The following is a 121,896-nucleotide window of genomic DNA, read 5'->3' on the forward strand; positions in this document are numbered from 1 at the left end:
GAAGTCTCAGCCTATTGTCAGACTGGAATCTGGGCCAATTGGTAGGTGGGGCTTTAAGAATACATAATCGAGCTATATTCATGACATGCTAGACTTGGTTCTAGTCCTAAGAGAATTTAAGCTTGAATCAGAAAGTGAACATTCTCGGGCGCCTGGGTGGCTCAGTTGGTTAAGCAACTGCCTTCGGCTCAGGTCATGATCCTGGAGTCCCGGGATCGAATCCCGCATCCGGCTCCCTGCTCAGCAGGGAGTCTGCTTCTCCCTCTGACCCTCCACCCTCTCATGCTCTCTGTCTCTCATTGTCTCTCTCGCAAATAAATAAAATCTTAAAAAAAAAAAAAAAGACAAAGATACAGATTTAAAAAAAAAAAAAAGAAAGTGAACATTCTCTCCAGTTCCACCAAATACTCATCACAGCTCTAAAGACTGTATCACCCATCCCCCTGGACCCCAATTTTGCAAGTATCAGAATCTCAGTTCTGGCATGGACACTGGCACCGTCAAGGTGGGCATCAGCTATAGTGACAGACACATACCCATGCTTTTCACAAGCAACAGCCACCATGGAGAGGGCCAGAGCTGCCGAGGAAGAATACAGCAGATGGGGCGCCTGGGTGGCTCAGTCGTTAAGCGTCTGCTTTCAGCTCAGGTCATGATCCCAGGGTCCTGGGATCAAGCCCCGCATCGGGCTTCCTGCTCCGCGGGGAGCCTGCTTCTCCCTCTCCCACTCCCCTGCTTGTGTTCCTGCTCTCGCTATCTCTGTCAAATAAATAAATAAAATCTTTAAAAAAAAAATTAAAAAAAAGAATACAGCAGATGTTCACAAGGTAACTGAAGAGGGACAAGACTAACATCTTCCGCCCACTCCTCCTCTTCTGATGGGTTGCTATGAGCAGCATAATGGAGAGCAAGGCTTCTAACATATAGCAGTAGCCTTCGGTTATCTGTATGGGTGCAGATAACTTGGTTATCAAGTCTTTACCAAGAGAAGATTGAGTATTACAAAGCAAGACCAGCCCTTTGTGTTCTAATCTTTATGCATCAGTAAAATTGCAAACTTATTCAGACTTCAGGATTTTTATTGTTGTGTATTATTTTTTGTATATTTTTATTGATGTGTATTAATTTGAAAGTATGAAACTTAATTTTGTGATAAGTTGAGCTCAAAATACAGGCTCTGAAAAAATTATGCATTTAATCTGACAGCACAATTGATATGAAAATTATAATTGGTTAATGAATATAGAACACTTGGATAACATTCATTTTTCTGATTACATTCATGGGTTTCCTTCAATTAGTTTTATTATCACATATTCCTTTTCATTTTTAACTTCTGTTTAACAAAATAGGAAAAATATGGACACTAACTTGAATAAACCTCAGAATAACAAGAGTATATCCATCCACAGTTGCCCTGGACAACAATGAGCATGCAGCTGCTCGTGTCCCACTGGGGCCTTGTTCCTGAGGACCAACACTCTTGAAGCCTTGAGATGGCCAGATATGAAACAGTCTGACAACACTTTGAGGTCTCAGAAAATTCTAAAACTACCTCAATGTCTAGCTCTAACCCTAGTGTCTTGCTTGTCTTCTCATGTTGCCTTTCCCTCAGCAGCAGCCTGAATTGGACTGGCAAGAAAAACAGTAAATTCAGGAAGAAGACAGACAAGATTAGGCAGGAAGACAACCTAACCAAGTTGGAAAAATTTGACTTTTACTTCAGATAACCACTAAAATAACATGCGAAGGCATGTGTGATTAAAGATTAAGAGTGATTTACCTATCCCAGGAAAGCTACAGAAACCTATCGGGCCCTGATTTTGGACTCTGGAATGAAAGAACAGTCTCCGCCCCTCCACCCTCTCCCCAAAGCTCAATAGGACACCTCATTCTTTTCAAAATCCACATGGATTAGCCCAACAAAATTTTTTCAAATTTTACTCAAGATACACTGTATTTCAGTAAGAACCATCCAACCAAATAATCCAAGGAAGTAGGGAAAAAAATCTAAGCCTGGAAATGATCTCATAGACTATCTAAACCCATAGACAGAAAGAAGTATAAACTGTATTCCATGATTACGATAAAAAAGCAGAAACACTTTCTCTTTACATCCAATCTAAAGAATGTACCTTTTCTTTTTCCCCAATTACATTTTCCTGATCTCTCTGAGAATGTTTTTCCTTGTTATGAGGAATATCAGAATCATAGTCATTTGTAGTTTTGAAGAGATATGTAGTCCCTGAACATAATTAAAACTCTATCATTTAACAGTAATTATTGTTACTGCATTTATTTGTTATCCATGTTTTCCTTTAATTTTATTGTAATTGAATTCAGTTAACTACCTGTCATTGTTACCTACTGTTTTTTCAAAATCTCTAGATGGTAAATGCCATGTTGTTGAATCACACTGGTTCTATATCATCAAATCTGAGACTCTTCACCATTAAACAAAATATTTAGACTACTCTTATTACTATGATTATATTAGGATTGATTTCAGTTTTCCTAGTTCATATTTTCTACTTCATGTTTTCTTGACACTTTAAAATTTTGTCTTCAATGTAGACACTAGAATATATTTCTGTTTTTATCATTATTTTACAAAGTAAATATCCTAGATTGCTTTACTAGGATTATTTTAAACCACATAATAAGTTGTGTGTTTTTATAGTCTAAGAAAAATTACTTATAATTTACTTTTATTAATGGCTACTATAAAGAATTAAATTCCTCTGGCACATATTATAATAGAAATACATCAACAGAAATAACATGTTGCAGTCAGGCTAACTAAATTTAAGACTGTGATTTGCCTTACTGTTGATCTTTATCCTTGGGAAATAATTTCATAGCAATAGAAAAAAACATAGCATTGGCATGGTAGAGAACTCTACCTTCCCTCTTTCCTTGTTTTTACCATGGTTCTTGAAATTTAAGTTCATTTATTTAGTCTATCCTATTGGACATAGATCTATCACCTTATCTTCATTCCCCACTTATATTCTATTTCTCTCTCACAATGATTGCTATGTTCCTGTTACTGCTCCATTTCTATCTTGATTAGGCAGCTGTTGCTAAATTATCTTAATTCTCACATTCATCCTACACAAAGGAAATCAAAAGTTTTTTGAACTTATTTTCAAACAGTTGATACCATTTATAGTCTTATGGTATAGATGTCTACCTTTTCCAAAAGTGCGAATAATCTTTCCACTATTGAAATTTAAAAATGGTGATCAGCCTTGAAAAGTCCCTGAGCAGACAAAAACCAATTTAGTCATACAAGCAAAGCTTTACTTATTTTGCAAGACTATCTTTGATCTGCATCATTTCTTGCTTATGCTTCTGGAAATTATAAGCAAAACTCAAACTGTTTCCCAAGACTGAAACAAGGTAACCACAAATCAATTTCCTACCATTTAAGAAAATTCTAATATTATAAACAATCACTGTGAAGAATTGTCACTGTTTTCTCACTATAGAAGCTACTTTATAACAATATACACCTGAGCCTCATTCCATGATTTGGTTTGAGTGCTCCTGGTTGTGAACAGTTTTTTGGTGTCTGCACAATGAACTTTCTCAACTACTACTTCACCTATTCATTGGTTTTATTTTTTTTTTATTTCTGAACTTGTGATACCACTTCCTTCAAAATTTATGTTTTAAAAATATCATTGTAGGACATCTACCTCTAATGGTAGAAAATTAATTTGTATCAAACCAATCTTCCTAATAAAAACAAGTCCAAAATATGAAGAAGAAAATTTTAATCTATTTGACAACATGAATGACCTACAAAGGCTTTAAGTTTTAAGGTATTTGTCGTAGATGAATTTCAAACTGTCCCCAGTTCTCCACTCCCCCCATTGGCACCCACCCCCTTTGCAATTTGACTTAGTAGATAAAGATGGTATCTCTTCCACATCCCAGTATACAGGTGGATCTGTGACTTGCTTTTAGCCAACAGAATGCAATTGATGATACGCTGTGCCAAATTCCAGGCCTCATCTCCAGCAAATTTTTGAAGTTTTTGTCTTTCTCTCCTGGATCCCTACCACTACCATGTGAACGGGGTTAGGGGATGAGACACCCAGACTGAGAGCCAACAAACCTTTAGAAGGATAACTGTTTAGTTACTTGTACCTGATTTAAGACAAATGAAGAAACCCAGCTGAAACAAAAGTCCTCAGCAGGATCCAGACTAAAGTGCAAATCTACTAAATCAAAGTTAAATAAATGTTTGTTATTTTAAGCTGCTGATTTGAAGAGTGGCTTGTTCCACAGCAGCTGCTAACTAGTATAATACTGCAAGAAAGAAAAGTATCAACCTGAGTTCCAGTGAATCTATCCTTTAACAATACAGGAGAAGTAGAGACATTCTCAGACAAAGGAAAATTAAAAGAGTTTGTCACTAGACCTACCACTGAAGAATGGCTAGGCACACCTCTCCTCTCCTCCTTGTTCCTCCAGCTGCAACAACACACCCACCCCGGCCCCGGCACCGAGAGCCTGGACTCCAGGCGCTACCTGCGCACCGCCTTCTCCTACCTCAGGGTGATGGATCAGAGATGCCTCTCGCCTGGCCTCTCCCGGCCGTCAGCGCTGGTGGCTTCTGCTCTCAGCCGCTGTCCCGCCGCAATGTGCCTCCGTGGCCTTCTGCAATTCGGCCCTACCGGACCCGAGCATCAGCACCAAAAAGGAGCAGCCGCGGGGGCTCTACGACCCCTGGCCGCGTGTTCATCAAAAAGTTGCTCCAGCTGGAGACGCAGAACGCGAAAGTGGGCCTCGAAGAGAAACTCCCAGAAAGGGGAAAGTTTTGAAGAAATATTGGAGGAGATAGTAACATCTACTAAGAAAACCAAGGAATCAAATATAAAATAAAAATACATTTCAAGCCAGAAAATATGTAATTCTATTGCCAAAAAAAGTTAAATGCTTAAGAGGGAATAATATTCATTTGGCTTATTAAACAGACTATTCCTGAACCAAAACACCTGTCACCACTGTAAAAATGCCTTCAAGGCTTCAGTCTCCTATTTAGCATTGAATATTTAACTTTCTCTAATAAGGAGACCATGCCTTAGATTTGGCACTAACTGCAGTCTTAGGGCAATCTCAGAGAAGTTATCTAGGAATACTGCTTTCTCACCTAAAGCTCAGGTTTCATGCAATAGATGATTCAAAGTACAAAGGAAGTACAAACTAAGGTGCTAAATCGTGATCATGGTCATTTGCTGACTGCATGATTTATGACAAAGTTGGCATAAAGAGTAATAAAAAAAGACATCTTTCTAGTACTTTTGCTACTTTATTGGATATCCATGAAGAAAAAATGGATTGATCACTATCTCACAACATACACTTGCACTCTCACACAAATCATAGTGTTCTCTAATTTCATCTTTTTAAATTTTATTTTATTGTTATGTTAATCACTATACATTACATCATTAGTTTTTGATGTCGTGTTCCATGATTCACTGTTTGCGTATAACACCCAGTGCTCCATTCAATACGTACCCTCTTTAATACCCATCACCAGGCTAACCCATCCCCCACCCCCCTCCCCTCTAGAATCCTCAGTTTGTTTCTCAGGGTCCATAGTCTCTCATGGTTCATCTCCCCCTCTGATTTCCCCCCTTCATTTTTCCCTTCCTACTATCTTCTTTTTTTTTTTTTTAACATATAATGTATTATTTGTTTCAGAGGTACAGGTCTGTGATTCATTAGTCTTACACAATTCACAGCACTCACCATAGCACATACCCTCCCCAATGTCTATCACCCAGCCACCCCGTCCCTCCCACCCCCAAAATCTAGTATCTAATTTCATCTTGATGGTGATTCCCTGGGTGTGTTCACTTTGGGAAAAAAAAATCACCAGACTTTATACTCATGATTTATCCACTTTTCTCCATGTGTGGTATACTTCATTTTATACCAAAAAGTATATTCTAAAAAAAAAAAAAATCCTTATAAATTTCTTTTGTAAATTAATGACATTAATGGCCTCCCTGTGCCCATGCCTTTTGCTCTGAAATTTTATATATCCCATTTGTATTAGTCTACAATGGTTGCCATATCAAAATACCATAGACTGGGTAGTTTAAGTAATCAAAGTTTATCTCTCACCATTCTGGAGGCTGGAAGTCCAAGATCAAGGTGTTGGTAGGTTTGGTTTCTCCTGAAGCCTCTCTCCAGAGTTGAACACTAGAACTCAGACTGAAACTTTTTAGCTCACTGTGTCCTGACAAGGCTTTTTCTCTGTACATGTTCATGTCTGGTGTTTCTTTCTCTTCTTGTAAGGGCACCTGTCATATTGGATTAGGGCCCCCCCTTATGACCTCATTTAACCTTAATTACCTCCTTTAAGGCCCTGTCTTCAAATACAGTCACATTGAGGATAAAGGCTTCAACATCTGAATTTTGAGGGGGACACAATTCTGTCTGTAATATCACCTATTCTGATTTGGGGGCCCAGATGTGTGACTTGTTTTGCCAAACTAGATGTGAAAAATAGGATGCAGAGCCATGAACCCAGATTCAGGATAAGCATACAACAATGAGGAATTAGTCAGCCATAAACCCATCTTTACAAGAATATAATAAAGAGTCTTAATGGTTCAATAAAACAAAGGAGGAAGAAAGGAAGGAAGGAAAGGAAGAAAGAAGGAAAGAAAGAAAGAAAGAGCCACAAAAATAGGACCTTACAAACAACAAAAATGAGATGGAAGGAGAAAAGACAGATAGTGACTTACACTTAGAATCTATGACTTATGCCCTCCTGGGCTTTGGCCCAGGGGACAATATACTGGATAGTTTGAAAGGAATGTTAAGGACAGAGGGGCTAAAAAAACAAAACAAAAAAAGAGGGCGCCTGGGTGGCTCAGTCGTTAAGCGTCTGCTTTCGGCTCAGGTCATGATCCCAGGGTCCTGGGATCGAGTCCCACATCGGGCTCCCACTCCCCCTGCTTGTGTTCCTGCTCTCGCTATCTCTCTCTCTGTCAAATAAATAAATAAAATCTTTAAAAAAAAAAAAAAAGAAATCTGTTTGTAGGCTGACCCACATGATCTTCTGGCAGCTATGTTAAGGCAAGGTGAACTACATCTAGTCAGTATATATGAATTAAGCACACTCCATTTGCTTAGATCTGTGTTAAATAATTTTTAAAGTATATGGAAGATTTTAAAAAGTACGTGAAAGATAAAATATTCTCCCTGCTTTCAAGGAGTGCATGATCATTTTGGAGAAAGAGGACAACACCATCAGTCCTACAAATAATGTGCACAAATTGTCAGATTTAGGAATTGTATAATCAATTATAGGGAAACAGCGCCCCATGGTTTTGCTGCAGAGCTGTGATGCAAACCTTGCTGTAAAATTAAGATTGATATTTAAAAAGGAACACCCTGTCCAAAATCTTACTGCAATATGTTTCAAAGTACATTTGCACATAAATATTTCATTTTCAATATGTCAATAAAGCCAAATGCCACACAGTTTCCCATTCTCCCTTCTATGAGGCAGCACATTTTTAGTTATGGAAACTGAGTTCATATTAACCACTAAATAACTGTCTATCAACTAGCTTCTTAAGAAACCCATTGACAGGTGGAAATGAAATCAATTAAGAGATGCCTGATCTCAACCCCTTTGGACGGCCTTGTTGATTTTAAAATTGTTTTAAATTTGAGAGAAATAACTGGTTTATACGTTGTTGTGTTTCTACATGGCCTTAGGCAAAGAATTAGAATCTGCCGGCCATTTCTCCCTCTTCGGTGTGTGGTTTTAAAGCTAAGAGTACAAAATATACTTGGTATTTGCTTTTCATAATGAGGAGAGGTATAATCTGTGCTGAAGGGGTTAAGTTCAGGGCATATTTCACTACACATTATAAAACACTTACAGGATAATAACCATGTTCAATTATATCCCGTAAGGCAGCAATACTCAAAAATTATTTTAGTAAAATCTCATTCCTATTCTTTCAAATAAGTAATTCTTTTCGTCTAAGGCCATGTTTTTCAAAGTGGAGTCAAAACTTTCCATGAACATATAAGCTTTTGCCAAGGCACAAAACTCTGAGGCAGACCTGTCTCTTCAATTTATCAACAATTTGTATACTTTCTGTCCTCTTCATGTCTTCCATTGCTCCCATAGAGATCCTTATTGCTTTGCTTTTTTTCAGTTTCTCCTCTCTTCTTTTATTGGTGTTGCCTGTCTTTTCTCTCTGCCTTCCTTCTTGTCCTTCTCTCTGCTTCCCTCTCTCCTTCACACATACCCACAAGCATTATTTTCTTCCCCTCTCTTTAAACCATAGCACATAAAGAAACCAGAGCCAGACTTCAGGAAGGTTGTTTCACTGATACAGTGTGACCTTAGGGGCAAAAGGAAGCTACTCATCAACAAATGATACCTCTGCAACAACACAAGCTATGAATCAGATAATTTGTGGTGAACAGATATGGGCCTCTATGCACACAACTGGGCCAATAAGAGCACTTCACTCTGCTGTCCAAACAGAGCCAAGTGTTGGGCAAAGTATGCAGACCAGGCTGTATGGAATCCTTCCCTGGTGAATTTCCTTTGCTATTGATGGAAAAGAACTTCTACATCTCAGGATGTTCACTAAATGAACAGAACTCCAGGGATGCTCAGGACCATGCAGTCTTGAGGCTCTTAATGTCTTCAACTAATTGAATGAGGCTCATCTACATAATGGAGGGTGTTCCGCTTTACTTAATGTCTACTGATTGTAAATATTAATCATATCTAAAAAATACCTTCCCAGCAACATCTGGACTATAGTTTGACCATAAAACTGGGCACCATAGCATAGTCTAGTCGACACACAATATTAGCCATTGCTGAAAGTATATGAACAACTAATTGTGTACAGATGATTTTAGGTAAGACATTTATAAACTTTTTGAAATAGCTATTTATGATATTTGTTTTAATGTGACTTGAAAAAGCATAATCAAAATACTAAACCCATGATACTAAGCAGATTATTGCAAAGAATAATTCCGAAGCTATTTAATAAAGTAAATGTATTAAGTAATAGTACAAGTTGTATGTGTCAAAAATTTGAAGGTGGGACTAAAATGACTAAAGTTTGGAAAATCCTAGCCTAAGACCTACCATTACAGATGAAAATATCCTTTAATGTTAATAAAACTAGTAGAGGGCGCCTGGGTGGCTCAGTTGTTTAAGCGACTGCCTTCAGCTCAGGTCATGATCCTGGAGTCCTGGGATCGAGTCCCGCATCGGGCTCCCTGCTCTGCAGGGAGTCTGCTCCTCCCTCTGACCCTCCCCCCTCTCGTGTGCTCTCTCTCTCATTCTCTCTCTCTCAAATAAATAAAAAATAAAATAAAATCTTAAAAAAAAATAAAATAAAACTAGTAGATATTTTCCAAGGAGTAGATTTTGATGAATGAAAGCCATACGCTAAGGATAGCATAGGAGACACCTTCTTTGCAGTTAGAAATGACCAATGAGGTAAAAGCAGAGATTGGGGAGGGCTTCTGGGAAATATTTTACCCTTTGCCCTTCCTCTTTCCTACAGCTTATAAAGAGGTTCTAACTTCAACGGCCATACTGGACCACAAGTCAAGCTTAGGATGAAAGCCACATGCTAAGGATGGCAGAATAGAAAGACAGAAGTAGCCAGGGGTTCTGTTGTTCATGACACCAACATACTATTCCTTGGCTGCCCACCTCTAATTTCTTATAAATGAAGAAAGAAATAAACTGTTCCCTTATTAAAGCCACTTGAAGTAGATTGCTGCTTCTGGCAGCTGAGTGCCATCCTAAATGCTACAGGAAGAACTTCTAAGGAAATTTAGGAAGGAAAAACACTTAACTGGCTCAAAAGTTAGGAGGAGATGTTAGAGACAGGACATGAAAACAAACTACTAAAATCAATTCTAAAACGGACAATAGCTCAGGTAAGAAACTGACAATTTTTGAAATATTTAAGACTAGTTAATAATGTTATCATAGTATTTTTTTCCACTTTAACGTTTAATCCCCCTTCAGTCTTGTTTCAGTTGAAATGTGATATAGAAATGTGAGTATTCTCAATAAGCTTCGACCTTGCACAGTTCTGGATAGGGACAAGCCAAGACTGGAAAATTGCAAAAGGAAACATGAGAGGGTCTATATGAGCTAAAGGATTAAAAAAGCAAAACATGAGGACACAGGAAAAAAAAAAAAAAACTAAAGAAAAAGATCACTAAAGAAAAATTAACACTATCCTTCCTTTTTATGGATAATTTAAAGATTGTTAACTTTTCATGGTCTTTATCACTATGTTAAATTCAAAATAATAAAATCTGAATTCACCAAATAGGCTTATTTATATTTTCCTAATGACTTCTTCACTTTCCATAATAAATTTTTATGATTACTTTAATAGTGGAATTTTCTTGTGTGTGGAATGATATCAAATAACATATCAAAGTAAAATGAAATAATTTTTAAATAAGTACTCACTGGACAATTGAAGAGTACAGTACTTTACTACACAAAGGATGATTATAAGTAGTTTCTTAATTGGAAATAAGATATGAGGTTAAGATAATGACCCTTAGTACACATGGTAATAGCCATGAGGACAAGCCATTTCAATAATAAAATTTCCTCCTCTTAAGTTTTTAAAGCAAAATATGTCCTTTTTTTTTTTTTTTTTAGATTTTATTTATTTATTTAAGAGAGAGCAAAAGCAGCGGGGAGGTGCAGAGGGAAAGGGAGAAGCAGACTCCTTGTTGAACAGGGAGCCTGATGCGGGGCTCCATCCCAGGACCCTGGGGATCATAACCTGAGCCTAAGGCAGACACTTAATGACTGAGCCACCCAGGTGCCCTGTCCTTATTTTTTATAATGTTTGAGATAGTATCTTGCTACCCGGAATTCAGTTCTTTTTTTTTTTTTTTTTTAATATTTTTTTTAAAGATTTTTTATTTATTTATTTGACAGAGAGAGACACAGCGAGAGAGGGAACACAAGCAGGGGGAGTGGGAGAGGGAGAAGCAGGCTCCCCGTGGAGCAGGGAGCCCGATGCGGGACTCGATCCCAGGACCCTGGGATCATGACCTGAGCTGAAGGCAGTCGCTTAACCAACTGAGCCACCCAGGCGCCCCGGAATTCAGTTCTTACCATATACTTTGTTTCTCAGTTTTATTTCTTTCCTTTCTGCTTGCTTCCCATGTTCTAATCTAAGGAAGTCAAGGAAAAATACATGAGAAGTGAAGGAGTTTTAAATGAGATATATCATTTAAAATTATAGGAAGAAATAAAGTCAAGAAAGAAAGTCAGAATTCTAGCTCTGCTCTCAAAGAGGACTATATACCTGGAAGGAATTGAGAGTAGTCGAGACATTCTGAGAAGCTCTCTTTTCATGGATTTCTTCACCAGTGCCTGGGGCCAGACATCAGAATGATTCACCTCAATGATCTAAAATCTCATCACAAATCTAGTAAAAAGAACTTTGTATTGCTTATTATCCTAACTTGTTTCCAGTGGAGAAACAGATCTTTCAAGATAAACTGGAATGTGTGAAAGTACAAGCAAGTAAGTAGATTGGGTCAGAATTATTATTGCCATCAGAAGGGAGCTTGATGGGGGTGCCTGGGTGGCTCAGTCATTAAGCGTCTGCCTTCAGTTCAGGTCGTGATCCCAGGATGCTGGGATCAAGCCCCGCATTGGGCTCCCTGCTCGGTGGGAAGCCTGCTTCTCTCTCTCCCACTTACCCTGCTTGTGTTCTCTCTCTGGCTGCCTCTCCCTGTCAAATAAATAAATAAAATCTTTAAAAAAAAAAAAAAGAAGAGAGATTGATGTATCAGAGCTTTTCATGAAATGCAGACATTGCATCCTGGGTGTAATTGTGTGAAGCATTAGTCCTTAAGTGTATGTGTTGATTGCTCACACTTCGTATAAACTTTAAAGCGATGCCCCACCTTTGCATCTTACTTGTCATATTTAAGTACAGAGACCTTGTCTTCTTAAATGTAATATAAACAAAGTAGTACTTTTCCCCTCAACCCTATAACTTAAATCACTTGGAACACTGTAAATTCTCATGGAATAAAACTTTTGTCTTAAATCCTACTAGACGGAATTACTTGAAGTTCTTGTGGCACATTAACTGAATTTGGCTGAAGATTCTACAGCACCCAGGTGAGAGGCTATGTGGCCTGGGCCAGTGTGGCAACAGTGGACGAAGAACTGAGAGTTAATTAAGTTCAGGGTATCATTTTGAAGATTGAGATGACTTCACCGTTCATGGTTTGGTCATGGTTTTGTTGTGAAATAGAAAGTATCATTGATGGAGACTGAGGGACACTCAGGTTTGTGGGGGGGGGGAAGGTTTGGATAATGAAGTTTGATAAAGAAATCTATTACACATTCAAGTACAAAATCAAGCAAGCATGTATAGTTAGTAAAATCTAGAGCATTTATAGTTACTGAACACAATGAGTGCTTGAGATATGAAGTGGGGAATTACAGGTATATAAAATGGTATTTGAAGTTTTGAGATTAGATCAGATCCAGGATGAGTCTAAATAGAAAAAAAAAAAAAAAAGAAAGTTGCACAGATGCACAGATAAGCACCAGGTGCTCCAAGATTTAATGATTCAAAAGAGAAGAACGTGTAGGTAGTATGCTACATGATGGGCAAGTCTTTCCTAACACCAACCACAAGGGTCTCTGGCCTGATGAGTGGAGTTTGACAGTAATTCCTGCTACAAGTAAAAGGGGAAAAAAAATTAAAAATAAGAGGAGAAGAAACCAGATAATGAGTCTGAAAAGGAGCCACCAGTGAAGTAAGAGGGAAAGTGTGCAGGGTTCTAAAGAGTGTTGTAGCCCAGAAGTCAAGTAAAGAAAGTATTTCAAAAAGGTAAGATAAATCAATGATGTTAAACATTGAGATCCAGTAAGAGTATTCTGTGGATTATCCAATGGGTTTTGGAGATAGAGATCACAAAGCCCTTATACAAGAGTAATTTCAGTGAAGTGAAAGAAATGAAACTGATCAGAGTTGGTTGAAGATAGAATAGGAAATGAGTAAACAGAGAGAATGAGTATTAAAAAAAGTATTAGATCTAATATCTGTAGATATTGGTTTTGATCCTCACTATAGCATAAAGTTCTAAATTATAGTGAAAAGTAAGTATATATTGTGCCTACTAGAAAAACCTCATTCAGATCTTTCCTAAAGGTTCTGAGTCACAAACAGGCATGAATAAAGATATTTACTATCCTCTCAGCCCTGAAGTCTAATATAGTATTCTATATAAATCACCCGAAATGTAATTGAATGTCTACTCCCAAATTGTGTGGTACTATACAATTTAGAGTTGAGAGATAGAAATAGAGATAGAATAGATATATATCCAAAAATGTGAAGAATGGAAAGAAAAGAGCTGAAGGAATGCCACGTGCAGCAGAAGCACAGTTTGAGCGTGCCCCATGGTTGCTCATATCACGGCATTATACTTAAAGTGTCTTTCTTATTTTTCACTTACCTAGATCATTCAGACTCATGACACTTTACTTAATTTAACTGAGAAAAAGAGAATGAATATTCATGTGAATATTTTAGCATTACTAGGAAAAACAAAGTGACAATCTACTCTTTCAAGTGCCTATTTATTGGCATTTATTTATACAAGTAGGAAAATAAAAGCAGGCCATGTGTAATAAGTACCATGTTTGTTAAATATCTCCTGATTTATATTCTTCTCTTCATAAACTTCTTTCTCCTCCCAATCCCTACCTACCGCCTCAAGAAAGGAAATAGGGTAAATATCATTACAGAAAGGAAACACTGATTTAAGGGAAATCCTGGCAGAAGGCATTTTGGCAAACAGTGAAAAAAAAAGATGACAAAAAAAAAAGAAAGAAAGAAAGAAATGTTGAATCATCCCAAAGAGAATACATTACCAAGTTACATGAATTAAAATTGTTTGAATTATTGAATTTGAGTTTACTGTATTATAAATTAATATAGTGAAGTGGGCGTGGGAGGACATGAGAACTTTTGGTTCTCATGGTCGAGGCATTGTAAGAAAAATCAGATAAATTATAGGAAGTAAAGAAATACTTCCAAAAAAAAAAGAAATAAAAAAAAAAGAAATACTTCCATTTGAATACACAAATATCAAAAAATATTCCACCCTCATACATGATTTCACATAGTGGATTTCTTATTCCTTGAAAATTTATTTTATGAAGAAAGGATGCTAATCCAATGCTTACCCTCACAATTCTTCACCCTTTCTACATATTAAGATAGGGAGGGAAATGCAACTTTTCACCTTTAAAACAAAGGTTGACACAAGGCTTTGATTCCAATAGGAAGAGAAAAAGTGAACAAATAATGCAGTCCCACAGAATAAGACAAAAATAACCAAATAGCTGGAATTTGCTTCACTTTTGCATAATACTAGCTTCTCTACTTGCAAATTTTAAACAATAAGATGCAAATTTGGGAATACCAGGAATGAGCAAAAGGATCTATTTAAGCACATGAGTTTAATTAAAGCTAGGTGATATGTTATGCTGAGAGAGAAAATTTGATTTGGTGGAAGCAGCTTCTCCACCCCCAGTAGGCTTGTCCCTGCCTTTATGACACTCACACATTGCCCATTGCACTAAGAAGGCACTTTGCCCTAGTTTTTAGATAAAGCGCAACTTGTCCATGCTCCTGATGGCTCTCCCATGTCATCTTGGTACTGTGGCAAGGTTATAGAAGAAAACACAGAACTGACCCATATCATTTTGAAGGCAATCTTTTTCTAACTATTCACTAGTGGGCTGGTTTCTAAAATATTATAACTAAGGATGGAAATTAAGCTCTATTTTCCCAGATGACCCTCATAAAATATCAATGACAGAGACAAACAGCAAGAATCTGGAAGTATGGCAGTACTTTACAACTAGAAATTTGTTTTTTCAGTTAATTCTAAAGCTTTCCTATTACAAAGCTCCTTTAGAGACTGATCAATGAAATCAAAGACTTTCCAGAAACCCCATGTTCTGTTATTTTGTGATTGTAAGAAAACTTTTGCAAAGACCCCTGCTATTTATTTACTTATTTGTTTTGCTACACAAAGAGAAGTCTCATTCTTGAAAGCAGAGATGCTGACTTGATTTCTCTAAGCTTAGAGATTTAGAATATTGTGAAAAATGGGAAGAAAGGATCCCTGGATCCCCAAAGTTACAGGTATTAAAAGTGTATGAAATGACAGGGACAAATAGTCAAAACAAAGAATGAATACCATATTATTATTATGGTAATTATTATTAAAAAGAAAGAGTAGCGGGCGCCTGGGTGGCTCAGTTGGTTAAGCGACTGCCTTCCGCTCAGGTCATGATCCTGGAGTCCCGGGATCGAGTCCCACATCGGGCTCCCTGCTCAGCAGGGAGTCTGCTTCTCCCTCTGACCTTCCTCCTTCTCATGCTCTCTGTCTCTCATTCTCTCTCTCAAATAAATAAATAAAATCTTTAAAAAAAAAAAAAAGAAAGAAAGAGTAGCATATTATTGTGATAATAAATATCATAATTACATAAATCCATATTTTTCTCATAATTTCACTCTAATTTAGAAAGAGAGACAAGTGGTATGCAAGCATCCAGGTTCTGATCTACAGATGCTCTTTTTTTAAAGATTTTATTTATCTATTTATTTGAGAGAGAGAGAGACAAAGATAGCAAGAGAGAGCATGAACAGGGAGGAGAGGGAGAAGCAGGCTCTACGCTGAGCAGGGAGCCTGATGAGGGGCTCGATCCCAGGATCCTGGGATCGTGACCTAAGCCGAAGGCAACACTTAACCAACTGAGCCACCCAGGCGCCCCAAGATCTATGGACACTCTTAACAAATACTTTAAATCTCACCATTAAATAAAGAATAATAACTGCATTTAAGAGCTCCTTTTATTTATGGATATAGTTAATTAAAAATAAAAGAGTACCCTTAATTGAGAACTCCATTTCCTGATATTTATTCCTTTGAACTACCTAATTCCACAGAGCAAAATGTGTCTAATCATGAGGAAAAAAAGACAAATCAGCAGACCTTTCTTTTTCAGTTTGAATTTGTACATTTTCAAGCAACTTTGCTCGTAGGCATAAGGAAACACAGGTGAGAATATTTGTGTTTTCTATAGTTTACCCTTTTCCAATTTCAAGGCTTTAACCAGGTCTTTAGTATTTCCTTGCTGAAAGAGTTTTGCAGGGTAGGAAAACAAAATGTTCTTGAAGCCAGGTCTTTGTCCTGTCCTTTGAAAAATGTTAGTCTAATGAAAAGATTATTTTAAGTGTGATGGGGGCTGGGGAGGGCAGAGGAAGAGCCAAATCTTCCAGAGGGTTAAGACTCTCCATATTGGGAAGTAAACCAAAGGAAAAAGAAGTCAAATTAATGTGATTTTCTTCCTTCTGAGAGGACAGCAATTCTGAAGAGTATTTTAAGCATTTTTCAACATTTCCCACCTCTTCATATTCGCCAGCAGTGATAAAAGCCAAGAGAATGGGTTGAGAGAGTGGTAAAAAGGTCAATTGGAGATTAGAGGAAGATAAAGAGGCATCTAGGGGGAAAAGTAGCATTTCTATTTCCATTCTAAATTCCTGACAGTGGCAATGCTGGCTTAGTAATCTTTGATGTGATAAAACTTCATTTCTGATTTATTTTGTGAAGAGAAGTAAAAGTTATAAAAGGTAAATAGTGATTACAATTGATTTATTTATACTACTGTTTTGTCCATTTTATTTATCAGGGGAAAAAAGTCAAATGTCAATCTAGATGATTTCCTATGGTCCTCTACTTACCCAGGGTTTCTGTTAGTATTCAGAAAATTTTATGATGCATGCTATTATTTCTAAGTATTGAAACTCATTTTCTGGACTATGTTTACTTATAGGCTGTTCAGAACAATTATTTATTTAATCCAAGGCTGCGTCATAAACATACTTTAAAGGTATGCTGTGTGCAGGAAAGTGAGTGATGTTTCATGTTACTGTGCTTAAAGTGTATCCTTTCGAATGGAGGGGGGAAAGATGGCGGAGGAGTAGGGGACCCTATTTCAACTGGTTCCCAGAATTGAGCTGGATGAGTACCCATGAAACCAGCCTGAAATGTAAGAAGATCTGGATCTCTACAAACAGAATATTGCAGGCAGTTGGTTTTGAGGTACGAAGCGGAGAGCCGTGATTCTGCGGGCAGATATCGGAGGATAAACGGCAGCGGGAGGGTGCCTGGACCTGGGGATCCTACACCGCCGGTGAGTGACAGCCTCACGCGCTGCAGCCGGGGCAAAGACTTGCAGATGGTAGCGGCGGGGAAAGGACTTTAGGGAAGTCCCCGGGGTGGAAAACCAGACCAGCGGGGTCGCGCGCACGCGAACCGCAGCCTCCCGGACAGACACCCCGAGCGACGGTCACGCACACGAGAACTGCAGCCTTCCAGACAGAAACCCGGTGCGCCGGGGTCTCGCCAGTGAACTGCAACCTCCGGGGGTGGAAACCCCGAGTGGCAGAGTCGAGCGGGCAAATTCGAGCGGCTGGTAGTTTTAGAAGCACAGAGGGCAGAGACGTGCCCCAACCTGGAGGCAGGACTGGGAGCACTGCGGAGGGGCGCACAACCCAGGACGCTGCAGTTTATAGCAGCATGGACAGAAATAGAGATAGTGTGGCCTGGAGAGCTCACTGAAGAACAGGCTGAGGTCTCTCTGCTCTGAGGCAGAGGGTTGGAAACGGTCTCTTCTGCTCTGACTCGAGGAAGAGATGTGGAAAGCCACCAGGGAAAGGCGCCAGAGAACAAAAGCCCCAAGACTGATTCCCACTGAGCCCATACCCCACCACAGGGGCGCAGGGCAACTCCGCCCAAACAGGGTTGCCTGAGTAACAGCGCGGCAGGCCCCTCCCGCAGAAGACAGGCTGGGAAAACAAGAGGCCAGCAACCCTAAGGTCCCAAGAAAACAGGTGCATCTTGCTTGGGTTCCAGTCAATAATTTCAACTCTATACATTCCCTCAAACACCCATCAACAGAATGACTAGGAGGAGGAGCCCCCAAAACAGAAAAGACTCAGATTATGACTTATGCTGCAGATTTACAAATGGATGCAGATATAACCAAGATGTCAGAGATGGAAGTCAGGCTAGCAATTGTGAAGACAATGGCTAGAATGGAGAAATCAATTAATGGCAACATAGAGTCTCTAAGGGCAGAAATAAAAGGTGAATTGGCAGAACTTAAAATGCTATCAATGAGATCCAATCTAATCTAGATAATCTAACAGCTAGGGTAACTGAGGCAGAAGAGAGAATAAGCGATCTGGAAGACGGTATAATAGATAAAAAGGGAAAAGAGGAGGCCAGGGAAAAACAACTCAGAATCCATGAAAATAGAATCAGAGAAATAAGTGACACCATGAGGCGTTCCAATGTCAGAATAATTGGAATCCCGGAGGGAGTGGAGAGAGAGAGAGGACTAGAAGATGTATTTGAGCAAATCGTAGCTGAGAACTTCCCTAATCTGGGGAATGAAACAAACATTCGAGTCCTAGACGCAGAGAGGACCCCTCCTAAGATCAAGGAAAACAGGCCAACACCCCGGCATGTAATAGTAAATCTTGCAAATCTTAGAACCAAGGAAACCATCTTAAGGACAGTTAGGGGGAAGAGATTCCTTACGTACAGAGGGAGGAACATCAGAATAATGTCAGACCTATCCACAGAGACCTGGAAAGCCAGAAAGGCCTGGCAAGACATATTCGGGGTACTAAATGAGAAGAACATGCAGCCAAGAATACTTTATCTGGCAAGGCTTTCATTCAGAATGGATAGAGAGATGCAGAGCTTCCACGACCGGCAGAAGGTGAAAGAATATGTGACCACTAAGCCGGCCCTGCAAGAAATATTAACGGGGGTTCTATAAAAGGAGAAAGACCCCAAGAGTGATAGAGAAAAGAAATTTACAGGGACAATCTATAAAAACAACGTCTTCACAGGCAACATGATGACAATTAATTCATATCTTTCAATAATCACTCTCAACGTGAATGGCCTAAATGCTCCCATCAAACGGCACAGGGTTGCAGATTGGATAAAAAGACAGGACCCATCCATATGCTGTCTACAAGAGACTCATTTTGAACCTAAAGATACATCCAGACTGAAAGTGAAGGGATGGAGATCTATCTCCCATGCCAGCGGACCTCAGAAGAAAGCTGGTGTAGCAGTTCTTATATCAGACAAATTAGATTTTAAACTAAAGTCTGTAATAAGAGAGACAGAAGGACACTATATCATTCTTAAAGGGTCTATCCAACAAGAAGATCTAACAATTGTAAATATCTATGTCCCCAACATGGGACCAGACATCTACATAAGCCAACTGTTAACCAAAATAAAGAGTCATATTGATAACAATACGTTAATTGTAGGAGACCTCAATACTCCACTCTCAGCAATGGACAGATCATCTAAGCAGAAAATCAACAAGGAAACAAGAGCTTTGAATGACACACTGGACCAGATGGACCTCATAGATATTTACAGAACATTCCACCCTAAAACAACAGAATACTCATTCTTCTCGAGTGCACATGGAACTTTCTCCAGAATAGACCATATACTGGGTCACAAATCAGGTCTCAACTGATACCAAAAGATTGAGATTATTCCCTGCATATTCTCAGACCACAATGCTCTAAAACTGGAACTCAATCACAAAAAAAATTTGGCAGATATTCAAACACTTGGAAGCTAAAGACCACTCTGCTCAAGGATGTTTGTGTCAACCAAGAAATCAAAGAAGAACTTAAACAATTCATGGAAATCAATGAGAACAAAAACACATCGGTCCAAAACCTATGGGATACTGCAAAGGTGGTCCTAAGGGGGAAAGACATAGCCATCCAAGCCTCACTCAAAAAAATAGAAAAATTCCGAATTCACAAACTAACTCTACACCTTAAAGAACTAGAGAAAAAGCAACAAATGACGCCTAAGCCACGAATTAGAAGAGAAATAATTAAAATTAGAGCAGAAATCAATGAATTAGAAACCAGAAACACAGTAGATCAGATCAACAAAACTAGAAGTTGGTTCTTCGAAAGAATTAATAAGATTGATAAACCACTGGCCAGACTTATCCAAAAGAAGAGAGAAAGGACCCAAATTAATAAAATTACAAATGAAAGGGGAGAGATCATGACTAACAATTATTAGAAATAGAAACAATTATTAGAAATTATTATCAACAACTATATGCCAATAAACTGAGCAATCTGGATGAAATGGAGGCCTTCCTGGAGACTTATAAGCTGCCAAGACTGAAACAGGAAGAAATTGACAACCTGAATAGGCCAATAAGCAGTAACGAGATTGAAGCAGTGATCAAAAATCTCCCAAAAAAACAAGAGTCCACGGCCTGATGGATTCCCTGGGGAATTCTACCAAACATTCAAAGAAGAAATAATACCTATTCTACTGAAGCTGTTTCAAAAAATAGAAACAGAAGGAAAACTTCCAAACTCATTCTATGAGGCCAGCATTACCTTAATCCCCAAACCAGGCAAAGACCCCATCAAAAAGGAGAAGTTCAGACCAATATCCCTGATGAATATGGATTCCAAAATCCTCAACAAAATCCTAGCTAATAGGATCCAACAATACATTAAAAGGATCATCCACCACGACTAAGTGGGATTTATCCCTGGGATGCAAGGGTGGTTCAACCTTCGCAAATCAATGTGATAGAACACATTAATAAGAGGAGGGAGAAGAACCATATGGTCCTCTCAATTGATGCAGAAAAAGCATTTGACAAAATACAGCATCCTTTCCTGATTAAAACTCTCCAGAGTATAGGGATAGAGGGAACATTTCTCAAGCTCATAAAATCCATCTATGAAAAACCCAAAGCGAATATCATCCTCAATGGGGAAAAGCTGAGAGCCTTTCCCTTAAGATCAGGAACACGTCAAGGATGCCCACTCTCACCACTGTTGTTCAACATAGTACTAGAAGTCCTAGCAACAGCCATCAGACAACAAAAAGAAAAAAAAGGTATTCAAATTGGCAAAGAAGAAGTCACTCTCTCTTTTCGCAGACGACATGATACTTTATGTGGAAAACCCAAAAGACTCCACCCCCAAGTTACTAGAACTCATATAGCAATTCAGTAATGTGGCAGGATACAAAATCAATGCACAAAATCAGTTGCTTTCTTATACACTAACAATGGAACTGTAGAAAGAGAAATTAGAGAAACGATTCCATTTACAATAGCACCAAAAACCATAAGATACCTCGGAATAAACCTAACCAAAGAGGTAAAGGATCTATACTCTAGGAACTACAAAACACTCATGAAAGAAATTGAAGAAGACACAAAAAGATGGAAAAATATTCCATGCTCATGGATCGGAAGAATAAACATAGTTAAAGTGTCTATGCTACCCAGAGCAATCTATACCTTCAATGCCATCCTGAACAAAATTCCAATGACATTTTTCAAAGTGCTGGAACAAACAATCCTAAAATTTGTATGGGAGTCAGAAAAGACCCCGAATCGCCAAGGAGATGTTGAAAAAGAAAAACAAAGCTGAGGGCATCACGTTGCCGATTTCAAGCTATGTTACAAAGCAGTGATCACCAAGACAGCATGTTACTGGCATAAAAACAGACATAGAGACCAATGGAACAGAATAGAGAACCCAGATATGGACCCTCAACTCTATGGTCAAATAATCTTTGACAAAGCAGGAAAAAACATGTAATGGAAAAAAGACAGTCTCTTCAATAAATGGTGCTGGGAAAATTGGACAGCCACATGCAGAAGAATGAAACTCGACAACTCTCTAACACCATTCACAAAGATAAACTCAAAGTGGATGAAAGACCTCAATGTGGGTGCCTGGGTGGCTCAGTTGGTTGAGCAACTGCCTTCGGCTCAGGTCATGATCCCGGAGTCCCGGGATCGAGTCCCACATCGGGCTCCCTGCTCGGCGGGAAGCCTGCTTCTCCCTCTCCCACTCCCCCTGCTTGTGTTCCCTCTCTCACTGTGTCTCTCTCTGTCAAATAAATAAATAAAATCTTTAAAAAATAAATAAATAAATAAATAAAAATAAATAAAAAATAAAAAAAAATTAAAAAAAAAAGAAAGACCTCAATGTGAGACAGGAATCCATCAAAATCCTAGAGGAGAACATAGGCAATAACCTCTTTGACATCGGCCACAGCAACTTCTTTCAAGATACATCTCCAAAGGCTAGTGAAACAAAAGCAAAAATGAACTTTCGGGACTTCATCAAGATAAAAAGCTTCTGCACAGCAAAGGAAACAGTCAACAAAACAAAGAGGCAACCCACAGAATGGGAGAAGATATTTGCAAATGACACTACCAATAAAGGGCTGGTATCCAAAATCTATAAAGAACTTCTCAAACTCAACACCCAGAAAACAGATAATCAAGTCAAAAAGTGGGCAGAAGATATGAAAAGACACTTCTCTGAAGAAGACATACAAATGGCTAACAGACAATGAAAAAATGTGTCTCATCATCATTAGCCATCAGGGAAATCCAAATGAAAACCACACTGAGATACCACCTTACACCAATTAGAATGGCACAAATGGACAGGGAAAGAAACAACAAATGTTGGAGAGGTTGTGGAGAAAGGGGAACCCTCTTACCCTGTTGGTGGGAATGCAAGTTGGTACAGCCACTTTGGAAAACAGTGTGGAGGTTCCTCAAAAATTTAAAAATAGAGCTACCCTATGACCCAGCAATTGCTCTCCTGGGTATTTACCCCAAAGACACAGATGTAGTGAAAAGAAGGGCCATATGCATCCCAGTGTTCATGGCAGCAATGTCCGCAATAGCCAAACTGTGGAAAGAGCCGAGATGCCCTTCAACAGACAAATGGATAAAGGTGATGTGGTCCATCTATACAACGGAATATTACTCAGCCATCAGAAAGGATGAATACCCAACTTTTACATCCACATGGATGGGACTGGAGGAGATTATGCTAAGTGAAATAAGTCAAGCAGAGAAAGTCAATTATCATATGGTTTCACTTATTTGTGGAACATAAGGAAAAACATGCAGGACATTAGGAGAAGGAAGGGAAAAATGGGCGGGGGGAATTGGAGGGAGAGATGAACCATGAGAGACTATGGACCTGAGAAACAAACAGGGTTTTGGAGGGGAGAGGGGAGGGGGGATGGGTTAGCCCGGTGATGGGTATTAAGGAGGGCTCGTACTGCATGGAGCACTGGGTGTTATACGAAAACAATGGATCATGGATCACCACATCAAAAACCAATGATGTATTGTATGGTGACTAACATAACATAATGAAACTAAAAACTACAAAAAAATAAAAATAAAAAAATAAAGTGTATCCTTTCATCATTTTATAGTGGTTAATTTGAATAACAGTCATTTAATCTTTTCATCTATGAAACCACCTGAAAAGGTTGTGTGGCCTCAAGAGTTCAAGATTGGGAAAACATTTGAACTGGTTTTAGGAACTTAGAAGGTTCTGAATATATCTGAAGTGTATTAATTTCATTAAGTGCCAACTCGGAGATAAGTGATTTGAACGCAGGCAAGGACATATATATGGCCCGTCCAGTGCTCTAAATTTCTGAGGTACATTCATGCTTAGGTCAGTAGTAGACCAATAAAACACAAACAATAAACTTTTTGCATATCAGCATTCTGTGCCTGACAATGATTTAGGAAAGGTCCCTTATGTTTTTCCTGTCTGGGCAATCGGGAGCCTTTCTACCAGGAGCCCAGAATTCTTTCAGCATTGACTGCTTACTGGGCTTTAAGTCCGGGTAGGCACCAGTGGATCAACTTCCCCCTGCTCTCCTCTCCCCAATTATGGTGCCCCATCATCATTTAGCCGTGACCTTGCTTTATTGCTTAGGGAAAAATTAGCAACATGTCATAGATAAGCCACATAGAAAAGAGCAAGCTCATAATAAATATACCATGGAACAAAATGACTGGCAGATAATGCCCTGGTATGGGAACCAAGTGGATAGGGGACACATTCACTAGATTTGTGTGACAAGGAATGTCATTTTTACACTTGTTTAAGGCACATATTTCCACATCTTCTTTAAAAGAATAGGCAATATGATAAAAGAAATGTATGTTTTATGCTAGCACTATGAGGACACTTTGACATTTCTTTCCATTTTCTGACAGCTGTTTTTGCAAATTTCTCTGTAATATTTCCATAAATCAGTAGCTGAGTATATAAAATTATGCAGTCTCCATAAAATCACAGAAAACCTTTAGGTGACTAACTTCAATATTTTCAAAGTCTTTGTTTTATATATTACAAATATTAGTTTAAAATGTTGATTTAAATTATAAGCAGTCAACTTCCTGGCACTTTCAGCCAGCTCGATACATAGGTCAAACCTGTTCCCATGACCAGAGGATTCCCTCAGGAGGCCAGCAAGTGGGGCAAAGATCTGTAAATCACCTCCTTAGAATGTGCTGAGGGGATGTGGCTGGGTATTGAGGTATCTTGGTATAGTAAGAAATGCTAGAGTCCAAAAGATTTAAGATGATTTGAATCTGTGTGATTTAGAGGCAAGGAATAAAATAAGTATAGTCAACAAGAAGAGCAATGTGTAGACTCTAGATCCAGTTTTGCTAGCCCTGAGTATGTGATTCTAATAGGAGAATCAGAAATGTATAGCTGGAACTTGAGAACTGATTCAGGCAACTTGTATACAACATAAACAAGAAGACAGGTTGGGAACAAGAGAAAAAGTGACATCTGGAAGGCAAGAAGAAAAGCCAAAAAAAAAAAAAAAAGAATAAGCTTAAAGTTTGAAGAAGAACCAGATGTTTAATAAAATGTTGTATTTATTGGCATTAGACTACAGCATTGGGATCCCCGGGTGGCTCAGTCGGTTAAGCGTCTGCCTTCAGCTCAGGTCATGATCCCAGGGTCCTGGGACTGAGTCCTGCATCGGACTCCCTGCTCAGTGAAGAGTCTGCTTCTCCCTCTCCCCCTGCCTCTGCCCGCTGCTTGTGCTCTCTTCCTCTCTCAAATAAATAAATACAAATCTTTAAAAAAAAAAAAAACTAAAAATTTTTTAAAACTACAGAATTATGCTAGTTTTACAATATTACAATTTTTTATCCAAAACAATTTGCCGAAAGTTTATGGAATATTTGGTTTTCCAATATTAAGTTTCATCCATCAGTGATTTAGGGATGGCAATATGGGGAAATGCACAAACTAATATTTGCAAAACTAGATATAATTCCCCAATACCTTGGTTTTCAAATACTGCTGAATAAATTCTTGTTTGACTTTCAGGAACAACACCCTCAGGAAAGCCTGAGAACAAATGTCAAAAAACTCAAATCAAAACTAGGTTTTATTTTAGTTAATTCCTAGTGATTGAAAACAAGAGATTTCATTGAAAAATAGCATGTAACCTTAGTTATTTGTATCCACTATCATATACCCCACTCTGCTCGTTGGGTCCCAAATGACCTTCCCTTGCCTTTGTTTAATAGAAATGCTGTTTCAATATTCACTAATTCAGAAATATCCTGAAATCACACTGCCACTGCAAAGTTAGCCACTGTTGGGATTGCAAGTGTTGCAAAGACTGTAAGCTGCTTTGGGGAGATTCTTTAGGCTTGTTATCTCTCATGGTTGAATCTTAGCAACATAATGAACTGTTTTATTAGTTTAATGTTAAAGCTTCTGATATCTAGATAGTAAATGAATTTAGTAGACGGTTTTCTATTTTCTCAATCTTAAAGCTTAAGACTTGATAAAGTGAAGGAGAGTTTCAACTTTTAATGTTTGTGGGCCCTGCGTATGGGATCTCAGAGAAACCATACTTTTACATTTACCAGAGTCAGCAAAACCTCAAAGCATGGACTCAGTTTCTGCCCAGAGTACACATTGTACATTTGTTTCATTAACAAATAACCTAAAAAGAAACATTCCAAACACAAAGATAAGAGTAAAACCTCCTTAGTTCCCCTAAGATTGGAATTGAGCAGTCTTGCACATACTACAAGCTTAAGATAAGGTCTGTAACTTTCTGCAAGGTCTTTGGTCATGATGATTTGTAACTCTTCATGTAAAAGTGTGTGTAACCCTGCACTAAAAGGTCGTTCCCCACAGCACTCTTCTTTGTGAAGACTGTGTATCCTGGGCAGCAATCCTAACTTGGGCTTTAATAAAACTCTTTTCCTTCTTTAAAATTTTTTAGAAAGGTGTGCTCATTTGCATTGAGACTGTTTATCAGTAATGGAGAAAGAAAGATTACTTTGATTTTCAGAGTGCCTTACTGTTACTTACACACATTTTTAATTCAAAAAGCTGTGGGGAGCACATAATTCTTAAGGCATACATTGACCCAAGACTTATTCCATGTGAACAAATTACAGAGTCTGACTTTCTGACCAAGTCTTGAGAGTTTTCATGCCATAAGCTGGCAGTATTCAGTTTTCAACCAGAATATTTTTATTACTGTGGTTTCTTAAAACTCAAGATTTGATTTCTTCTATGAGAAAAAAAGAATATGCATGTGTGTGCACACACACAAAAACTTGGAGTTATATTTAACCGTTCCATAGCAAATGTATCTAAAACACTTTTTTTTATAAATGCTAGAAAGCACTGAGTTGGTATCTCTACAACATTGAAAAACTTGGCAGTGAATCAAAAGACTTTTTGCATTGCCTTGACTGACTGCATTCTTCACTTTTTAGCTAATTATTCTGGCATCGTGTGCAGACAGGGAGTCAGTATATATTCCATATTTATGGACAAATCCCAAATCTCAGAAATTAGGACTTTGAACAAAGTCTTCAAAGAATATGCTTCCCCTTGAGATATATTAGATAGATAGATGATAGATAGATAGATAGATAGATGATAGATAGATAGATAGATAGAAATTCCTGTGCATCTTTTTCACAAGTACATGGGTGGAGTAGAGTGAATCAGGATATGCTATCAAAGGTGTATCAAAACTTAAGAAATTGTAACTGAAGGAAAATTTTAGGCATTCCACTAAAACAACCACAAAACCCTTTTTAAGTCAATGATTTTTCCCCTGAAAATAAAATTTCCCTGCATAAGTCAAGAGGTTTTAACTTTAATTCAATCTTTATATAATAAATATATATATTATTAATATGTGCACCATAATAAATAATATATATATAATTTATATAATAAATACATAAAGTTTGAAATGTCAAATAGTTCTGAGAGCTTAATAAAAACATAAGTTTCTGCTAACACAGACCTCTCTTCCCTCTACTCCCTGGACACGTATACCAATCTACTAACCAGAGATAACTATCTTCAAGTCTGTTTTCTGTTCCTTCTTACTATTTCTTTGTTACTAAATAATTATTTGTTAATTTTTTGTCAGTTTTAGATGGTATCCATTAACTTCTTATTTAGACAGGTGAAAATATCATTATTTTTTATTGAAGTTTATTTTTTTATTGAACATTGAAACACAAGGTTACATTAGATTCAGGTGTACCACATAGTGACTCAACAAGTCCATATGTTATGCCATGCTCCCCACAAATGTCATCATATAAGACTATTCCAACACCATTGGCTGTATTCTCTTTCATCCTCATGGCTTAATTCATTCCGTAACTGGAAGCCTATACCTCCCACCCCCCTTCACCCATTTTGCCAATCCCCCCACCCCAAAATATTATATTTCTTAAATGTACCTTGCCCTCCACTCAATACCCACTAATAATTTTTTTCAGCCTCCATTCAGTCATTAATTATTTGTATTATCACATGCTTCTAAATCAAGTATTATAATTATGTTTCTGTATCTGTCAATATTTGTGGTGGTGGTGCCTTTCTAGCAGTTCTTTTCTCTTCTTTCCTTTCCTCTCCCTTTCTTTTTATTTGTATGTTGCTTATTTTTTAATCTTGGGCTGTTTTATCCATCACCGTGTCCATCAGGGTCTAAAACACATTATTAGATTCTATTTTCCAGGCTCATGTTTTCAGTTCCAGTCTCACAAGTAACTATGCTGAATTTTGTATGCAGGTTTCCTTATTTTCAGCTCAGCTCCTCATCTCTGCCCTCCTCTTTGATCAGTTAGGATCTTCTCTGGAGAATATACTCCTTTATTCTGATTATTTTTGAAGTATCTATTAGATACTATTAGAACCTACTGTAACAGAATTTTGAAACAAGTCAAGAAATGTAAACAATTCAATTAACCAATTTACATGAGTCAATTCCTCAAAAACCTGCTTGATATTCTGTGGGAGAGAATGGGAGGAATTTGTTGGACATGCTCAGCTGTATAAAACAATTAACAGCAATGATAGTATCTTTCTCTTTAGTTCTAAAATGTACTACCAGATATCATGGTAAGCACTTTTCATGGAGAAGAATTGGGTAAAAAAAAAAAGCTATCAGTTCTGAATAAACATTAGGGTCCTCATTTAAATTAACATGTCTAGGAGTAAGCCTCAGACACAGCATTTTATAAATTATCAGTAAAATCTAATGTGTGAGCCAGGTATGGATTTGGGACCACAAGAACCTGGGTTTGGATATCAGTTCTACTACTTAATTGCTGCAGGACATGCTTGAATTGTTTTAGTTCTTTCATCAATAAGGAAATATTATATGACTTAATCTTTGAGTAATTTAAGAATCATATATGAAATCTAAAATAATGATTCCTATTTACTGAGGATAAACATGTGCCAGGCATTGAACTAAGTAGTTTTACATATAGCTTTTAATACACATCCCCAAAGTACCTGACAATCTGTACTCAGAAAACTACAGAACACTAATGAAGGAAATTGAGGAAGACACAAAGAAATGGAAAAACATTCCATGCTCATGGATTGAAAGAACAAATGTTGTTAAAATGTCTATGCTACCTAGAGCAATCTACACATTCAATGCAATCCCTATCAAAATACCATCAAATTTTTTCACAGATTTGGATAAATAATCCTAAAATATTATGGAACCAGAAAAGATCCCAAATAGCCAAAGGAATGTCAATGGGGATGCCTTTTATTTCTTTTTGTTGTCTGATTGCTGAGGTTAGTACTTCCAGTATGATGTTAATTAACAATGCTGAGCGGACATCCCTGTCTTGTTCCTCATCTTAGAGGAACAGCTCTGTTTTTCCCCATTGAAGATATTAGTTGTGAGTCTTTCATATATGGTCTTTATGATGTTGAGGTATGTTCCCTCTATCCCTAGTTTGTTGAGGGTTTTTATCAAGAATGGATGCTGTACTTTGTCAAATGCTTTTTCTGTACCTACTGGGAGAATCATATGATTCTCATCCTTTCTTTTATTAATGTGGTGCATTTTGTTGACACAGACAGGGTGAAGGCAGGGATCTGATAGATACCTGGGATACAGGAGGGGAGATTGTTTGCTCTTCTGTGGGGGATTTCCGGACAGTGGCAGGTGCGAACTCCCCTCTCCTGGGATGAGGGAGAGGGCTGGCACCATTTTTCTCTGCCCCAACTCCCATCAGCACAGACTGCAGACTGACTTCAGTGAGCAGAACAGCACCAACAGTGGAGGCCTCAGCTGCTTACACCAAGCCACACCCAACTGTGCTCTGCAGGTGTTTCTTTACTAGGGCAAGTGTGCCTGAGAATCAGTGGGGTCTTTGGTTTAGGGATCAAGGTAATGCTGGCCTCATAGAATGAGTTTGGAAGTTTTCCTTCCTTTTCTATTTTTTGGAACAGTTTGAGAAGACTAGGTATTAACTCTTTAAATGTTTGGTAGAATCACCCCAGGAAGCCATCTGGCCCTGGCCTTTTGTTTGTTGGGAGATTTTTGATTACTGATTCAATTTCTTTACTGCTTATGCGTCTGTTCAAATTTTCTATTTCTTCCTGTTTCTGTTTTGGCAGTTCGTATGTTTCTAGGAATTTATCCATTCCTTCCAGATTGCCCAATTTGTTGGCATATGATTTTTTGTAACATTCTCTTATTATTGTTTATATTTCTGTGGTGTTGGTTGTGATCTCTCCTCTCTCATTCATGACTTTACTTATTTGGGTCCTTTCTTTTTACTTTTTGATAAGTCTGCCTAGGGGTTTGTCAATTTTATTAATTCTTTCAAATAACCTGCTCCTAGCTTTATTGATCTGTCCTGGTTTCTTTTCCAACAATATAAACATAATCTTGTCCTCTTCATGTTCTGCTCAAAATGTGTTACTCCTTTGAAATTTTTCTAAGATACCAATCTCAGATCTATGAAGTTGAATGACATGGTTTCAAAAATATTAACAAAGAAAACTGTTTATCTATTCTTTCAATTTCCTTTTTTTTTTTTACTGTTCTAGCTCTTTATTTTTTTATTTTTATTATGTTATGTTAATCACCATACATCATTAGTTCAATTTCCTTCTAAATGTCCTTATGTCCTAAAGTATCAAATCTATAAGAAAGACCATATTATATACTACCATGTAAGATTGTTTAGTCTTTAGGTAACTGATAGACTCATCAAATTCATCTATCTGATCAGAACTGCATTCAAACCTAATTAAAGGTATTGGCCTGCCATAAAATTTTTTAAAATATGGAAATATGGATATGAAGAGTAAAATAATCATCATAGTCATACACTGGAAATCTATAAGGTTGCTTAAACACTGGGTTAGATACACCTAGGGAGACACTGACTATTCCCATGACATAATAAATGAAAGGGGGGGGAAGTAGTATTAAAATCTGTGTAACACAATTGCATTTTATAGTTTTAAAAAATTAAATAAACAAAGATTGAGAAAGGACTAAAGGGATGGTAGGATTATTTGATTTGTTTCAATAGTCATATAACAGTGTTATAATTTTAACTAATATGGAAAAATATCAATAAAGTATAATCTCCTGAAAGTTCCAGAACCTTACTTGAACATAATTTTTTTTTTTAAAGATTTTATTTATTTGACAGAGAGAGACACAGCGAGAGAGGGAACACAAGCAGGGGGAGTGGGAGGTGAAGCAGGCTTCCCACAGAGCAGGGAGCCCAATGTGGGGCTAGATCCTAGGACTCTGGGATCATGACCTGAGCCGAAGGCAGACGCTTAACGACTGAGCCACCCAGGCGCCCCGAACATAATTTCTTGTCTTACAACTTTTAACACTTAAACTATGAGGGTTTTTTCCCTCATCATTTAACCTTATTTCTTCTTTAGCAATCTTTAAAAAAAACTTCTTTTATAAGGCTATGGAAAGTAGAATGAGATACTGAAATTTAGAATGTGCTGAATTTGACTCTCTGGCAAACCACATATTCTAAGTTCGTTAAAACAATGAAAAAAAAAAAATAGGTATCATACTCACCCTAGGTACTAACCTTGTCATTTTTCTGGCATACCACATAATCCCTCTAAAATCAATTTTTAAAAATGAGTGTGACACCTGCCTTCTACCTATTAGAAGGTTGAGGTAATGTTATGGAATACAAATCATTTCTTCAACATATAAAAAAGTGAAAATGTCTAGATGTGTAAATCTATAATGATCATAATTTGTAATGTTTGAATAGGTCAAAACTTGGAGGAAACTCGTGTCTAGGATCATATTCTGAAACAAAAGCCAAAGCCTCAGGAAATATAATTAAAAACAGAATCTCCTCCCAACAGGAGGAGACAGAAACTACAATTAGAAGTTTTTTAAAGTAACAGCTCTAAGAAAACAGAAAGAGAAGAAATCTTTTCCCTTATTTTCCACAGGGAGAAGTAAGCCTCTTTCTTCAATTTGCATTTGCCTTCATACATCCCAGTAGGCCATAACAAATTCACAAAGGTCCTGGGGAATATTTAACAGGCTTTTTTTTAGGTTTATTTATTTCTTAGTAATCTCTACAATGTGCAGCATGAACTTGCGACCCCAAGATCAAGAGTCAAACATAGCAATACTCAATATCCATTGTAGTCCATACAAACTGCTAACTTGAGGATATCAAAATCTTAACATGTGATTGCACTATATTCCTTGAGATGATGTCATATATTTGCAAAAGTATGTTTTCAACAATCACTATGATGAAAAGTAAGTACCTATGAAAATCAATGTGGGCTAGGAAAAAGGGAAGATAGTGTCTAATCTGATTCAAATATTGAGAAGTTGTGCAGTGTTCAAAAGGTGTACACATTAATAACTGTGATTAACAATGAAATAAAAATATGTTTTCTTTCAACATATGTGTCATTTCTTTCAAATAACTATTAAACTTTTAAGAAATAAATATTTATTAAATTCTTGGACATATTCAGTTAACAAACATTGTTAACCACATCTTTGGATCTAGATGTGCCAAGAAAAAATTACTGAGACACTAGGTTCATTGTGAACTAAGAAAGTATGGGAACCCCTGGACCAATACTTAATTTCTGCAAAACTACTGTGCAATATAGGAATGCAGTAAACTCACCTCAGGCTGTACCTCATATTTTCATAACTTTAATGATAGAAAGATATTTGCTCCCTCTCACCCACTGAAGGTTAAGTGCATACTCATTAAAAATGAGAATGATTCTAAGACAAACTTTTTATCTAGGACAGATCTGAGATGGCACCAAATTTAGGTTTTGTTTCTTCTCCCTATCCCCAGAATCCAGTGATGTCTTGTCATAGGAATAATAGGAATTATTATTATAATGTGAATAAGTATATTTTTCAGTTATGTGAGCATGAGAATGAATTAAAGAAAAAATTGCTTTCCACCAAAATGGAAGCATCCACTCAACAAAGGGCCAGACTTTCTGGGCCTAGCAATTCACTGAAAACTGGGAAAAGGCTAACAATACATCCTTCATCAGTTAAATAATTATTAATGTGTAAGTCCAGCAGGTGTGTGACTGGAGAAGAAGATATGACATTGGAAAAGTCTTGTCTTCAACTAGATAAGCATAGCCTATTGCATCTCTATTCTTTAAGGTTTCATGTGTATAGATTGTGTATTTGCAGTATAGCTCGTTATCTAGGCATTAAAGAGAAAAGAAGAAAAAGGCAAAAAGAAGTTAACCTGTATGCCATTGTATGCATCTGTGTTCTCTTATAAATATTGGATTCATGAACCATTGCCAATGAAGGTCATTCACTTTAACTGGAATGAAACACAATAGCAATGTAATTTTCTTAATCTCCTGTATGACTTTCCTTCCATGCATTACATTTCCATCCCTCATTTCTTTTGTCTCATTTCATGTCTTCTATTATAGTGGCTTTAATATGCTTATTCCCCAATCTCTTATTGGCCCACATTCAAACCATTTACTGTAGGTAATTAGCTTTACTGTGTCTGAGCCTCTGTTATCTCTGCCTGCTCTGTTCACAGCAGCCTTTTATGAGTATTCTTCTTATATCAGAATTTAAGAGTCAAAATAGGATCAATGTCTGTTGAGGACACTGTGGCTTACTTTTTCACAGTTTCTAACAACTACTAATTGTTCTGTTATACTCTTTTGAGTAAGAACACAAATCATTGACAGACATACTGTTTAATTAAAAAAATAATAGGTTAAGTCAGACCAAATTTAAGAAGGGCTACTTTATTACAGAGTCTCTAAATCCAAAATCAAATACCAAGCAACCACAAGGATATGCTATATAAAAATGTGCTCAGAGAGAGACTCCAGGGCAAACTGAAATGAAATCAAAGAATTTACATCCCCTTGACCACGACAGCCTTAACATTTTTCCTCAGCTTAACTAAACATTAGTAAATCTTCCTGACTCTAGGCCCCAGCTCTTACTTTTCTGAGAACATTAGAATACTGAAGGGGGGAAATCGGTGGGGGAGATGAACCATGAGAGACTATGGACTCTGAGACACAAACTGAGGGTTCTAGAGGGGAGGAGGTTGGGGGGATGGGTTAGCTTGGTGATGGGTATTAAAGAGGGCACGTACTGAATGGAGCACTGGGTGTTATACACAAACAATGAATCATGGAGCACTACATCAAAAACTAATGATGTAATGTATGGTGATTAACATAACATAATAAAGAAAAATAGAACCTGAAAAAAAAAATACTGGTCACTAAATTTTCTCTTGGCCCCTTTGAAATGTAAGTATTTTTAAAAACTTGCCTATTTTACAACCTAGGAATATCTTTCTCAAAACATGGGAGCCATCCCTTTGAAATGTAGTTATCAAGAAAGATAGGACCCCAATCCCCATCTCCCCACCCCCATTTTTGTGGAAGGATAGAAGTCTAACTTCAGTGGGCTCCTTGATCTGAGTTGTAAAACTTCTTCCTGTCATGAAGATATGACTTCACTTACATGTGGAATCTAAAAAAGAAAACAAATGAACAAAAACAAAAACCCAGAAACAGAAGCATAAATACAGAGAAAAAACTGGTGGTTGGGGGGCGGGGACGGGAAGGGTATGGCAAAATGAGTGAAGGGAATTAAGAGGTACAAACTTACAGTTATAAAATAAATAAATCATAGGGATGAGAAGTAGAGCATGAAGAATATAGTCAATACTGTAATAACATTACATGGTGACAGGTGATGACTACCACTTATCCCAGTGAGCATAACTTAATAGAATTTTCCAATCACTATGTTGAAAATAAGAAACTAGTCTGACATTGTAAGTCAACTATACTTCAATTTAAAAAAGAGAGAGAGAGAAAGTTTACTTTTCCTTTGGTGAAAGCCAGTTGGCAAACACAGATGGCCTATTATCTTTCTCTCACCCCATCTTTTAAAAACCATACTGCCTTTTTTTCTGCAGAGCTGAGTTCAAACTGAGTTCTGGTCTCTCAACCAGAATAAAGTCTTCCTTTCCTGTTTAATGTCGCCCAGTGCAATTTTTACTTTGCCACACTAATGCTTAATAAAATTATTTTTAAAAATATTCAAGGGGCGCCTGGGTGGCTCAGTCGTTAAGCGTCTGCCTTCGGCTCAGGTCATGATCCCAGGGTCCTGGGATCGAGCCCTGCATCGGGCTCCCTGCTCAGTGGGAAGCCTGCTTCTCCCTCTCCCACTCCCCCTGCTTGTGTTCCCTTCCTCGCTGTGTCTGTCAAATAAATAAATAAAATCTTAAAAAAAAATATTCAGAACCATCAAATTTATCTCATAGGTTTTCCCCAGCGCTTGCTCTGGTCAGTGAGCTGGTGGTGTGAAACTGGAAAAGAAGAATTCAAGAAAATAAGCATTTCCATTTCCAGTTTATATCAGCAAGTTATTTATTTTAGATTATTAAATTATCATAGACTCATGAAAGAAATAATGTTTGAGAATAAAAATTAAGCCAGGAAATAAAATTTAAATATTTTATCCTTCTTGATTTTTCCTCAGCTCAATTGTTTCTTGACAATATACACAAAGGTAATGGAGAAATAAAAATGTCTTCTAGATCTAGACACGGCATTATGTTTATTCTGCTCTCACATAATACAACCCAATACATATTTATTGAAGAAATTTAAAACTGTTTATATGTTAAATCTTTTCTTTGAAATTATAACCATTTTATGTAGTATTTGTTGCTGGTTTATAGTCAATTGTCAACCTGAAGATTGCTTATGGGTTTGGAATAGGATAGCTGATGGGTTTAGAACACAAGGGCAGGGGAGGCTGGGAGTCAGCTGGGTACAGCCATTCATCAAAACGGAGAAAACAAGAGTAGGAAGAAAGGAGGTGGGGGAGGGGTAGGGCAGCAGGGTAAGTGGTGAGTTCAATTACTGACAAACTGAGTTTTGACATCTGTGATTTAGCCCCAGAAAGATGTCCACTATAAACCTGAATATGGAGGCAGATCAGTGCTGGTGTTGGGCATTTTGAAGGCATGAGGGGAGAGAAAGAATTTTCTACAGAAGGGAGAACGTTGAACTCTTTAGATGTGCAAAGGATGAAAGAGAGCAGAGATTAATATATTCTACAGAAGAGAGGGAAATTGATTGAGCGAGGTCCTGAGAAAGAAGATCAGGGGGATCCGGAATGGATGAAGAAACCAGGTTGGTAGTTTACCTTGAAAAATGAAAGTGTCTTTTCCACTGAGTTGAGATGAAAGACAGATACATGTTAATTTGTAAGCAGGATATAAAGAGATGTGAATAGGACCTGAGAATAGTCCTATTTAATACTCTCTCTCTTCTCTGTAAAGAAAAAAAAGCAGTATTACCTGTGGAAAATGAGCTTAGATGCATAATCAGGGCTTCTAAATGTCTGTTCCATTATAGAGATAGCTCTAACTAAACCAGTTTGAGCACAGAGCTGTGCAAGTCATTTGTGATCAGGCATTGCTTTGTAACATCACGTAAATTCATCACTTTCTAAACCACTAACACAGCTGTCACCCTCCTGCATTAAAATCCCAGATAGAGATGTTGAGTCACTTCCATTGTGTGTTCTGGAAAAATCTGAACCCTCCATATTATATTTCTTTGTAGATTTACTGACCGTAAATCAAGCAATGGCTTGAGAAGGGGACAGGAGGGGAGGGACTATATTTCTCTACTAATTATCAGTGCTGTGCTTGACACTTAACTCCTCTACAAAAAAAAAAAAAAAAGCCTGGGGATAAAACCAAACTGCATTTTAATAGAATTGATTAAATACAGTTCTATTTACAAAAGCCCATGAGCACCTGAAAAATATAGAGTACCTCTCTGTCTCTATCTCTCTATCTCTTTCTCCCCTCTTTGTTCCCCAATTTTTGGAGCTCAAAACAGCCTGACATTAAGAATCAATAAATGTTTCTGGAGGCTGAATGTTTTGACTTTTTGTTTAAATCTTGAATTGCTTTACTTGTTAGCGTTTCATATACTTGTGCTTTACTTTGCCAATTAGATGCTAAGTTTTTGAGGAGAGTAACTCTAGTCACAACACTGCATATTAAAGCCCCAATTGGCTTAAAAAGAAAACTCTAAGAGAGGCAGTTTTGTAAGAAAACTACATAACATATTTCTTGGCTAACCAAAAAGGTTTGGGTATTATAAATACAGTTGAAGTCCCTTTTAATAGAAGCATATAAGTATACGAACATATTACTTATGTTTTCAGATTCATTTTTAAAAATTCTATTTTGAGGAGGTTTAGAGAGACTGATAGGAAAATCCAGTATAATAGTGAACAATGTTAATAATTTTAATATGTAAAAAATTCATGCTTAATAATAGAAAGACAAACCCGGTCAAAATTTTGAGATTTTTTTTTTTTTTTTTGGCATTTCTTTTCTAAGTTTTTAAAGGATCAAATCTTCTTATGGAAGGTAATTTAAATGGCTGCTTGCTATTTAAAAATAAAATATAGATTAATATCAAAAATTCACTCTTGGTCAATATCTAGAGAGAAAAACCATGAAATCAGAAATATGCATCATCTATTTCTAAATGAAAAAAGTCAAAGTAGCAAAAGCTGAATCCACCAAATGATTCTCATTAGTTACCAGTTTTTCTTCTACAGGAAATCTTTCCAGTGATCTGCAATGAGAAAACAATTCTGGAAAAATTGCAAAAAGGATATGAACAACGATAATGAAAAAAATGCAAATGAAATTTTTACGGAAGAGCCAGAAATCCTCCTCCAACAAAAAAAGAAAAAGGCTCCTAAAGCAGCACTTTTACTGTGGCAGTAAAGACAATACCGCCACCTGCTGGTAAAAATATAAATTGTAATCCTGGAAAGACTAGAAAGGATTTTTTTTAATTATGTTAATCACCATACACTACATCATTAGTTTTAGATGAAGTGTTCCATGATTCATTGTTTGCATATAACACCCACTGTTCCTTTCAATATGTGCCCTCTTTAATACCCACCACCAGGCTAACCCATCCCCCCACCCCCCTCCCCTCTAGAACCCTCAGTTTGTTTCTCAGAGTCCATCGTCTCTCATGGTTCGTCTCCCCCTCCAATTCCTCCCCCTTCATTTTCCCCTTCCTACTATCTTCTTCTTCTTTTTTTAACATATAATGTGTTATTTGTTTCAGAGGTACAGGAAAGGATTTAATTGTATGTACCACTTTTTTTTTTTTATTTAACAGAGAAGAGCACATTTTTGCCAACTGTCTCAAATTTGCTTACTTACTAGCTATAACTTCAGAAAATATAATTTTTAGAATTGAAAGATATTGGATAATCCCCATAAATAAAAGTTGTGTTTTGGGTTTAAAAAATATATCTATGTAGTTAATTTCAGCAAATTCCAGTGGGGAAAAAAAATAAGCATGAGTTTCAGAGCACAGACACCCAGATTCAAGTTCTAGTTCTGACACTTACTAGCCTTTTGGCCTTGAAAATTTATCTCCCTGGGCTTTAGTTGTCTCACATAAGAAACAATTGGTAGGACTGTAATGAGCATAAACATGTAATACATCTTGTACATTTCCTCATACCCAACAGATTAGCAATAAGCAGTATTTTCACTAGAATTACCTGGTCTTTGCTTTTTTTATTTTATTTTGAACTGTTTTTCAGGCAGTATTTCCTAACTGGCTTTGCTGCTTATAATTTTCAGACTTTTAAATTGTCTGTCAAAGACATATGATAATATCATTACACCATTTACTCATATATAAAGGAAAGCCAATAATAGATTGATTTAATCAACCAATGCAAAAACAGCATGAATATAAGACAAAGAAAAGAGAGAGAAGGAGAAAAAAGGGCATAGTTGATACAGTGATTTATTTTTCCCTTTCCTTGGGCAAGCTTCTGCCTTGCTGACAATTAGCAGAGAGACAAGTTAGGGTATTCTGTCACTGGGAAGCCAGATGGGTCAGCTATTTCCACATTCTTTGGAAGATCTCAAGAACATAGCTGAGGAGCTTGTAACAGGATGTCTTTAATATCTGTGTCTTTAGAATCTCCACAAAGCTATGTCAATTCTGCTCTATTTTCCTTATCAGAATTTCTCACATTACAGTACCACATGATGCCATGCATTCAACCCAACTAACCTTGGATCTCTCCATGAAATAATCCTGTAGGGGGCGCCTGGGTGGCTCAGTTGGTTAAGCGACTGCCTTCAGCTCAGGTCATGATCCCAGGGTCCTGGGATCGAGTCCCACATCGGGCTCCCTGCTCTGCGGGGAGCCTGCTTCTCCCTCTCCCACTCCCCTGCTTGTGTTCCCTCTCTCGCTGTGTCTCTCTCTGTCAAATAAATAAATAAAATCTTTAAAAAAAAAAAAAAAGAAAGAATCCTGTAGTAGGTATTATGTCCACATCATTACCGAAGTAACTCAATAATGCGGGAAAAGAAGGAAATCTAGTGTTCTCTGATGTTTTATTTCTGAAATCGAGAGCCTTAAGAAAAATTTAAAAACAAGTCAATTTTTCTCGATTACTTTCTGCACCTTTTTCTCTCCCAACTCAACTTTGTCCCATCCCAGAGACATGCTTCTAGAAGAAGCCCCAGTAGTATCTCAACCCTCAAAATTACCCCATTACTCGTCTCACCTTTACTTTCAAGCCAAAATTTCCCTTAGAGATAAAAATTGGAAATCAGGAAATGTAATTAAATCACTGACAACAAAATGTGATTCATGCCCTTCACCCCACCTTCTTCAATGTGTTAGTTTTTAACAAAGCATATTTATTGGTCCTGGATGGGGCTTGAACATTGTTCATTTTTAGAGCTTCACAGGCAACTTCCATTTTAGTCATTGCTAACCACTCAACCCAAAGTCTAGTTAATGGATTTCAAAAAATTAAGGAATAGTTTCATGGATTAGAGAGGAAGAAATATAATAAAATCATAATGTTTATTTCCTCTGAAAAGTAAAAAAATACAAAAACAAAGTAACTCAAAAGAGGTGGAACTTGTAAAAAAAAAAAACTGTTAAGTGTCTTATTCTTATCCTATTGTTACCTTCAAATATATTCTGTAGGAACTACTAACTCTACCCCTTTGACAACATTCTTAGATAAATTCCATAGCTCTGTGGCCATTTTTAGGTATTACAAGGGTCTCATTTCTCTCATGCCCCCATATAAGAACTGACTTGTAGAAAAGTGTCCTACTAAGGGGAGAGAGGAAAAATCCCTAAACCCTTTCCATCTTCTGTATTCTTCTGCACATGGAGTGAAGGAGTAGAGGAAGAGAGGCAAAACCCCTGTACTACCATGACCTATATAATTTTTTCTTGACTGATACTGACTTCCATGCCATCCATTATGGCAGGACTCTAAAAGCCGGCTTAATTATGGGGTGCAATTGTGGGTTCATACTGACTTCTGAACTGATCAATTCCCAGAAAGTTTGATGCTCCTTACCGACTTTAGTTCCGTCTAGTAGGACCTTCTAGTAGGACCTCACAGCAGGCAGCTGTTATGGACAGAGTCCCATCAACACTGCTCTAGAATGTCACGTTTCATGGAATGGGAAATTCTCATTTTCAGATGTTATAATTGAAGCTATTCCTCCGAGGCTTCCTCTCTGGGAATTTGGTCCCTAGTCTTAAGTGAAGAATCTAATTCTTTGTTCCTTTCTTCCCTCACCATTTTGGGGTACATGCTCCATTCTGATGCGACTGAACTAAGAAAACATCCAATTAGGAAGGAGACACCAGCACACTTTCTTAGAAACATCCTCAACACTAGCAAGATCCTCTTAGGGAATTCTCATTAGACTTGGAAAGACCCAACTATTGCTGTTTCTTCCAATCATGGATTGCAAGAATAAATATTGTTAAAATGTCTATGATACCTAGAGCAATCTACACATTCAATGCAATCCCTATCAAAATACCATCAACTTTTTTCACAGAGCTGGAACAAATAATCCTAAATTTGTATGGTACCAGAAAAGACCCCCAATAGCCAAAGGAATGTTGAACAAGAAAACCAAAGCTGGTGGCATCACAATTCCAGACTTCAAGCTCTATTACAAAGCTGTATGGTACTGGCACAAAAACAGACACATAGATCAATGGAACAGAATAGAGAGCCCAGAAATGGACCCTCAACTCTATGGTCAACTAATCTTCGATAAAGCAGAAATGAATATCCAATGGAAAAAAAGACAGTTTCTTCAACAAATTGTATTGGGAATATTGGACAGCCACATGCAGAAGAATGAAACTGGATCATTTCCTTACACCATACACAAAAATGGACTCAAAAGGGATGAAAGACCTACATGTGAGACAGGAATCCATCAAAATCCTAGAGGAGAACACAGACAGCAACCTCTTCGACCACAGCTACAGCAACTGCTTCAAGATAAAAAGCTTTTGCACAGCAAAGGAAAGTCAACAAAACCAAAAGACAACCGGCAGAATGGGAGAAGATACTTGCAAATGACATATCAGATAAAGGGCTAGTATCCAAAACCTATAAAGAACTTATCAAACTCAACACCCAAAGAACAAATAATCCAATCAAGAAATGGGCAGAAGACATAAACAGACATTTTTCCAAAGAAGACATCCAAATGGCCAACAGACACATGAAAAAGTGCTCAACATCGCTTGGCATCAGGGAAATACAAATCAAAACTTCAATGAGATACCACCTCACACCAGTCAGAATGGCTAAAATGAACAAGTCAGGAAACAACAGATGTTGGCGAGGATGCGGAGAAAGGGGAGCCCTCTTACCCTGTTGGTGGGAATGCAAGCTGGTGTAGCCACTCTGGAAAACAGTATGGAGGTGCCTCAAAAAGTTGAAAACAGAGCCACCCTACGACCCAGCAATTGCACTACTGGGTATTTACCCAAAAGATACAAATGTAGTGATCCAAAGGGGCACCTGTCCCCAATGTTTATAGCAGCAATGTCCACAATAGCTAAACTATGGAAAGAGCTGAGATGCCCATTGACAGATGAATGGATAAAGAAGAGGTGGTATATATATATATACACAATGGAATCCATACACAATGGAATATTATACAACCATCAAAAAATGAAATCTTGCCATTTGCAACGACGTGGATGGAACTAGAGGGTATTATGCTAAGCAAAATAAGTCAATCAGAGAAAGACAATTATCATATGATCTCACTGATACATGGAATTTAAGAAACAAGGCAGAGGATCATAGAGGAAGAGAGGAAAAAATGAAACAAGACAAAACCAGAGAGGGAGACAAACCATAAGAGACTCTTAATCTTAGGAAATAAATTGAGGGTTGCTGGAGTGGAGCAGGGTGGTAGGGATGGGGTGGCTGGGTGATGAAAGGGTTATGTGTTGTGGTGAGCGCTGTGTGTTGTGTAAGACTGATGAATCACTGACCTGTACCTCTGAAACCAATAATACATTATATGTTAATAATAAAAATAAATAAATAAAAATAAACACTGTTTCTTATATAAATTCTTTTTGCAAATCAACTATACTGGGGCCTAAGTTATATATAGTAAAATGCACTATTTTAATTTGTACAATTCAACAATTAAAAAAAGATATACTGACATCACAGAAAATAGCTCTGCCATGCCCTTTTGCAAATGTGGTATTAACTATATTTAAATGCTAATTTGCTGATTTAGATAACTTTTCGATGGATACTTGATAATTAACATTTGGGAAGCTGGGTAAAGCTTATAGGAGAATTGTGTGTACTATTTTTACAAGTTTTTATAAGTCTAAAATTATTACAAAATAGAGTTTAAAAGAGAAAGTCAAACTAAATCTAAAAAGAAAAAAATTAAAATGTCAATTGAGGATGATTTTTATTTATAAGCTGTTAATTTTACTAAAAAACACTAAAATGTTTTAATCCAATTTACCCACGCAGTTTTTTAAAAAGATTGTCTTTTATTTATTTTTGATCACTCATATATAATGTGTAAGTTAATGTTTACTGCTTTGGGTACAAAAAAAGGCTGAAAAAGCCTGAAATGTGTTGTAGTGGGGAAAAGGACATTACCTCTAAAATTAATGCCCAACCTGATTTCTTTAAAAATTTTGTACTGAGTGTTTTGATAACCCAAGATGACTTAAATATAACCTTTCCAAAAACACATTACTTTTTCAGTATCAGATATTTGACAACCAACCATTTGCAACTGTATCCTACTCCCATAAATCCTATATATCCCTCTCTGTCATACATGAAAACTATTGTGTGGAACAATTTTAGTATATATTTCATAGTGAATGTGGTTTATACTGAATTAATACATCTGTTGAGATACCAGAAATTACTGAATTAAATTACATTCACCAAGTTCAAAAGTACACTGATTTTCCCTTTTCCAATCACCAAATGTGTGTGTATTCATAAACAGATACAAACCCCATTTCAAAATCTGTTCCATTTAATAAGGTTGAACACTTAATTAACAATCTGTACAAATATTCTCATTTTTAAAAAGATACATATATGCATTTTACATAACTGTTTAAATTAAAGAAAATACTAAAAGAAAACAGAGCTAAAATTCTACTTATATTTTTTCTCCAATTTACATAGCTAAATCAATTTATAGTTCTTTCATATATGAGTTTTAGATTTTTATGTGCTACAAATAAGGAAATCTAAATGTTAAAAGTAAGTTTTAAGACATATATCCAATTATGTACAAAAATCACCACAGGTCAATTTATAGATTCAAGCTTAATATAAAATTAATCATATAAATTGTGAAAAAATATACTATGAAAAATTTTGTTATTAAAGTAGCATACCAACAACACATATAACCTAGTTGATTCAAAAGTATAAATAATGTTTATAAATTATAGTAGTGTCTACACTGCCCTGTCATGAAAGGAGGTATTCTTTGTAAATATGTATAAGAGTCTGACTTCTTTCAAGGGTCAAAATTATTTTCACTTTACCCATTTTCATTAAAAAGTTTATAAAAATGCATCATCTTATAAAATTGAGTACACTGAATAAGACGAAACCCTTCATAACTAAAAACCATTGGGAATGCCAATTATTAAGCGACTTGTTCAAACTATTTGTATAGATAGGGTGATTTTTTTCTTCTCTCTAAATTAAGTATGAACTTCAACACTTTTCTTAATCAGTAAAATTCTTGACCAGGTAGAAGTATTTGTTGTTGTTCACTGATCTATTTCCTCCACATTCTGAGTAGACAAAGTTGGCTTAAATCTGAACTGAAGACATGGAGTGTTATAATGTTATCAGATATGTGAAATACTTTATCTTTCAAATAAATGGATCAGTTAAAGTCAAGCAACCCTAATACATACCTACTATGAGCAAAGCACTATTTTAGGTGCTATAAATAATATACTAAGTAACAAGTTTTTAAAATGAGAAAAATTAAATTACTGACTTATATAAACACTGATCAACAGTTCATGAAGAAATCTTTTCAAAGAAAACCAATAAAATGCACCTAAGCCATTAAAAAAATCTTTTCATATATAATTGGCACTTTTCTTTACTGAATCTGGTACTTTTTCCTGGAGGACATATAACTGAATACTGTCTTGGAATCATTAAACTGTTAAAAATAGGCAAGATTAGCAAATTACCTCCGGGAATTCTTGAGAATATATGTATATGTAATGCTATTTCTGAATTCACTATATACTGGGACACAAAGAAAATAATCAACCTATATTTTAATAGTTCAGTAACCTTTTATGATAAAGGACAGACTAATGTATATAAATTTAAAAACAAAATAGCTAGTTTTAAATTCATGAATATGTAATAGTAATAGTTCTTAAAAATCATCACATGAATTTAATTAGTTTACATTTTTATACCACAAATTCTCCTAAATAAGCCCAAACTACTGGCAATGATAATTAAAATAAAACAGGTTGCAAGAAGAACAGAAATGTCACTTTGTCTTTAAAATGTAAACTTTTAACTAATAATTGGCTATTTTTTCTAATTTAGTTTATTATCTTGTTATTTCACACCTGGACAATGGGAAGTGTCTGTGTGTGTCTGTGTGTGTGTGTTCTGAGACTTTGGGTGGGCTCTGAAGGCACAGGTCTGTTTCTTACATTAAAACAAAAATAAACAAGTCCATAGATGTACAGAAAACATATTTAATTATAAAATACCAACTTTTAAAATGTGATTGTCCATATTGGGTAGATACTGCTGCAATGGCAATGTGCACTCTTACCAATGATGGCCAATTTTCCAGCTGTAAAACAGTCTCCTTTTTCTATTTCACCCTTCATTTCCTGTATTGTTGAGATCACATTCTACTGAAACAGTACTCACAACTGTTTTCTGATTTTCAAATGATACATCTGTGCCTAATGGTGGCGGCTTATACAAAAAGACTGCACACCCATTGAAGAAAACGGTGATAGTTTTACAAGCAACACCTAAATATAAAAACAAAAATTAATCATGCATTTGGGCCTTTAAGTATTAGAAAAATGAATTCTCACTGAGAAATTCCTCCCAAATAGAAACCTACTTTAAAGAGGAGGAGTATATGCATTATAGTTCCATGTTTTAAATTTTTAAAATTTTAGAGAGAAAGGTGATATTCTTCAGCAAAATATTTCTATACAATTCAATGAACTAGACCTTAATTTTCTTTCTAAACATTAAAACTGTACAATAACTATTCTTTTCTTCATTATGATTGTACATTCTTATAAAGTATCATATACAATTAAATAAATCTATGTTCTACTTCTAGCTTTATTAACACCACATCATATGTATAAAAAATTGCAAGAAATGAAGTCAATGACAAAATAAAATGGCTTACAATATCCTTGAACCTAAATAATAAGTTGTAGAATTTTCACGTCCATGATGGAAAATAATTCTAAAAATAAAAAGGCTTTGGGTTTCTTAGGAGAAAGGCTCCACAAAATATACCATATTGAATACTCAACCAAATTTAAGTATCAACTAAAAATGTGAAACAATGAGATTCACTGCACAAGCTTTGTTTTCAAAGGACTCTGATTTTGAGCTTGGCTATATAAAGAGAAACTATTTCTGGCCAGAGTATAAGCATTTAAGTGACAGTTGAATAAACTAAATGGCCTCACAATATAGTTTCTTCAGTACATAATCTGTGTTAGCCATTAGTATTTTACTCAAAATGTGTGTTTGAAAAACATGAATTCTAATTGAACTAAGCATTTATAGATTTACAGGAAGACTAATTAGGTAGGTACTACCACGATTAATGTTTTTAGAAAATTTAAAGGTATATATGGTTTGGGGAAAAAAATTCTCACATTCACCACAGAGTAGAAAGGGGAACAATTCATTATTTGTATCTTCTAGTCAAAAAGTACATGCATAACCAATTAAATAATCTTTTAAACATAAAAACACAGTGAATAAAAAAGGTTCAACAAGTAAAAGTTGTGAAAAGATTAATTTTGCCTATTCTAGCCAATATTTACCCTCCTATTACATTTTTGGATTTATGTATTTATTTCTTCAGTGGGTATTTTATTATTTTGTCATTACAAATTAAGACATCATTCTCTGGGTTTAAATGCATTAAGATTAATAAGCTCTCTTGATACATGTGCCAAAATACACACAATGAAACTCACACATTATGTAATAATACATACATATATGTGTGTGTGTGTTCATCTAGGATTTCTCTTTTTATTGAATTATAATTGATGTACAACTTATATTAGTTTCAGATGTACAAGAGTAATTTGATATTTTTAAACATTATGAAATGATCACAATAGGTCGTTACCATCTGTCTCCATACAAAGTTATTACAATACTATTTTTTTAATTTACTTTTTTTTTTAGATCAGGGGCTGAGGGAGAGGGAAAGAATCTTAAGCAGGCTTCAGGATCAGCACAGAGCCCAACTCGGGGCTCAGTCTCACGACGCTGAGATCACTACCTGAGCCAATTCAAGAGTCGGATGCTTAACCAACCAAGCCACCCAGGCGCCCTTATGATATTATTGACTATATATCTTATGCTGTAAATTACATCCATGTGACCTATTTTATAACTGGGAATTTGTACCTTTTGCTCTCCTTCACCTATTTTGCCTGTCTGCTCACTTACTCCCCTCTGTCAACCACCAGTTTGTTCTCTGTATCCGTCTGTTTGTTTTGTTTTGTTTCATTTTTCTGGCTTTTTTAGATTCTATTTGTAAGTGAAATCATATATAATTTGCCTTTATCTGACCTATGTCATTTGGCATAATACCATCTAGGTCCATTTATGCTGTCACAAATAGTAAGATTTCATTCTTTTTATTGCACTGGATATATAAACCACATTTTCTTTATCCATTCAACCTACCAATTGACCCTTGGGTTACTTTCATATCTTATTTTAAATAATGCTGCAATAAACATAGGGGTACATACATCCTTTTCAATTAGTGTTTTTGTTTTCTTCAGATAAATACCCAGAAATACCCAGAGGTAGAATTACTAGATCATATGGTAGTCCTAGTTTTAAATTTTTGAGGAAACACCATACTATTTTCCATAGTGGCTGCACCAGTCTGTATTCTGACCAATAGTGCATGAGAGTTTCCTTTTCTCCAAATCCTCACCAATAATTGTTATTTCTTCTTTTTGATAATAGCCATTCTGAGGGGTGTGAGGTGGTATCTCATTATGGTTTTGATTTGCATTTCCCTGATGATGAGTGATGGTAAGCATCTTTTCATTTGTCTGTTGGCCATCTGGATGTCTTCTTTTGAAAAAATGTCTATGAGATCCTCTGTCTGTCTTTTAATCAGGTTGTTTGCTTTTGTTGTTATTGTTATTGAGTTGTATAAGTTCTTTATATAGTTTGGATACTGACTCCTTATTGGCCATCTCATTTCCAAGTATCTTCTTCCATTCAGTAGTTTTCCTTTCCATTTGTTGATGGTTTCCTTCACTGTACAAAAAAGCTTTTTAGTTTGACGTAGTCCCTTTGTCTATTTTTGCTTTTGTTTCCCTGGCCTGAAGAGACAGATCCAAAAAATTATTATTAAGGCTGCTGTCAAAGAGCTTACTGTCTGTTTTCTTCTAGTTCTATGGTTTCTGGTCTTGCATTTAAGTCTTTAACACATTTTGAGTTTACTGTTGTGTATGGTGTAAGAAAGTGGTCCAATTTCATTCTTTTGCATGTAGCTGTCCAATTTTTGCAGCACCATTTATTGAAGAGACTGTCTTTTCTCGATTGAATGTTCTTGTCTCCTTTATTGTAGATTAATTGAGCATATAAATGTGGGTTTAGTTCTGGGCTCTCTTTGGTGCAACTGTAAAAGGATTCTTAATTTCCCTTTCTCATAGTTTGCTGTTAGTACAGAGAAATGCAAAAGATTTCTGTATATTAATTTTGTATCCTGCAACTTCCAAATTTGTTTTAGTTCCAATAGTTTTTTGGTGGAGTTCCAATACTATGTTGAATAAAAGTGGTGAGAATGAACATCCATACTATGTTCCTGATCTTAGAAGAAAAGTTTTAGATTTTTATTGTTGAGTATTATGTTAGCTGTGGCTTTGTCATATATGGCCTTTATTATGTTGAGGTATATTCCCTCTATACCTACTTTGGTTAGAGCTTTTATCATAAATGGACGTTGAATTTTATCGGATGTTTTCCTTCTATTTTTGAGATGGTCATATATTTTTTTATCCTTCATTTTGTTAAAGTCATGTGTCACGCTGATTGGTTTGTGGGTGTTGAACAAACATTGCATCCCTGGAATGAATCCCACTTAGTCAGGGTGTATGATCCTTTTAATATATTGCTGAATTAAGTTTGATATTTTGTCGAGGACTTTTGTATCTATGTTCATTAGGGATATTGACTTGTAATTTTCTTTTTTGTAGTGTCTTTGTCTGGTTTTAATATAAGGATAATGCTGGGCTCATAAAACGAGTTTGGAAGTGTTCTTTCCTCTTCAATTTTTTTCAATAATTTGAGAAGGATAAGTACTAACTCTTTAAATTTTTGGTAAAATTCACCTATGAAGTCATCTGGACCTGGACCTTTGCTGGGAGTTTTTTGATTATTGATTTAATCTCATTACTAGCAACTGGTCTATTTTCTATTCAGATTTTCTATTTATTCAAGACTCAGTCTTGAAGATTATAGGTTTCTAGGAATTTATCCATTACTTCTAGGTTGTCTAATTTGCTGGTGTATAATTGTTCATAATATCCTCTTATGATCCTTTGTATTTCTGTGGTGTCCATGTAATTTCTCTTCTATCATTTCTGATTTTGTTGGGCTCTCTTTTTTCTTGATGAATCTAGTTAAAGGCCTGTTGATTTTGCTGATCTTTTCAAAGAACCAGCTCTCAGTTTCACCGATCATTTCTATTGCTTTTTTAGTCTCTATTCCACTTATTTTTGTCCTGCTCTTTATTATTTTCTTCCTTCTAAGAACTTTGAGCTTTGTTTTCTCTTTTTCTAGTTCCCTTAAATATAAAGGTAGATTGTTTGAGATTTTGATTTTTTTTTTTTTTAAGATTTTATTTATTTGACAGAGAGAGACACAGCAAGAGAGGGAACACAAGCAGGCGGAGAGGGAGAAGCAGGCTTCCCACTGAGCAGGGAGTCTGATGTGGGGCTCAATCCCAGGACCCTGGGACCATGACCTGACCCGAAGGCAAATGCTTAACAACTGAGCCACCCAGGTGCCCCATGAGATTTTGATTGTTTCTCAAGGTAGGCCTGTATCTGTATAACTACGAACTTCCCTATTACAACTGTTTTTGCAGCATTCCAAAAATTTTGGAAGATCGTGTTTCCATTTTTATTTATCTCGAGGTATTTTTTTAATTTCTCTTTTGGATTTCTTCTTTGATCCATTGGTTGTTCAGTAGCATGTTTTTAAATCTTCACATATTTGTGAATTTTCCACTTTTCTTCTTGTAACTGATTTCTAGTTTCATATTTTTTTTGTCAGAAAAGATGCCTGATATAATTTCAATCTTCTCAAATTTATTAAGATTTGTTTTGTGACCTTGCATGTCATCTATTCTGGAGAATGTCCCATGTGCATTTAAAAAGAATGCGTATTGTGCTGTTTTAGGATGGAATATATATCTGTATATATCTGTTAGGTCCATCTGATCTATTTAAGGCCAAGTTACCTTATTGATTTTCTATCTGGATGATCTATCCATTGATCTAAGCGAGGTATTAAAGTCCCTTACTATTATTATATTACTATTTCTCCCTTTACTACCGTTAATATTTGCTTTATATATTTAGGTGCTGCTATGATGGGTTTACAATGCTGGTTTTTTTGATCCCATTATGTAATGCCCTTTTTTGTCTTTTGTTACTGTCTTTGTTTTAAAGTCTATTTTGTCTGAGGTAAGTATTACTGTTCCAGCTTTCTTTTCATTTTCATTCTCATGGAATGTCTTTTTCTATCCCTTCACTTTTAGCCTGTGAGCATCTTTAGATTTTAAGTGAGTCTCTTATAGGTAGCATATACAAGGGTCTTGTTTTTTTATCCAGCCACTCTATGTCTTTTGATTATAGAATTTAATTCACTTACATTTAAAGGAATTATTGATAGGTATGTACTTATTGCCAGGTATGTACTTATTGCCATTTTGTTAACTGTTTTCTGGCTGTTTTTGTAGTTTCTCTCTGATCCTTTTTTATTCTCTTTCCCTCTTCCCCTGTGGTTTATTTTCTTTAGTGTTTAGATTCCTTTTTCTTTTCCTTTCTGTATTTACCATAATTTTTTTATGTGTGTGATTACCGTGAAGCTCACATATAACATATATATTTAACAGTCTCTTTTAAGTTGATGGTAACTTAATTTTGAACGTATTTCAAATCTTGATACTTTTACTCACACCCTCCATGTTTTAGATGTTTGATGACACATATCTTTTTATTTTATGTTCCCTTAACTAATTATTGTATTTTAAATTAACTTTACTAATTTTGTCTTTCACCCTTAACACTTCCATTATAAGAGGCTTATCTACTACCTCTATTATTTATTTACCTTTACTTCTGAGATTTTTATTTTCATGTTTTATTAATTAATGCCTTTCCTTTTTAGCTTAGAAAAGTCCCTTTAGCATTTCTTGTAAGGCCAGTTTAGTGGTAATGAACTTCCTTAGCTTTTGCTTACTTGGAAAACTCTTCAACTCTCCTTTAATTCTGAATGATAACCTTGTTGGGGAGAGTATTCTTGGTGGCAATTTTTTTCCTTTCAGTGTTTTGAATGTTATTCCACTTCTTTCTGCCCTTTGCAATTTCTGCTGAAAAATCTGCTGATAACCTTATTGGGTTTCCCTTATATGTAATTTTTTTTCTCTTGAGGCTTTTAAGATTCTCTATCTTTACCTTTATCATATTTTAATTATAATTGGTCTTGGTGTATTTACCTTTGGGTTCATCTTATTTGGAACTCTGGACCTGCATGTCTGTTTCCTTCTCTAGATTAGGGAAGTTTTCAGCCATTATTTCTTCAACTAATTTTTCTAGCCCTTTACTTCCTCTTCTCCTTCTGAGGGCCCTAGAATGGAAATGTTATTCCACTTGATGCTGTCCCAGAGGTCCCTCAAGGTATCTCGTCTTTTAATTCTATTTTCATTTTGCTGCTCTGAGTGTTTTCCATTGCTGTCTTACAGCTCACTGACTGATGCCTCTAATTCATCCATTCTGCTACTGAAACCCCTAGAGTATATTTTAGTTCAGTTATAACTTAACGTTTGGTACTTTCTTATATTTTCTACCTCTTTGTTAAAGTTCTCACTGTGTTCACCCATTCTTTTCTCAAAACTGGTGAGCATCTTTATGGCCATTGCCTTGAACTCTTAATCAGGTAGACTGCTTATCTCCATTTCCTTAAGGTCTTTTTTTCTGGGATTTGCTTTGTTCTTTGGTTTGGAATCTGTCTTCTCATTTTGCCTGTCTCTCTGTGTTTATCTATATGCATTAGGTACAATAGCTACTTCTTTCAGTCTTGAGGTAGTGGGCTTGTATAAGAGCTGCTTCATGTGGCCCCAAAACACAGTCTTCCTTGGTTACAGACTCAGGCCCTCTATGGACATCCCTCATGTGGGCTGCATGTCCTAGCTGTCTATAATAGGGATGCACCTGCTGTATGGGATAGGTGACACTCAGGGTACTCACCCAGCCCAGTTTTGGCTTGGTAGCTGTGTAAATAGGGCAGGGTTGGAATGTTCACCTGATCCAGCTGCAGCTTGTCTGCCACATTAGGAGGGTGGAGCTCAGGGAACCTGACCACACGTTTACATCTTGGCTGCTAAATGGGAAGGATGGAGCTCAGGAAGCTTGCCCATCCTAACTGTGGCTAGATCTCTGCACAGGGTGGGTGGGGTGCAGAGTATGTGTCCAGCCTGGTTACAGGGCAGGATGGGCAGAGCATGCCCTCTGGTGCTAGCAGGCTGGAGGAAGGGCATGGAAAATGGCACACCCTGATTCTGTCACCAGCAAGTTAGGATAAGACTACAAAAATGGTGCCCGCCAGGGCTTTTGTCCCTGGATAAAACCCCTGCAGGCTCCTGCCTCTCTAGCAGCCACTTTAAAATTACTAAGTGGGTCTTCTGTGCTTATGGTCTGGGTGCCTTTCATTCTGTTGCTTTTGTGCTGGATCTCAGGATGAGTGGGTTTGCACATGAACCCTTTAAGAGTGGAATCTCTGTTCCCTATAATTCTGTGTTTCTCTTGGTCTTAATCCCTATCGATTTTCAAAACCAGATGTTTGGAGATCTTGTCTTTCCAGTGCCAGTCCTCTGAGTCAGAATGCCTGTTGTGGGACTCAACCCCTTCGCTCGTTGAAGAAGTGCTCTTTGTTTATGGAATCCTTCCCAATTGTGGAGTTATCATGTCTGGGGTAAGATCATGGGCAAGGCCATGTCTCTGCCTTTTCTACCCTACTCCATGTATCTCTTTTGTCCCTTGTTATGGGGTGCTGTGTTCAGTGCTAAGATCCTTTTCTTCAGAAATTATTCTACATGTAGCTATAAATTTGTTGTGTTTATGGGAGGAGATGTGTTTAGGGTCCTTCTGTGCCACCATCTTGAAACCTCTACCTCCATTTTTAATTTAAATATATAATTTTAGGTTGTTTTTAAATTTTTAAATATTAACTCTTACAAAATAGATATATTGGTCTATTTCCTCAATCTTCATTGTTATTTATTGTTTAACCAAGAGTATCTAAGACAGACTACCAAAACCAAAAAGGGTTAAACATCATAGCTAACCTTTTAAACTATAAAAACATTTCTTACAACATGCTTTAGAGCCAAAGGATACTTCCTACCTCAGCTCTAAGTGCTTTCCAAAGCCCAGGTACCTAGATGACAATCATTCCAGAAAGTTTCTCAGAATTGTCTTTTAGCTTTTTGTTAGTAGACATTCAAAACAAATTTTGAGAGAAGTTGTTTAAAAAAAATGTATGTGATTTTATGAAAGCTAAAATGTTATTCTCTTCTATTTTAGACTGAGCCTTACAACTCATTAAAGTCTTTCATAACTTGCTGTGATAAATGATCTCTGCTTCAGAACTACAGGATAGCCCAACAGCACGGACTGAACATTACAAAACTTAAGTAAGTAACAGCAAGATCTTTTTCTCTTGACATCATAAATTTAATCTAAAGTTATGAAGAAATCACCACTTACTTATGGCTACTAGCATATGGGCCATCTTGATGTTATTATAAATCCAGCAAGCTCCTTTAGTTCCACATTCATTAATATCCCACAGAATACATGTGCTGTCTATTGTGACACCAAATATAATTGGTCCAGGTATTGTGCCTAGAAGAATTATATGTGAAATACACAATCAGTAAAGATTACAGTCTATAGTTAACAGGTTTTTATATACATGGTTATAAATATATTTTATGTAAATAAGACTAGGAACTAATCTGTCCATATACAGATCAATCAGGTCATGTGCAAGTAAAAGCGATAGAAAGAAATATAGATAAAACATTCTAAAATAATTAAATAATTATATATTTCTAATCAACTCAGAAAGTTATTTTAATAATAAATCTGGCATATATTGGGTTAACACTTAGCTAAGTAAATATTTTAATCCACTGCTTTTCTAATTTTTCTAATTTAATGACTATGCCTTTGAAATTAGCTGTTCTACTTTTTTTAAAGATTTATTTATTTGAGAGAGAGAGAGAGTGAACACAGGGAAGGAGAGAGGGAGAGAAAAACTTTAGCAGACTCCTCACTAGGCTCAGAGCCCGACACGGGGCTTGATCTCATGACCCTGAAATCATGACCTGAGCCAATATCAAGAATTGGATACTTAACCAACTGTACCACCCAGGGGCCCTAGCTATTCTACTTTTTAAAAATCGAAATTATTGATGTGTTATGTGTATGTGCATGTGCATGCATGAGAGTGCACATGTGTATGCACACACACACACAGGCACACACATTCATACCAACATGAATACTCTCTCAAACATACCTCCTCCCTCGCATGAAGTCATGAGGTAATAAACTTTCACATATTTAAGGAGTTTCCAACTGTTACAAATCAAATACATTTCTTAGACAAAGATTTCAACTACATCCAGCCCGTTCTTTCATGACCTGCAGCATGATACAGAGTCAAAGGAGCACTGGACTGAGAGTAAGGATATCATTTTCCTAGTTTCTTTTTCACCACGAATTGTTTAACTATGGGCAAATCCCTAAATCTCTCAGAGCCTTAATTTATTAATCTGAAAATTGGAAAGCTGGTCCAAGTGATCTCTAATGTCCCTGCTTCTGGTTTTTGTTTTTATAAATGATTTCAGTATTATCTGTATAATACTGTGGGTATAATCATATACACATATAATTATGTATATAATACAGTATTTCTGTCCTTCTACTTCTTTCTACATCTGGAATCTTATAAAAATTTCCATAAAGTCTTTCAACAATTCTCAACTAGCCACAATATCTATGCCAAAGTTTCATTTAAATACTTTAACTCATTATTTTTCATTTCTAATACAATATAATTATGTCCCAAATGGAGATAAATGCTGGGAAGAAAAGGAATTGCCATAGCTATAAATAAGATTTCATCATAATTTATATTGGTAATGGGCTTTACATGAATAGAAAAAAATTTACGTATTTTACTATGCTCTATTTTTAAACGTGTGTTCATGATCTTATGTTGTACTTTAAATAAATATGACACACTCTTTAAAGTTACATTTGTAACAGAATTGGAAACAACAGTTAACTAATTAGGTAGGTGAAAAGTGAAGTCATTATTTTCTTATGTGATATATAAATAATACTATATCTTGAATATTAGAAAACAGCTTTCTTCAATGACAATTAGGCAGTTTTCCATGGTATTTAAATTAATTATTTTCTTGGCACATAATGTAAGTGAGTAAACCAATAACACTAACGAACAAAAATAACCAACAGTCACCAATGAATTAAGAAAAAGAGCATACCTAATAATCGAAGCAGCATAAACTGTATTCCCAATGCTAGGGACCGCTGCCTGTAATGAACACACCTGGAGATATCAAATACATATTAAACCAAAAGTGGTTGTATCGTATATTTGCTCTTTGAGCAAATTTATTTTTATACCAGCTTAGCATTTCTAGATTAAAATAAATGGTATGTGCATTAAATAAACTATTTGTAACAGCTTATATACAGTTCAACCTTTCTGTAATTATAAAAGAAGAAAAATAGTATGTGAACGAAAAACACTACAAATATAAGTAACACCAAAAAGGGACAAATAAAGTTTAACAAATGTATTGAATATGTACGAACTGTAACAAAAGTAAAAAAGAAAGGACATGTATTAATAAGACTTATTTTTAACTATCCCTTAAGTCACAAGTAAATAATTCCTACTCTAACTTACTAACTTTGAGATAGAAGTCATATCTATGGGATAAGGTACAAATCTGGGTCAATGTAAAATAGTTGCTGAGGCTCGATCTGATTTTAGGTAACGGTTATCAAAGATGAATAAAACATGACGCTGGCACCCAAGAATTACATAGGAGATAAAAGAGATCAACATGTAGTTGAAAGGTAATGCAGATAATTTTTCAAAAATGAAGTTTTAAAAAAGCATTTTCTTAATTCTCTAAACAACTCCAGTGTCCACGTAGGATAATGTTAACAGACTATTTAGTACTTCTAGACAGAATCTCTAAAATTTCCAATTGACAAAAAAGTGTGTGAAAAGATAGTATCAGGGAACAAAAACTGAAGCTAGAATTTGTTAGGAAAGACACAGAAAGGCTGATGAACTTATGACAGCGCAGACAGAAAATAGTTTTATCAAGTGATGTAGAAGGAGAAAGAGCAACTTGAAGCTCAAAACACTGTTAAGAGTCAGGTGACAGCTAGCTTCTCATCCAGCAGAGCACTGTTTACAGGAAAGCTGAATATCACAGCACCTACTACATAAGGTAGAATTCTGTCATTCTGATTCTGACATATGTGGAATGCACTGCATTTCCATCATACTCAAACACAGTCCAACAGCTTCAACTGAAGGGTCATGAAAGAGGCAGAGAAACTAAAGTCAAGTATATTCCAGGTAGGCAACATCAAGACATTTTCACATACATAATCATATTTAAACCTCATTCATCTGGGGATCGATGAAACAGGTTTTCCACGCCATGGAACTAATGATCTTAAAAGAACCAAATTAGTATTGGAACTAGCGGTCAATAGAAACCCCAAATGAACCCTTGAGTCCATTTTCTTTTCACCCAACATGTCTTAGGGATGGCAAATTTCACAATATATACCTTAGGATGGACACAGTTATAGGAGTACCAGCCATAAATGTAAAGATAATTGTAGCAAAAAAAATGCCAAGAAAAACGGGTAACTTTGCACATCGATTTTCACATTTTCCAGCTTTAGCTTCAAAATCAAAATTTGCCAAAGTAGGTGTCATTTCTATATTCCTTTCAATACAGGAACAGTTGTAATATACCTAGAAATATTAGACAAGAAAATATTGAAAGCACTTATCTTGAAAATATATATTTAAAGATTATTTATTTATTTATTTGAGAGAGAGAGAGAGAGAGAGAGAGCAAACAGGGGGAGGGACAGAAGGAGAGGGAGAAAGAGAATCCTCAAACAGACTCCTTGCTGAGCACAGAGCCCAACACAGGGCTCCATCCCAGAACCCTGGAATCATGACCTGGGCCGAAATCCAGAGTCAGCCACTTACCCAACTGGGCCACCCAGGTGCCCCTCTTGAAAACATATTTTATCATTTTAAGTTATGTGATCTCTAGACATGACAAACATTTTACACAGTCTTAATCTATACACAACAAATAATGCTGAGAAAGAATAATTAACTTTTAAGAAATTAAGTGAAAATAAGGGGCCATATTTATGGCCTGTATTTGAGTTTTGTGTTCATTGTTTCAAATTGTAACCTACTATTGACTCATGACTTATAATATAAATTGACAAGAATACAGCAATTACCAGATCTCACATTCTAGACTACTTTTAATGGCTCATAACTGTTCAAATAGTTTTCCATTAAAGAAGGCAAAGAAGCATGTGGAGTGACAATCTCACTCTCCACATTAGTTTGAAAGGATGAACACTGTAATTTTAACAAGTGCCACAGTCAAATCAACTAATACATCACAAGTCTCTAGGAAAAAAAAATACTACTTTCAACTAAATTACTATAACTTTCTGAACTTTTTGTAATTGTTTTACTAAAAGCAAAAGCAAACTATATGCCTTCTAAGATGACATTTTTATAACAATAAAACATAGAAGTTATTACTTCATTATCCTGAAAGCTATTTTATATGTAAATATAAAATATTAACTATTTAATATATACATACATACAAATTAATAATCTAAAGTGTTGGAAGGTAACACGTTAAAAGATCACAAGTATCACTTTTATAGGAAAAGAATTGAGAGTTTAGGAAGTTCGTAAGGCATAATTATTTTTTAAAGGTCTTTTACACCTCAATTCTATCCTTACTATAAATCTTTTTACAAGTTTAAGGCCTCAATAAAGTTAGAGTAAAGCCAAAGAAGTCAAAGGGAAATGGTCCTTTTATTATTCTGAAGGCCAGAAACCTTTTTTCAGTGCTAAAGCTAATCTAAGGCCACTGGTATTGATTCAGGACATCCAAATACACGGATGACACTCCCACAATGGAATATTACATGCTCAGCAATGGGATATATCAAATAATGAAGAAATGTAGCCTTTTAAATTTTTAAAATAAAAGTATTTTCTATCTCGATGTAATTTTACACCTCTCTTACATAAAAACGTATACAATTTTGCTTGCTTATATAACTATACCTAGCTGTCAGTCAATATCTGTTTTGTTGTTTGGGTCACTAGTGTGAAATATAAGACTAATATTTCTGTGAACAAATGTACATAAGTATTTACTATACTATTATCAATGCATTTTGCCTATTTGAAATATGCCATTAGGAAAAAAAAAAATCCTGTGAAAAAATGAGTTGTTACGTGGACTAAATGGACATGAAAAAGCCAGGACAAATAGAAAATATGAAGTCAAAATATTTGTTTTTCCTAAACAATCCCTAGAAGACAATTTGCTAGTTAAGATGGCAATTACAGTATTTGGAGAAAAATATAAATATCAAATTAATCATATCAAAATAACCAATACCATTTAAAATGTGCTCTGGTTATTAGATTTTTTTTTTCTTTTTTGGGGAGGAGGTTTCCATATACAGGATAGTATTTGTGTCTAACGTTTTCAGTTATGTGAGTAAAACCCTACAAATATCTCCTTGTGATCTTTTCCTAAGTAGAGTCAGTCAGTAATAATTATTAATCATATTTTATACACAAGAAAATAATACCTACATACACCTGCCTCTCAAAGGAACAGTTAGCTACCTTACTGGTAGTTCTGATTCTATAATGTGCATCATGCTCATTTGTGGAATTCGATTTCTTGTAACTGACACAAACACCTAATTTTCTCAACCTGTTTTGAAACTAAAGCAATCCCAGATGTCTACCGGTTTGAAGGCATGATAAACTTCAGACTTGAGAGCTCAAAAATCTTCCTGATGTCTTTTATTTTTCATAGGCACCTAACGGTAATGATCTAATTAGTTTTATCCCAAGGATTAAAACTGCACATATGGCATCCAAGTCTATTAGGCCTACTATGATTCACCAGACATTTTTTTTCTGTCATATTTTTTAGTGTTCTTAGATGATCATTTAAAAAATCTATAACCTAGGTAATATGAAAAAATGTACATTGTTTCTCATATTCTCACACTTCTTGCAGGAAGATCAAATCCTAGTATGTTCAAACTTCTACTGTATTTATTGCACATAAAATTATTAAAGATATGCATATATATGCACATGCACATACACAGATTTATGTATGTATTTATGAACATACAAATGTATATAACCACACACACACAAACACATCCATGTTGGTTTTAGAAGAAATCTGAAGTAATTTTATGGATCGTTTCAATTATCTATTTCTACTTATTTACAAAGAAATCTTTTCTTGCAATCTTCAACTTCTCTTTATATGGGAAAATGAATGTCATTTCATTATTCTACATTTCAAATATTCAAGATTGTGCTGTTTTGTCATGTAATTCTTATATATCTTATTCATTGTGATCTCTTATATCATAGTATATATTTCCCTCAGGTCTTCTTAAAGTTATCACATTATCTATTAATGCATAACATATGTACTACAAATAATCTGAATGTTATTTTTTCCCCAAACTCTTAAATTTAGCCAAGATGAAATCCAACAAAATTCTATTGGATTCTCTTAAACCATTTAATTGTTAAAAAAATCATATATAGGTAAACTAATATGCATTCTAATCTAGAATTAAAAGTAAATTTGTATTTGAGAATTAATGATTTGGGTATTTTAAAATGAATCCATGGTGCATCATATCAAAGCAATAAATATTTATTATGCTTCCATTATACACACAGTATTTAGTAAGAATAGAAGTTCTCGGACTTCTGGGGCATAAAGTATGGCTGAGAAAAAAATAAAAAATATAAAAATGTAAATAATATTTCACTACTGTAACAGAAGTAATGTTACAAAGATGGATGTGAATAACTGCAAAACTGATTTTTCCACATTCAATGCATCTGAGATATAAAGGAAGAAGGGTCTTTTTCAGCTGGAGTGCTCAGGTGCTTAAAAAAAATATATATATATATATATACACACACACACATAATTAAAGTAAGAACGCTTTGCATGAGCTCTACCCTCTTAACAAATTTAAAGCTTACATTATTGTTGATAATAGTTACAATGTTGTACAGCAGATCTCTAGAGTTTATTCATCTAACTTGACTGAAACTTTACCTCTGGCTTCTGAATGGAGGAGGTAGGAGAGCAAGGGAAGAAGAAGCACTACATAATTCCACTAGAGGAATAAAGATGGCCATCCATACTTATACAAACACACTGCCTCATTAAAGTAAAGTAGAAGACACAAGTTACCTTTAGATGTCTTTTTGAAATATAATTTCTACAACCTGCAAAGCAGGGAGAAAAATACTGGATTCCATCTCCTCCACAGACAGGATAATAATATGATCGCAAGCAATTACAATTGGTATTACAAGGAGCGGTCAAGTTTCCCAGTTTTCCTGTCCTGTGAACAAGAAATGAAATAAGGGCAAATTATCTATGTTATAACTTTTAATGAACAGTTCAGTAGCATTGCTATATCTTGCCATTCAGTCAATTTACTCGCTCAACACGTATTTAGTTACTGAAAGAATAAAACAAATAAAATGTCTGCCTTTTCACATAGAATTTAATTTCTTATGGGAGAGAGAGTAGTATAAACAATACTTATATAATGTATGTCTGTGATAAGAAAAACAGGCAGAGTAAGCAAATAAAACAAGGTTTCTCATTTGGCACTAGATTATTCTTTCAAGGGGTGGCAGGGAGGGGCTTGATGATTTTGTGGATTGTAGGATGCTTAGCAGCATCCCTGGTCTCTCTACACACTAGATTTCTGTAGCAACCCTCAGTTATGACAACCAAAATGTCTGCAGACATCAAAAAATCTCTCTGGGGCGTGGGCAAAATTTTAAACCTAGAAGCATGAATAAAATAATGGTATTCAACATACTCATTTTATCAGTAGAAAAACTAGGGCCCAGAGAGATTAAGTTACTTTTCTGTCTTTGCCAAATATTCCCGGTTCCCAGGCTCAGTTCTGTTCCATGCTGCTTCTTAATAGGATGCAATATCTTGGATAAAATAAAGGGTTACCTTAAGCAAAGACACTTCTCCAGTCCCTATTTATTCATTCATTCAACCAATAAACATTGAGCAAATGCTGGACCCTATGCTAGGTATCAGGAATACCTGCCACAGGCTGCTGCTAGATTTCTTTTTCAAGCACTGTTTTACTCACAAAAGAAAGCATTATGGTCTACTTACAACTAGCTTACAATATAAATAGAGAAGTACAGCGACTAGAAAAATACTACCTCTTCAATTCTAAAAAACAACCTCTATAAACATTTTTAAATTTAAATTTTCCAATTTATAATTCTCACGTTATGAATAAGTGACTACTGAGAACATGAAAATATAAGACAGTATGATGCAAACTTCAGTAGAAACAGAGAAATACAGCATATATTCCTTTTTCAAACCTATATAAGCCACTTAACCCTATATGTTTTATAAGGATTTACTGCATGAGGTAAAGGGGAACCTGTTATTAGGAAAATAGCTAATGCTTGCAAAGTTTATTAAATGGTCTTAATATATACATAGTATTTTAAAAATATATAAAATATTTAAAATTTTAAAATTTTTGAATATTTAAAAAATATATACATGTGTATAAATGCACACTTTCATATATATGAGTAACACATTTATCACAAGTAGAATTTAAATGCTAATTTCTTATTTGAATCCAAACTATCCTCTAATTATTCTTCTACCATAAGCAAAGATTTCCCTAAACCTATTACAACATCCTAATAGGTATGTTTCTTTAAGGCGCTGTTTCAGATAAGCAAAGAAATTCTAGCTAGAGACCGGATAGAGAAAAAATACTGTGTACTTACTACAATATTTCATATTTTATGAAGTTCTAAGTATAAAGTAAAACACAAATCACCACCAACAACAGATTACCAAAACAGACCCAAACTGCCTAAAGATTGTCAAGGCAATAAAAGAACCATGGGAAGTTTTAATAACTAACAGATTCTAGAAATGACAGTCTCTTTTCAATTGCTGTGTCCATATTAAGCATTTAAGAATGAAATTATATAAAATACTATAAATACTAATAATATCCCCTGAAATAATCAGTATTGCTGATCTTAAGTTTTTTATATATACTGTTTAACAGGGTTTTAAATGAACTTATCAATAAGCCTAACTTAGTACATAGTCAAAAAAGCTGTTTTTAACCACTTGTGATTACATGGCAAGGGCAAAGACTCTTTGCATCACTCTACTAGAAACTACATTTTCATAACTTCTTTCTTCCACTAAGCTTCTTAGTCTAGTCTTCTTTCCATATACTACTTTTTCTTATACATGTGTTTCTTGGATGAGGCTACACTGACTAAGCTGCCCATGCTATGTACATTTTAATATGCAGCATGCAGAGCTAAAATTGAGAATTTGGGGCCACGGAGAAAAACAGAAAAAAGCAATCTGACAATGTCTCACTTCCTTTGTGACATTAAACTCTATCTCTATTTATATCTAAACACTCACACCCCTCAAACTGGCACCTTCTCACTTGTCTTCCTTCCTGTCCATAGGCTAAAGACAACTTATTTGGTAGTAACTCATGTTTAAGGTTAAAAAATAGCAAACAGATTCATATCTACATCATTCATTTTTCAAGGTGATTAACTAGTCTTAAACTATCCAGAACTTTCTAAAAGGAACATACAAAAAAACAAGTGGTTTCTCGGGATATGTTTGGGTAGTTTGTTGGTGTGCACGTCAGGTCTGCAGAGCTTACCTCCACCCACATTCAACATTTCCAGATACTTTTTTATTTACAGACACATGACCTAAGTCCCATTCAAACTGGTTCCTGAAGACCTAGCCTTTATTTTCTAGCATTTATGGCTAACATATTCCCTTTGCCTTTCTCTCTACTCAAAGCTCTTTTTATCCTTAAAGGATATGTAAGCCCATACCCTTCCTGAATCTTATTAAAGGAAACTGAGAAGCTCTCCTTTTGAATTTCATAGCCCTTTGTATGTCTCTCATTACCTAATGCATTGTTCATTTACCATTTTGTTTCCCAATCTCTCCTGCTGCATTCATTGTAAACTCCTTTAGAGCAGAGATTTTGTCCTAAAGGTCAGCCAGAGGATGTGGTCAACAAATGTTGAATAAATGTAGTGGAACTGAACTTAACATTGCTTCAGAATGCTCAACGTCTCATGTAACAGAATGACAGAAATGCATAGCACCTGCAAATCGTAATTGTTACGGGCAAACTCATCCAAACAAAGTACATTCTATTTAGGTTCTCTGAATGCCATATTCTACAAAACTGGAGTCCTTGACCTGGATGGAGTACCAGCTCCCTCATCAGCCTCAAACACATGCAATGAAACATTAAAGCAACAATGCAGGCTATAAATGCACCACTGGGCAACGCCCTCCTGCCTGATCCCCTAAGTCATGGTTTAGGATTTCAAAACCAAACAAACATGGCAAAGAAATAAAATGATCACATCACTTATAGGTTAAAAACATGTTTACTGGTCAGAACAAAAAGTCATTTATTTCTCTACAATAAACATGAACTCCTACAGTAGAAACAAAAATAAATAAATAAATAAATAAAGTAGAAACCATAATCATTAGTATAACCTAGGACTAGCTTCATTTTAATTTCTCTCCTACACTATTTTCAACCCACCTAATACATGAATTTCATCATAGGGAGTCACCTCCATTTTTAAAGACTTAGATCAATAGCAATATAAAATGTAAAATTCTCCCTAGGATGTGAATCCCTTCAGAGCAAAGACTCTGTTATATTCAACTCTGTATCCTTGAACGTAGTACCCAGGATAGAACAGGTGCTCCTTAATTGTTCTCTGAATAAATACCCAACATTTAATAAGATGTAGATTATTTAAGTGAAGAAACAAAACAAACCTACATATTTTTTAGAGGAAAAAGTCTTCCAATTGGGATGGGTTAGCTCAGTGATGGGTATTAAGGAGGGCACGTATTGCATGGAGCACTGGGTGTTTTACAAAAACAATGAATCATGGAACACTACATCTAAAACGAATGATGTACTGTATGGTGACTAAGATAACAAAACAAAAAATGAAAAATAATAAAATATAGCCAGTCTTTCATTATTTGATTCAAGAAAGCATATACTTCGAAATATGCACATCGTTTATAACCCTGATATTAATACCAAAAAGCAGTGAAATATATTTACCCATTATACAATTCAGACACACCGGCAAATTGCTCATTTTCACAGTTGGCATAAACAAATACAAAACTCAGTGCAAACGCAACTAAAGATGTGAGCAAAGCAAACTTCATTGAATTTTTACATGTCATTTTGAGTTTTGAAACAAGGACACCACCTAAAATCTGACCAAGAGCAGCTCCAGGAATTAAAACAGCCCCTGACGAGAAAGAAGACACAGAGTGAGAAAACACACAAGTGTACTCAGTTACTCATATGACAATTGGAAAACATCAAAAACAAGCACAGTATTGTTTTAACGAATACTATCATGCAATTTAGAAACCTATAAGTAAAATAGTGGTTATGTCAAGAGATTAATAAAATTAATGTGTTGGATATTAAGATGAGCAAATATTCTCTTTAGTTACACAGCCTCTGTAATTCTCATTCATACAACAGACTAATGTCAGAAAATCAGAAACCTGGGCGCCTGGGTGGCTCAGTCGGTTGAGCGACTGCCTTCGGCTCAGGTCATGATCCTGGAGTCCCGGGATCGAGTCCCGCATCGGGCTCCCTGCTCAGCGGGGAGTCTGCTTCTCCCTCTGACCCTCCCCCCTCTCATGCTCCCTGTCTCTCATTCTCTCTCACAAAAAAAAAAAAAAAATCTTTAATAAATAATTTGAAAAAAAAAAAAAGAAAATCAGAAACTTGTATGAAAATCAGTATAAATTTTAAAAAGTGGGCTATCCAAAATGATACACTGTTCTAATAAACATTTAATGCGGTAAAGTAAAATTATTAAACTCAAACCAAAAGGAAAATGTTTACCTGCAAGGGTGGCTGCAAAGCTGGAAGACAATCCAAATTGATTTTCTATAAATTTAGGTAAAAATGTAGCAAACCCAGTAGTAATTAAGGCTTCTGAAGCAGTTGAAAAAACTAAACACATAAAGACAGTATTCCGCATCAAATTCTAAGGAAAAAACATAGTTCATCAAATGAATAACTATGATTATACTGCAAAATATAGCATTAGAATAGCAGCATGATGAAATGACTAATTTTTAATAAATACAATTATCTATAAAATTTCAGCATTTTCTCCAGTACAAAAGCATAACTATGGAATATTAATAGCTTTATATATACTATGTTGAGATCATTTATATGTGCAACACCTAGAGAACTGACAGGTGATTCATCAGGGTGATTGTGCCTTATCATATGCAGGGACTGGGTAAAGGATTTTCAAAGCCAGCTTGGAAAGATTCCCTTCCCCAGTCTACTATAAATCTCCATACATTAAATCTACCCCTTGTCTGATTTATTTTACTGTGTTTTGAATTTCCATGTCTAGTAAATGAAGAACTCAACTACAAGCACAGAGGAGAATGGTCTCTAAGTTATCAAATTTATATTGTTCCATAAGTAAAGGACTCAATAGTTAAGAACATTAGGTAGTTATAATTTTAAATATGGATTGCTGGACTTCTCAGAATCTTTTTCATTTATCCGGGAGACTATAGGGATTAATAAATCCAATTTATCTAACCATAAAGTAAAGCCAAATTATAGTTCTGGAATATTAAATGCAAAAAATTTCAATCAAACAAAATACACACATGTACACACCCACACACAGGAATGATGAAGGGGCAAGATAGAGAGTGAGAAGTCAGATCCAGATGATCTAACATAAGAATAACAATAGCGACAAAAGGAGAAAAAGTACCTGAATGAAAACATTCACTATTTTTTAAAAATAATAATAGCAGAAAATATTTAAATCTTCATATTAAAAAAGATAATGGATTTCTGTCAAGGATTAATGAAAAAACACATATAGTGAGGTAAAACCTAACAAACTGCCTGAAATTAAAGATAAATGAAAAAATGTATGAATCTGTAAATGGAGATAAAAAAGAATCACACTAACATGAAACTTCTCAACTACAACACATTTAAGTAGAAAAGAGCAATATAACACCCACAGACTTCTGAGACTAAAAGAATATGATCCGGAAGTGTCCATCTAGTCAAAATATCATTTAGTATTCAAGGATACTCAGATGGTATCCTGCCTGAGGAAAACTAGCAATAAAATACCATACCCAGAGAGATCTGATTGAGAATTGAGACGTCGAAGCATGAAACCGTAGGAATAAAAAAAAGCAGCAGGGAGTAATAACCCTTGATGGCAATATACATAAGAATTTATAAAATAAATAAAATTTTTATGAAAGAAAACAGTAGTTGGAACAATCTCAGCAAAACACAAGAATTTGCCTGCATGGGAGAGAACAGAGAGTTGAAAGGTGGGATAAACGGAGTTAGAACATTTTAAGTTTTCATTTGACGGGGAAAATAAAAATAATTGAAAAGTAAATAATTTCAAATCTTGAAAAGGTAAAATTATAAACTCCTGTATGTATAAAACTTTTATGATGCTAAATGGAAAGAACGTTTTTCTGAGGAGTACAACAGAACAGACCAGAACACTTGTTTCTTCAACCTCAAATTCAAACCAAGTAACCACTAACTGCCACTTCTTTCACAACGGAAAAATATTGGCTTGACATTCTCAAATATATATTTACAATTCAGTGATAACTGATCGATCCATTACATGAGGGAAATGGCAAGGAATAATGATTGGCTATAGCGCTAATGAGGAACCACTGAATAATGATATTTGATATCAATAAGTTAACTCATGTTCTTTTAACCGTTCTACCCTGGAATAGTTCTCATTTACTCAAAGCATAATAAAATTAAATCTGAAGTCATTTATTTATAAGAGCTGGAACTATAGTAAATAGGCAAACAAAAATGCATCATGAAAATATTTGTGTGTATATATGTATATATTTATTCATGTATATATGTAATATATACATATATCTACCTATCTATAGGTGCAGGAGGGTGTGTGTGGGGGGCTGTGTGTACAGTGTTATTTTACCTTTAGAGCAGCTGGAAAATCTTTCAAACTTGTTCCAAAATTCTCCTCTGTGTGTTTTAAGGAACTATGCCTTTCCTGATGAGTCTGGCAAATTCTTTCACTATGAATTTTTGCTGTACCTAAAAAAATAGTAAATGGACTCGCTCTATCACTTCATTCTTCATTTTTTTAAACGCTTACTTTTTAACTGACACACACTTCTATAAATATATAAATTTTGTAACGTAAGAAGCCAGTTCCTCTTTATCAACCAAATTGCACAAATTATCTATGTCTGTAATTTGTCTGTCCTGAGAGCTAGTATTATTCCTATTAGCTAAAGAACTTCCAATCAGTCTAGAAATTAAAATGAGACAATTTTGTTCCAATGACATATTTATTCCCTTTATTTACAAATATCTCTTAAATTCTTTTCTTCCTTTAAAATGGATCGCTTTTTCCTCCATCATCCATTATATATTAAACGAAGTATGTTTGAGGCTCTTTTCCTTTACATTCTTTTATTCTAACATGCTTTGCAAATGAAACATTTACCATGTATTACCATGACCCTTTGATTTTTAATAATGGCACTGTCAATAAATCTGAGAAAACAGTCAATATATGGAATTATAAGTTGGATGGCCCAGGGTAGAAAGAAATCAATGAGTCCACCTATTTCTACTCTGTCAACTTTTCTTCTGCCCATTCCGAAAAGTTAATCATCTATCCTGTTACACATAACAATATGAACAACTATTTAACTAATTTCTGCCTACAGAAAAATACTTCGACAGGTAACGTATTTGAACTACATGGTTATATAGAAGCAAAATTTTAGAGAGAAAGGAATGGATATTCTTTTCTCTTAATCTTTTCTTTTTTAGGCAAACTAATATTGAAATATGGTGAAAATGAGCACTGTGAATTGTGTAAGACTGTTGAATCACAGACCTGTATCTCTGAAACAAATAATACATTATATGTTTAAAAAAAAAAAAAAAAAAAAAAAGAAGCCTATGGCCCTAGCAGCCTGATGGCAGCGCATCTCTTCTGCTCTTGGAAAAAAAAAAAGAAGAAGAAGAAGATAGCAGGAAGGGAAGAATGAAGGGGGGGAAATCGGAGGGGGAGACGAATCATGAGAGACTATGGACTCTGAGAAACAAACTGAGGGTTCTAGAGGGGAGGGGGGTGGGGGGATGGGTTAGCCTGGTGATGGGTATTAAAGAGGGTATGTTCTGCATGGAGCACTGGGTGTTATGCACAAACAATGAATATATATATATATGTGTATAAATATATATAACAAAATATTATTAACATGTTATATATTATAGTATTGTATAGTATATATAATATTATTAACATATTAATAATATATTAACATAGTTAATAATATATTGTTAAGTTATTATATTATTAAGTATATCTATAGTAAAAAAGTGAATATATACAGTTTTATTGCTTTTATTAATTGGAAATAAAGGAAAACCATGAGTATTAAGATAGCTACCCAAAATTTCCTAAAGACAAATATTCAAAAGTTTATATAGGAAGACAACTGAAATTCTATAAAACAATGAATTTTCTAGAGTTCTTAGAAATTATAAGCAACCCTTGGCCCAGAATTGGAATAAAACTCCCTGGTTTTGAAAAAAATATGCTTACCTGGTAAATGTTTTGGAAAGCATAAGAAAGGTATTATCAAAGACCAAGCAAAGAGCCAACACAGAAGAAATCCAATCCACCACGCCCCCAGCCATCGTGGATCATCTTCAGTGATAGCTATGCTATAGGACAGAAAAACAAAATGTAAAAGTCAACTCTACCTTGTTCATTAAAATGCAGTTATGATAAGTACAGACTTTGTAATTCAAGTGCATATATAGGGGAATAGTATTATAGTTTCCAACATTTTAAGTTGAGTCATTGTGATGAATCAGATAACAGAGAGCAGGCATGAATGAGAGCTATAAGAATAATGGTTTACAAAGTATTTCAAATGGCAATATGACAGAGAAGTGCAAAATATTTAATAGTAAATACAGGTATGCTGAATATCTGTAGGCATACATAGAATTTCTGAACATTGTTTAGCTAACTTTGGCTAAGTTTTTCTTCTCTACTATACTGAGTATATCTTACAGCAAATCACTGATCAATGTTAAAAGCCCATACACTGTGCTTTGATTAAGGCATTCATTTAAATGTAAAATTCATTTATTTTATTTATTTACCTATTTATTGAGGTATAATTGACATACGATATTATATTAGTTTCTGGTATACAATATAATGATGCAATATTTCAATATATTACAAAATGATCACCACATTAAGTCTACTTAACATCTGTCACCATATTGTACAGAATTGTTTTTCTTGTTTTGAGAACTTATAAGATTTACTCTCTTAGCAACTTTCAAATATGCAGTCCAATATTACCAACTATATTTGCCATGTTGTATATTATATCCCATGACTTAATTATTTTACAACAAGAACTTTGTACTTTTACCCATTTCACCCATCCCCCACCTATGGTAACCACGAATTTGTTCTCTGTATCTACGAGCTTGTTTTTTTGTATGTTTTTGTAGATTCTACATACACATGAAATCATATAGTATTTGTCTTTCTCTGTCTGGCTATAAAGTTCTTCTTAAAGTAATTTAGTAACAGTATTTTATAATGATTCTCATAGTTTTATATCAATAGGTTTCTCCCCCAAACACACCATTCCTACAACTCATGTAATTCTCCACTGAATTTAAAAACCTTTCTTAAAAACTCAGCTCTCTGCTTCAAGGACTTTCTCTGTACATTTTTTATATAGTCTCTAAAATATTAACCTGGGACTAATAGCTCAAAGAACAAATCACATATCTATAACCACATTTTCTTATTCATTACTCAGAGTCATACATAGGATTGTGCAGTTTTGATTCCTAGTGGTAAAATGAGAAAATATGGCCTCACCAAAGGTTACTAACTTCTCTATATTCAGGAAAAAGAGAAGGTAACTTAGTGGTTAAAAGGAGGATTTGGGAGTCAAAAAGATCACCTTGAATTCATGCCTTAGCCACTTCCCAACCTCTGTGTATCAATTACCTAATAAGATTATTAAAAGGATTAAATTAAGTGGTATGTAAAATATAGTAACACACAAAATCTATGATATATATAAAATAGTATGGGATAAATAAACATTACCTATTATTATCCTCTATGGCCACAGTTAAAACCACACAACTGTGATTCCTTGACCATATCAGAACTACTACAGAACTTAGTCTGAGAATCATGGACTCTCGAGGCTTTTCAGGCTATCTACATCCAGCTAAGTCTACTAAAAAAACAACCAATTTTGATTAAATTCTTCTTTCTGAACAATGCATGGGGTCCTAGATATGTATGTTGAAAAATTTCACAGGTGAGTTTTAAGCATCCTTATTTATGAATAAAAGCATTATACTAGGGGGTGGTATGGCATTAATTCATGAAGTAGTGCAGTTAAAACATTATAGAAAAATTGTGTGTTTTCAGTTTTATTTCAAATACTTTGAAAATGTTCTATGATGTTAACATCATTAAAATAAAATAAACTTAAATAAGAGAAAAATAGATATTGCCTTGCCTTTGTCCCAAATCCATATCAATGTACAAGGTTAGCAGCTGTCCTCCCAATACATAGCCAACAGCAGGGCCTAATATTGACATAGAATAGCCAATTCCTAGAAGAACAAAGACATTGAAAATGGTCAACTATACAACTTTGCTATGAATGTCTTACAGTAGTGAGGAAATATTTTACTGTAAAAATTTGAAATGATTAGAATTACAACAAAGTTATACATTTTCAGTAAAAAAAATACAATTTGAATGGTGCCACTTGTTAATAAGTCAAGGAACTTAAAAATATTTTAAAAATAAATATAACTATAAAATATGCTTTAAATATAAATATATATGTAATTCAATGTAAAAGTTTTAGACTATAATAATAATTGCAATAAATCCAACAACAATAAATTCAGGGAAAATTACATTATCTTAAATGGCAACAGAGGTAATATATCTACTATTACCCTTTATGGATGATGATAATTACTGTTTACAATTCTTATGGAAGAAAATAATGTGAAATGAGAAGCCTTTTCCACTCTGTACACACTCTAAAAGCAATCTGTATTTTGCACTATAGCAGCTGATTTTAAAACCTGGATTTGGTGATTAGCCTGGTTCGTAAAAGTAAGCCATTAATTTAAACTCCCGCACTTAGTGAGTCTTCCATTTCTACCTGTAGCAGAATTAAACTGACCTTATTTCTCTCAGATATTTAAAATTTTGCCATATGTAACATTTAAATCTTTGCAAAAAATTATGCATACATTAGCATCTTCATATATTACCACCTTCTGAATTTTTTATTAACTGCTAAGATTCTCATTTGCATACACAAAAGAACAGAATCTATCATACCCAAAGCCAAGCATATGTCAATGGTAAAAATGACTTATGTACTTGACCAAGTTCCCAAAGTAGGGGTCATGCAAGGTGATCTTTTGAAGGACCATTGAGTCAAGATTCTGAAGAGAACGACCTAAAAAATTAGGACTGATTTTTTGTTTTCCTGCGCGTATTTGCTGATTCTACAAAAGACCCTGGGAAGGTTAACAATCCTTGCTAGTCTCTAGGAAGTAGGAAAAACAAGGTTGCAGTTCAGGGCCCCTAACTTGGGAGTTATACTTTATAAACTTCCCCCACCCTACATTTTATGTAGGCACCTAGGAGGCTATACTCTAAAAGTAAGGGTGAGTTAGAAGTAGACTTGCCCACAGTAAGTAAAGCTTTGCTTCAAATAAACTCAATCTGTGAAGTTACATAGAGGGGATCCCAAATTGTAGAATACAGAATTCATATCTATCCTCACAAACTTTTTATGAGAAGATGCCCCAGAAAGCCCTCTCTTCCCATCTGTCATGTGAGGACACAGTAAAAAGATGAATGTCTATGAGGTAGGAAGTGGGCCTCACCAGACACTGAATCTGTGAGTACCTTGATCTTAGACTTCTCAGCCTCCAGGGCTGTGAAAAATAAATTTCTGTGGTTTACAAGCCAACCAGTCTATGGTATTCTGGTACAGCAGACTGAAAGAACTAAGACAGTCTCAGAACAGAAAACAGGGCAGGATGTCAACAAAACTCATAACTGCATTCAGCTGAAGTACATGTGTCAGTAAATGATGAAACAAAAACAGTAATATTGCTATATCTGCCATCTACTGGGAATCTAATGGAAATACCCATGAAATTACAACTAACTTTTTAATAAGCATCTATTGTATTTTTACTTATAAATTAAGCAATAAAATGAAATGATACTGAAACATTTATATTACAGAGAAAACTTACCAATGTACAGAGAAGATTTGTGTGTGGGAACAGAACCATCAATAAAGGCTGTTCCCAGAGTATAGAGAGGAGTTCCTCCCGTTCCCAGCAATAGTTGTCCCAAGATGAAGACATACAAGTAGTTAGAAAGTGAAGAACTTGAAGAGGCACAATTGGTTCTATTCCTTGTTGTTATGCAAGTATCTTTGGGAGAAAAAATTAAATTGTGAATTTATAGAAATTTAGCTAATAACTGAAACATCTATTTTTATCAATTATACTTGCCTAACAGCCTTCTTTATTTCTCTCAATCACTTCACTATGATTAAACTGTTCTTAAAATACATACATTACTAAAGAAAATTAAATATTATGTTAAAATTTAGACAATGTAGAACAAAACTGAGAAACATTAAACAATCAAAATTAACAAATTTGGAGTAAGTTAATATAAACACAATTGAAGCAAGTGGTGCCAGGGAAGTTTTCAGATTAAGGAAAAAAAAACTAGCCTTTATTTTTCTTTCCAAGTCATAAATACAGTATGACCAGCATATTGAATTTGTCAATCAATACCCTGAACACATGTGAAAAGCATACTTAGGTTATATGATATTTTGGTCAAAACAATAATTCCTTAATATTCACTACAAAGCCATAATACTTAAAGTTATGTCTAGTTCTTTCTTGTAGCTCAAACTATTTTATTAAATTTATTTTTTAAGCAACTTTTGGCCCTATAGAATATTCTTCTGAATATCATCAAAAGAAAAATGGTTATTTTTAAGATTTGATTAAAATCTTCTTAAAAATCACATTCAAAGGCTGGATAATATAGTAAACCCATATTTCCTAAACTCACCTGATAATATTAATGAATAAAGATGTTTGTTAAAAATATATTCCCAGCACTTTCTTTCCCTTTGAAGCTGGTAGTATCCAGAAACTGCATTTTAACAATAGCCTTAGATGATTCTATTTTCATTTCCTTAATATCAGATCAAGATGTATTACTTCCTGAATGATGAGATAAGTAAGACCCCCAAAGCACCAATCCTGAAGACTCTTTAACTGGTCCATGACCATCAGATTTTCAGATGCAAATTTTATGCATAAAATATTTATTATTCTTAATTTAAAATTTAAAACATACCCATAATTTTGTACATATTCATATTATAAGAGGTTGATGAATATTTTGGCAGATAATTTGTATTTATAACTGGCCTAAGTCTGAATTATTTGTCTTACCTCCCTGACTATGTCAGACATTTGACCTGTGACTTCTGGTTTCAATGTTCACTTTTCTGGAGGTAGCAGATTAGACTAAGACTAGTCTCTTATTATTGGATACACTGCACAATTAAACATACTTACATGTATTTCTTGGTTTATTATTTTTTCCTATTTCTTTTTTATAATAGAGAAATATCTTTCTGTAGTAATCTAGTAGATACCTTGACCATGTGAGTATTCTGTGGGGTTTTGGTGTTTGTTTTTTCCCATAGGAAGTCATCTATGAGGTTTCGTTTGTTTAAGTAAATTTTAAATAGCACAGAAGAAGATCAAGAGAAATACAAAACTCTCCCTTCCCCCTGCCTGCCTCCACTTTACGCTCTTCCATATAACTCACATGGAGGTAATGACAACTGTTAACAGTTCCTTTTATTTTTTCTCAGACATTTTCTCACACATTCACACGTTTTATATCCATTTACTTTTTTTACACAAGTGTGGTCATACTAAACATACTGTTCTTATACTCAACAACTTCCAGATTTCACTTATGTCCTCGACACCTTTGATGTTGGAATTTGATTGTATTTAAATTTCTCTGTTGTCACTGCCATAACATCCCACAGCATAAATGCTGTAGAACTTACTTAATCCACAACTTACACTTAAAAACTAATAACATTTATTATTATTATACTGTACATATATTTAGGTCATTACAAACATGTTGTGATATGCATTTTTAAAATTTCCTTGGCATAATTATGCACGCCTATCTGCAGAAACTGCTAAGTCAAAGTGTGTAAATATTTATATTTTGATACTGCCAAATTGCCTTATCAAAAAGTTAAACAAATATGCAATCACACCAGCAGTGCAATAACACTTTGCATAATAAAATTAAATTACTACCAGTCTCTCTGGTTAAAAAAATACGCGCACACGTGTGTGTATATACACACACGTATTTTTTTAATTCAATTTTTTAGGCTCATCAGTACAATTAAGCATTTCTTATATGTTTATTGGCCATTTTCATATATTTTCTATGAATTTTTCAAATTTACTTCATAGGTTCCGATTTTGATATTTGACTTACGAAAGTCTTCCCTTCTCCAAGATTACATATGAATTAACATGATTTTATCACAGAATTTTTCTTACTTTACAGTTGACCCTAGAGCAATGCAGGATTTGGAGTGCCAGTCCCTGCATAGTCAGAAATCCATGTGTAACTTTTGACTCCCCCAAAACTGAACTACTAATAGCCTGCTGTTGAAAATCCTTATTGATAAACAGTTGATTAGCACATATTTTATGTTTCATGTATTATATACTATATTCTTATAATAAAGTAACCTAGAGTAAAGAAAATGTTAAGAAAGTCATAAGGAAAATACATTTACAGTAAGTACTGTACCATATTTATCGAAAAAAACCTGTGTATAAGTGGACCCACACAATCCAAACTTGGGTTTTTGTGTTTCTCAACTGTATTTTTAATTCATATGTAATATAGTTTAGTGGGGAAAGACTGGGATGCAGTAGTCTGTTGGATTAACCAAAGATTTTCTTTTACTCAATTTCTTGGGTGTGGGGTTATTTTTGGATACTTAGTTTTATGTCACTGATCTTTGCAGTCTTTCTCTGGACCAAATCTCTTGTAATTACTCCAGCTGTCTAAGCTTTGAGATATCAACATCTCATCCCAGCTATGACCCATTTCACAGTACTACACAAAAGGCATAGTAAGAATTAACATCTTCTATCATTTTTCCCAAGTAAACAAGGCCTAAGGTCTATTTATGAAAACTACTCTATCCAATATATTACTCTCTGTATTATTTCTGAATAATTTCTTTCTATTGCTTTTCTTAAAATTAGTAAAAAGAAATGGCATATCAAGTCACAGAAAGGCTTGAGTGAATCTTAAATATATATTGCTAAGTGAAAATATCCAGCCTGGGGAGGTGGGGTTAAGATCACATGGTAGTAGGAGAACCCCACGCTTGCCTCCTCCCTCGAACACAGCTAGATAAAAATCAAATCATTCTGAACACCCAAGAAATCAATCTGAGAACTGAGAGAACGAACTGCACAACTAAAGGGAGAGAAGAGGCCACAACATGGAAGGTAGGAGGTATGGAGATGAGACGTGACTTGGCGGGTAAAAGGATCACAGGTGCTGCAGAGGGGAGGGAGCCCTGATGATGGAGAGTGGAGAAAGGGAGAGTGAGGGAGAGACAGAAAGAGAAAGGGAGCGAGCACACACAGCACACAGGGGATCGCACAAGAAAAACACTTCCCCAAAACCAATATCTGGGAAAAGGAGAGGGGCTGATTATTGCTGAGTTTTTACAACCAGTGGAACTCAAAAACTGGAGTTTTAGAAATCCTTGCCATGGTCAGTGTGGAGCCCAGCAGGCACAGTGGTGCTCCTGGGGGAGAGGGTGCAGACATTGTGATATGAGGATCCCCTGGGACACACTGGGGGAGACAGTTATTCCTACCTGGAGTGCATTTGGGAGATGTGGCATTACCTCTCGGGGGACAAAGGAGACAGCGGGCATCATTGTGCTGCCCAGTCCCTTAGCATAGGGGCAGAGACACACCTGCTGGAAGCAGCTAACCTGGACACCGGCTTTTTGCTGTGCTTTACTCTGAACTCCAAGTTCCTGTGAATTGGTCTGGGACAAACGCCACCAGCCACAGCGTAGGGAGATCCTCTTTCAGAAGACCAGCATAGTCTGTGCTGAGCCAGGTCCCTAAAGTTTAGAGTTTTGAAGCTCAGCTGGCACGCCTGAGATAAAACACAGGTGTACTGCACTGCTGGGAGGGTACACAGTTTGGACATGGAGAGGATGAAGGCAGGGATCCAAGGAATGCCTGGGACACATGAGGAGAGAGTGATCATTCTTTCACGAGGGCTTCCCAAACAGCATTAGGCACAAACTCTGAAGACCAGAGAGGGGGCTGGAGCTATTTTTCTCCAGCATGGACTACAGTGAGCAGAAAAGCTCCAACAGTGAAGGCCTCAGCCGCTTACACAAAGCCACACCCCCCCCCAACCTCCCACCCCCAGGCTCTGCAGGTGATTCTTTACTAAGGCAAGCATGCCTGAGACCCAGAGCAGCACAAACCCAGCACCCTTCCCCCAGAAGACCAGCATGAACCTCCCACAGGCACCAAGTCTACTGACCATAGAGTGCTGCAAAGCTTCAGCTCTAGTGGAAATAGGATCCAGCCCCTTTTAACAAGCAGACCACAGCACACCTAGTTAAAACTCTCCACACTCTGCACAAGGTCCAGACACTCCCCACTGCAGGCAAGGAGAAACTCTGCAGAAGACTGACCTGAGGGAAAGAGCAGCCAAAATACAACAGCAGAGTGCACACAGCATACACCAGAAACACTGCCTAAAGTGCCAAGCTGTGGAGGTTACAGGACCTCTTCTTCATAAAGCTATTACTCTCAGAAGCAGGAAACATAGCAGGCTTTCCTAACACAGAGAAGACAGAGACCTAAACAAAATGTGAAGGCAGAGGAATTCATCCCCAAAGAAATAACAATAAAAGGTCATGGCCAGGGATCCTATCAGAACAGATATAAGTAATATGCCTGAACCAGGATTTAAAACAACAATCGTAAGGACACCAGCTGGGCTTCAGAAAAGCAAAGAAGACACCAGGGAGTCCCTTACCACAGAGATAAAGACCCCCAAACTAGTCAGGCTGAAATAAAAAATGCTATAACCGAGATGCAAAACCAACTGGATGTAATGACCACAAGGATGGAAGAAGCAGAGAAACAAATAAGTGATACAGAAGTTCAAATTATGGAAAATAATGAAGCTGAAAAAAAGGAAAGAAAAATATTGCATCATAAATATAGACTCAGGGAACTCAGCGACTCCATAAAACATAATAACATTCATTTCATAGGAGTCCCAGAAGAAGAAGAGAGGGAAAAGGGGACAGAAAGCTTACTTGAGGAAATGACAGCTGAAAACTTCACTAATCTGGGGAAGGAAACAGACATCCAAATCCAGGAGGCACAGAGAACTCCCGCCAAAATCAACAAAAGCCAGCCAATACCAAGATATATTGTAGTAAAATTTGCAAAACACAGAGAGAAGGAAAAAATCCTAAAAGCAGCAAGGCAAAAGAAATCCCTAACTTATAAGGAAAGACAAATAAGGTTAGCAGCAGACCTATCAACAGAAATTTAACAGGCCAGAAGAAAGTGGCATGATATATCCAACATACGGAATGGGAAAAAAATAGGCAGCCAAGAATACTTTATCCAGCAAGGTTGTCATTCAGAATAGGAGAGATAGGAAGTTTTCTAGACAAACAAAAACTAAAGGAATTCATGACCACTAAACCACCCTGCAAGAAATAGTAAAGACTCTGAGTTGGAAAGAAAGACCAAAAGCAACAAACACTAGAAAGGAACACAGAAAATCTCCAGAAACAATGACCTGATAGGTAATACAATGGCACTAAATTTAAATCTATCAATAATTACTCTCAATGTAAATGGACTAAATGCTCCAAACAAAAGACACTGAGTATCAGAATGGATAAAAAAACAAGACCCATCTATATGCTTCCTATATAAGAGACTCATTTTAGACCTAAAGACACCTGCAGATTGAAAGTGAGGAGATGGAGAATCATTTATCATGCTAATGGACATCAAAAGAAAGCTAGAGTAGCCATACTTATATCAGACAAACTAGATTTTAAACCAAAGGCTGTAACAAGACATGAAGAAGGGCACCATATCATAATAAAGGGGTCTATCCAACAAGATCTAACAATTATAAATATTTATGCCCCCAACTTTGGAGCATCCAAATATATAAAACAATTAATAACAAACATAAAGTCATTGATAATAACACAATAATAGTAGGACACTTTAACACCCCACTTACAACAATGAACAAATCATCTCAGCAGAAAATCAACCAGGAAACAATGGCTTTGAATGACACACTGGACCAGATGGACTTAACAGATATTTTCAAAACATTTCATCCTAAAGCAGCAGAATACACATTCTTTTCGAGTGCACATGGGACATTCTCCAGAATGGACCACATACTGGGTCACAAATAGGCTTCAACCAGTACAACAAGATTGAGATCATACCCTGCACATTTTCCGACCACAGCTCTATGAAACTTGAAGTCAACCATGAGAAAAAAATTGGGAAGATCACAAATACATGGAGGTCAAAAACATCCTACTAAAGAATGAATGGGTCAACCAGGAAATTAAAGAAGAAATAAAAGAAATACATGAAAACAAATGAAAATGAAAACATCATGGTCCAAAACCTTTGGGATGCAGCAAGAGCAGTCATAAGATAGGCAATACAGGCCTACCTCAAGAAGTCAGAAAAATCTCAAATACATAACCTAACCTTACACCTAAAGTAGCTGCAAAAGGAACAGCAAATGTAGCCTAAAGCCAGCAGAAGAAGGGAAATAATAAAGATTATAGCAGAAATAAATGATACATGGGCGCCTGGGTGGCTCAGTCGTTAAGTGACTGCCTTTGGCTCGGGTCATGGTCCCAGAGTCCTGGGATTGAGCCCCACATCGGGCTCCTTGCTCGGCAGGAAGCCTGCTTCTCCCTCTCCTACTCCCCCTGCTTGTGTTCCTGCTCTCGCTATCTCCCTGTCAAATAAATAAATAAAATCTTTAAAAAAAAAAAAAAGAAAGAAAAAAAGAAATGATACAGAAAAAAAAAAAAGTAGAATAGATCAATGAAACTAGGAGCTGGTTCTTTGAAGGAATTAACAGAATTGATAAACCCCTAGCCAGACTTACCAAAAAGAAAAGAGAAAGGACCCAAATAAATAAAATCACCAATGAGAGAGGAGAGATCACAACCAACACCACAGAAATACAAACAATGGTAAGATTATCATTGAACCATCAAGAATATCATGAAAAATTATTTGCCAACAAATGGGGCAATCTGGAAGAAATGGACAAAAATCAGAAAAGTCTGAAGCCAAGGAGGGATTCTGTGGACTGTTGCTGGCTTTAAAGATGGAGAGGACCATATGCCAAGGAATATGAGGAGCTTCTAGAAGCTGACAGCAACACCTAATGATGATCATCAAGGAAATGGAGATCTCAGTTAAATAATCCCCAAACACCATTACTTCCACCAGTTTAATAAGCCTGGAAAAGGATTCTCCTCTAGAGCTGCAAATTAGAATGCAGCCAGCTGACACCCTGAGTTTCGAGACTCTGAACAGAGAACCCAAGCTGAGCTGTGCCAGACTCTTGACCCACGGAGTCAGTCAGATAATATAAGCGTGCTCTTTCGAATTAAGTTTGCATAATATATTATGCAGCAATAGAAAACTAATACAAACATCTTACCAAAAGTTAACCAAGGAACAATTTGCCTCATTCAAGGTTGAATAATAACCAAAAAGGAAAAGCAAAACACTTGGCAGAATAGTCTCCAGAGAAATGTCACTATGATGTAGATTTAAAAAATTACCATATTACCATGCTTTAAAAGTGATGACAACAATTGCTTCTTAAAATCAAAATTGGAAACAGGGATTTAAAAAGCTCATAAATGTGATGAATAAGAGAAGAAAAAAATGGGTTGAAAAAATCAGGAAAGACATGAAATAAAAATGAAAACTACCACAGAAATAAAAGTCACATCAAAAATGGGGAAAAGAAAACAGGACTCAAGATTACAAGGAGACAGAATACATATCTGTGACTTGAGAAATATGAACAAAGTTAAATAAACCAAAAGTAAGACTTAAAAATTAGAGAGAAAATTATGGAAATGAGATCCAGACAAAGAAAATCAAACATGTGCATAATCAATCAGAATAGGAAAAAGTATATATTCTGAGGTAGAACTTAGGAAACTTTGCTGAAATAAATGAAGACTGATCTATAATTAAAAGAGCATAAAGCATCCCAGGAAAATTTGATACAGGACTTTCAAGATATTCCTTTATAAAGTTATTGGATTTTAAAGATGAGGAAAGACTTATTTGTGCAGTCAAGAAAAAAGATAGTCACTTACGTAGAGGGAAATAAAAAACACTTAGCTGGCATCAGACTTCTCTAGAGCAACATTAATCTCATAAAACAAAGGAAATGACTTTCAAAAATAATCAGTGAAAGATAATGTGACTCATAAATCTTACACTCAAACTATCATTCAAGTATAAAGGCAAAAGACAAATATTTAAACATATTATAAATCTCAGGGAATTAACCTTTCCTGAAAAAAACAAAAACAAGCACAAGAACTACTAGAGGATACTTTTCAGCCTACCAAGAAATACTTCATTCTGAGATGCCATGGGGACCTGAAGACTATTCATCCTAAGTAATATTAAATAATTTATTAAATTGTACCTGTTATAACACAGATTTTTAAAATATCTACATTTACTTATTATGTGAATTCTGCAGTATTATTAGTTGAGGAAAGTACCCGAACCTAGAATTTCAACGTCTAATGAGAAATAAAACAATTCCTGACAAAATACTTGCAACACTAATTTAAAAGCATGTGATCTGACAATATACCACAAGAGGGAGCGCCTACGCTGTTCATGAACCGAGGGAGTGTTGCCAATAAAACTAAGGCTTACAACTTCACTTAATGGACAAACCAGTGTTCAGTCCTACCCACTAACCTGTGCAGAAATGAAAGGTAAAAGGGAAAATGAAAATCTACATACCTGGACATTTATAAATTAAATATCAAACTCAGCCCAAACCTCATCCCCACTCAAAGGCCCACAGCCTCCTTCTCCCGAGGCATTTACCTTCAAAACCTGGAAGTTAAGAGACCATGTTTTCCTCTGGGCCCATCCAGCTGCCAAGGGTAGGGCAGGATGCTGCAGGCTGAGATGAGATTTCACTCCCCCAGGCACACCTTTTTTTTCTTTTTCAATTTCCAAGAGGTACCCATATCTCCTGAGAAGAAACATAGTTTTCTAGGGAACCTGGTCCGCCTAATTACCTACACCAGCTACTTTGAGGTGGCTAACTTGAAACAAAAACAGCCTCTCTTTCTCCATTCCCAGGAAATGACTGTAATCACCCCTGCCCCTCATCTCCCATCTCCTAGCGAATGCCCTGAAGGAAAAAGGGCTCCTGCTTTTGTTTAAACTTGACCAATCCCAAGTCTAAGCCGCATCCTCTGGCCTAGAGAGTACAGCTCATCCTCGCATCCCTCTTCTATAACTTCTCTTCACTAATCCTGTTACCAATCGTTCTATAACCTTTCCTTAAAAAAAGTTTCTTTAAAGAGAAAAACAAGTTATCTTTGAGTTTCAGTGTCTGTGATGTGGGTCCCTCTCTGCACGTGGCTCAGGGCAGAGTGCAGCTGGTGGCAGAAGATCTGAGAAAGCAGCAAGAAAAATACTCTTCCTGAACGTGAGGAGCTACCCTCTCAAGTCCACATTTCCCTTGCCTACAACAACTCATGTAGGAACAGGAGATGAGCCAGGTGGCAAAGGGACTTCTTGGGCTGCTATTGTTCATAAAAATAGAGAGGGTAGGTGGGTGGCAAGAGGTTGCACAAGGAATCTCAAGACAATTCAGGACTCTATCTTTCTGGGAAATGAAAAGATGAGAGAGCCTTTGCCTGTGCAGGCAACCTGCCTAGGATGCTAGCCTGCTCACTCACCTCCTATGGGGAACCTGAGTCAAGAAAGTGATTTTATAAGAAGCTCTAACAGCATCTATGTAAAAATGCTGTAAATAAAAAGAGCAACACACTTTTATTAAATTAAGATTTTATCTGACCACAAAAGTACTTTCATGGTGCATGTGAAAAGTATAAACACATACTGCATCATGAAACAGAGTAATTATTTATCTGAAGGAAGACAGCAAGTCAGAAATGACACAAGAAATGTGAGAGAAAGAAAGTGGAGAAGAGACATGAGCTGGCAGAACTCAGGAAAGAAAGGAAAAATTAAAACCCCATAGAAGTGAAGGTAAAATTAAAAGGGGCATAAAGGTGAAGAGACTGAAAAAACACAGCAACAGGCATATAGTACAAAAATGAGAAAAGTGAGAGAAATAAATGGTAAAAAACAAAGGAAATGTTAACTACAGAAGGTGGTCAGAGGAGATCATATATATACACATAATTGAAGTACCTGACGAAAAAACTCTAACATCATGGAATAAAATACTCAAAAATATAATTTAAGAAAATGTCCCTAACAACTAAAAATACGTATGTAAATCTATATACTTCAATCTCTGTAACTGGGTGCCAGAGACACATGACATCAATAGTCATCACCAACACCTAACTTGGACTGGACTTTAAAGAGACACTCCACAAACAATGAATCATGGAACACTACATCAAAAACTAATGATGTAATGTATGGTGATTAACATACCATATTAAAAGATATATAAAAATAAATAAATAAAAATTAAAAAAGACACTCCAAATTGCGTAGACCTATGGACTACTGAGAATATTCTTTGTAGAGAATACCAGCAGTATAATATATATCAAGTGTTACAAGCACTTCTAAATGACTTCAGAATACACAGGTGGGCAGAGGCTACTGACTACTAATAAGAATGGATAAGAAATTCCAAAAATGTTAATGAGCAAATTATGAATACCCAAAAGAGAAACACTGAAGTTACAAATATGAATAAAACCTTCTGAAAACTAACACATTAACCTTTCACTAAAGTGAAATAGATCCTCATTTACTCGGGTTGGATGGTTCAGGAGGGGAATAAATTATATAAACAAATACTGTTATACTTTATGGTGCATCTCGATAGTCAAAGCTTTCACAGACATTTCCTAACCTAATCTTTACAACAACTTTCTTTAATCATTTTTTAAATGAGGAAACTGAATCTCAAAGTCACATGCTATGTATAGTCAGATTTTTCTAACATAACCCAATAATCTGATTCCTAGTGTTCTAATCCCCCAGTGTATTCTCCATAATCTTTGAGCTACAACTTAATGAGCTGAACCATCATCTAGAGAGTTATAAAGCAAGATTTCCCCAAGTATACTTTATGGAACCCTGGGCTTCTGAGAATATCCATGAACCATAGGCTTCTATGGTCAGATTTGTGAAGGAAATACTATATTATTACACCCTCCTCTTAGAAAGTAATAAGCATGCATTTATATGTCATATGATAAAGTTTTTCAAAACATATCATATTTTCAATTTACTTTTTTTTCTCCATTAATGTGTAATATCTCACAGAATGTGCTTATAAAACACACTTTTGAAGTTTCAAGCATGACAAAGGGGTTAAGTAAAACAAAAGAACTTTGAGTAATTAAAATGTTTTCAATTTAACCCTTGTATGGATAGACTTAAAACTTACAGAGTTAGTTTTATCAGTGATCACTTAATGATTCCTATTGCCAAGATTTACCTTCTTTCTTACTACCTCTCTCCTTTGGAATGAACATCCACTATCACAAATGTAGAAACTGAGAAGATGACTACAGATGTCAATTTTAAACTTCCAAAGTCATTTATGCTCTAGAACTACATTTATAATGCCAAATTTCTACCTTAAATGTCTAAAACAGAACTCATCATCATTCTCAAAAAACCATCTTCTCTGTCTGCCTGATTTCCCAATACCTGTTTATAACAACTGTTTTCTAGTCATCAAGCTTAAAACTAAGAATCATTCAACATTATATTCCTTGCCTAAAATGACCACACCATATGCTTTTCCTACTGTAATCATACCCACTGTTCAAGTCCAGTTCAATTTCCACTTCCTCTGAGTTGCTCAAAGGAAACGCTTTCTTCATTTACTACTATCTTTCTCCATTCAGTGACAATGAACCCTGGAGTTTAACCTGCCTGTATGACTCACCGGGTTCTTGCTTATCATGCCTTACTTATATTCGATCCTCATGTATGTTAATAGCCATAACAGTAATATTTAACTGAGCGATCATCTTATGCAAGATCCTTCCCTATCATGTATTATCTAATCCCCAGAAACAACTTATGAAGGAGGTACCATTACTTTCCACATTTTACAGATGAGCGAAATCAGGATTAGATTAACTACTTCCAAAATCTCTTGAGACTAAAGAGCCTAAGTTTTTAACAGACTGATCACATGGTTAATGGTGACATAAAGTAAAATTAATTGGTTACTTAAATAGTTTGGGATGTAAATTCACAACTTATCTATGAGGGTTTCTATCAAGATAAAATAAGGAGACAAAAACTTTTAATATAATTTCTAACAGCTAATCTACTTATCTAAAATACAAACCCCTGAATAACTCACTACAAGAAAAGTAGAATCCAACACACCATGAATTTCATAAGAATGACCACAAATGCATAAAACCTTTTAAAACATTAGAAAATTCTATGTATAATCTTATACTAAGAAATTTGAAAATGTCTTAAAATAAAAATGTTGACTTTATATAAAATTTAAATTATATAAAATTATATAAAGATATATAAAATTGACTTTAAAATATATAAGTTATATAAAATTATATAAAATTTAATTTAACTTATGTAAAATATTGACTTTAAATTATATAAAATTATATAAATTATGTCAAACTATATAAAATATATAAAATGATATAAAATTATATAAAATATGCATCTCTGATTCTGGAATAAATTGAAATGGGAATCAAAAATCTACCTCTAAATGTTTTTTTCTGGAGAATTTATATCAAAGCTCAATCAAAAACAATCAACCCTGTGTGTTACTTAAACTATTCCAATATAGAGAAGAATATATAAAGTTTCCCAATTTGTTATAAAGAATTAGCACTACATTTCAAAACATCAGTCATTTGTGGGGCGCCTGGGTGGCTCAGTCGGTTGGGCTTCCAACTCTTGGTTTCGGCTTGGGTTTTGGTCTCGGGGTCATGGGATTGACCCCACACTGGCCGTGTGCTCAGCTCAGGGGTCTGCCTGGGATTCTCTCCCTCTGCCCTTACCCCTACTCTCTTTCTCTCTCTCAAATAATGAAATCTTAAAAAAAAAACAGTCATTTTTTAAGGAGGAACTTTAAATTGAAATATTTTTTAAGGGACACCTGGGTGGCTCAGTCGGTTAAGCGTCTGCCTTCGGCTCCAGTCATGATCCCAGGGTCCTGGGATCAAGCCCTGCATCGGGCTCCCTCCTCCGCGGGGAGCCTGCTTCTCCCTCTCCCACTCCCCCTGCTTGTGTTCCCTCTCTCACTGTGTCTCTCTCTGTCAAATAAATTAAATCCTTAAAAAAAAAGAAATATTTTTAAAAGACTAATGCTAGAAAATATGTATTTTTTATGTATCAGATAAGATTGCAGTAGAACACAGACAAAAGGGATTACTGAGGGAATTTAACATTTTTTATGGATACGGATTTTTTAAAGACAGAGTTAAAGGGAACAAACCTTAAGTACCAGTACCACTAGGCAGTTACGAAAACACTGCAAAAACTCTAGCATAAGTAAAGGCACACAGCAACTTCTGCACCAACTCTGATGGGCAACATACCAGGGAAACAGGTACTACAACCTCTTTCTTTCCCATATGCAAACTCCCATTGGCTAAACCCAACTAGAAACCTGGTGGCAAAAGTGCCAAGACAACATAGTCCATGGGGCTTATTCTATTAAACAGGGTGATAAAATGAATGACAGGTCTGGAAGGACAAACAGAGGATATCCAGCACTGTCCATTTTTTGTAGGTTTTTTTGGTATCAAGCATCCATTTTTATCTTTGTCCAGGTGAAAAACATTATCTTCAACAAAAGAAATCCGTAAGAATCTATCGACCAAAACGTCATTCTGGGGTAATGTCAATCCAGTTACTATCCCACCTGAAACCAACACTGAAAGGTTGGTCATCACTGGTGGTCTTCATATAATGGGTAGAGGAAAACAACAGTAGGACAATTGACAAGTTCTATAGTTCTTCCTTCCAAAGCTGGTCAGAAAGCCTGAGTTGACAAACATCACTTCCTTTCCTATCATCCAGGTTGTGTTCTCTTTACTTCCTGCCTATACCTCAACTGGTCTGGAATTTTACATAGCATTCTCAAGTCTTCAGCTGTTTTATCTCTGTTTGGTTGCCACAGTTATCCTTTTAACAAGTATTATTGGTTGTGGGAGTGTTAAGAGGCACCCAAGTAAATTCCCTCAGTCCAAAATATATTTTGGGGGGACACTGTATAGAAGCAACCCAATTTCCCCTGAGTAACTAAGACCTATCATTTCTGCCAGTTCAGTGACCACCCTCTCTTCCTGTTGATTATTTAATATAAACAGATAAATATTTATATATATATTATATATATAAATTTTTATAAATATATATATAAAATATATATATAAATATATAAAATTAGGGTACAGTCTCAGCTTTGACTTTAAGGGAATAATGACTGTGTTATCTGATGAAAGTTTTTATCCCTTGGGGACTAGGACTCAACAAGACCAAGGTAGAAAGCAAAAATTCCATAAATGGATTTTTAGATACAGTAGGACGAGGCACTAATCCTTTGCCACTCCAAGCTCCTTACCCTATCCATTATGGCTATAAAGGATCCAGCAAAACAGAGTTGTTTCTGCCTTATTTAACACATATACCATGTTCTAAGAAAATTTTATTCTGCAAATTACAACACAATGGACACCATTCCTGCAAGTCAGTGGTTTCTGGGTTTAGGGTACAGAGTAAGACATACAGGTGAATTTCATGAGCAGGACTTTGTTACTATACTTCTCTTGATGCAAATAAGTTTCTTGATCAGAAGTGATGTTGTACAGAATATAATAATAATGAATAAGACATTCTGGAAGTCAAACAATGTTGAGTGTTGGTAGAGACATGGAGGGCAGTGAAAATAAATTCATATCTAGAATATATGTTTAAGTCAGGAGGATAATTTGCCACTAGTTGAGATATATTTTAACTGCCTTTGGGTATATTGGTTGCCCTGGGGAAAGGTAGCATATCAGAAGCTCTCAGAACTGGCCCCTATAGTTAGTAAATCAAGCAGTCCATCTGCAGTGAGGGTAGCTAGACCAGTCTTGATGAAGGAAAGGCATGTTTCCGAATCCATGCTTATGTCATTATGGCCACTCTTTACATGGTACAATTACACAAGACACTGAATGACATTCCCTGTACAGACCATCTTTTCTTTCTGATTGAGAACCTCTTCCACAAAGGATATCCTCAAGTGAACATTAACAAGTTGCAAAAATACCTTTCAGTTCATATACAAGGCAATAAAAACAAGCAGCATACAAATGTGAGATGCTTGCCTATATAGTTACTTGTGCTTTCCAAACCTACTTGTATCTACCATTTCATTTAATAAGAAATACTGCTTTACATGTCTAATTTTATGATTTGTTACAGTAGATAACACATACTTCATCATGGGGAGTTCAGATCATAATCGTGTTTATGTCTAATATACCAACATCTAGTGGCAAACCAAGATACTATAAGCAGAAGAAAGCATGGTCTTACTACAAAAACCTAGGGGTCCTCACAGTGATTTCCCTGTGAAGACTTGTCAGAGGCTTCCTACATCCTGCCTGTCTGCCAAAAATACTGCCTATACCTGCTGCAAGAACTTTACCTTGTTTCAGTTCCTACCCAATTCTGGCGATCTTAGGCATTACCCAATAAATATGTTAGATTAATGTATATAAATGAGGTAGGTGAGGTCTCCCAAATCCCAAAAGATACACCAAGGATATTCAAGTGCAGAATGTGGAACGTGCAAAGTGGATACTGTAACATGGCCTTGGCCACACTGTTATAGTAGGCTCCTGATATTTTTGTGGTTTTTCTCTAGCGTGCATATACTTTACTAAGGCTTCTAAAATACCTTAAAAATAAATAAATAAATAAATACTTCAACTAACCAAGTCCAATTAGCTTAATACCATCAAGATAAAATCCAGCATGACATTCTGTGGTATAGTAATATAATCATGGTACCTCTAGACTGGAGTTTCACAAATGTCAGTCTGGGGCTAGATAATCCTTGTTGTGTCAGGGCCTCTCCTGTAGGCCCTGTAGGATATCTTCCAGTGTCCCTGACCTCTACCCAGTAGGTGCCAGTAGCACTCTCCAATCCAGTCATAACAATCAAAAAATGTCTCCAGAAAGAGAAAATTGGCCACAGTTGAGAACCACTGCTCCAGACCATACTATACCAAAGAGCAAGACGATGTATGCAGTACTGATATAAGACAATGGTGGTGTATTCTTGTTCCTCCACAGAAAAGCAAGTCATCTTGATTACTTTGCAGTTGAAAAGTGAAACAAAACGTGTGCCAGATCAATAGCTATATATTAGATATCAGGGTCTATGTTGATTTGCTCCAGAAAAGGTACCAAATCTGGAAACATGGCTATAATTAGTATTATGTATACTTTATGATTATAAAGTAATAAAAAATAAAGTTATAATTTTGATTATATTTATAATGATCTAAAGTCATATTTCCATGACTTTCTCGTTCATTTATACCAAATACATAAAAAAAAGTGAAAATGTAGTAGGACTCACCACCCCAGTATCTTTCAAATCTTGATGGCATCACAAAACTCCATAATCCTCTTAAGAATACAGTATTACTTCTAGTTTACTATTTCATTCACGGGTTTTTAATTATTTCTTCCTACAATAATATCTCTCAATCCACAGGCCAGGTAACCAGTGTGGAGATTCTACCAGCTAATATATCTATACCCTTTCTATATCCTAAGACTAGGGAAAATTACAGGATGGGTATTTCACTGTGATATAGAGCAGTTTGGGGCCAAGTCTATTATTGGACCTCTGTAAGTCCTTTTCTTACCAGTGGACCATGGCACTATTCTAGAACTCCAGAGATCAGGTGAGTTCAGAGCCATTATCTAATCACCTCTAATGAGTATGAATACTACCCTTCCCCCTCAACACTCGATAAAAGGTTTTAGGATAGGTTTAGGAAAAGAGAAGCATCACATACTCCTGGCTTTGTTGTAAAACTCTTCAAAGATATCTAGCCTCCCTATCAATAATGAATTCTGTATCTGTGAACTAGCTTAGATCTGGGATTGGTTAAAGGGTTGTGAAACCCTACAATATTGATTCAGACTGGGTTTCTGCCCATGAGACTTAGAATTTTCCCACTTAAACATGTCAATTCAGGGGCGCCTGGGTGGTTCAGTTGTTAAGCGTCTGCCTTCAGCTCCAGTCATGATCCCAGGGTCCTGGGATCGAGCCCCGCATCAGGCTCCCTGCTCTGCAGGAAGCCTGCTTCTCCCTCTCCCACTCCCCCTGCTTGTGCTCCCTCTCTCGCTGTGTCTCTCTCTGTCAAATAAATAAATAAAATCTTAAAAAAAAAAAAAAATGCCAATTCGGTTTCTGAAACTTATTCGTGTAATGGAGCCAACCTTGCCTCTGAAGGTTAGCATAGCCATGTGGTTTCTATCTCCCCAGGATCTGGATGGACAAATGAAGAATATCCAGTACAACTTATATCCTACAGGTCTTTTTGAATTTACAAAAAACAAGGGTTACAATAAGAATATAAGATTTGGGGCACCTGGGTGGCTCAGCTGGGTAAGTGTCTGCCTTTGGTTCAGGTCATGATCCCGGGGTCCTGGGATCAAGCCCCGCATGGGGCTCCCTGCTCAGCAGGAAACCTGCTTCTCCCTCTCTCACTCCCCACTGCTTGTGTCCCTCTCTCACTGTGTCTCTGTCAAATAAATAAGTAAAAATATTAAAAAATAAATAAAATAAATCTTAAAAAAATAATATAAGATCAATTAAATTTCATAGCAAAAAGGCCTGGTTAATTCAATTTATTAAAATTTGACAGAGTAGCTAATATTTTAGCTACTGAAAATGATGAATAAATTATAACCCCTACATTCCTCAAAAATTCAGTCTGATGTAGTAACAGTACTAATTGATATTATAAAAATTAAAACCTGACAAATACAAAATTTATATGTTCTAAGCATTATAGTAATAAAAATAAACAAAAGAAATTAAGAAGAAATGCCAAAAAAACGAAATGGAAATGTCAGAGTGTAACAGATTATCTGAAAAAGAATGGATAGAAATCATAGATTAAGGACAGTAATAAATGAAATTTAAATGCTACATTAGGACTAGAGAATATATTTCAGTTTGAAGTAACCAGAATTCTGTCACAAAAATTGTATCCTAGAAAATGTCATATTTAGTAAAAACAAAAGGACCAATATTTTCTATTTCATACTTAGTTATTATGACCTCTTCTTAATACAACTGAGCCTATCTTAAAAACTCAGACAAAAGGTAAAATACTTTTTATTATAGCAATTAATTGCTCTTACAAAACTGAAATTGGAAACATGACCAGATTGGTAACAAAATGGAGATAATAGGAAATACAATCTACAAAAAGAAAATAGGATGGCTACAGATAATTTTTCAAGAAAGAAATGGGGTTTTTTTGGTTTTTTTTGTTTTTTTAAAGATTTTATTTATTCATTTGACAGAGATAGACACAGCAAGAGAGGAAACACAAGCAGGGGGAGTGGGAGAGGGAGAAGCAGGCCTCCTGCAGAGCGAGGAGCCCGAAGCGGGGCTCGATCCCAGGACTCTGAGATCATGACCTGAGCCGAAGGCAGACGCTTAACGACTGAGCCACCCAGGCGCCCCAAGAAAGAAATGTTTTTCACATTATTCCCAGGGACCCCATGAACAATTTAGTATTACTCAAAAAGCTCAGAATTATTTCAATAAAGAAATCCTGTAAGTTGGTTTATTCATTAACTTCTGAAACAGTTCCTTCCTCCCTTCTGTCCTCTTTCATGTGGCAGGCTCATCTGTGCACTATAGAGTGTCCCTCTCCTTATTCAACAAATACCTACAAACTATCTACCCTATGCCAGATAATAGGCTAAACAGTGGTACAAGTTTGTGCTGAAACTCTTTGTTAAGTAACACATTTTAACATCCTACAGAGGCTTATGGGTCATTGCCTTTCTGATCTTCTCCAATAACCCAAATAACTGACAGTAATGATATTGTGGGTGGTCAGTGGATCTGTGCCAAGTATTCTGGATGGAATGAAAGGGAATAGGATGATTAGAGTTTAGAGTTGGAAGAGACAACTGCTTCTCATCCAAATCCTATAAAAGATAAAACTCAGAAGTCCTTTGTGAGCAACAAAGGTCAATTAAAACAGATTCTGTCATGGATTAAAAACAAGGCTCTGGTCACACTCATTGTTAATACCATTAAATGGATTAAGATGGTACCAAGCAAATACTTTTAATTGGAAAATACGACTTAGAGGAAAGTACCTAAGAGTATGACTCTCCCATTAGTCTGATATGCTTAATTAAGTCCAGAGAGAGGCATGAGGTTAAGAAAGATAAGACATACAACAAAACTATGAGTATGGTTATTGGCACATACACCTGAATCAATGAGATAACAAACTGGCTTTTGAAACAGTTGCACCACCAAATGACCCACCAGCCTCTTCTCAGAGGGATTATGACTGAATGAGTATGAAAATAACCCTTAGCTCCCAAATTTCTACAGGTAAGAAACAGGCTGATACAGATTCCAACCATCCAAGGAGTATATTCTCTTTTTGCCCTCTTCAAATATAGCCAAAGACAATAAAAAGGACCAATAGAGAACACTGAGCCCCTCCCAAGAAGCAGGTTTACTCAAGGAGCAAGCATAACATCTTACCAGTGGGATTTCAGGATTTCTCTGAACTAGTGACTGCTATGTATTTTCTCCTTTCCAACCAGTATGATTATTGTGACAAATATATTTCTTATGTGTTTGGAGTATTAAGGGAAAAACACAGAGAATGCTAGTGCTAATGGGAATACAAAGAGAGTCAAGATTCAAAATGTATCACACACAAAAATGGAAAACAATAACATTTTTTTAAAACATTAGAAACTCTTTAGGATCTAGAACTAGGTAAAGAATTCTTAGACTTGACAACAAAAATATAATCCATAAAAGACAAAATTGATAAACTGAATTTCATCAAAATTAAAAAACTTTTGCTCTTATAAAAAACCCTGTTAAAAGTATGAAAAGATAAGCTATACATCAGGTGAAAACATCTGCAAATCACTTATCTGACAAAGATCTAGGACTTAGAATACATAAGCAACTTTCAAAATTCAACAGTAAGAATTAAACAATCCAGTTAGAAAATGGGCAAAGAACATGAACAGACATTACACCAAGGATAAACAGATGGCAAATGAGCACAAGCAAAGATGCTCAACATCATCAGCCATTAGGAAAATGCAAGTTAAAGCCACAGTGAGATTTCATCACAACCTATCAGAATGGCTAAAATAAAAAATAATGACAGCACCAGATGATGGCAAGGGTGGAATCACTCATACTTTCTGGTGGGCTATAAAATAGTACACTCCCTCTGGAAAATAGTTAAACAGTTCTCAAAAAAATAAACATAAAACTACCACATGACCCAGGTGTTTTGCTCCTGGGCATCTATCCTAGAGAAATGAGAATTATGTTCACACAAAAATCTGTACAAATGTTCCTAACTTTATCTGTAACAGCCAAATAAGGGATCATCTCAGATGTCCTTTAGTAGGTGAATGGTTATACAAACCATGCATGATATATTCATACCATAAACTACTTAGTAATTAGCAATAAAAAGGAATGAATAATTGATAACCACCACTCTGACGAGTTTTTAGAGAATTAGCCTGAGTGAAAAAATCCAATTCCGAAATGTTAAATACTGTATAATTACCAAAATATAGTAAAATCTTTAAACATAACAATGTTAGCATGAGGTAATTTACAATAGAAAACTTTTTAAATATAAGTATTCAACTTTATGAGAATGGTTAAAATTTAAAGTGGAATGTTATGCAAGAATAAGAATGCTCAAGGTTTGCAAACTATACACAATACTAACTTGATTAGAAATAGGCATATTAAAAACATTAACATGGTCCCAAAGTTTTCCTTGAGAAAAAATAATGAATTTTTTTTTCTTTTCCTATTTCTTTCTATTGTCCAAATTGTCTGCAATGACCCACAGAACTTCTCTAACCAGAAAAATGTATTAATAAAAAACACAACAAAAGAGGGCTCATTAAAAAGGTTATCTATAAAATGAATATAAAAGTATAAATAATTCACAACTCTGTTTTAACATATAACAATATCCAATATATATTCTTAAAGAAAAAGTGGGTATCTAGAAATTCAAAATGTGTTTCCTTAAAATTTACTTTTGAATACATATGTGTCAATGTGATTTAAAATGTATGAATATGTATGAATGTTAGTAAGAGTGTGTGGATGTGATTGTGCATGAGTGTGTATTAATGACTATAATGAAAATGTGTGTATTATGTGTGACTATTTGTGAATACATGTATAAATGTATATATACATTAAGAAGGCTAAACAATATTAGCAGTGGGTAATCTATGTTGTGTTATAAAAATATCTTATTTCCTTCCTTTTTTGTTCCATTTATTCACCATTTTTTTCCTTTTATTCCATTTCTTTTTGGTTTTGGTTAAGTTTTATCTTCTGAATGGCTTGCAAAGGATGTATCATGTTTAAAATTAGATTAAAAAAATTAAAGATATTTAAATAGGCACTTTGACTATTTAAAAGGTAATATTTTAGTATACTATTTTGAGTGGATCAATTTAAGCTGAGCTACACCAAACAAATTTACCTTCTCATCTCCTAAGAATATAATCCTGGAAACATAGCTAATTAAAACCCTCTCTAATATATTATTTTGGAAGTGTTTAGCCAGACTTGAGATACATCAATATCAAGTGACACCTACCAAAGGAAAAAAAAAATATATGTACCATTTTGAAAGATTTTTAGTTGCTTATATGATTTTGTAATTACCATTGCCCATAACTAACCAAACCAAGAAAGGTAGTTTTTCATTTGTTTTGTTTGTTTCCTTCTTTTGAGAGAGAGAGAAAGAGAGGACTAGCAGGGGAAGCTGCGGAGGGAGAGGGAGAAGCAGGCTCCCCACTGAGCAGAGAGACCGAGGCTCAAGGCTGGATCCCAGGACCCCAGGGATCATGACCTGAACTGAAGGCATATGCTTAACCAACTGAGCCACCCAGATGCCCCAAGAAAGGTAGTTTTTTACATTAGTATAGCTGTTACTTAATTATCATGAGCATCATTATTCATTGCTACTATTTAATGAGCACTTACCTACACCAGGTACTGCCTTATCACTTACGTGTACAGTCTCCTATGAGGTAGGGGTTATTATCATCATCATAATTTATAGTGAAGCTTGTCCAGGGCCACATAGCTCTATCACACAATGTTTGAGCAAAATTTAAATTCAGTTTTGTCTGACCCTAATATCCCTGCTATACTCCTGCATACTTTCCTTGAATGTAATGTGCTAATACTATTAAAATAAAGGGAAAAAAATACATTAAAACACACAGTGGCTCTTCATGCATTTTTTAAGAACAGTGACTTAGAAAACAGAATTTCCTCATTTCTTTCTTGCCACAAACCACATTTTTACCAACCTTTCTGAGGAAGCGACAAAAGCATTGCTTAATTATTACCTCCCATACATTATACCAATAAGAGACAACTATGCCTATGGTCAACTTGAACGCCTTATCAGAGCATTTCCTTTTATTTTATACATGAAAACAAATAAGGGTAATCCCTACTAATAGTCTATCAAGAAAAAATCCTGCCATTTTAGCATCACCTTAGAAGCATGGTAGCTACACAGGGAAATCCATAGTTTAGCAAGTAATTAAGACAAAAACCAAAAGTAGAATATCAAAACATTGTGTTACTATTTCTGAATATGCTTCTCATTTTAGCTTCCTTTTTCGCATTGCAAATTTTTCAGATCCCAAATCTTGCACATAAAGATCATCTATACTTTGCCTCTGATAACACAATTCCGCCCAATTCAGTGCCCCCCCTCAAAGAAAAGAAAGAAAGAAAGAAAACGCCCCATTACTCTTTAGGCCAAGTTTATGGAAAATGTGAACAGCATCCCAAACTGCCTCTATCTGACATTAACTGCTCTTACTGCCTTCTGTGGAAAGGAAGTCATTAGACTCCTAATATGCCTCTACTGAAAGGATCCATTCATTCATTAATGTATCTGACAACTCAACAAACCTTTCTTGAACACATACTATCCATGACATGCTATTCTAAAGCTGGCCATAATGAAGATGCTAAATTCAACAAGGGCTTTCAAAATTACATAAGATAGCATAGAACAGGTATTCCCAAAGCCTGTTCACCAAAACACTTATCTGGGGGAGAAAACATAAAGTGAGCCCTAGAAGCCGAGTAAAGGGGCAAGCAGTGGAGTCCTTTGGTACATACCACATCCTCTAACTAAGGATTCAAAACTGCATTAACTTTTATAGGGATGCAACAGAGACACCCCTTAACTTTGATTTTCCCAAACTCATTGAACCATGGAACTTATTTTTAAGATACTCTTAATATCTTCAGAAACTGTGTTCTGCAGATCATACTTTGGGAAATGCGGGGACATTATATTCTTTTGCACAAGGGCATGCATTTTTAAGTCTCTATTTACAAATTATAGCTGTGAGCAGAAATGAGTTTGTGCTAACAACTCATTGACACATGCCTTCCTACTTAATTTTCTCTGTTAGTTTCCTCTATTTCAGAAGTTTGGTCATTTGAATTTCAACAGAACTGGCTGCATTAAAGTATCTAGTATTTCATGACAGTTGTGAAACTTCTATTTTAAAGGAATTTATAAAGCAATAATCCTGAAATGAAAAGAACCTCTGTGCCCACAGCTGAAACAGTACAAAATAATCAAGCACCAAACTGGACATATGTTTCTCCAAATGGACTGATAAGATAACCTGGGTAGTTTTTAAAAATATAAATTCCTGAGTCCTACTCCAGACTTACTGAATCAGGATCCCCAAGGGCATTAAGTGACGGTAGCAAGCATCCAGGGTAACTCATATTATCTGGGAAGTTTAGGGAAGACTGAAGTGCCTTGGATATTAAAAACTGTGCTAGTTGTATCTGGAGCACTGACTATCCCTAAAATTTAGTTCTAGATCTTTTATTGTATGTATTGAATTTAAAAATCTTTTGAATCATTTGTTTTATTACACCATTACATCTTCTAAGATATCATCTTTCCTTTTTATTCATTTGTTATAATTAAATTGAAATATAAGAAAAATAAAACTGATTCTTTATAAGGAAGAAGGAATATCAAGAAAGAACACTCAGAGGCCCAGCAAAATTAAAGTATACTGTATTAAATTAGCAATTGTAAAACTGTAAGATCCTTGGCCCTATGTCTTCTCCAATCTAGACAAGTATTCCATATTAAAAAAATCCTTATGAATACAAGATAAAAGACAAAACAGTAATTAAAACTAAATCACACATTGAGTCCCACGCTAATCATTTTCCTAGTTCAACATTTTAAATAGTCACTTTGCATAACTAACGTCCTTTGGTACAGAATTCTTCCTGAAATACCAATCTAAAACATTAGAAATTTAATGCTGAAGTAAATGTAAAGTGTTGAGAGCTACCTTTTCCTGAGAAAGGAATGGAAAAGAGAAACAAGAAAATAATACAACTTAAGAAAAGTTAACCAACTATTGGTCAATAAAGAAAAAGAGCTTCACTGGATTTAGTAATTACCTACCCATAATTTCTAAGTTTTTACTAATGATCCCCCTCCCAAACTCTCAAAGAGACAAAAAGATTATTTTCCTTAACACCGTTAAATTAACACTCATCCACAAGGAATTAAAAAGTGCTTGGAGGAAAACAAAATATTATGTGGTAAAGATTTACTTAATATATTTGTACAATATTTCAAAGTTAAATTAAAATATATTATAACAAGTTAAAATATATCAAAAGTAAATATCAAATATTATTTACTTGAAAATATTTTATAATACTATTCTATTTTCAGGCTAACATATATAAAAATTAGTCCTGAGAAGCATTTCTCTCAATTTTAATTCTTCCCTTTTTTGTATCCAATAACAATCAAAACTTCCCTTTGATAAATATTATCTCCAAAGTTAGATAATCACATCTAACCCTTAGGTCTTCATAAAAGTTTCCCTTAAAAAAATACTTTTCCAAACCTTTAATTTTTACAGAATAGAAAGTTCAAGCTGTTTTCAAACACACTTTTCTACCTTTTGCTAACTCTTAACATCCTTTTGTTTTTCTAACACCGGTAGAAATTATACATGCTTATCATATTTCACATTTGTTTTCCTTTAATTACCATTATATTACTTTAATCTCCTCTTATAGAGATGATTTCATCCAACTGAGCCCTGACTTTTCTCAAGTTCAAAAAACAACAACAAAAAAAGCACATGAAGGAAAAATGCTAATTCTCTCAATGTCATTTTCAAATTAAATTACATGTATAATTTTAATTAATAAAATGATTTCTTAGTGTTAGGCTCTTTAGGTTATTTATCTTATATTACCTAACAAGATTGTACATGCCCTTGTTTCCAATTTATTTACAGGGAGTTTTCAACTCTTTTGTTTCTTTGCCCACTGATCTCCAGTTTTCTTGTATACTCTCCTTAGACTTGGACAAATCATTAAGCTTTTTGGTTATAGAGTCCAAAATGTGCAAAAGTGGATTAACTTACTTGAACAGACAAGTTATTATGTTTTTAACGAAGTATAGATCATTATAAGTGGCTATTTGAAATTGCAGAAAATGGTTTAAATTCATAAAAATAATTATGTAATAAGTAAACACTTAAAAAATAAATTCATAAAAATATTGAAACTATTCAATATAGTTAATAAACCTATGAGAAATAAACAAAAAAATTAAAAACATTAAACAAAGTATAAAAACTAGTACTAGTTTTAGCTGTTACTGACCTCTCTATGAAATCACTATGAAGTCACTTCACCTCTTATCCTAAGGTTCTACACTGTAAAAGAAGGAATTTATGATTTCTAACATTCCTTCTGTTTCTAAATGCCTGGGTCCCGTTCCTTTAGATATGTAATGTGGTTTTAGTCCTAAATTTTGTATTGGTTATACTGTTAACACGACACATACATACCACAAAGGCACATTCCTAAAAAATGCAAAAATTCAAAATAGCAACTAGGCATTTTCATATACTGTGTGGGAGAGTAACTGGTACATCCCTTCCTAAAAGTCAGTGTGGCATTATCTATCAAAAATTAGAATGAGAAAGGCCTTCAAACCTAATATGAGCACTTCTAGGAATGAAAACTAAAGAGTTAACTGGCACACTTATATAAACATGTATGTTCAAAGATAGATATTACAACACTGGATAGATATATAATATTCAGTTCACACTAATTCCAAACCTGATTTCTTTATTTCCACTCCTAATGCTGTTCTACATTCTAGTGAATGGCCCCAGTTGGTCAAGCCAAGTATCAAGGAGTCATTACTCATTCCTCTTTCATAATCAATCTACCAAAGAGTCCTATCTCTTTTTCCTTGAAAATACATTGTGAATCAATCATTCCTTTAGATCTCTCCTGATACCAACCCAGTCCAACCACCTTTATCTCTCACCTGGACTATAGTAAAAAACTCCTAGGTGATTTTTTCCCATTTACTCTCGTCCTTCAGAGCAACAGAAGCCAAAACGATATCAGAACATAAAGCTCATACACGTCTCTTTGGAAAACTTTCTCAGGGCACTTGGGTGGCTCAGTCAGTTAAGCGTCTGCCTTCTGCTCAGGTCATGATCTTGGAGTCCTAGGATGGAGCCCTGCATAGTCGGACTCCCTGCTCAGTGGGGCATCTGCTTCTCCCTCTACCTCTAACCACCGCTCATCCCCTGCTCGTGTGCTTCCTCCTCTCTCTCTTTCAAATAAATAAAATCTTAAAAAAAAAAAAAAAAAAAAAAAAGGAAAAACTTCCTAATGGCTTCCACTGCACTTAAAGGAAAATCTAAATGCCTCATGTTGGCGTCTACCTGTCTCTCCAATTCATCTCATGCCATGTTCTCCCTTGCTTTGATCATGCTGGCCAAAGTGACAATTCCTAAAACCTACCAACCTCTTTCCCCCTCCAAGGCCATTTACCATGTATTTCTCCAACCTGGAAAGCATCTTTCAAAGCTGGCTCCTCATTATCCAGTTATTGTCACAACGGCCTTCGTTTGCCCACATATTTTCTCTTTTATACACTATTACTTCATACTATTTGTTCCCTTCATACACTCACTTTAATCCTCAATTATTTTGTTCATCAACTTTGTATTTCTTCCCACTACTACATAAAATCCTGATGGCATGAAACTGTTTCACTGCTATTATCTCAGCACCATGTACAATCCGTATCAATATTCATTTTATGAATGACAGAACATAAGGGCAACCTGAGTTTTTGTTTCCATTTGCCAATGATAAGCTATTATATAAACTATGAGTCTAATTTAGACTAAAAACCTCACAATCAGCCAATTCCTCTATCTAATCTACTTCAACTAAAATAATAAAAAATATCAATAAGACATATCAAAAAGAACTTAGTGAAAACTTACGTAGTACACCATAATGTGACCTGGTTTTAGCAATCTTCTTGGCTTCATCTCTGCCCCCCACCCACACACACACACCTTAATTTGTGGCCATTCCCCCTTGAGAATTATAAATCGTTCAGATTAGCTGCAATTCAAAGTGTGTATGGCAAGGGATGAAGCCAAGAAAATTGCTGAAGAGAGATCAGGCTTTGGTGCTGGAACAGGGGTTATGTTTTAGTTTAGAGAGTCAGAGATTTTATCGAAGCTCATATACTTTAAGAACAAGTAGGGCATCTGATCAACTGGAAGAGTGAGGAATCTGATTTAGCACAAAGATTACCACGTAAATGCAATAAACACAATATTTTTGCTATCACAGAATCAGTATCATGTTTCTTGTGTGACAGACTCAGGTTTAGACTTTACCTTACTGTTAAAATTTCAAAAGTATCATACTAAAGCCTAGTGTGCCTTGTTCCTAAAACTACCTCCAGTGAAATTACGTGACATTGGCCTTACAGAATCTTGTCCAATATTAGATAATGTACTAGAATCTATATAAGTGATCTTTCCACTGATAACATATTTTCCTTATCTCATTTATTCCAAACTCTACCACACTTTAAAAACACCCTCTATTGGGGGCTCCTGGGTGGCTCAGTTGGTTAAGCGTCTGCCTTCGGCTCAGGGCATGATCCCGGGTCCTGGGATCGAGCCCCACATCTGGCCCCTTGCTCAGTAGAGAGCCTGCTTCTCCCTCTCCTACTCCCCCTGCTTGGTTCCTTCTCTAGCTGTCTCTCTCTTTCTGTCAAATAAATAAATAAAATCTTTGGGGAAAAAAAAACCCTCTATTGGTCCTATATGCTTGTATATTCTATTTTTATTTCCAAAATGAAGGCTGCTTACCTAATAAGTATACTCCTAAAACCATGATGCATAATTGTTAAAAATATTATTGTTAAATTGTTAAAAATACTTTCCAATTTGTCGTCATTCTATAATTTGGAAGTTGGTCTTAGGAATGTTAACACTTTAGTATTAATTTTCAATATTAAAACTCACAAATGTAATGGCCTTAACTTTTTAAAAATAATGCCTATATTGCAGCAGGCCCCAGTTCTCCTTTCTTCTTACCCTAAGCCTTTTCTTCACTTACCTAACTCCTGAAAGTTAATTTCATAGCCCTCTTTTTCTCAACATTTGCTATTAAAAATCCCAGGAAAGACAATAAAAATGTTAAGGTCCTCATTAGCATATCCCTCTGGCTCTACCATAATTGTTTTTCCATTGAAAATGATTCTTTGGGAGGAAAAAAAAAGTAGAAATACAGTCAAATTTCCTTTTGAGCCTTTGGATAATGTACTTTTTTCAACTAACCAGAGCAACATGTTAGATAACTCATGAAGTTCTGAATCTCTAAACTACAGTCATAAGTACAGCTAGCTTCAGTTCTTAGGAAAGGCTTCAGTTCTATAAATTTCATCTCTCTTCTCTCAGGAATCAGGAATCAATATGTCCAGGGTGCAGAGCTGTAAGCACAGCAAATAAAACCAGAAGGGGGGGGGGTGGTTTGGGGGGTGCCTGGGTGGCTCAGTTGGTTAAGTGTCTGCCTTCGGCTCAGGTCATGATCCCAGAGTCCCAGGGATCCTAGCATTGTGCTCCCTGCTCAGCAGGGAGTCTGCTCCTCCCTCTGACCCTCCCTCCTTTCGTGCTCTCTCTCTCACTCTCTCTCTCAAATAAATAGTATCTTTAAAACACACACACACACACAAAGGGGAAAACTACAGATCTTAGAACCCCAATGAGGTTACAAGTGCAAAGGAAAATTGATCATTGCTTTTTGAGGACTGTGTGTAATTTGGAGAATGAGTATCAGAGGATTAATAATGTGAATAACAACTGAAGCAATGAATAATGCAATCTCTGTAATCTACTTCACACAATTCACATCAAAACAAAGCAGTAAACAGTAGAGGAGACTAAGTCCTTACCTTACCTGTACAAGTGAGTTGCAATATAGAATTAAAGGCCTTATTTTATAGTACTTCTTAAATTAAAACAAACAAAAACACAACAGAAACTTACCTTCAAAAAAGGACCCCAGCTGGTATTTTCCACCAAAAAATTTTGGCATTGAAAATACAAGTGCTCCCAGTCCTATCATAAAGGATGCAAATGCAAGCCATCTTGGTTTGTGTCCTCTTTCACCAAAGAATGACACAAATAAAGATAACAAACAGAATGAGATATCATAGCTTGATGATATCAGGCCCGTCAGAGAACTCTTCATTTCATAGCGCTTCTCAATAGTGGAAATGCTAATATTTACGAGGCCATTTACTATAATACCTAAAAAAGAGAAAAGAAAATGTATGAGCATGATTTTTATTAACTTCACCATATGGATTATGATTTTTAACACAATGTACTAAGATCTGGTTATGACTAAAGTTTGTCATTTATTTTGATATTTTTTAAATGTAGCAATTTTAAAAGTCCCAAAGTTTCAAAGCTAGCAACTCAAACATACTTCCTTAAAAATCAGTTTGCTTTTTAAATGGTACATTTGTGAATTTTCAGGTGTTAAATAAAATCAATGCTTACCACATACTAAATTGTAGCTAACTTCATTTTTCTCTATATGACAAATAGAAAATCAGGCAGTAAATTCTCATGAAGTCAGTTCGCCAGAAAGATTCCAAGAGTAACATACTCATGGACCTCACTCAGAAGAGTACAAAAATACAAGTAACTCCATTGGTCATTAAAGTAATGCCCAATTGCTTCCCAGGTTGTTTAATTATTAAACATACTTATCTGTAACTAGAGATCTTTGACTTAGTCTTATGAAAGGTGAACTTGAGCTCTCAAACCTCTTTTCCTCTAACACTTTTATAGACATTAAAGTTATAATTTAAAAGGTCCTAGAGCAAAAATAAACACTAAGAGTCATTTCAACTACCGGCATTCTAAATCATATGCAAAGTAAACAAAAAATATACACTTCATCTGTCTATTACAACCATGATGGAAGAATATAAGGTAAGCAAGGAAAAGTTGAAAATTTAATTGTGACTGACTTAACAAAAATGTTCTGTCCAGATACAGATTAAATTTACAGGAGTCTAAACATTAGTATGAGTTGAAAATAAAAAGCACCTGATCCAATTACAGTTTTTAACTAGTTACCCCCTTTACTTAAGAGGATACCATGAATTGTTTTCATTCATTAATTAACAGAGTACACACAAGCCATGATTTCTACAACCTCCTTAAATTTTGCTTTATCGAGACTGTTAACTGGAAATACATTTCAAGAAAATTGATATAACAAGTTTTAAAAGTCCTAACATGATTTTACTTTTATGCCAGTTTAATAAGTCAAAAGATAATTTACAATTCTTAAAATTTAAAGGTAAAGTGTCTAACGTACCTAGGAATTACATGCTTATGAGATAAATCTATCTGAGAATATGACACTTACCCCATCCAAAAATCAACTCCACCTCCCCCCCCCAAAAAAAATCAACTTCCCAACACACTTGCCATACTGATTAAAAGTCAATCATGAAAACTCATTGTCTTTTTGGTACTTCCCTGAGAAAGTAAATTTATAAACTCTTCTGGAGGTTTAGCACATTAAGCCTATGAATACCACTCTGAATTCTATGCTGCTTTAAAAAAGGAAATTTCATGAAATATTGTATACTGTATGTCTCTATTATACATACATGAAAATAGGAGGCACATTAGGATGTTAAGTGCTAAGAGAAACTCTGTTTATCTTTGAGAAACTCTGGGTTAAGTAAACTAACCTGACAAGTTTTGGGTTTTGGGTTTTTGTTTTTGTTTTTCCCAAGCACTTCTTAATATACCATGGAAAAGGACCTCCCAGGGATCATGCCCGAGAAACATGGTAAGAATTCAAACTTAAATGGTAATAATTCAGATTTAAACTGAAACAAGAATTTATTGGGTCACCTTCATCTAGGATTATGCTTCTTAAATTGGGGACCTCTGGGTAGATGTAGCTCTAGGCTAAACCTGACACATCTTTTTAGGAGTGTCAATAATATTTGCTAATAATTTTAAACAACATTTTACATTAAATGTATGTGTTTTGGAATACAGAGATTTCAGAATATGTTTTAAGATAAAACAAGAAATTTTAATTGTGTCCAACTTCTTTGAACTTTGCATTCCTTTGGCACTGAAATGTTTGATCATGGATTTTGGACAACTAAGACCAAGACACTGAGAGAAGGCTAACTTGGGTGGGGACAAGAAAGGTGGGAATGGAAATAAATTTTTAGCACAAAACCACCTTTGGCAGAAGAGCTGCAGTTGACCTTCAATCAATGCTTACTTCCTGAACACCTAATGTGCAAAAGCAAGGGGCGCTGAGTTCCTTTCAGACAGGGGAGCAGGAATAAGAACAGAAAGAATATATTTAGATTTACTCTTCTGTTAATCTTAAAAAAGATCCCCCTCCTCAAACATATTTCTTGGATTACACTTCTTTCAATCAGCCCTGGATGGTCTCTTCACAAAATACTCTGAAAGTAAGACTCAAGTGACCAAAAAATATCTACATACCATCAAATTCTAACTAACCTTCAGCATTTCCTTCAGGATGCTCCGTCTTAATGCCCACCTCTCCTCAATGTGTCTGTCACCTTAGTGTAACTTCCCCTTTCTTTCGCCCCCTGCATTAGGCAACACAGCAACAAGCTTTTACCTTCTCCATGCTTTCTTTCCTGGGAGCCATTCTCCCTCTACTCTACCTCTCACTCCTCCAAACCAGGTTTAGACCGCAAACTCCTAAGGGTACAAACGTGGACTTCACCAGTAACTCCCAAGAGACCCTAAAAGAGATCCTGGAACAAAACAGATACTGCACAACTCCTCCGCGTTTCAAAAGCCTCACCCTTCAACAACAACGCCTCGAGCCTTTGCTAACATTTACTGGGCTCCACCTGTACCTGCACACAACTCAAACTAAATACACTCACAAAACATGAATGCTGCTACCTAACCACAAGTTTCTGCTTTGAGAACTACCTTACCCTCACCTGCAAATTAATCCTTCCCTTCCAGAACAATGTAAAAAAAAAAAAAAAAACTTTAGTAAGGAGCTTAGCAAAATATATGCTTCCGTAGCACAGAATTGGATACCCCCAGTGTAAACGGTTCCCAAAGGAGGGCTCCAGGAATTTCCACCTTCCTTTAAGGAATCGAAACGACTAACTGAGGTAGAACACAAAAGGAAAAAAAGGTGCGGGGGGGGGGGAGGGAGAAAAGCTCGAAAGGCAAGTTTTAAAAGTTGCTACAACAAAGGCAAAGCTAAAATGCGGAGCCTGCTGACGTCTGTGGGAGCGCTTGCAAGTCCCCAGGCCGGGCTGCCTCGCCGCGCGCCGACCATGCGGGCTCGGCGCGCGCCTGCCCTCTCCGCCCCGCCAGCTCGGCGCGCCCGTCCGCGCCCTCGCTGGGCCACTGCCCTCTCTCGGGCGGGCGCTGACCATTACCTTGCGTGAGGGCCAAAAGGCAGTAGTAAAGCAGAAAGCCCTGGGGCGTGTTGCAGCGCTGGAGACTCCGCGGTTTTAAGTTCCCACACCCACAGGGTCCTTCCTCAAACTCGTTCAGCGGCTCTGGAACGGACAGCTCTTGGGAGACAGGGGGATCCGCCGAAGGCCGGGGTGGCTCCGGTGACTTCGGGGGCTTCTGAGGCTCCTGTGGCTGCGAATTCTGTCTCTGGGTATTGGTGGACAAGTCCGAGACCTCGACGTGAGAGGGCGATGCAAACAAGCGGTGCGGGGTGTCTGGGCTGGAGGCGACGAAAGCCGGGTTCTCAATGCCTTTGCCGCCCTTCATGGTCAGCATGGGTTCTCCCAACTCCAGGGCGTTCGAGCTGCAGAAAAACCCGGTTCCCTTCTGGCTCCTCCCCCGCGCAGGTGGCAGCGCCCCCGTGCGGGAGGAGTTCCCGCCTCCGTGCCGTCGCTCCTGTAGGGCTAAAGCGCCGCGCCGCCGCCGCGCAGCCGCCGGGATCCTCCTCCTCGAGCTCGCCGCCGCCTAGAGCGCGGAGCGCGGACGCTGGGCCCGCTGGCGGTGTGATTGGCGCTCGGCCGCGCCTCACCTGCCGCCGCGGGGGTTTACTGGAATGCGGCGCGCGGGCGTGCGGCCCGGCCCGGACGCCGCAGGCTGACCCCGCGAAGCCCCTCAGCCCGCCGCGCTGCTTCCCAGAGCCCAGGGCCTGGGAACTAACCAGAGGTTGCGAGTCTGGTGGCCATAAAGCTCCCTCTGGGTGCTGACAGGAAAGCTGTAAACACAGTTGCATCAGGAGATCATTCCAGAAAATATCCTGCCGGTTTTCTCCTTTGCTGACTACCAAACCGGATTAGGTCTGGGCTGCCAAGAGTCAAGCAGCCACAAATACAGTGCTTTGCATTTTGAACATCATGGTGAGACTTTTACCTGTCATGCTCCCTAGAAACAGAAATCCCCACCGGCCTCCCCCCCCTTACCACGGCCATTAACGTGGCAACATAACCACCTGTTTGGTTTGGCTACCCCAAAACTGAAGATACAGAAATTAGAAATCCTTAAAAGCCTATATATGATATTCTTTCTCCTGTATATTGCATAGCTAAGATCAACAATGCTGATATTCACGTAATCATTTCTACCTGTGAAATCAATTTAAAAACAGTATTATGCAGTAGTTACGATTCATTCTTTCATTCATTCATCAAAAAATGGTGGACAGGAAAGGCCTCGCTGAGTTTGAGCAAAGACCTGGAGGAGGTAAGGGAGGGAGTCTCATGTGCAGAATAGAATGGCTGGGGTGAATGAAATGGTTGGAGAACAGTAGGAGTTGAGGGCAGGTGAAGGGGTGCAGATGGGGTGGGGAAGAAGTGATTGGGGCTAAACCTTGGAAGCCATTATAAGGACTCTGGCTTCCATTGTGAGTGAAATAGGAAGGTTTGGAACCAAGGAGTGACATGTCATGACACGATTAGGTTTTCAAAGGATCCATTCTCTTTGCCTTCTGAACATACACTAATGCATACTAAAATAATATATTTTAAACGAAGACATTTTTAAAACTGTATCAACATCTCAAGATGTTAATCTTTCCCTAAATTAAATGTGTCTTGCGATAAGGAACATAATCTAAATCACACATATTTCCTTTTTTGCTGTGTAATAGGGCTATATACACAAAGCTGTTACATTTCCTAAGACTTCAGACTATTAAGGAAACTACTTCCTCAAATCTAATTATCGATTATTTAAAAAACTTCAAAACAATGTGTCTGGACTACCTTTAGCAAAGTTAATCGAGGTCTCAGATGTGTAGATACTATCTACACCTGTCTTATTATATTGTTTTCAATACATTAGTACTATTATTCATTTATAAGGGTCCTTTGCTTAAAAGATTACTTCACTAAAAATTGGAGAGAGTTTCCAAGTTTTGCTGTCTTCATTTAACACCTGGCTGATAGCCTGTCCAAGAAGCTACTTCCAGATTCAGTGCTAATACCTCCTGAATAGCAATGATTTGGTAGTATATGATGATCATATCCAAGCATAGCCTTAATCCTAAAGAGAATATGGTGATGGAAAAGTTACCCCTCATCCTAAAACAAGATGTGTTTATTTCTTCTAACTATAGTCACTAACCTCATTTAAAATGGTTTAGAGGAATGTTTTCAAATACTATTACTTCTTAATGAGATAAACTAGAATTCAGAAGAAAATACACAGTGCACGACACACGATAGCTACTATTTTGTGCAAATTTTATTTCAGTTATATCTGCTTTATTTACTGAGCTGAGGGATTGAGATCAAAAATACATATATTTACTTTGAACAGACATACATCCTGTTCCTTGTTCCCTGACAATCTAAAGTGGCCAAAAACATAGTGAAAGAGTAGAAGTAGGAACTATCTTTTTTTTAAATTTCTTCTATATATTCCATTATTAACCCTTACTAGAGCAGTAGCTATTATTATCTACATTTTACATATTAAAGAATCTATATCCTAGAGAGGACTAGTAACTCTCCTAAAGCCATATAGCTAATAAGTGGCTTGACAGACTTGAACTCAAAGTTCTCTCTGAATTGCTACAGCAGGTTAGAATTTTTGCTAGCCATTCTAAGAGATCAACGGTCATATGATTTGATGTTGATAAGGTTTGGAAGACTAATTCTGCTCTGAAGTGCAGATATTCAGATTTTGCAGATATCCAAATTAGGCTTGATATGGAATCCCCCTAGGCCTTCTATTGTAAAAAGTTTCCACAGAAATGGACTTAGAGTGATGTCTAAAGGTGTAAATGTACATATGATCATGATTTTGTCTATGAAATATGAAGTAATTTAAACAACCAGCAAATTTTGCTTTGATGAAATATGATTAAACACAGTCATGGATTAAGACTCTTTTGCACAAGCTTTGAATTAACAAATTCAAATTAAACTATCAGAATCAAAGTAGCATAATCAGGGCGCCTGGGTGGCTCAGTCGGTTGAGCGACTGCCTTCGGCTCAGGTCATGATCCCAGGGTCCTGGGATCGAGTCCCACATCGGGCTCCCTGCTCTGCGGGGAGCCTGCTTCTCCCTCTCCCACTCCCCCTGCTTGTGTTCCCTCTCTCGCTGTGTCTCTCTCTGTCAAATAAATAAATAAAATCTTAAAAAAAAAAAAGTAGCATAATCATCATGCACTTAAATTGGTACTGTGTAAGGAGAAATCTCCACTCTCGCAGTGCTAAAGAGTAGTACTTTTTTTAAAGATTGGTGAAAGCGCTGTTGCTTCATCTTAAATACACCTTGCTCATACTGAAAGTGTTATCAACACCACTTTCCTGTTCCCTTACATCATTTGTGCTGCAATGATGGAAGGAAGGGGGTTCAGGTTTGCAACAAAGACAACAGTGCAAAGCAAAACAAAAAAAAATTTGTTAGAATTTTTTCTCTTATAATTCTGTGGAAAGTTGTCTTTTTTATTATTATGATATTTTTTAATTCTTTGGTCAATGTAGGGTAAATCTAGTGAGCATAGTCAAGATACACCATGTTAAATTTCAGAAGGTAATTAATAAATTGCTATTCTTTTAATGGATTTCAGTTGATATATTTTTAAAGGGTAGAGAATGGGATATAGAATAGTATCCAAATTTTATAGTAAAGCTCCAACATTGTACACAGGAGCAGATGTCCCTGCCTATGGATCTTTCTCTTGAATGTGCAGTAGGTCTTTCCCTTCAGGAATTGGATGAACCAAGATAAAGTGGCTTAATGACAGAAGCTATCAAGATTATCCCACTAACTCCCCTTGGTCTGATTCCATGCTTAAAAGTAATCTTATTATATGTTGGCCTTCCATGTAGATATACCTATCGGATGGAAATATACGCCTATCTTGAGTACTTTATCATTTTTCTTTCTCTGTACTTTTAATAGTTTATTAGTTCCTTTCCAGTTGTATAGTGGATGTAAATCCTTTAGTAATATAACACTATGACACTTACAGAATTTTAAAATTACAGGATCTTGAGAGAGCCTGAATACGAAGATGGTCAAGTGCAGATATTGTTGTGGTAATTAAAAACACCACTATTAAGGACTTATTAATACCACTGGATCTTATATTTATTAAATAAAAGCAATGGCACAGTCTAAGTGATCTTAGTATTGTTCATTTATCTTTTCTATTTTAAATCCTCTACAAAATGTGTAATTAAAAATAAATTATATCGGGCGCCTGGGTGGCTCAGTTGGTTAAGCGACTGCCTTCAGCTCAGGTCATGATCCCAGGGTCCTGGGATCGAGTCCCGCATTGGGCTCCCTGCTCTGCGGGGAGCCTGCTTCTCCCTCTCCCACTCCCCCTGCTTGTGTTCCCTCTCTCGCTGTGTCTCTCTCTGTCAAATAAATAAATAAAATCTTTAAACATAAATAAATAAATTATATCTAAGAAAAATGTAATGCTGAACTAGATTATTTTTAATACTTTTTGATTGCAGTTGCACAGAAAGATACATTTATGTTTAGAAGAAATTGCAGTTATATTTTTTTAGTAATACTAATCATAAATCATTAAGAAAGACATATCTATGAACATGAATGATTATAATTTTTAAAAAAGAAAACATGTAAACATTTAATACTATAATTCCATAAGAAAGCTAACTCAGTAGGCAGTGAAAAATGCATACTAGCAGAAAATTTACTGTACCATATCAAATTAAGCATTTCACTGATAAGTAATTAATATTATAATTTACTCAAAATACTGTGAACTCTATAGAAGAGTATTTATTATACAAATATAAAACATTAGGTATAGTGAAGATAGCATATTTGGATTTATACATATATATCAAGAAATGCTTTAAGCTAGAAGAAATTATTCTACAACAAATGAATAGTTAGGATAGTATTTCTAAAACATATTTTTTTTCTGCTCAAGATCTGATTTTGATGCCAGGAAACAGTCATCAATGTTATCATTTTGTAGAATATATGTAATCACAAGGTCATCATCGTGACAAAACACCAGCTTTACTGAATAGAGAAACAGCCATGCTGCCACTCTTGATAGTCCAGTCATTCCTACAATTTAATCACTACCATTTCTTAACAAAGTGGATGATGACGGTTATTAAAATTTAGATTTATAGAACTACAAGGGACATCAAGATGTCATTTGTTCCAACAACCTGTTTCTAGGCAGATTAATGTCAAATGCACCCAAAAGCTCAATGTAATTAGAAGCAGGAAATAGGCCAGTAACAGGGGGAATGATAGTGGTGAGTGAGGAATTGTCATATATTCTTTCATAGTAATCTTTTTACAGTTTATTGGAAGTTGGTAGAAGTCTAGTGTAAGGTTGAGGGAGCTATCAGGCTACTATTAATTAGTAAAATAATTTACTTGTATATACAAAGAGGAGCTTTAATGAACAGAACTCAAGTCAGTAGACATAAATAAAACAAAGCAAACCTTAAAAAACCCTTACATTTCTACTTTATAACTCGTGAAAGTTCTCAGAGCATATTCCTAAAGGACAAGGACGAAGATTTTATACTCTACAAAAGAGATAAGAAAAGAGAGAATTTCTTGATTATCAGATAAAATTCACAGAATCAAAGTGTCTTATTTGATTGAAGAGAAGATACGAAGTTCTCCACTACTTCAGCTTATCTGAGGAGAGGAAAATTTGCTAGACTAGAAAGAGAAAAGGATACCAAAAAAACTCTAAGAAGGTGAAACTTCTGAGGCAGTGGTGAAACAAAGGCAAACTTCTTAAAATAAATTTAAAAATGGGCACTAAAAGTACAGCCAAAGGAGGGACTTCCACTTCCAGACAAGATGGAATAATAGCAGAGACCAGACTTAACTTCTACTTGAAACACCCAAAAGAAAAAAAGAAGAAGAAGAAGAAAATACATGAAGAAAAAAAAAAGTTTCAAGACACTGGATTTCAGGTAATAAAATAGTAGTATTTAAGAGACGGGAAGTGAACGAGGTGAGTAATCTACTGCCTTGGGAGTTTTCAAGAGATGGTGTGGGAAGGGCGGGACGTTAAATGCACGGAATCCAGCAGACTCTGAGTTGAGGAGACAAAACTGAAGGTCCAAGGACACCAAGATGGCTGGAATGTATAGAGCAGAATATGAGAGGGGAGAAAGCTGCTCAGAGTTGATGTGCAGAGGAGTCCCTCAAGTATTCAGCAGAGTACAGATGGCATGTTCATATGAAGAAACCACCCTAGACCACAGATAGATTCATATGAAGGGGTAGAGAGACAGTGGGCAATATTCAGAAAAGAAGGTAAAATAACAAAGTTTTCAGACATTAAAAACAAAAAAAAAGAAAGAAAACTGAAATAATACCAGAACCCCTGCATGCATGTCAAAAGAAGTCCTTCAGTCAAATGGAAAATGACACCATGTGGAAATAATGATTTATACAAAGGAATAAAGAGCACCAGAAATGAGGAGATGTAGTTTAAGACTGATAAAGAAACGTATGTGATTTTTAAAATTATTTCTGTTTCTTTAAAAGATAAACTGCTTGAACAAAAATTTAAAAGTATTGTAGTATTCATAAGTTATGTAAAGGCAAAATATATGACAATAGTGAAAGGCCAGGTAAAGAGAAATGGAAAATAAATAAAATAAATAAATAAATAATGTATATTATTGTAAATATTTTATATCTGAAATGATATCCTTGTCTTATATGTGAAAGTGATATGTCAAAGGTAGAATATTATAATGACCTAAGCAACCTATGTCTATTAAAGAAATTGAATTTGTAGTTAAAAATGTTCCCACAACCTCAGGCTCAATGATTTCAGTAGTGAAGTCTACTGAGCGTATATAAGGGAGAACTAATACCAATTCTACACAAATTCTTTCACAAAATTAAAGATAAGGGAACACAGGTGCGCCTGGGTGGCTCAGCCAGTTAAGCGCCTGCCTTCAGTTCAGGTCATGATCGCAGGGTCCTGGGATCAAGCCCTGCGTCGGGCTCCCAGCTCAGCGGAGAGCCTGCTTCTCACTCTCCTTCTGTCGCTCCCCCTGCTTGTGCTCTCTCTCTCTCTCTCTGTCAAATAAATAAATAAAATCTTAAAAAAAAAAAAAAAGATAAGGGAACACATCCCAACTCATTCTATGATGACATTATTCATCATTTATCCGAATTTCACCATAGCATCTATCAAAAGTTATCTTGTATTCTTGTGGATAAGATAAGTAAGTGTGCGATAAATGACAGCAGGATTAGTACAATTAGTACAGTTGAAGTAGTATGGTCTTTTCTGACTGAATGACTATGGCAAAACAGGGATTGAGTAACAGATTAATGTCAGCATAGAGTGTTTTAATAAAGCTGAGAACATGTAGTGGCATAAGCTATTTAATAAAGCTGAGAACATGTAGTGGCATAAGCTATTAAAAATCCCATGAGCTTAAAGCAATACATAACACTTTCTAGCTCATGGAAGAATCAAAGTGGATTTCCTCTTCAGGAGGCTTTTCTGGAAAGTTTTCCTTCAAATAGTGAACTTGGATCCAAGTTCCTTCCACTTTCTAGTACTCTCAGAGTTCTCACTTGCAGCAAGTCAGTTGGGGAGAGACTGCAAATATTTATATTGCATGTTTCTGGCCAGCACTGAAATGTATCATATGACATTTCTGCCTATACCCCACTGACCAGAACTCAGTCCTGTGCTCTACCTGGATAAAAGGAGGGCTCAGTATGTGGCCGTGCTGTATGTCCAGGAGGAAAATGAAACAATTTGGTGAAAACTATCTGTCATAAATATTATGAATACTTCATTATAACATCATCAAGTTCCACAAGCTAAACTGATGATCCATTATCCAATAAGATGACATAGATTTTTTAAAGTTCTATACATCATTTTTAAACTGTAAAATAGGAAAGCTTAACATTAGCAAGTTAAAATATGGATCAAATTGTATATAAATTTAAGAGACACAGAATCCAGGTTAAGATTTTTTTTTCTCTACTTCCCAACATTCAGACTATCTTGAAATATTATACTCAACCCTAATTGTTTTATCAAAAGAACAAATGACTAATGAGTGCAGGTCCAAGGATAATATAACTAAGATAGAAAGAAAAATTGCGATTTGTCACATGAACATTAGTTGAAATAACTATGAAAGTTGATCCTGAAGTAAAGATACAGGGTTAACAACAGAGTTGTCATAAAATATTTGAGTAGAGATACTATTTGAAACAGAGAGCAGACTTATTCTTTATGGTTCTTAACATTAGTACAAGGACCTTTAAAGTAGAAGAAGAAAAATATGAGCTCAAAATAAAGGAAAATCTTTATAAATAATTAGAGCAGTGATTCTCAAAATGTCATCCAGGATCCCCAGGGGAAATATGAAACCTTTCGAAAGGGTCTTCAAATTCACAATTATATTCAAAATGATACTAGGGTGTTATTTGCCTTTTAGATTCTCATTTTCTCATGAGCCTATAGTGATGTTTTCCGGAGGCCACTTGACATGTCATATCACAAAAAGAAGACATAAGAACCTCTTATTGAGCCAGACATAAAAGAGATTTGACAAAAGGTAAAACCATTCCATTCTTTTCACCATAATTTTTGAATTTTGAATTTTGAATTTACCTTAGGATGTTTGCCTTTACTCTTGACTTTTTTTTTCTTTTTTGATAAGGAAATATAGGTGTAAGTTTCTGAACCATGGACATTATAAAAGAATGTATAAATGATTCCAAAGCTTTGATACCATCTATCATGCTTGAATATTATGACATATACATTATAGTAACCAATTAATGTTTATGCTTACAGTATTTTCATGTTTATAGCATATCATACTTATTGATTTATGATTACTCTTCTAAGAAACTGCCAAACTATCTTCCAACGTGGCTGTACAATTTGGAATTCCCACCAGTAATGAATGAGAATTCCTCTTGCTCCACATTCTCACCAGGATTTGGTGTTGTCAGTACTCCAAATGTTGGCCATTCTAATAGACGTGTAATGGTATCTCCTTTTAATTTGCATTTTCCTGATGACAAATGATGTGGAACCTCTTTTTGTATGCTTATTTGCCATCTGTAAATCTTCTTTGGTAAGATACCTGTTAAGGTCTTTGGCTCATTTTTTAAATCAGCTTGTGTGTTCCCCTATTGTTGAGTTTTAAGAGTTCTTTTATGTTTTGAATATCAGTCCTTTAAGAGTCCTTTTACAAATATTTTCTTCCAGTCTGTGGTTCATCTTTTCTTTGCCTTTTGCAGAGCAGAAGTTTTTAATTTTAAATAAATCCAGTTTATCAATTATTTCTTTCATGGATTGTACCTTTGATATTTAATCTAAAAAGTCATCAATATACCCAAGATTATGCAGTTTTCTCCTATGTTATCCTCAATGAGTTTTATAGTTTTGCATTTTACATTTAGGTCTATGATTCATTTAAAGTTAATTTTTGTGAAAGGTATAAAGTCTCTGTCTAGATTAATTTCTTTGCCTGAGGATGTCCAGTTGTTCCAGTACCATTAATTGAAGAGATTATCTTTGCTCCATTATATTACATTTGCGCCTTTGTCAAAAATAAATTGAATATATTTACATAGATCTATTTCTAGGCTATCACATTCCATTGATCTACTTGTCTTTTCTTTTACCAGTACCATGCTATCTTGATTACTATAGCTTTATATTTTCTTGAAATCAGATAGCTTCAGTCCTCCAACATTTTCCCCTTCAATATTTTGTTGCCTAGTCTAAGTCTTTTGTTCTCCATATAAACTTTAGAGTCAGTCTGCCATATATACAAAATAATTTGTTGGAATTATATTGAATCTAAGGATTAATTTGGGAAGAACTGACATCTTGATAATATTGAGGCTCTCTATCAATGAACATGGAATATCTCTCAATTTATTTAGTTCTTCTTTAATTTCTTTCATCATAGTTTTGCAGTTTTCCTCATTATACATAACTTGATAGCTTTATACCATAGAATTTTTTTTTCTCTTGGCAATGTAAATGGTATTGTGTTTTTAATTTCAAATTCCACTTATTGTTGGTATATAGAAAAGTGATAGATTTTGCAATTTAATTATGTATTCTGTAACCTTGCTATAATTGCTTATTAGTTTCAGGAGTTTGTCAATTCTTTTGGATTGTCTACATAAATGAGTACATCATCTGTGAATAAAGACAATTCTATTTCTTCTTTCTCAATCTGTATACCTTTTATTTCCTTTTCTTGTCTTATTATATTAGCTAGAACTTCCAGTATAATGTTGAAAAGCGGTGGTGAGGCTTTCCAATTCGAGAAAAAAATATATCCCTAATTGGCATTGTTGTTGTTATAGCCACCATTCTCTGACTCTTTCATTTCATGATCATATACATCCTATGTTCTCTGTAGTGAAATTCCACTCATAAAAAATGAGCTCCAGGGTTTACTTCCAGCTAGACCAGAAATTTTCAGTTAGTTCATAGAACAGCCTATATATATTTAGTAGTTGTCCTAAATCAGATTCCAAATTCACTGTTCCCAAATTCTTGTTTGAGACTGATAATCCCAAGAATATCCATTAAAAGACTACAAAAGGTTTTAGGAACTGTTTAATAAACTATGGACCATAGTTCTCTCACCTATGCTTTGCCAGTTCAAACTCTCATCTAACTTTCTTGATTCAAATCCCTGGGATAAAATTAGTCATTAATTGTCTTGAATATAAAACCTGAAACCATTAAATTCTTAGAAGAAAACATAGGGAAAAAGCTCTTTGACATTGATCTTAGCAATGGTTTTATGGATATGACACCAAAAGCATAAGCAACAAGAGTAAAATAAACAAATGCAACTACATCAAACTAAAAAGCTCTGCACAGCAAAAGAAGTAATCAACAAAATGAAAAGGCCACTTACAAATGAACAAAAATATTTGCAAACCATACATCTGATAAGAGAATATAGAAAACATCTAAGAAACTCATACAACTTAAAGGCAAAAAAAAAAAATCTGATTTTAAAATGGGCAAGAGACCTAAATAGGCATTTTTCCAAAGAAGATATTTAAATGACCAACAAGTACATGAAAAGATGCTCAACATTACTAACCATCAGGAAATGCAAATCAAAACCACAGTGAGTTTTCTCAAACCTGTTAGAATAGCTATTGTAAAAGAGACAAGAATAAGAGAATGTAGAGAACACTTATGCACTGTTGGTAGGAATGTAAATTGGTGTAGCTACTATGGAAAATACTATGGAGGTTCCTCAAGAAATTAAAAATAGAACTACTTTATGATCTAGCAGTCCCACTTCTGGGTGTATATCCAGAGGAAATTAAATCACTACAGATCTTCCTCGATTTACAATGAGATTAACTCCAAATAAACCCATTATAAGTTGAAAATATAATAAGTCAAAAATACATTTACTATACCTAGCTTACCAAACATCATAGCTTAGTCTAGCCTACCTTAAATGTGCTTAAAACACTTACATTAGTTCCATTAGAACTACATTTGGGCAAAATTATCTAACATGAAGTCTATTTTATAATAATGTGCTGAAAGCTCATGAAACTTACTGAATAATGTACTGAAAGTAAAAAACAGAATAGCTGTCAGTGTATGTGTTATTTAACCTCATGACTGCATGGCTTACTGGGAGCTGCACCTCACTGCCCCAGCCCAGCAGCATAAGAGAGCATCGTACCACATATCCCTAGCCAGAAAAGATCAAAATTTGAAGTGTATTTTTTCTTTTCATTTTTTATAGTTTCAAGTTTTTATTTAAATTCCAGTTAGTTAACATACAGTGTAATATTAGTATTAGGAGTAGAATTTAGTGATTCTGCATAATGAAGGAAACAATCAACATAACTAAAAGGCAAACTTCAGAATGGAAGAAGATATTTGCAAATGACATTTCTGATAAAGGGTTAGTACCCCAAATCTTTGAAGTATTTTTTTTTATTGAATGTGTATTACTTTTGCACCATTGTAAAGTAGAAAAGTTGTTAAGTCAAACCATTGTAAGTCAGAAACTGTATATCCAAGAGATATCTGCATTTCCATGCTTATTGCATCATTATTTACAATAGCCAAGATATGAAAACAAAGTATTCACCAATGGAAGAAAAAACAAAGAAAATGTGATATATATGTAATATTATTTTATATATTTATATGCATATATATTAACTCATACATATTTTTATATATAAGGGAATTTTAATTTACCCACAAAAATGAAGGAAATTCTGTCATTTGTGAAAACATGGATGAATCTTGATGGGAATATGCTAAGTGAAAAAAGTCAGAGAAAGACCAGTACTGTATGATCTCACATGTGGACTCTAAAATGGTGAAACTCAGAAAAGCAGAGATTTTTTAGCTACTTTAAAATGATAAAATATGTTTAAATATGTTTAAAGAATGCATTAAGGAGGGCACGTGTTGTGATGAGCACTGGGTGTTATATGCAACTAATGAATCGTTGAACACTACATCAAAAATGATGTACTATATATTGGCTAATTGAACATAATAATAAAAAAAATGAATGCTAATCCTTTATTCACACCTATTTATCTTCCTCCTTCTCCCTGAGCTAAAAAAGCTTCCTCCTTCTCCCTGAGCTAAAAAAGAACTATTTTTCCTAAATAATACTGGCAATCCCTGGGTCTAGACTTGCCTACACAAAGCAAAATTACATATTAAAAATAGTATATGACAATAATCACTTTAGATAACTCATCACCATATATCTCTGATAAAAAGATGAATTAACTTATAATACTTTATAGTAAGTGAAAACCAGAAACTGTATCTCTTATTGATTTTTATTATCCTTAATTGCCTTGGTTCATATTACATGACTAAATTAAACAGTAGTTTCATTTGTCAGCTCATGACACAAAAGTTCAATTTATATACACTCTTTAGAAATATTTTGCATAAATTGAGATAAATATGCCCATTATAACCTAGTTAAAAGATTATGTGTTTGTTCTAATACAATCCTAAATGTTTACTGCTGAAAAAAGATTACATTTTTTACATACTTTAAGTTGATAAAATATGTTTAAGGAAATGCTAACTTGCCCTTTTGTTGTCTCCAGGCTCAATAAGAGTAAGGCCATGTACCTTTGTATTTTGGAAACAAACTCTCATGTAAGGTTTTTTTTTTTTCTTTTTTGTCAATAGTGAAGTAGTTTTAGAGTCAGAGGTTTTACAGTTTTTATTATTTTTATGATTCTCCTGAAATCATTTAACATGGAGCTTTTCTCTTGTAAAATTTCTTTGTGAAGTCCATGACTGGTGGCAAATCTTTCCCACCACCTACGTGGTTTCCTAAGTGTCATGCATAGCCGTTTAAACAAATTAATGTCCTTTAAAATCTTTCTTCCTAGTCAAACAACAACATTGAAATAAAAAAAAAAGTCATAGAGGAAATTAAAAAAAAACAAAGCCATGGGATTAGTGCATTTTTATTCTAAAGATAATAAAGTTAATGCAGTGTTGTTGTTTGAATTTCATGTTGTAATGGGAAAGAATAGCTCCCTGGATGGATGAGAGTGAAAAACTTTCATTCAAGAAATGAGAAGACCTATCTAGTTGGAAGTTTCATAAGATTCCTTAAATAAATCTAATCAAGAAAAAATATATACATATATAAGGTGTATTAGATTCCTAAAGCTGTCATAACAAAGTACCACAAACTGGGTAGCTAAAACAACATAATTTGATTCTCTCACAGTTCTAGAGACTAGAAGTTCAAAATCAAGTTATCAGTAAGGCCATGCTCCCTCTGGAGGCTCTAGGGAAGAAGTCTTCCTATCTTCTCCCTCCTTATACTTCTTGGTGTTCCTTGGCTTTTGGATGTATCACTCCAATCTCTGCCTTATTCTTCATACAGTGTTCTCCCCTGTGTGTTCTGTATCCAAATTTCTCTCTTCTTAAATGGATGCCAGTCATTGAATTAGGGTCCACCCTAATCCACTACAACTTCATCTTAACTGGATTCCATCTTCAAAGATCCTATCTCCCAGGGTGCTTAGCTGATTCAGTCAGAAGAGCATGTGACTCTTGATCTCAGGGTCATGAGTTTGAGCCCCACGTTGGTTGTAGAGATTACTTAAAATAAATGAAACTTCAAAAAAAAAAAAAGAATTAAGAAAAAGATCCTCTTTCCCAAGAAGGTCCAATTTACAGGTACTCAAGATTAGGACTCAAAAAATATCTTTTGTGGGGACACAATTCAACCTACAATTGAACAAACTTTGCTGAAATAGGCTTTTAAATAGCAAGTGAGGGAGGCTTGAGCAATTTGGGAAGTGACTTTGAAAAGATGTCCTTAAGATCTTAATTGTGAATTCTCAAAGTCCCACAGAAGATTTTATACTTGTATTCAGCAATCGATCTTCTGATAATCTCAATAAAAAACAAATACTTTGGTGCCAATGGCATTAAAGATAAAGTCACCAGCCATTTATTCATCCAACTAAAATTTTTTGAACATTCATTACATAAAAAAGAGAACAGGAGTAATGAACAACACAATACTTCCTTTCATAGTCTCCTTATCTAGAAAAGAGCCAGGCAGTTAAACAATTACAACTCATTGCATAACATGATCAGATTGACATTTTAAAAAGATTCCTTTCACAACATGGAAAGGAGTGGTTTGGAAGAAGAAAAAAGCCAAGAGACCAGTTATAGAGGTATCATGCTCTTTATGTAATAGAACATAGGTTGCAAAAGTTAGATAATGAGGAAATTACTGTAAGGAGAGGAGACACATTCAGAAGATTTCGTGGGCTCAAATTCCAGCCACCAAACCTACAAAATTACCTGCAGTTGCACCCATCCCTTCCTTTGTGATCTCTGTTGCAAAAGAGGTCCTCTCTCTTTAATAAAGCTAATACTTCTTCCGGTGCTTTGGAACCCATCCTATCCCCTTCTTAGTAATCTTGCGCTATTATATTCTTGTTCTTAGACCCCAATCTCTTCCTACTTGCTTATTAGCTTTGAACATGCTCAAACCAGCCATCACAACACATAGCAACAATTACTTCATCTGCCACCCTCAACAAACCTCGGCACTGCAGCCAACTACAGACTTATATCTTTTATTCACAGCTATACTTTTTTTCACAGTTATACTTATAGAAGATCTTGTTTACATATGATGTGTCCAATTGCTCATCTCCAACACATTTCTTGATCTATTGCTACTGGCTTCTGTTCTTACAATTCTCTGAAATTTCTCTCATTCTAGTTTCCAACAAACTCTTTGTTACTAAATCCAGCAAACATTATCATCATTATTACTTCCCTTGAACTCTCAGCGACGTGGCAATTCTGACTGCTCCCATCATCTTCCTATACCCTCTTACCTTGCCTTTATTGTATTGATTTCAGCTCTGGTTTTCTCCTTGCTTTTCCTTCTTAGTCTCTTCCTCTAAGCATTTCTTACATGTTATATTCTTTAGAATTCCTCAGTTTGTAGTAGACTCTTTTCCTTTCTTGAGAAAATTGATCTTTTCTCCATGGATCAAATAATTATTGTTGTACTGATGATCCCCAATTATGGCTCCAATTGAAATCTCTCTCCTCAGCTTTAGATCTTTATTTTCAACTGCCAAATGGCACTTGGCTGCCTCACTGGTACCTCAAACTCAGTATGTTCAAAATTGAACTCATCTCCTCTTCTAAATTCTCTATTCTTCCTATGATTCACCATATTAATAAATGGCAACACTC

The 121,896-nt window shown here is 35.6% G+C and overlaps 1 protein-coding gene across 1 annotated transcript; it reads right to left on the bottom strand.

Moving 5' to 3' along the window:
• Nucleotides 1–44,831: 44,831 nt before the first annotated feature.
• On the bottom strand, nt 44,832–106,454 carry SLCO4C1 (solute carrier organic anion transporter family member 4C1). The gene is made up of 13 exons (XM_045887183.2): nt 106,109–106,454; nt 102,669–102,932; nt 72,750–72,932; nt 70,973–71,069; nt 69,004–69,125; nt 67,357–67,475; nt 65,223–65,367; nt 64,416–64,611; nt 60,446–60,599; nt 56,702–56,892; nt 55,370–55,434; nt 53,559–53,696; nt 44,832–45,302 (listed from the first exon to the last, which is right to left on the bottom strand). Exons 1-13 carry the CDS (start codon nt 106,452–106,454, stop codon nt 45,142–45,144), a joined length of 2,181 nt encoding a protein of 726 aa, XP_045743139.2. The 3' UTR covers nt 44,832–45,141.
• Between the last annotated feature and the right edge of the window lie 15,442 nt (nt 106,455–121,896).

This window comes from Mirounga angustirostris, unplaced genomic scaffold (genome assembly GCF_029215605.1).
Source record: "Mirounga angustirostris isolate CCGP_5_RB_7025 unplaced genomic scaffold, mMirAng1.0.hap1 SCAF_7, whole genome shotgun sequence".
Classification (NCBI taxonomy): Eukaryota; Metazoa; Chordata; class Mammalia; order Carnivora; family Phocidae; genus Mirounga; species Mirounga angustirostris.

Excerpts from the sequence above, each read along its gene's own strand:
- SLCO4C1 (XM_045887183.2), bottom strand. The coding sequence starts at position 106,454 with ATGAAGGGCGGCAAAGGCATTGAGAACCCGGCTTTCGTCGCCTCCAGC. Across the intron at positions 102,933-106,108 it reads CCTTTTGGCCCTCACGCAAG|GTATTATAGTAAATGGCCTC; the intron begins GTAATGGTCAGC and ends TCTCTTTTTTAG. Across the intron at positions 65,368-67,356 it reads ATTTTCCAGCTGCTCTAAAG|AATTTGATGCGGAATACTGT; the intron begins GTAAAATAACAC and ends TTTTTTCCTTAG.